The sequence below is a fragment of the Callospermophilus lateralis genome, chromosome 5 (genome assembly GCF_048772815.1).
Source record: "Callospermophilus lateralis isolate mCalLat2 chromosome 5, mCalLat2.hap1, whole genome shotgun sequence".
NCBI classification, from domain to species: domain Eukaryota; kingdom Metazoa; phylum Chordata; class Mammalia; order Rodentia; family Sciuridae; genus Callospermophilus; species Callospermophilus lateralis.
In genome coordinates this window covers 46,064,124-46,208,302 of record NC_135309.1, presented here as the reverse complement: position 1 = coordinate 46,208,302, position 144,179 = coordinate 46,064,124, and the positions used below count along the sequence as shown (strand labels likewise).

The 144,179-nt window shown below is 41.0% G+C and overlaps 2 protein-coding genes and 1 non-coding gene across 3 annotated transcripts; all 3 read left to right on the top strand.

Moving 5' to 3' along the window:
* Positions 1–15,193: 15,193 nt before the first annotated feature.
* On the top strand, positions 15,194–17,970 carry Hnrnpa0 (heterogeneous nuclear ribonucleoprotein A0). Its single transcript, XM_076855873.1, has one exon. It carries the CDS (start codon positions 15,493–15,495, stop codon positions 16,396–16,398), a length of 906 nt encoding a protein of 301 aa, XP_076711988.1. The 5' UTR covers positions 15,194–15,492; the 3' UTR covers positions 16,399–17,970.
* Positions 17,971–29,345: 11,375 nt separating this feature from the next.
* Positions 29,346–29,454, top strand: LOC143400635 (U6 spliceosomal RNA). The gene has a single exon (XR_013091533.1). It is a non-coding gene; the product is annotated as a U6 spliceosomal RNA (small nuclear RNA).
* A 4,316-nt stretch (positions 29,455–33,770) lies between these two features.
* Klhl3 (kelch like family member 3) lies at positions 33,771–138,034 on the top strand. Its single transcript, XM_076855872.1, has 16 exons — positions 33,771–33,835; positions 51,491–51,610; positions 60,018–60,124; positions 70,434–70,555; positions 78,305–78,467; positions 83,020–83,022; positions 92,999–93,108; positions 106,074–106,190; positions 109,758–109,907; positions 122,851–122,968; positions 123,361–123,558; positions 125,344–125,445; positions 128,616–128,744; positions 131,884–132,024; positions 133,907–134,050; positions 137,827–138,034. Exons 1-16 carry the CDS (start codon positions 33,822–33,824, stop codon positions 137,853–137,855), a joined length of 1,767 nt encoding a protein of 588 aa, XP_076711987.1. The 5' UTR covers positions 33,771–33,821; the 3' UTR covers positions 137,856–138,034.
* Positions 138,035–144,179: the final 6,145 nt, after the last annotated feature.

The window sequence follows — 144,179 nt, the reverse complement described above, 5'->3', positions numbered from 1 at the left end:
AAAAAAATCTGTTCAAACAAATGATGGAAATTAGCAAAGTATTATAATTGGAACTGAATTATATGCAATTTTCAACATTGAAAGAAGCCCCTTTAATTGATACTGATGAATGAAAAGTGCTTTATGTGTTATTTCAGAAGCTGGAAAATGAGCATGATTAAGTCCTGAGCTGCAAAGGTAAAATAGGTTTCACATAAGGCAGTCTGTACCCTTAGTCAATGCGAAACCAATCAACCATGGCTGTACATGGGGGAGATTTCCGCCAGTGCTCACTAGTGGGAATAGGTTCTGCACAGAGCACATTTTATTAGTAGCTTAATTTCATAGCCACTAATCTTCATTGCATTGCTGCTTATCTAAGTTTTGGATAATTATTATTTTTTCCACTGGTTTTTTTTTCGGTTTTAGTTGAAAAACAAGATGCATGTAATTTTGTTTCTCTAATATTTATGTGCTGAAAGTATGATTAAAATATCACTTAATTAAAAATATTCTTTAAAGGACTTAAAAATAGCATACTACAGGGACACAGCCACATCAATGTTTGTAGCAGCACAATTCACAATAACTAAACTGTGGATCCTTCAGTAGACGAATGGATAAAGAAAATGTGACATATATATACAATGAAATATTACTCAGCAATAAAAGAGAATAAAATCATAGCATTTGCAGGTAAATGGATGGAGTTAGAGAAGATAATGCTAAAAGAAACTAGCCAATCCCAAAAAACCAAATGCCAAATGTTTTCTTTGACAAAAGGAGGCTGATTCATAGTGGGATAGGGAGTGGGAGCATGGGAGGAATAGACGAACTCTAGATAGGGCAGAGGGGTTGGAGGGCAAGGGAGAGGGCATGGGGTTATTAATGATGGTAGAATGTGATGATGATTATTATCCAAAGTACAGGTATGAAGACTTGCATTGGTATGAATATACTTTGTATTCAACCAGAGATATGAAAAATTGTGCTCTATATGTGTAATAAGAATTGTAATGCATTCTGCTGTCATATATAAATAAAAGTAAACAAATAAATAAAATAAAAAGATACTTAAAAATGTTCTTTAGATATTGAATGATCCAGAAAGGCTTTATACATACTCTGAATTCACTGAACAACTACCACTATATAGCAGTCTTGCAGTCAAGTGAGTAGACAAACCTCTCTTTGCTATATTCACTATATACTTGGAAATGAGAAAGGACCAGGCCAGCCTCGGCAACTTAGTGAGACCTGCTTCAAAATTAAATAAAAAGGACTGGGTATGTGTCTCAGTGGTAAATTGCCCCTAGCTAGGTTCAGTCCCCAGCATACCTACTCACCCTTACCGCCTCCCTCCCACCACTTAAAAAAAAAATGAGGAAGGATCAGATTTCTCAGGACTCAACATGTACATGGTAAATAAGAATGTTACTTCATTCATAGCTCTAAGTATATAGGAGTGGTTACATTATTTTTAATATTTATTTTTTAGTTGGACACAATATCTTTATTTTATTTTTATGTGGTGCTGAGGATCAAACCCAGTGCCTCATGCATGCTAGGCAAGTACTCTACCACTGAGCCACAATCTCAGCCTTGAGAGGTTACATTATTACATTACATTTTTAGGATGATGGAAATTTGATCTTAGTATATGTGATTTCCCTTTTCTGCATAAGTGAAGAAGAGAAGATTTCTAAATTGTTCTTCACAGTTCTAACTATACTATGGGTTGAAACTAGAAGTTGAAATGTGTTTAACAGGTAAGATTAAAAGCTTCATTTTCATATTGGTCTGACATATGCTCCATGGATATAAAAATATTCATTACAAAATCTGTTGAAAGAAATAAATATTCAAGACATTTTAGATTTCTTACTGGACTAAGTATGGTGCACCAAAAAAAAAAAAAAGAAAAGAAATATAATACACAAATAAAATAAACTTTTAGGGTAATATAAATATTTACTCATTTAAATATAAATAAAAGCAATAAAATCCAAAACAAAAAGTCAAGTAATTTGTGCAATTTTTTAAATACCTTTTTAGTTGTCAATGGACTTTTTAAATTCTAATTTGTTATATAAGACAGCAGAATGAATTACAATTCATATTACACATATAGGCACAATTTTTCATATCTCTGTACACAAAGTAGTCACACCTTTCGTATCTTCATACATGTACTTAGGGTAATGATGTCCATCTCATTCCATCATCTTTCCTACCCCCATACTCCCCTCACTTCTGCACCCACCTCTTTGCCCTATCTAGAGTTTGTCTAATCTTCCCATACTCTCACCCCCAACCCCATTATGAATCAACCTCTTTATAGCAGATAAAACATTCAGCATTTATTTTGGGGGGATTGGCTAACTTCACTTAGCATTACATTCTCCAACTTCATCCATTTACCCAAAAATGCACGATTTTCTTCTTTTTTAATGTTGAATAGTATTCCATTGTGTATATATACCACATTTTCTTTATCCATTCATCTATTGAAGGGCATCTAGTTTGGTTCCACAGTTTAGCTACTGTGAATTGTGCTGCTATAAACATTGATGCAGCTGTGTCCCTGTAGTATGCTGTTTTTAAGTCCTTTGGGTATAGACCAAGGAGTAGGATATCTGGGTCAAATGGTGGGTCCATTCCCAGATTTCCAAGGAATCTCCATACTGCTTTCCAGAATGTTTGTAGCAATTTGCAGTCCTACCAGCAATGTATGAGTGTACCTTTTTCCCCACATCCTTGCCAACACTTGTTGTTTGTAATCTTAATAACTGCCATTCTGACTAGAGTGAGATGAAGTTTTAGAGTAGTTTTGATTTGCATTTCTCTAATTGCTAGAGATGTTGAACATTTTTTCATATATTTGTTGATTGAACATATATAATCTCCTGAGAAATATTTGTTCAGTTCTTTGACTCATTTATTGATTGAGTTATTTGGTTTTATTTGGTGTTTCAATTTTTGAATTCTTCATATATCCTAGAGATTAGTGCTGTATCTGATACACATGTGGTAAAATTTGCTCCCCAAATGAGGCTCTCTCTTCACCTCACTGATGGTTTCTTTTGCTGAGAAGAAGCTTTTTAGTTTGAATTCATCCCATTTATTGATTCTTGATTTTAATTCTTGTGCTACAGGAGTCTTATAAGAAAAGTATTACACGGACTTAATGCAATTCCAATCAAAATCTGAATGACATTCCTCATAGAAATAGAAAAAGCAGTCATAAAATTCATCTTGAAAAATAAGAGACCCAGAATAGCTAAAGCAATCCTTAGCAAGAAGAGTGAAGCAGGTGGCATCACAGACCTTAAACTCTACTACAGAGCAATTGTAATAAAAACAGCATGGCATTGGCACCAAAATAGACTGGTAGACCAATGGTACAGAATAGCGGACACAGAGACTAACTCACATATTTATAGTTATATTATATTAGGCAAAGACGCCAAAAACATACATTGGAGAAAAGACAGCCTCTTCAACAAATGGTGCTGGGAAAACTGGAAATCCACATGCAACAAAATGAAATTAAACCCCTATCACTCACGATGCACAAAATTCAACTCAAAGTGGATCAAGGACCTAGGAATTAAACCAGAGACATTGTGTCTATTAATAGAAGAAAAAGTAGACCCAAATCTCCATCATGTTAGACCTTTATTTATTTATTTATTTATTTATATGCCATGCTGAGATCTGAAACCAGTGCCTCACACAGCGGCAATCGCTCTACCAGTGAGCTACAACCCCAGTCCTAATTTGTGAAATTTTAAGGAATTAATCTGTAACCCTTTATAGAATTCATTCCTTATAAATTACTAAATCTGTCAGCATGGTGGTGCACACCGGTAATCCCAGCGATTTAGGAGGCTGACATAAGAGGATCACAAGTTCAAGGCCAGCCTCAGCAACTTAGTGAGGCCCTAAGCAACTCAGTGATATCCTGTCTCTAAATAAATATAGAAAAGGGCTGGGATGTGGTTCAGTGGTTAAGCACCCTTGGGTTCAATCCCCAGTACCTAAATAAATAAATAAACAAATAAATCTGATATACTCTGACAAACAGGCCTTGGAGAAATCCACATAAGGTGTATGGACAGCTTTGCAGGTAGACGAGTAAGGTCTGATAGCCTTGAAAGTGGACACCTTCTTTGGGTGGATGTAGCAGTTTGATAGTGCTGCCACAACAAAGTATATAGTGTTTTTACAAAACCAAGTGGCTTCAAGAACAGAATTTTGTTTTCTTACAATTCTGAAGATTAAAAGTCTGAAGTCAAGGTGTCAGCAGAGTTGGTTTCCTCTGGGTATCTTTCTTCAGCTTGCAGAAGGCTGTCTTCTTGTGTCTTCATGCAGTCTTCCCTCTGTATCTGAGTCGGAATCTCCTCTTCTTAAAAGGACATGAACCATATTGGATTGGGCCCCACCCTAACAAACTCATTTTACCTCTTTAAAGATCTTGTCTCCTGCTGCTGCAGTGGCAAACGCCTGTAATTGCAGCAGCTCTGGAGGCTGAGGCAGAAGGAAGATGAGTTCAAATACAGCCTCAACAACTTAGTGAGGGCCACAGCAATCCTGTCTTAAAATGAAACATTAAAAGGGCTGGGGATGTGGCTAAGCCCCCCTGGGTTCAATATCCGGTGCAAAAAAAAATTCTGTCTCCAAATAGAGTCACGTTCTGAGATACTAGGATTATGACCTCAATATAAGAATGGGAGATGGGGCAGGTGCAGTGGGATAGAAACCAGCCCAAGAAAATGGATTTATCCCTTCCCTCAAGTTCTAATGTGAGAATGTCTGTAATAAATCACAACTCTTGAAGAATAAGAATCTGTTCAATGCTCCTTGACAAAGGAATAAGAAAGCAAACAGGCAAAATGCAAAAATGTTTTTTTAAATCAATTTCAGGAAACTGTGTATGCCTTTTCTTTGCATAGCTTCAAACCTTTCTGACTCAAGACTAGGTCCTTGTCTTTCTTGCAGCAGTCCCAGGTTCCCCTCTGTTCATGGGACAACACGCTCTCTATTTCATGTGGTTATTCATCCTCCAAACAAATCTGGTAGCAAAGTAGGGTCCAGTCTTTCTTTCTCCCACTGCTCTTGCTGTTTTCAGGCCAAAATCATGGGAAGTGTTATTAAGTTATGGGTTGTAGTATTCAGATAGGTAGCAGAGCTCTACAAAGATTTAGGGTCTGGAAATAGACTGAGTTCACATCTGGCTGTTATTTATTGATTGTGAAACTAGGACACATGATGCTCTCTGAGCCTCATTTTCCTCCTTGATTCTTTGTGGACAACACCGTTTGCAGAACCATGTTGAAGACTGTAAAATAATAGACTGTGTGTGAAAATGTTACTAATGCATTGCAGATACCCAATAAGCGGTAGCTATTATTTCAGAGCTTTATTTATAGTAAACATTAAGAGGATTGTGGATCTGGGATAAAATGAGGGAATATTTTATATGAAAAGTTATTGTCTTATGAAGTCTTTCCATCCCTTTGGATGTGTTTGTCCTTGTTTTGCTTTCTGTGATATTTCCTTAGCCTTATATTTCAAGTTTTTTTGTTGTTGTCATTGTTGTTGTCTCATCTCTGTTGTCCTGTTTAGTTTCAAAGAGTTATTTGTTATTCTCTCCATGTTCCCATTTTTAAATCTCCTGTCTTTTTTCAGAGATTCTATGTCTTCTTTTTATTTTACTGAAAAACCCAGTTGTTTTTGTTGCTGGTTTAAAAAAAAAAAAATTTCCCTGCTGCTTCTTACATTGATTTTATTTCCTCTGAGTTCCTATTTACTCTTCATGGGTTTTGGTCTCACATTAAAGGATTTCTTCTAGTGTCTGGTAATCCTTAGCTGTTTGTTCATATTAAAGAATAAGCCACTAAGAAAAGATGATTAGAGGCTCTGTAAGTATCAGACTTCAGTCAAGGGTGACTGAGTTGTGAATATCGGAAATTTTTTTCTCTTGGTCTGGTTGTTTTCTCATGAGGAATCCTCCAAACTCTTGCAGTTTTAAGTCTGGTTACTAGTATTCTGGCAACAAAATGGGGAACAGTGCTAGACATGTCAATATTTGGTATTGTAAGGATTTCACTTATTCCTTACTTAGCAGTAAGACAAACCCCTACTTTTCCTGGTAAATATAAGCAGAGTTGCTTTAACTTGGCCTTTTTAGAGAGTAGGGTTTCTAATTTACGAGGGGAGGCAAGAGACTGATGGATGCTTGTAACCAGGGAGATGTGAGGATTTGGGGGATCTAAGTGTTTCAGTTATGTGCTTTTGTGCAACCTTCCTATTTTCAATCTCATAGTTATACTTACTTTCAGAGTGATATGACGCCACCGATTTCTGAATTCTTTTGAGATTTTGCAAAGTAAACTGAACTTCAGTTTTCTCTTCGATTTTGTTAATCTTCATTAGTTATCTGCTTATCAGATTTCCCTAAACATGTTCATGTTCTTTTCCCCCCTTCTTTTGTTCATAAGGATTATATTAGTATTATCAGGCTGCCATAACAAAACACCACAGACTGGCTAAATTAAAATAAATGAATTTTCTCATAGTTTTGGAGGTTAGAAGCCCAAAATCAAGGTGGCATCAGAGCTGATTTTGGATGAGACTTCTTATTCTTGTTCTTGGATGGCTACTTTCTCCCTGTTTCCTCAGATGGCCTCTTCTCTTGCCTGTGTAGAGACAGGTCTCCGGTGTCTCTCCTCTTATAAGGACATGCCAGTCCTATCAGAGTACAACCCCATCCATGACTTGTTTTAAATATAGTTACCTCTTTAAAAGCCCTACCCACAAATACAGTCATGCTGGAGATTAGCACTTCAATGTGTGAATATAAAGAGATACAATTCAGTTCCTCACAAGGGTTTATGCCCTTTAAAATCTTTACCTGTCATTTCAATGGAATTTTAGGAGCTACAGAAATTATATATATTTAGTTCAAATTTGTGCATTTGTGAAATTTTTTTCAATTGTAGTTCCTGAATCATTTTGAGATAGAGAATAAATAAAATCTCAGGATCCTATCATTAGATTTTTTTTTTTTTAATAAATTCTCAAAGACTTTCTTCCTCAGATTAAGATGTCTTGGCTTTGAGATTCTTTTTTTTTTTTTTTTTTAGTGAGAGAGGGAGAATTTTTAAATATTTATTTTATTTTTTTTAAAGAGAGAGTGAGAGAGGGAGAGAAAGAATTTTAATATTTATTTTTTAGTTATCGGTGGACACAACATCTTTGTTTGTACGTGGTGCTGAGAATCGAACCCGGGCCGCATGCATACTAGATGAGCACGCTACCACTTGTGCCACATCCCCAGCCCAAGAATTTTAATATTTATTTTTTAGTTTTCGGCAGACACAACATCTTTGTTTGCATGTGGTGCTGAGGATCGAACCCGGGCCGCACGCATGCCAGGCAAGCACGCTACCACTTGAGCCATATCCCCAGCCCTAGATTTCCTTCTCTTGAGTGTGGGGCTCAACTTCTCCCTTCTCCTTCTGACCCTATCTTTTGTGCTTCCATCTTTTAATTTTTCCTCTGTGCCTCCTTCACTAGAGGAATCCTCAAATATGAAGATGCAAATTTAGGTTAAATAGTAAGTTCTCTCTTTGCTAAAGTTACTATTTTGCAACTACAGTTATGCATAATTTAACCATAAGGATACATTCTATGAAAGATATCATTAGGTGATTTTGTGGTTGTGAATATCAGAATGTGCTCATACAAGCTAAGATAGCTATGATGTCACTTGGTATTATGCAGGAATGTTCAGAGGTAAAAATTATCTAAGTGTTAGATTAAGAGAGAGATGACCTAATCAGTCCATCCAAGTTGGATGAATTGAGTGGTAACTATAGGCAGGTAGGACGTGACTAAAGCAGGTGGTCACCGGGAGTGTGCCCTGGAAGGGTTCATCTTTTCTACAGTTCCTTCCCATTTCTCTCTGTGCTTCCTGGATGCCATAAACTCAATAGTGCTCCCCTAACATGCCCTTCTTCCATGATTTCTGCTTCACCTTGGACCCAGAGCAATAAAATCAGCCCACCATGGACTAAACTTCTGAAATCATGAGCCAAAATAAACTTTTCCTTTTTGTTCTTGAGTATTGTGGTCACAGTCATGCAAAGCCAACTAACTCATTAGGTGATACAATCTTACAGGATTGCTGTTGTATTTGTGGTCAATTCTTGACTGAAACATGATGTAGTGTATGACTACACTACAAGCTATGCTCAGATGAGGTACATTAGTGATATAAAAATGACAATATCTTCATTGAATTCTTAGAAGATTTATAAATTTTGAAGTCAAGAAGAAAGAGATTCAGAAATATGTAATCATGAATCTATATCCTGCTTCTAGTCCATTGCATTTCTTCTGCTTAACAGGTTGAGCATAACCTTTTTGTGTGTGATATTAGGCAGGGTAGCAAATAGATGGAAGACTGTGGGAAACTTAATGTCTTAAAGGCTCAGTATTTTTCAACTGAAATATTAGCACAATATTAAAAAACACCTCACAAGATTCTTGTGAGAATTCAATAATATGTGATATTTAGCCCAAGGCACTGAATAACATTAAAGTTCCAGTGAACATTTGCCAGACAAAAGTAGACATCTAATCCTCTTTTATCCATGAGTGTGGTGGTGCACGCCTGTAATCCCAGCTATTCAGTGAGGGAGGACAGAGAATTGCAGGTTCAAGAATAGCCTCAGCAATTTAGCAAGAAATGGAGGAAAAAAAATTCTCTTTTATCAATTAGGATTAGAGGTTTAGCAAGGTAGACATTTTATTCCTCTCTGACCTAAAAGCCTAAGATTAGGCAATCCAGCTGATATAGCAGTTCCTTGATATTCTGGGATCCAGTCTCCTTCTTGCATTTCTTATTTCATCAAAAGGGTGTGACTCTCAGCTTCTCCATGCAGGAGAGTTACTAGGGCACCAGTCACCCTACCCACATTGTAAGCAGCAAGACAGAGAGATAGAGGTAGTTGCAAAGAAGTTAGAAAAAGACATGTGTTAGTTGTCTTTGGAGAGTGCTTCCTAGAAACTTCCACTTAATACTTTTGCTTACAGTCTGTCTATAACTTAGATATGTGACTACAACTAGCTGCAAGAAGGGTTGGGAAATGTCTTTAAACCCTGCAGCCAAGTGCCTAACTAAAAATCATGGGCTCTATTACGAATTAGAAGGGGTAGACCATATCTCTACTCTCCCCTTTCATATACTAGTTTCCCCCAAATAATCATAACTATTAAACAAAAAAATCCATCTGCTCTGCCTTCTCCCTGCTCCCACTTTTGGAGAATAAATCATAATCTACTTTATCAAAAATAAGAAAATTTACCCACTCAAATTAATTGATCATCATATCAAGTAAATTCCTACTCCTAAATCTCTCTTAAATAATTCATCCTTCCCATCTGTCAAGGAAAATAGAAACTCTGCTTTGAGGACATCAGACAATGGTTCATGGTGAGACAAATACAAGTTACCATGGCCTAGACACAGATTCAGGTTCAATGGAACAACATGGTTCTCCCACAGAAGAAGTTAAGTGAGCTTTTGCAGTCACAAAAGAAAGTAGGTGGCAATGAATCAAATGTATGATATGTCAAGATCATTGTAATGTTTTGAGCAGCTAATAAAAAAAATTTAAAAAAAGAAAGTAGATGGGGTCCTTAAGCTAAGTTGATGACAAAGAGGCAGAAATAGCTCATCTCCAAGATTCAAATGTTTAACAAGGTAAGAAAATCTTTCACAGGATTCAGATGTTATCACATTCTTAGCTTTAGGGTTGATGGAGGACAGGTGTCTACCAAGTTTGTTCAATATCCAAAGAGTTTCGTCTAGTAGTCATGCTGCCTGCAGGACAACTTTCTAAATATAATTGTTATCTTTCTCCTTAAAACTCTCGAATGGCACCATGTTCTTTATAGGATTAAAAGCTGAAATCATTAACAAGATATATGTATATATATATAATATATTTATTATTCATTATATATTTATTATGATGATGATACAAATATGACTGACCATGGCCCAGAAACACACACTCAAATTAAATGGTATGATATGGTATCTATACACACCCATACACACACACACACATACACACACACTCTCTCCATCTTTCTTGATTCATCCCTTACTTACCTTTCCACCTCATTTTTTCTTGTTCCCTTCTGAGGTAGGTAAATATCCACTTTTTAAAGCTCTGGGACCTATAAATATGTTATAATTACATGACAAGGGTGAATTAAGATTATTGATAGGATTAAGGTTTCTTATCAACAGGATTTAAAATAAATTATCCTGGTGTCTTAGTTTGGGCTACTCTAACAAATACTGCAAACTGGGAGGCTTAAATAGCAAAAATTTATTTCTCCCAGGTCTGGAGACTGGAAGTTCTTGTCTGTTGACTACTCATTAAATCTTCACATGGTGGAAAGAGAGTTAGCTAGCTTTCTGGCTGCTTCTTATGAGGGCACTAATCCCATTCATAAGGGCTCCATTCTGTTAATCTATCTCCCAAGGTCTCTGCACCCAAATACCATCACATGAGGATTAGAGTTTCTAACTTAAGAATTTTGAGGTGACACATTCAATCCATTGCCCTGGAAGATAGAGGAGTTAATATCAGAGTGAGACAATGTGAAAAAGTCTCAAGTGGCTTTGAGAAGAGTGAGGGGACCATAATCCAATGAATAAGTGTTAAAGTCAAATACTGGCAAGGTTGGGTTCTTCTGAGTTTTTTTTCTCCTTTTGGCTCATAGAGGCCATCCTCTTGCTATCTTTTTAAATGGTCCCTGCTTTGTGTATGTGTGTCCCTAGAGTCTCTTCCTTTTCCTATAAATCATATTGAATTAAAGCTCTGCCTTAATGGCCTCATTTTAACTTAATTATCTCTCTAAAGACCTTATTTTCAATTATAGTTACATTTGGAGGCACTAGTGGTTAGGTCTTTAATATATGAATTTGGGTATGTATGGGGACATAATTTAGTTTGTAACAGAACACCAACTACAAAAACAAACCTTGAGTATAATAAAAAGTTGATTAAACGAGAAAATCAGAGTTGATGCTTTCTGGAAATACGTAAGGCCACAGTTTTCCCTTTCTTTCTCAGTTCACTTTTTCTCTCTTTCTCTCTTTTTCTGGGTATAATTTAGGTACAGTAAAATAGTGCCGCAGTCTGGCTGGGCACAAATCATGAGCCACTCAAGCAGGAACAAACTTTATTTTCCGAACTCCCTTGAACGCAGCCCTCCTAGGCACACCACACACCAACTGGAACTCCCTCCACTGGAACTTCACCAACCAATGCGAACTCCCCAGGAATCCCCGTGGCGGACAGCAGGGGTCTATATACAATTGAATACACGACCTGTTTCAATCCAGTATCATCTTAATGGCTCGCCTTTCAACCATTACTTCTGGCAAAATGCCAGGGGCCATTCCAACTGGCTGTGGCTCTCAACAAAATAGACCCTTCTAAGTGTTGTGTAACTACCACATTCATTTAGGTTTTTATAATCAAGTTTACCGGATGGATAGGAATAAAATGACTACATTTCAGTTATATTTTTAATTTTTTGTTTGTTTGTTTTGGAAGGCTGAAGCACCTATTAGTAAGTTAGAGCCAAGAAACAAAGTAAACAAACTTAGGTAATGATAGAAAAAGTAAAGTAGAAAAACATTTTTCCTACTAAATGGTCTGAAGGGTAGAAGATTGATTGCCTTTTTGCAATTGGAGTGTTTATATTCCTTACAGACTATCCCTGTCTTTACCTATCCAAAAGAAATTTAAAATTTAATCATATTACATTTATCTTGACTTTCGTTTTTTTTTCCAAATAAGTATTTTTTTTTTAAAGGTGGACACATTACCTTTATTTTATTTTTAAGTGGTGCTGAGGATCAAACTTAGTGCCTCATGCATGCAGGCGAGTACTCTACCACGGAGCCACTCGCCCAGCCCTATCCTGACTTTCTTAATGTTCCCAAATACGTTTTGTTTTCTCCATTATCTTTAGCCACTTTTATACGTACGGTCTATACCAGTCATACCTCTATGAAGCTCTTAGTCAATAAAGAATAAACCATGAATGGATCCCCACTTAGGTGGTGTAGACTATTATTTTAAAACAATACAGCAGAAAACTGTTACTTTTGGAATTCTAATTTAGGTAGAAAAATAAGTTATAGTCTTTATTACTTCAGGAATTCATATTACACTCTTTCATTTGAATGATGATAAAATAAATTTCTTAAGGTCGTATGTCTCATCTGAGCTATAGTCACATTTACGACTATTTTGATCATCTCTCTCAACCTCTCTGAAATCAGAGTTCCATTTCTTGGATTTTATTCCATCATGTTGGCATTTTATGCTTCCAGATTCCACTGTTATCCTTTTATTTTTTCCTTTCTTTGTTATCAATCAAGTAGGAAATTCCAACAAACTTGATTTGTATATGAATGTGTATGCGGGTAATAATAAAGTTAATAGCTTTCTACTACCTTGCCTCTTTCATTTGTTCCAATGGCACCTATCATTATCTATCATGCAATACAACATTCTTGTTTGTTTATTGTCTGCTTCTCCCCACTAGAATGTAAGCTTCATGAAGACAGAATTTTGTCTATTGTTTATTGCCATACTCCCACTGGATAAATTCCACACCATGTTAACTTTTTATCACTGTTGACAAAGTACCTGAGAAAAACAACCTAAAAGGAGGAAAGATTTATTTTGGCTTAAGGTTTCAGATCCAGGTGGGTGGGTTGGCTTGTTCCATTGCTTTAGACCACAGGGCAAGGCAGAAGGAAAAAAAGGCTTGGGGTCAAGATATAGCTTTCAGGGATTAATCCATCCATGATATTAGAGTCCTCATGATCCAATCACTTCCCCAAAAGCCCCCTTCTGAACACTGATGGAGACCAAGCTTTCAACACATGAACTTTTCTGGGACAAACCGGATCCAAACTTTTAACAAGCACTTACTAGGGTAATGCTTACATACAATATCTCACTTAATTTTATCACATGAAAGAGGTCTTTCATTAGTTCCATTTTAAGATAATAAAATTGTTTCTTTTTCTTTTCTTTCTTTCCCCTCCTTTTTTGTTCCCCCTTGAGATAAGGTCTGGTTGTGTTGCCCAGGACAGCCTTGAACTCATGGGCTCCAAAGATCCTGCCTAAATATCCTGAGTATCTGTGCCCAGTGAGTTATATTTTTTGAAAGACTAAATAACTTGCCCAAAGCCACACAACTGATTGTTCATAAAGTAAGTGGTAGAGACAGATCCCACTTTCCCCCTAAACCTTAAGCCCATTTATACATTCATAACATTCCTCAATCTAAGTTTTTTTTATTATTATTATTAATTTTTATTGTTGGTTGTTCAAAACATTACATAGTTCTTGATATATCATATTTCACACTTTGATTCAAGTGGGATATGAACTCCCATTTTTACCCCGTATACAGATTGCAGAATCACATCAGTTACACATCCATTGATTTACATATTGCCATACTAGTGTCTGTTGTATTCTGCTGCCTTTCCTATCCTCTACTATCCCCCCTCCCCGCTCCCCTCCCCTCTTCTCTACTCCCTCTACTGTAATTCATTTCTCCCCCTTATATTTTTTTCCCTTTCCCCTCACTTCCTCTTGTATGTAATTTTGTATACCCCTGCGGGTCTCCTTCCATTTCCATCAATCTAAGTTTTAAGGCAGAAAATATCAAAGACCCTCAACCTACCTTGTTTCTAATTTCTACCCCAAACCACCTGCTCTTGAAGTTTTCCTTCAAATTTTGCTCAGATGAACTCCCAATGGAGATCTTATCTAGCCTTTGACTCTGAGGCTCAGTGCAACATCACCTCTGCCCTTAATTATACCTGAATATTTCAGTATATGAATTCCCCTTCTTCAATATTTTCCACATGGCTTTGGAGGCTGTTGGTCACATAACACTTCATATAACTAAGTACCCTTCCGTGTATCTTTGTTGACACCCCAAAAATTCAATTAATGGACTATCTTTTGTATTTCTGCCTGAGTGAGGATTCATAAGGCAGTAACTGGGTGTGTGATCTTTGTAAAGAGTATTCTTCTGTTTAATTCCCTAGGTCTGGTACCACAGCTTAAAAAGCTAGCATTTTAGTTGAAAGGAAACAGCGCATAGATGAACTAAATAAAGCATTTAAAGGGTTCGTGGAGGTAAAATGAAAATGTCTGCTGGACCGTGCGAAGGGGAACTGTAGGTTTCGCTCTAAAATTCAAGGATGGAAGGAGGTTTGTGGGGATTTCGCGCCTCGTCGGGGTCCTAAGGTCTGAGGTGCTTTTGGCGCCCTGTTGTCTCACCCTGGCTCGGGCTCTCTTTGCACAGGGCCACGTGTCAAAAATTTTAGATTAACCACGCGTCAGGCCCACTGTAAACGGTTAATAACCGCCTTTCTGGACTAGGCCTCTGCCCTCCATCTTTGTGCGAACAGGAGGGGCGGGGACGCCAGGTGTACCCGGCCGGCCCAGACGCGGCGGGTGGATACAGACCCCCAACCCCAACAGTCAAGTTTTCAAAAAGCCCGCGCGTGGAGCCCCAGGCCGTATCCGTTGGGAACGGCCCCCAGCGCGCCCCTCATTCCCTCCCCTGTCAAGCCGTAGGCAGGAGGAGGCGCGGGGGTGACAGGCAGGCTCTGCACACAGGGGGCGCCGGGGAAAGCGCGCACCGGGGAGCGCGCCCGTCCAGCGGTCGCCGAAAACGGAAGTGGGTGCAAGGGGATCGCGGTGATTGGCTGAACTGACATGTCTCTCAAGGGGCTGGCGCGAACGCCACTGCGGAGTTGGGCGAGGGGATAAGGAAAGGGGAGGGGGAGAATCAGTGGGAACAGCCGCGAGGCTGGAAGGAAATGAACCGTGGAGGTGCGTAGAGCGCAGGAAGAGTCCCTCGTCCTGGTACACTGGGACTACAGGGAATGAAAGCCGGGCGGTACAAAAAGCGGTGGAAGCAGAGCAGGCCCAAGGCTTGAATAGACCGCGGAGGGCGGGGAGTCCGTGATCCAGAGCGGCGCTGCGGCGCGGTAGGCGGGACTAAGGAGAACGAGGCGGGGATTGGCTGGCAGCCCTGGGCTACCGTACGTCGCTGGTGACGCACGCCTCGGGGAGGGTGCGCGCGCGTTCAGCGGCCTCTTTGTGTGGTGCCCAGATTGGGGAGCGGAGGTGGCGGTAGCGGCGGCCTTGGTTGTCTTCCAGTCTCCTCGGCTCGCCCTCTAGCCGGCACCTCTCCCCTTCCCTCCCCCTTCCTCTTCTCCTTCCTTCCTTCCTTCCCTCCCCTTCCCTTCCTCCCTTCCCCGTCGGTGGCGGCTCCAGCAACGGCTGGGCCCGAGCTGTGAAGAGGCCTCCGCTAACGATAACGGCGGCGACGGCGAAACCTCGGAGCTCGCAGGGCGGGGGGAAGGCCCGAGCGGTGGAGATGGAGAATTCCCAGTTGTGTAAGCTGTTCATTGGCGGCCTCAATGTGCAGACGAGTGAGTCGGGCCTGCGCGGCCACTTTGAGGCCTTTGGGACTCTGACGGACTGCGTGGTGGTGGTGAACCCCCAGACCAAGCGCTCCCGTTGCTTCGGCTTCGTGACCTACTCCAATGTGGAGGAGGCCGATGCCGCCATGGCCGCCTCGCCCCACGCCGTGGACGGCAACACGGTGGAGCTGAAGCGGGCGGTGTCCCGGGAGGATTCGGCGAGGCCCGGCGCCCACGCCAAGGTTAAGAAGCTCTTTGTCGGTGGCCTTAAGGGAGACGTGGCCGAGGGCGACCTGATCGAGCACTTCTCGCAGTTCGGCACAGTGGAGAAGGCCGAGATCATTGCCGACAAGCAGTCGGGCAAGAAGCGCGGCTTCGGCTTCGTGTATTTCCAGAACCACGACGCGGCTGACAAGGCCGCGGTGGTCAAGTTCCACCCCATCCAGGGCCACCGCGTGGAGGTGAAGAAGGCGGTCCCCAAGGAGGATATCCACGCCGGCGGCGGCGGCGGCTCCCGCTCCTCCCGCGGTGGTCGCGGCGGCCGGGGCCGCGGCGGTGGGCGAGACCAGAACGGCCTGTCCAAGGGCGGCGGCGGCGGTTACAACAGCTACGGAGGTTACGGCGGCGGTGGCGGCGGTGGCTACAACGCCTACGGAGGCGGCGGAGGCGGCTCGTCCTACGGGGGAAGCGACTACGGGAACGGCTTCGGCGGCTTCGGCAGCTACAGCCAGCACCAGTCCTCCTACGGGCCGATGAAGAGCGGCGGAGGCGGAGGCAGCAGCTGGGGCGGTCGCAGTAACAGTGGACCTTACAGAGGCGGCTATGGCGGTGGGGGTGGCTATGGAGGCAGCTCCTTCTAAAAAATTGAAAATGTCTGGGAGTGGCTATAGGGGTAGCTCTTTTCAACAACCCAGGTGGGGTCAACTCCTAAGTCCCTTCCCCCTCCCACCGCCTTCTCCTTTTTGCCCTTGGGGGAGCCGCTTCTAAGGCTGCTAACCCTTGGGGGGTGTTCCCCTGTTTGCCTGCCACCTCTCTTGTCTCTCCCTGCGAGAATGGACTCGGCCCCACATACACATTTTTGTGTTACAGTCATTGATGGACTCTATTTTTTTATTATTACTTGGACCTTGGTCGTTTTTATACTAGCAAAATGTCTTGTTTTAATTTGTGTTTTTTTTGGGGGGGGGGAGGGAGTGAACTTGCTGATTCTGTAGCAAAACCTGGGCGGGGGTTGGGGCGGGAGGGGGTAGTTTACTTTGTTGTAAGGACTTGATACCTGGCTACAGCGTTTTCTATGAAACCTACTTGGATCCCATGCCTGAAATTTGGAAGCATATGTAAAAAAATCATTTTTACGTTTTATTTTTAATAAATCATTGTGTTTGACCGTACATGTCCAACATTTTTTTTCTAGGATCCATTCCGTACCGTTTTAAGGGATATTAGTTGAGATTTTTCGTGTTAATTCTTGATGTGTACTTTGAGAAATTTAAAAGGTCCTGTGGGTTTTTTTTTTTTTTTTCTTTTTCCCGTTGCCCTGCTAGTGACTTGTTGAATTTTATCCCTTACAGGCAAAACTTTTAAAGTGGTGGATGTAGCTTTTAAAAAAATCTTAGTTTCTGTGCATCCATCTCTTGTACTAAGCGATTTGCTTATCATCTTGCCATGGTTGGTCACTTTCTATGAGAATTTACTTAAAAGTATGTACTGTGTAGTTCTAAACGAAATAGTTTGTGTTAAGCATGTGTTTTCATTCATATAAACTGTTTAAAATTTTTCAGATGGCCTAGTTTCATCCCTTTTATTGGTTTGTCTGTAATGAATGGTTACAAATAAGGGTTATTTTACCCTCACTAAATGCATTTTTGTATTTTCAGAGCAGGTTTAAAAACGTTTTTTTCCTATAACTGAACTGTTGTCTTCATGAAAATCCTTCTCCCAGTCTTTGTAGCACCATCTAATGGCAGAATGACAGTATAGCTGTAAAATAATTTGTTAAATCTGTTCAGGACAATTGCATCAGATTTAGAAGGTTTGCCGTCAAAAATCTGTGCAAACTTGGAAGTTACATATTTACTTGTAACCAAGTTGGGCTTCACAGAAATGTAGTTATGAGTCCCTATCACAGTCGCCCTTATTTTACATGAGATTTGAAAATGTAAACTGCTATACATAGCTTGGGCAGAAGCCCCAAATTGCTATGACAACTAATGAACCAGCTGTGTGTACTGGTATCTTAGGTGCAAGTTGTAAATCAAAATATCTGTGTTCTGCTTGGTTAACAAATGTATATTTGTAGCCCTTTCATGCGATAGAATTCAAGTTGTTGTTTATAAAAAAAAAAAAACATAATAGGAGAAAACTGCCTTCCTGGATAGAAATCTAGAATAGCAACGTTTATGGATATCACAAATAAAGAATTCAATTCTTTACATGATTGAGTGAGAGTATGTATAACCTGGTGGGCGGGTTCAGAGTGACTATTAATTTAGTGTACTTAACTTGATTTTATGTTAGCTTAAAATATTGGACTCATCTTGAAGTTGGAAGCCCAAAGCTATATTCTAAGAAACTTTCTGTAAAGGAGAAAACTGGGTTTTAAAGTATAAGAATATTTTAATGTCCACACATTTTTAATTATTGTCACTAATTCCCAAGGTCTAATACTTGCCAAAATTTTTAAAATCGTTGCGGCTTTACTTCTAAAGAGATGATTGGTAGTCTAGGTTATGGCTTCTGGATAGTTGCTTTGACAAAGGATGGCTAATGTTTGGCACAAATATAGATGTACCTCTGACAAATGGGATAGGTGTTTGTTCATTGAGAGAAGTTAAAAACAAGTTGAGTGAAATCTTTTGCTGTCAAATAGTTATACAGTTTCCTTAGATTTCTGCTTTTTTTTTTTTACACATAGGCTATGCTTGATAATTTGGTCTAGCTTCATTTGGGGCCACTAGGATTCAGAAAATGATTTGCTTAAAATTTTCAATGTTTGTTGTTAAGCATTTTCCTTGACTTAATTTTGGTGGAAAGACCTACTTCTGGATCAGTTGGAATAGTTTATTTTTTGGAGGTTTTTTTAGTCTAATAAGCATATTGTCACTTTGTAGTCCCAGAATAATGACACATAAAAAGCTGGCAAATGAATTAAGTAAAAAGATGTCCTGTTAATTAGAAAATCAACCTATTCTGTTGGGGTATATTGACATTTGGTATCATGTCTACCCTTAAAAATTTCTATAACCTGGACTGGCATCTAGTGAAGGAAAAAACAGTGATATTTTTTCTTGGGTTCGATTTGTGAGTTTTTATGTGGATGTTTTTGGAATGTGGTGCTTTTTGGATGGGTGAATGGGTGGGTCAACTTTTTTTTTTTCCCTTATGGGAGCTAATCATGACATCAGATTCAAGAATCAATGGTAGGAGGTGGTGCAGAACATAGCCAATATTGAGTACAATTTTTGTGCCTTAAATTTAATTTGGGAGATAAAAATGAATGTCTTTGTCTTAATGTAAATATTTTTGTTGTTTTCGTTACTTTTTTTAGTGTAAATTTTGAAGTAATCTGTTGAAAGTAAAGGCTTTTTAAAGATGGTAATGATTTCAAGTCTTAGTTTACAAATGGCTAAGGTTTGTAGAGCTAACTCAAATTTGAATGAGTACACTAATTGTTTCTTTCTGTAACAGTGATTTTGAACATACCTTTCATATTTAAACCCAATTCAGTTATTTTTGTTTTTAGCAAGGTTAAAGGATTAAGGATGCTTGAGAATTTTGAATTTATGATTCTCCCAAGACTACAAGTAATAGTGTCAGTTGTTTGGTTTGTAGGTTTATTTATTTACCTTTTAAGTGTGTTTAAGCTTCTCAAATTTGCATTTTAAGTTACATTTGATTTTTGTGTTTGTTGGTTGAAAGTGGGTTTTTGGATTCTAGATTGGTTTGAGCATAACTGCATCTAGACAGTATATGGATTTTACCCCCAAAGACAACATTTGTCCTTAAGAGTAAGTCTCTTTCATACTAACCATTTTATCACTGTTACAGTATGATCTCCTTGGGAAAAATTTCCTCTCAGTTCTGTTTTGGCCTTTTGAAACAGGGCAGTGAAGACCAGGAATGCTTTTTCCTTAGTGTCTTTTTGCAGGTTACTTAGATGTGTGGTTGTCTCATGAAAAAACATTATGTATATTTCTCCTAAGTAAAAAGTTCCTTGAAGGGGCTGGGGATGTAATTCCTTGAAAGTGCATAAGGCCTAAAAAATGTAATTTCTACTTTTGTCATTTAAAAAATTGTATAACATCTGGATTGCATTTCAAGTCACAGAAAATATTTCAATATTGCTAGATAACATAAAACACCGAAACCTCACTGCTTTTTAAAGTAAAATTCAATAACTGCTTGTAAAACAGACTAAAAAAGCAAGTAGTCCTACTAATATGAGCAAATCTCTTTCCTGGGTAATCATTATTAGGTGTATAACCAGCTACATCCTTGTTGTGTGCACCTATGTTAATATTTTTGCTGTTTATATCATAAACATTCTTGCATATCAAGACAAGTAGACCTATTAATGCCTGTATAATGTTCCATAGCATAGTTTCTGCTATAACTTAGAATATTCTGTTGGTAGACTTTGCTTCTTCCATTTCTTGCTATTTTAAAACATGAGGTGATGGTTAGCCTTGCAGCTGTGTTCTTTCTCATCAAATGTATACTTCTTAGTTGATGCAATAGCTACTAAAGTTAAATGTGCTAGATAATGAGAATCAGCATTTCTCAATACAAGTGTTTTTCAAATCCTAGTATACACAAAATGTACATATTTATTTGTGGCTTTTAAAAAGCCTTAGTAAATGCAACTAAATTTACTACAAATTTTCAAAATTTTACTGAAAAAAATTTTCTTCTTTTTTTAAAAAATATTTATTTTTTAGTTTTCAACGGACACAACATCTTTGTATGTGGTGCTGAGGATCGAACCCAAGCCACATTCATGCCAGGCGAGCGCGCTACCACTTGAGCCACATCCCCAGCCCCTGAAAAAATTTCAAAGCTAGATAATATATAATAATACAGTATTAGTGACCTATGACAACCATTGTATTGCTGTTTTCCCCTTTTGTTTTCTTCAGTAGTTTTCCTGCATAGTATTTCTCAATTTCTCCATATGATGTCTGCATTTATCACTTAAATTTTATTACTATTTGAAGAATAGTATTGAGAGTTTGCTATGTGCCTTGCACTGTGGTAAGTACTTCATATGCATCATTTCACTTATTTTTGTTCCCAGTAATTCTAGGAAGGAAACCTGTTCTATTTTGCACAATTGTATATGAACCCTTAGATTCATATACAGACTTAATTTACTCAAGATTGTGAGAATAAGAAAAGATCTTTTAGCTTAGCTTTTAACTTGCAGTGTCCAGAAATAACCTTTATTTGGTTTGTTTTCTTATAGAGCTTATTTTCATGAAATTTTTATATATATAGTCTTTTGTAGAACAAAACTAGGATCATTTTATATATATAATATTCATATGCATAAATATATATTTTACATCAAAGACATCTTTACCTGTACATATTACTCTTATACCTGTGTGGTCTTCTGTGGCCTAGCTACACCATGATTTATTGAGATTTATTGATAATCACATTTTGGTTTTTCTTCCACTTATTATTTAAAGCTCTTTTTGCAGTGTTTGGATTACCATTTTAGAACAAAATGAAGAGGAAAAAAAACCCTTGGCCAAACCCATTTGTTATATGGTGTCCAGGAAATCTGTGAGAGCCCCACAAGAAATTTTGGGTATTCTATAGTCTTTTTTTTTTTTTTAAGATTTTTTTTTTTAAACGTTTTTGTTTTTAGTTGTGGGTGGACACTAGTTTTATTTCTTTTTATTTATTTATTTTTTAATGTGGCACTGAGGATTGAACCTAGTGACTCGTGCATGTGAGGCAAGTGCTCAACCACTGAGGTACAACCCCAACTCTTACAGTCTTAATATTTTAATTTTGTGTTATAATTTCCCCCCCAAATTTTTGTTTTCATTTTTTTATGAGACTTAATTTAAGAATATAACTTGTTTCCATTAAAAACTAGCCTTAGTACTCTTATTTTCTGAAGGGATTATACATTGAGGTTTGGGATTATTTTATAAGTAGGCATATGCCATTTGTTCTTTTCTATTGTATCCTCAAATTTTATGGCATGATATTCTAGTGGTGTGTTAATAGAGGGTTTTCAGTGCAGAAATTGTCTTTATTTAAATTTTAAATGATTTACTAAATATTCTCATGAAGCTCTCTTGAGAGAGCAAAGCACACAGACTGGAAAGGGTATACTGGGAGAGGTTTCATCTGGATCAGAGGTGGACTTCACCAAAATGTGAATTTCTAGTTGAAATGTGGATTCAAATCTTGCTTGTAACCTTGGTAAGTCAACTTATTTTCTCTATTATATAATTGCTTAGGTCCTTTCCAACTTGATACTTTTGTTCTTTAGTCCTATTTGGTATTTATTAACAACCTTCAAGAGGAACTCTTAGATTCATTCTTAAATGCATTCAACAAAATTTACTGAATATTAATTAGGACCAAACCCTGTTTAAAGTACCCATAGTTTAGTTTGGTGGGATTTTTTTTTAGTCGGAGATACATGAGCTGTAGTGACAGTGTGGGGAAAGGTAGAATGCAGAGAAGGCATTTAGATTAGTTTTGACATTTGAAAAGGGCATTCCTTGATTTATGCTCAAATGAAGAGGACAAAGTATTGGCTTCCTTAACCTTTTTTTTCTCCCTTAGATTGTTACATCATGAAGACCTGATACATCACAAGTATCTTAAACGGATATCATCTGTTTTATTGATTGTTTTGTGAGTTTTGCCCAAGTATTAATAACAAAACTGGTGTGGGAAGTAGAACTTAAAAGTATTTTTTTTCTTTTTTTTTTTTTAAGAGAATTTTTTAATATTTATTTTTTAGTTTTCAGCGGACACAACATCTTTGTTTGTATGTGGTGCCGAGGATGGAACCTGGGCTGCACGCATGCCAGGCGAGCGCACTACCGCTTGAGTCACATCCCCAGCCCCAAAAGTATTTCAATGGTAGAAATAGAAGTCAGTTGAGATCTTGAAATGATAGTCATTGTAGATTTATATAAGTCACAAATTGGAGCTACTTACGAATATTCATAAGTTGTGAATTGGAGCAACTTATGGATTGCTGTAGCTTAATAAAGAGGGTCACTTTTGGAGAGTTATTAAGCTACACCGTGTGTTTGCTATTCTTGAATTTTCTTATGTGTTCTCCATATTTTGATTTAATAGGTAATTTTATAAAAATTTTTTTGCAGTGATTTAATCAGTTTTTGATGAAGATGAGACAATTTGCTATAATTGAAAGATTATGTATATACAAAATTTCATTTTAAAATAGTTAACTGTGTAATTTTGGGGGGGAGATCGGTAGTTTGAAAAGTGATAAATGGGCATGGATTATTAGCCTCAAATTGAGGTTAGCATATTGTGAGTGTTGTTAGGCTTAAATTTAGTCTCTTTACTAAATATAACGTGTGGAAGATTTTACTGTGGAAATAGAATTTATGGCTCATTCCATGAAGAGGCACAGATCTGGTTTGAAAAATTAGTCTTTGACATTGAACCTGCTGTTGAGTGAACTTCATATGCTCTGAAAGTGAGAATTTAAATGCTACAAGATAAAACACTGATTACAAAAAGAAGGTATTTGAAAGCTGTTACTTAAAAAGGAATTTCAACTAGAAAGGCTAAAAAGGGCAATTGAGTCTCCCAGCTTTTTTCACCCATTTTTTAAAACTCACCTGAATCTTGATGATTTGAATCTTGAGAGAGGAAAAGGATTCTGGAAGATGCTGTGCCAGGCTAGACATTTTCTTTCTTCTTTTTTTTTGGGGGGGGGGAGGGCTTAGGTTTGAACCCAGGGCCTTGTACATTGCAAGGCACGCATTTTGCCATCTGAATTATCCCCAGCCCCATTTTCTTCCTTTTTATCTTTTCCTTTTTTTTTTTTTTTTTTTTTTTTTTTTGAGTTACTGCGAATTGAACCAGTGACACTGTATCTCTTAGCCATATACTCAATCCCCGTTATTTTTCCTTTTATGTTGAGACAGGGTCTTGCTAAGTTGCCAAGGCTGACCCCGAACTTGTGATCTTCCTGCCTCAGTCTCCCAAGCTGCTGGGATTACAGACATGTACCACTGCACATGCTAAGAACTCTTCTCTACTAAGGCTTTCTTTAGCTCCTTTGATTCTTTCACCAGTTTGTATGATTTAGTTAAAAAATAAACAAGCAAAACACTACCTGAAATTAAGTGTCAGTTCCTGCTCTCAAATTGGCCAATGTGAATTTGAGCCATTTAGACAGTATGTTTATTTCCCAGTGTTACTATGAGTTTCATCAGGTGTTTATTGAGCATCTTTGTGCAGAACACTTATGATTTGCAGATGCATAGCAGTGTGACAAACTTTGTTGCTGTCTTCATATAACTTAACATCGTGGTTGAAATTCATCATAAATGATGCAACTTTTCCTTTTCAGCATTGTGGTCTTAAGATTATTCACACCATCCAAACAAATAGAAGTTATTGCCGTTGAATATACATTCTCTGATTAAAATTAATGCTCTTCTCTCTTTCATTGGTTGTTAGTTTGATACCAAATGAAAGGTGCCTTTTGTCTTTGGTGCTTATGTTGCAAATGTGATTTGCCTTATAGCATCTGATTTAATATTTCATAGTCTGTAAGGATGTAAATTTTGTCATGGAAGTAGACAAGGTTCCATTCCAGACCTGGTTACTTTCCAGCTCTGACCTAGTATAAATTGATCTGTGCCTCATTTTCTTATCTCTTAAAAAAAATTAAATAAGAGACTAAACTACTAGTAATAACTGCCTTATAAGGGCTTATAAGAATGCACATAAAGGGCTTACTTAGATTCTGGTAAATAGTAATGTTAATAGTATGCCCCCTGATAGGGAGATAAGACTGACTTGCAAAATATACACCTTTATTTCACCCTCACCCTATCATATAGATTTGCACATTAATGATATTAATAACTATTTTGAAGAGAGTTGTGACGTATACATATGTTGTCCATGTAGCATTCTTAGTAACTGAAACTTCCCTCACTTGTTGACGGAGTGTTGGGAGCTTCCTAAACTTCTAACTCAAGTAGGAAAGAGCTGAATCTCGTTAGCTATAAATTATTTATTACTATCCAGAAGGTGAAAGTGAATATGAATGTTGGGGAGAGGTGACTTCTAGGTAGGAAAAAGGATTAAGAAAAGCATGTGGTTGATAAAATGTTTAGCCTTATTGGTCTCATAGAGAGGCAAGAGGAGAAAAGAGGACACTTCAGGTAAGAACAAATAGGCAGAGACATGGAACAGAGAAGTACGCCTATTATGGGCTACACACTATAGAAGACGCATTTAAAATGTTCTTGTTGGAGCCATTCAGTAGTAGAGAAGGTAGCTGGGGAGCTCATCTCAGAAAGGTTAAGTTTTTCCAGGGGCACCTAACTGGTGAAATAATAGTGGGTCAGGTGTCAGTAATCTGTGGTCATACTCTTAGCACTAAATATTGTCTTACAAATAACTAGCAATATGTATTCGATTCCAAATAACTAGCAATATGTGTTAAGAGTTATGAAAATTTAATTAGGGAAAAGTAAGTTGGAACCATGTTACTGAGATCTCAAGTAGAAGGTTAAGGAATTTGGGACTTTATCTGGTGGGCAGTGGAAGTCACTAAAGGTTTTTGAGCTACAGTAATTGTGAAACTAATTCAGTAAGATTATTCCAGTAGCACCCAGTAAAATAAATGTCAGTGGGAGATGTTTCAGATAGCAAGACTATTAAGACAACTCCTGTTCATGAGGAAAAAGAATTTGAATGTGAACAAAGAGTTAGCATTAGAAATAGACTAAAGAGGGTCTGGAGTTGTGGCTCAGTACTAGAATGCTCGCCTAGCATGTGTGAGGCACTGGGTTCCCTCCTCAGAACCACATAAAAATAAAGAAAAAAAAAGTTTATTTAAAAAAATAGACTAAAGGAATTTGAGGGAAATTATGAAAGTATAACTGGCAAATGATTGGGTATTTGGTAAATGCCCATAAGGGAGAGGGTAGTAATTGAATCAAAATTACTGCCAGCAGGTGGTTTTTGGAGTGTGAGTGAAGGAGAGATCAAAATATTTGGTTTTTCATTTCCCTAAATACAATTCCTCAGCAACAGATAATTGATGTCCACAGTTCTGTTCCCTTGTCCGTCTTTTATAGCTCCTGGTCTTTTCTGGCTTGTGATAACCACCATCTCCTATTGCTATATCAGGCTTCCTAACCCGAAGATAGTTTGCCACAACTTGTTGATTTCCCTTAATCTGTGCTGACACCCTTGTAAGTAGTACCTTTTATGAAAACTTCAGTAACTATTAGAGTGCATCATCATTTGTTATCTCTTCAGTGAAATTTGTTTAATCCCCTCCGTATTTTCTAATGACTTGATCATCTACATATCACCACACTTGGAGAAGACATGGTTTTCACTATCCCTATGTGTCAGGAGTTTCCCCTCCATTTCTGAAATGCAGTGTCAGTAAATTTTACCATCTGGTAAAATTTATTATTCTTCTGCTTGATGAGTCCAGTGATAATACAGCAGAGAACAAAAGAGACAGAAATCCATGCCCTCATAGAGCTTATATTTAGTGGGGAGAGACAATACAACAATAAATTATATGATAAAGAATGAGTGGTATGGAAAAAATTGAGGGGTTGGGAGTACTGCAAGGCAGGATGTGCTGTGAGGATTGTGCAATTTAAAATGGGTGGTATGGGTAGGTTTCTGAGAAAGTGGCATTAGAGCAAGGAGTTGAAGGAAATGGAGTGATATAGATATAAAGATGTTTAGAAGAACATTATTCCAGGTAAAGGATTTGGAGAGCAAAAATTGGGAGGCAGGATTGCCCCTGGTCTCTGAAGAAAAACAACTTGTTCAGGGTGGCTGTTGCTAAGGAAAGAGAAGGAAAGCAGTAGTTTTTGAGGTATCTGGGTACTTTGTATACAGTCCTACTGTGTGCACTTTTCGTATGACTGTAATAAACTTTAGCTGTGGGTATAATAATTAGCAGTGTGGAGTTCTATAAGTCCTAACAAGTCGCTGAACATGTGATCTTACGGATTCCTGACACAGGTATCTTTTTTTTTTTTTTTTAACTGTAACCGAATTATTTGGAAAACATCAGGTTATAGATAAAAATTGCTGTTTGGGCAGCTTATCATGTAAATCTGCCAACTGTCTAGTGGAGAGTTCCTCTGAGCTATTTCTGTTTTGTTAATTTCTTTCTCTAAAAACTTCCCTTTGATTGGTTCTAGTCACGTTTTTGTCCTTTAGTAAAATTAAATTTTGTACTTTATTTATTGAAATTGCCAACAGTAACTTATCAGAGTGGGAAAAGTATTGAACAAGGAGGGTCATCTAAAATACAGATTTATTTAGTAAAAACTTAATTAAGAATTAGAGAATTTATGTTTTTTTGGCTCTGGGACTCTATTATTAGGAATTTAACCTAAGAAAACAATTCAATTGAGAGGAAAAAAGTCCTTGCATAAAAATGATCATTATAATGTTGCAAAAAGTCGGAAACCGTATAAATGTCAAACATTTGGAAAATAGTAAAATCTAAATTGTGCTCTGTGAGGAGGTGAAATGCTAACCCAATGTCTATCAACAGGTGAATGGGTAAACAAAATATGGTGTGCATGTACAATGGAATATTATTCAGCCATAAGAAGGAATCAAGTTCTGGTATGTGCTATAATGTGGATAAACATTAAAACAAGATTTACTAAGCAAATTAAGGTAGACCAAAAGGACAAATATTTAGTGAAAGATTACAGTCATGTGAGATAGCTAAGACAGGCAGATTCATAGAGATAGAAAATAGAATAAGGCTAGGGATGTAGTTTAGAGGTAGAGGGCTTGTCTAGCATTAGTGAGGCCCTGGGTTCAATCTCCAGTATTGCAAAAAAAAAGGAAAAATAAAAAACAGTTGAATAGAGGTTAGCAGGAGCCAGGAGGAGGCAACAAGGAGTTACTATTGAATGAGTATACAGCTTCTTGGGATGATGAAGTAGTTGTGGAAATGGGAATAGGAAGTGGCATGGTTGTACAACATTGTAAATATACTTAATATAGTAATATGAAGATACTGAATCAACGACATGAACGTTTAAAAGTGGTTAAAATTGCAAGTTTTAGTATGTATTTTACTATGATAAAATTGTAACCTAATATTAATGTAATATGTAAGTATATTAGAGTAGTGGGATTAAAAATTACATCTTTAAAATAAAAACATTTAAAATAATGTCATGGGGAATTGAAATTACCTAATTGCAATTATTTAGAATTACAAATGCCCTTTTTAAAATGCCACAGAAAAGCCAAGTGCAGTGGCGTGCATCTGTAATCACAGTGACTTAGAAGGCTGAGGCAGAAGGATAGAGTTCAAGTCCAGCTTGAGCAATTTAGCAAGACCCTGTCTTGAAATAAAAATAAATAAATAGGGTGGTTCGAGGTGTGAGCCCGAGAGGTGAGAGCCGTCTCGGACCTGGTCATAGAAAAAGGTAATTGAGTCTGTGTGTTTATTTTGATCTCACTAGCTGATTTTTATGCCAAGAACCTCTTTAATGAAAGCAGTGCTCTGGTCGCATGGTGGAAGGGGCTATGTGTCATTTCTATTTTGCTTTCTTATGTAAAACAGTCCTGTTTTCTTTGTACCCAGAGGAAGGAACTGGAGAAGTGAGGCAAGGGCAGCAGAATCAAGATAGTTGGTTTAAACTAGCATGTACCTGTGTAAAAGTCATAAGAAAGAATTAATGCTCATTCTTCAGTAGAATGAGAAGGAAATGAATTTTTTACCCACCTAAACCTTCCTAAACCACTGGTGTAAAATTGTCTCATTTTTGTTATGGAGAGATGTACACTTTTACCAGTAGAGGGCATCAGTTGCAGATTTGGGAGAAGAAGGAATTCTCAGGAAGACTCAGACTGCAGTGTACTACTACTGGTATGTGTGAAGCCCCTTCTTGTTGCTATGTTTGGCCTGACTTTTGACTCTCCTGAGGTCCAGTGGTGCTCCTGTAGTTCACCCCAAGAGCAGTCTTTTGCTAGGTCTGACTGGTAAGCTAGATGAACAGAGACCATTTTTTCTCCCTCCCTCCCTCCCTCCCTCCCTCCTTCCTTCCTTCCTTCCTTCCTTCCTTCCTTCCTTCCTTCCTTCCTTCCTTCCTTCGCCAGCTGCTATGTAATATTTTTAGGGGTTCAAATGCTGTTGTTCCTCTAGAGGTGACATGGCAAGGGCATTAAGAGAAGTCTTGACTCACACCTAGCTTTGGCTTTCTGAGTTGACAGTTGTCTCTGTCTCAATTAGCTTCTCTCTAAAATAAAGGTAATAAGATAGGGATAGAGCCTGCCCTGTACAATAACAAATAGTTGCCTGTGGGGTTTGGCAGACCTGGGTTCAAATTCCAGCTCTGTCATTTACTACCTATGGCCTTGGTCAAGTTATTTAACTCTCAGAACCTCAATTCTCTCACATAACCTGCATAAGGTTAAGAATTCAATAAGAGTGATTCATGTGAACTTCAGAGTTCAGGGTCTAGCCCAGAGTAAAAATTCAAGAAATAGGAGTTATTATTCAGGGGAATGTTATCTTGAGTCAGAAGAAATTATGGACATGGAGAATTTGTAAGATTAAGTGCTTGTTTCAGCAGCATATGTAGTAAAATTGAAATGATACACAGAGAAGATTAGCATGGTTCCTGCTCAAGGATGACGTGCAAATTTGTGAAGCATTCCATATTAAAGAAAAAGAAAAAGATTTGTAAGCTTAAAAGTGCGACATAAACATCATGGGTGATTTTATTTTAGTTTTTGGTTCCAGGGATTGAACTTGGGAGCACTCAACCACTGAGCCACATCCCCAGCCCTATTTTGTATTTTATCAGAGACAGAGTCTCACTGAATTGCTATGCACCTCAACATTGCTGAGGCTGTCTTTGAACCTGCGGCTCTCTTGTTTCAGCCTTCTAAAGTACTGGGGTCACAGGCCTGCACCATTGTGTCTGACGTGATTTTATTTTTGAATCTTTTCAGGACATGGATTCTTTTTTTCATGGGGAGGGTACTAGGAATTGAACTCCTGGGTACTCAACTATTGAGCCATATCCCCAATCCTATTTTTTAATTTTACTTAGAGACAGGGTCTCACTGAGTTGCTTAGTGCCTTGCCATTGCTCAGGCTGGCTGTGAACCTGAGATCCTCCTGTCTCAGCCTCCCAAGCCGCTGGGATTACAAGTGTTTGCCACCGTGCCTGGCAGGACATGGATTCTTACACCCTCAGAGGACTAGTCCTGAGGAAAGCCAAGCATTCTTCTGTTTACCTTTTGACATTTTGGGGCCTGAAGTTCCTTTTTCAGCTTTTGCCTGGCTTTTTTGGGGGGTACTCTAAGTAGTTGTAGGGAGAGCCTATTCAGCAAGTAGTCCAGAATCTGAGGGGAAGTTTTGGTGGTTAAAGGTGTGGGTGGGCCTTAATTTAGCTTTGGTCTTTTCTAGTCCTTGCTGATCTCTAGGTAATAGTGACCATTGGAGATGTTAAAATGGCTCCAGTGTAGCCACTATCCTGGCCAAGTTTTTGCTTGATTCCAGGACCCAGAGCTCATAGAGGCATAGTTTGGTAGCACTGGCATAGACAATGAAATAGTAGCTGCTAATGGTTACTGAGTGCTTATTACAGGCTCAGTTGTCTGCCAAACGCTTTGTATACTTTCACATTTAAACCTTAACAACCCTGGGAGGTGTTATTATTGTTATTAATTTTTTATGATGAAATTAAGGCTTATAAAGTAACTTGCTTAGGGTCATGATTCTGGTAAGTACATTTGGACCCTGTACTATCTAACGGTCTAGGTTTTTTTTTCATTGTTCTAAGTAGTCTTTGCTCTAGCTGTGCATCATAGCCACTGAGGAAACTCATTAAAATTCCTGCTCCTGTGCTCTGATTCTATAGTGTGAGGTCAACCTGACCCTCCAGTGTTTTGTTTTATTTTTCCAAATTTATTGAGGTAAAATTTACATAAAATACAGCTATGTATAGTTTGAAAACCATAGTAGTTGTATACAGTCTAATTATTATTATTTTAAAAAATTGTTTTTAGTTGTAGTTGGACACAATACCTTTATTTGTTTTTATGTGGTGCTGAGGATCGAACCCAGCACCTCACACATGCTAGGCAAGCACTCTATTGCTGAGCCACAACCCCAGCCCTTATACAATCTAATTATTAAGACAATCAAGATATGGAACATTTTCATAACCCTGAAAAGTTTTTTTGTGCCTTTTGATCCCATGATGCCTACCCTTTATTTTTAAAAATTTATTAATTTTTTTTAATGTACTAGGGATTGAACCCAAAATGTCTATACTTCTATCTAGATGAGCTGATGTTTCTGATGCACAGATGGATATAGGACCACTGTACTGTGTTATGGTGACTGCAAATATGAGGATTTCAAGTCCTGGGAAAGGTAGATAAAAGTGGGAAAAAAAAAAAAAAAGAAAAAGGCAATTAAAAGGAAGAATGATTGGTCTAGCTGTCTCTTGATGAACTATCTGTATACCGGTATAGCATACAGATGGAGTATGGAAGAGAGAACTTTCCAGACCAAACCTGGCTTAAAAGTTTTTTTCTTCTATCAATATGATTTTTTCCCAAGCAACACACGAGCTTAAAGATTTTAAACACAGTTGATGTACAGGGGGAGATAAATCACTTTGGGGTGGAGATCTGGGGTCACTAAATATACTTGGCAAACTGTGAAGCCTGGAAGGAACTTTGGGCTTAGATCCTGCTGGGCAGTCCAAGGATGGGGCCTTCTCCAGGCAGACATTACTTTGGTTCCTTTGACTTTCTTCTGTAAGAATTCAACAGCAATACTCCTTAATCTAAAGACTAGTCAGAAAAATTAGCCTAGAGGCAATAGATTCAGGCTTTGTCCCAGAGAACGTTTGGGTAATTAGGTAGAAAATGTGAAACCAGAGAGGATTTACAACAGGAGTCCAGAGATTTGTGTAAGGAGTCCAGAGACTTTTGATTCTGTACTTGGTTTTGCTAGATGATCTTTCTTTTCTAGATGGCTTTCTCTGATTGTTCTCTGGATAGTGAGTGGTGAACAAAGTGTTCAATGGGTAGGTAGCAATACGATTTTTACACACATTATAGTGATTTTGTTTAGCATGGCAAAAGTAGATTGCAAAGGAAATTCTGTAGGATCTTTACACTGGCTCTTAATAGTTGTATTTTAAAACCTGAATATGCTCAGCCCTTAAGTATTTCCTTTTCTGAACTTTTTTCTTTATCTGGTTTGTTAAATGTGGCATTTCCTTTCTTTCCTGTATGATGAAGATGTGAATGAGGGTATGTACAAAGACAAGTCATCTCATTCTTATGTTCCTCTTATGAATCACCCAGTTGTTTTCCTGGTGTATGCCTGTGCTCTGGCACGGATTCTGGGATTCAGTTTCCTTGTTTGTGATGTTCAGCTTTTTGTGGTCCCTGTGATTGATCTCAAGAGGAAACATGGAGCAGAGCTACAAGGCTGATTAGAGGAGGAAGGGGCATAAAGGGACATAAAGGGAGAAAGATATGAGGGGTATTGTGGAAAGAAAACATGAAGCTACAGTGCTATAGAGTGTAGATAAGATAACTGGGCCTCTTCTCACTTGAGTAAGTTGGGGAATGGCCCCATCTAAGAGGACACAGATAACAAGGGGGTTAGTCTTGGAGAATAACATCCTAGCTGGTTTGAGTTCAGGAGGCTGTGTAGAGTTTAAGTGTTTTTTGTTTTTTGTTTTTTTTTTTTGCTTTGTTTTCTTTTTAAGTCTTTGTCAACTCAACTCAATGTTCTTCCCTCCATTCTGTGATTTCAGGGCTTTGTACCAGTGAAAATCAGAATAAGAATAATAGATGTACTGAGCATCTCTCTTGCTTTTACATGCATCATGCTGTATCTTCCCTGAAACTCCCTACAAAACTCGAGTCCATTAAATATTTTTCAAATAATCACACAGATTACACTGAGAAGAAAAATAGGATGTTAAAAACCTTTAGAATGAAGTGATTTTAGAGCTAAAAGGGCATTAGAGACTTGTGTGATTCCTTGTTTGAACAAGGAACTGAGCATGGGGTCCAGATCTGGAGATTAGAGGACATAAGAGATTTAGTGGAAGACTTGCTAGTTTGAGCCACAAGTTAAATAAATTTCAGTATAACAGACTTTAGGAAGATGTTTTAGGGTTGTACTGTGAAATCGGTGGTCTTTCAGCATGGCCTAGGGCAATAAGCCTGTGTAATATTCATTGTGGTGGCTTTGCTGCAATAGCCTTTGGCCTCTTGCAGTAAAATAGGGTTTGTTTCATTTTCACCTATTTCTACCACCTCTCTTTTTCTAATTTCTATGTTCTTTTCCTCTTGTGTTCTTTTCAGTTCTATCAAGTTCTTTCCCCCTATTTCTCTCCATCTGTCAGACTCAGAGCTACTGTAGATTTTGGGAGGAGGAATTGGAACCTGAACTGTAACCCACAGTGAATTTCCCCAGGTGGATAAACTCCACTGCAGTCCACAGAGGGGCCTCCTCATTCCAGCAATCTGGCTAGGCTGACAGACTCATAGGCTATGAGGAGGGGTGGGGGAAGGAGGGGTCAGTATTTCTTGGGCTAGTGAAGAACTGCTGGATCCTTTGCAGCATAGGCAGAGGAGGCAGGAGCCCCTGAGTGGGCTAGCTGCTTGAGCTGGGGATGCCTGGGCAGATGCAGAAGCAGCTGGAAAGGTGGCACTGCACTTGGTCGCAGAAGCTGCCGCTGTTCCTAGGAGACAGAGAAGCAGCAAGCCTGCGGGGGAGGGGGAGCAAGTGGGTTGCTGCTTTTAGCAGCTGAAAGGACTGCAGGGAGCTCTGGGTAAGACATTTTCTACTGCTGTTGCTTCTGCGGTAGAAACTGCCGCGAGTAAGTCAGAGGAAGGAGGATCGAGAGGGAGGAGGCTTCAGTTGCAGCCATGCTGAATCACTGTTGCTGATCAGATCTCCCGCTGGGCTGCTGGGAGAACCGGGAACAGAGCTAGGATCGCCGGGTATACGCACTGTTCAGCAGCTACCACCCCTGCTGGGCCTCGCACAATGGAGGGTGAAAGGTATGTATGTATAAGTGCCTGTTTTGTGTAAGTAAATGTATGCTTGTGGTATAGCCACTAGCTTTTGTGTTTGCATTGGTTAGGCGGGGTTGGAAAACCTGGCCACTGATGGATCCCAAAGGGCTTCAGAGCTGGGAAGCCCCTTTCTAAACTCCCCCCTTACAGAAGCTCCAGAGATGGGATTCCGCAAAGGCAGATCTGGGTTTGCAGGGCACACGAAAAGAAGGGACTTCCTGGCTGGTGTTGAGGAATAGTTTCAGCAGTGGGCTGAATCAGGATTACCTTTCTCAGGCTGTTTCAAGGAGGCGTTTCCCTTTCTTGGCGTCTTTCCCGGGGTGTTTCTTTGGTGGGGGGTTTTGATGTCATAGCAGGGCTGGCCTGGCATAGAGCAGTTGGATTTTTTTATACTCAAGTGCCCAAATCTTCAGGAAGTATGCAGTGCTGATCTCTTTCCTAAAAAATATGTGTGTGTGTATGTGTGTGTGTGTGTGTATTTTCAAGGATGGAGAGAAACTCAGTCAGATGACACTTTAGTATTTGGAAGGCAGATAACTGTGGATTTAACCCAGGGGCAATTTACTACTGAGTTAAATCCTCAGCCTTTTTTTTTTTTTTTTTGTAATTTTGAGACAGGGTCTCACTAAGTTGCTGAGGATGGCCTTGAAATTGTGATCCTCCTGTCTCAGCCTCCAGAGCTCCTGGTATTACAGGCATATGCTACCATGCCCATCAAGTTTTATCTGTATTGAAAAGTTTATGTGAGACTTTTTATTAACAGGGATCAAAAGAAGGGATTTAAGTAATTGTGTTGAGAGAAAACTAACCAGGGTTTATTTCCTGGCAGGCACATTCATATAAATTTTTAAATTATTATCTGAGGATCTGATTTTTGCCTTGTTAAGGTATTCAGTACAGGGCTGAGGTGGGTCATTCCTCTGTCTGGATTAGAAATGTTAGGCCATGTCTTCATTCTTTGGGTATGTGCTGGTTGAGAACAGGGCTTACCATTTACCTTGAGGACAGAAGACTTAAGGGAGAGCTCAAGCCATGGCAGTGTACTGCTGAGGGGGAGGCTGTTGCTCTGAGTTGTAGGTTTGATGCAAACAATAACTGGCTGGTTAAATGAGAACACTCTCAACTAAGCTCTGTCTGGAGAGCACCTTGATAAACACTTTCCTTTGCATGTGCCTATAATGGGACAGAGTGATATTATTAAACAACTTTAGACCCTATTAGAACTAGCATGTTAGGTGTCATCTCAACCTCCTGTTTGGACAGGCTCAGGACTGTACTTCTTGATGTTACTCCTACAGGAAGAGTCTGGGAATTTTCAGATCAAGAATGCTACTAGTGCATCCTCTTTTGCTCTTTGCTAGAGGAGCTCCTTGTGTCTTCATCAGGACCTTGTTGGTATAATAGCTAGCAGAGGGCAGGATGATGTTTTGGTGGTGTAGAGATTCTGAATCACACCTGTTTGCTTGAACCATGGCCTCTTGGGGCTGAGAGATTGACATGAGACTGACTATCAGCAGTTGATTGGCGCTTCGGGTCACTGACTATGTTCCCAGTTCTGTGTTCAGAAAGGTAATGATTCCTTGCACCCCAAGAGCTCTTTGGCACAATGTTCCCTGGTGCTCTCAGCTGGAATAGAACATCCATGATATCTGTGTCTTTAGGACACCTAGTTGCAAATGTTCTTTTGCTTTTCTTCTACTAGAGGCAGAGAGTAGAAAAGAAATTCAAACCAAGTACTTCCAGTGTCATCAGGTCACTGAGCTCATTGCCTTTTTTCCTACTCCAAGTTTAGCTTACATGCCAAGCATTAAAGTGTTCTGATACCCGGCTTTTCTCTTCATTACCACTACTTATATGCCCACCAAAAATTGAGGAAATGAATTAGTCTTTTTTGTGGTCACCCATTCTGTACGTTACTCCATCTAAACTCTAATTTGTAGTTCCCAGGGTTCCTTTTGCTGGTTGCCTCTACCCCCTCACACAAGTTATCTCTTAAGGATGTTTTAGAATTTCACTTTGTTTTGGAAAACCTGAACTTTTCTAGTTCCTGCTGATGTTCTTAATATCTCTAGGCTGTATCTCACAATTGGGTGCTTTTGTTTCATTTATCTTTTAAGTTCCCAAACTTGGAGATAGGTCTTCAGACCAAGGATGGTACTTTGTATTTTTTTTTTTTTTTGAATACTACTTATTGACTATCATATTACTGCACAAATAGCAGGTATTGGGCAGTTATTTGTTGGTTAACTGATAACTTTTGTGAGAAAATCTAATAAGTAGAAAGAAAATTATTGAGAAACCTTTGGCCATAGGTTCATCCTTGGATATCAGCCTTATCTCACCACAGGTAATTGACCTCATGGAATGTTTTGAGGTAGGGGGAGTGCAGAGGGAAATAACCTTGTTTTGTAAGTACCCTGGAAACTGAGGCTACAGAGCTTGAATGACTGGACTAGGATCACATGTCCAACCTCCAGGGACTGAATCCTGAATCTTGCCCTTGTTCCACATTTAACCTGAAGCTTAATTTGGGCTGCTTTTAAGCATAAACAATTTTCAATCAAGAAATTTCTAATGAATAGTAATTTTCTTTCTTGGCCATGAGGGCATGAAATTACCTTCTACCTTGAAAGGCTGTTAATTAAAAGCATAGGCTTTGGAGACATAGACCTTGTAGTGAAACTTCTTTATAATCGGTATGATCTTGAGTGTGTCACATCTTTACAGAATTAATTATTTTTGTTGTTTTTAGATACACATGACAGTAGAGTGTATTTTGACATTATACATACATGGGAGTATAATTTATTCTAATTAGGATCCCATTCTTGTGGTTGTATACACTAGGTTTCCCTGCTGATGTATTCATATATGAACATAGGAAATTTATGCCTGATTTACAGAATTAACTTGTATTTTCTGTGTAAATGGAGTAATAACAGTATCTATACTTCATGGAGTTGTTGTGAATATTAAATATTAAAGTCTGTGCAAAATACCTAGTAAATGTTTCTGGCACTGAATAAATACTCAGTAAAGTTTAATTGTTGTTATCATTGGTGACCAACTATTGCTGTTTTATCGTATGACTTGCTGCTGGGATACTAACAAGGGCATATTTTAGGGTTTTCTTATATGTATCATCTGAAACAGATTATGTGGGACCATTCTCATGGGAAAGCTAGGGAGAGCTTAGCAGGCCATCATCTTTTTATATAAACTATCTCCTCATAATAAGATATCTCCTGCAGTTTGGCCTTTCCTCTTTTTTAGGTTTCACCAAGATCTACCTTAACTTCCCTTTTATAGACACCTTATCTAGAAGCCTTAGTGGTTTGGAATCCTGACCTGGATATTCCCCTTTTCAGGCCAAGATCTTAAGAAGAACTTGTGAATTGGTGCTTACTTTTGCTGCATTCCCCAAGCTCTCTAGCTCTCTCCTGGATGTACTGATGCTAAATATTTCCCAGCTTCCTTCTTGGGAGAATCACTGTGGCTTGATCAGTCACAGGAAAGTGACTTTGTCTTTTGTTTTGCAAAAGAAAAGGATCTCTGACTCTTAACTACTACAGTGATAAATCATGCCTGTGTTGGTGTGTGTGTAGAGGAGATAGAATTGAAAATGGCACTTGCCCTTGCTATTGGGATTTATTTCAGTTCTAGAAATCAACCTTGTGGGTGGATTAAAACAAATTTCCCACTTATATGATTGCAGTTAGATTCATAGAGGCAGAAAGTAATATGCTTGTCAGAGACTGAAGAAGGGGAGGATTGGGTATTGTTTAATGGGTATGGTGTTTCACTTTGGAAAGATGAAAAAGTTTTAGAGTTGAATAGTGGTAATGGTTTTATGACAATGTGAATGTAATTAATGCTATTATATAGTGAAAAATGATTTGTAAATTTTATGTTAAATGTATTTTACCACTCACATACCTGCACAGTTTTAGGGACAGACTCTGAAAGACCTGTAAGAGTTTCAGAGAACCACAACTTTTGGAAGAAGCAATTTGAAAGAGGAAATCAGTTGTCCATTTTTCTTAAAATTGTGCTCATTTTCTTCATCGGAAGCATTGTGATGCTCCATCTTGATAGTGGCACCATGTACCCAGGCTTGTGCCATGAATTTTTATCAGGTGTCCTCAGAGGACAGTTCTTCATGGCTGGTTCCTACCAGGGAGAGCCTACCCTTGGACCACAGGGAGCTTCTGAGCTGAAGAAGATACTTGTCTATTTATCCTTGATCCAAGAAAAACAAAATAAATAATATATTTGGAGGAGACATGACTTTGAAAGTCAGTGCTCCCTAAATGCTGAGTTCTGCAATGCCGGTAGAACTCTGGCAAGACCCAGGGAAGAGCAAGTGTTGAGCAATTTTTTTCTATTCCCTCTGGCAAGTCACTTAATGTCTCTTTACCCCTCCCACTTTTAAAAGTCACAAGTAGAAACTTTTGTAGAAATTTTTGGGCATGACTGCTTTCTGAAGCAGATGTCCGTACATTTCAGTGATAATTGGAACCAAATTTTCCATTTTGAAAATACTTTTTTGTAAAATATGGTTTTCAACTGTAAAAACAGAGAAACCTGTTGGCTGTTGAGAATTTTTCTTGCTAAGTTTTAGATTGTTAGGACAGACCCAGACAAGAAATTTTGTGTAAGTTTTCTAAAGCAAGTGCTCTACCTTATGAAATTTACTGTTATAGAATTGACCTAATTTTTTTCAATATCTGGATAAATCCTAAGACTAGGTTAAAATGAATAGACCATTAATAAACTATATAAAAGATAACTCAAACATACTTTGTCCTTAGATTTTTTTTCTTGTTAAATAAGTTCAGTGGCTCTCAGGTTAGAAATCTGTAGCTTTTCATAATTGATGAGAATTTTCAGACTCTCAGCACAACGTTCCTGGATGTTTCTTTTTAACTTGTGAAAATATATTTTGTACTTTCTATACGAGAGCTCACTTTTCCCATTCAAGCCAAAAAAACTTGGCTTCCAAGATATCACATAAACGAGGGATATTTTTATTTATCTTTCTCTCTTGTTTAGTTCTTTCTGTCTACACTCAAGTGTTTTGCTAGTGTTTTTATAGTCCTTTTCATTTTTATTTTGATTCGGAGTCTTGCTAATTTGCTCACCCTGTCTTCCAACCTGCAAGTATTGAGCAACTTTTTCTATTCCTTTGAGTCTCTGGGATTACTACAGAAGTGTGCCACCATGCCTGGCTTTCTCTTAGTTTTGAAGAAAGCAGTCATGAACAGGGCCTTTAGGAATGTGATTAGTCACATACCTGTTTGTGAGCTTGTTTATGAAAGAGGACATTATAGGAAGGGCAGCAGCTGCTGGTCAGCTTTCATGAATCATATTGGTTTGTGTGAAGCCCCAAGTATGGAAATTCTAAGTTCAAGGCAGTTGATAACATTGATTGGCTTCAGTACACTCTGTAATTACAATCAGTCGAGTAAAATAGGGCTCTATCATAGGTCCCAGAAGATTTTTAATTTTTTTTTTAATTTGGCCTATTTTGGCCACACAGGAAGGAACTCCAAGAGTGAGACACAAGGGATTGCATTCCCCTTGGCCTGATGGTCTATGGGCATTATCCTAAGTCAGTGGACATTGTTATTAAGAGCTTAGGCCCTGGGGTCAGAGAGACATGGGTTTGAATGTCAGTTCTTCATTTTCTAGTTATATGGGACTTTTGGACAATATTTATGTCAGTGCTTCAGGAGATCATAATAACTACCTCATAGGATTGTTCTAAAGATAAAATGAGAAAATGGAGGTAAAGTACTTTAATATATTGTCTACTACTGTGATTAACAGTTACCTGGGAACTGTAACTTACTGATACAAGTCTTCTGTATCCATGTGGGCTTGTATTTCATAGCGTCAGGCTAATGCAGAACCAGGGTATCTCTGCTGAAAGATTATGAAAGGTATGTGGCTCTATGGTAGCATCTGGATAAATGGTATTTCCTGATGGCAAGACTGCCCATCCAGTCCTGGATCCTGCTGGCTGGACATCTTCAAGTGCCAGGTCCTTCATTAACCAAGAAACTGAAATTTAAATTTGATCACTTTGGTCTTGAACTTTAGGGTTAGGATACTTTTTTTGCAGAGTGTGTGGATGTACCAGGGATTGAACTCAGGGGCACTCAACCATTGAGCCGCATCCCTAGCCCTATTTTGTATTCTATTTAGAGACAGGGTCTCACTGAGTTGCTTAGCACCACACCACACCGCTGTTGCTAAGGCTGGCTTTGAACTTAGAATTCTCCTGCCTCAGCCTCCCTAGGCTCTGGGATTACAGGCATGTTCCACTGTTTCCACCTAGGGCTAGGATACTTATAGAAATACAGTTTTCCTAGAGTTCCATGGATTCAGGAATTCTGTTTGTTGTTAATTTTTTTAATATTTATTTTTTAGTTATAGTTGGACATGATACCTCTATTTTATTTCTTGGTTTTTATGTGGTGGTGAGGATCAAACCCAGGGTCTCACACATACTAGGTGAGCACTCTACCACTGAGCCACAACCCTAGCCCATTTTGTTGTTAATTTTAAAATTTGTTCTTTTTAGATACACATGACAATAGAGTGTATTTTGACTTATACATACATGTAGTCAACTTCCCATTCTTGTGGTTGTACATGATGTTGAGTTACACTGGCCATGCATTCATATGTGAACACAGGAAAGTTATGTCTGATTCACTCTATCTTTTCCTATCCCCATTTCCCATCCCTTCCCTTCATTCACCTTTGTCTAATCTAATGAACTTCTATTCTTCTCTCCCCACTTATTGTGTGTTAGCACCCACATATCAGAGACAACATTCAGCCTTTGGTTTTTTGGGTTTGGCTTATTTCATTTAATACGCTAATCTCCAGTTCCATCAATTTACCAGCAAATGTCATAGTTGTGTTGTTCTTTGTGGCTGAGTAATATTCCATTTTGTATATATACCACATTTTCTTTATCCATTCATCTATTGAAGGGCATCTAGTTTGGTTCCATAGCTTAGTTATTGTGAATTGAACTGCTATAAACATTGACATGGCTGCATCACTTTAGTATGCTGATTTTAAGTCCTTTGGATATATGTCAAAGAGTAGGATAACTGTTTCAAATGGTGGTACCATTTCAAGTTTTCTGGGGAATATCCATACTGCTTTCTAGTGTGATTACACCAAGTTGCAGTCCCACCAGCAATGGATGAGTGTGCCTTTTTCCCCACATCCTCTCCAACTTTTATTATTACTTGTAACTTGATAATTACCATTCTGACTAGAGTGAGATGAAATCTTAGTGTAGTTTTAATTTACATTTCTTTAATTGCGAGTGATATTGAGCATTCTTTTCATATATTTGTTGACCAGTAGTATTTCTTTTTGTGTAAAGTGTCTGTTCAGTTCCTTTGCCCATTTATTGATTGGGTTGTTTGTTTTTTTGGTGTTGAGTTTTTTGAGTTTTTCGTATATCTTTTTTTTAAAGAGAGAGAGAAGAGAGAGAGATAATTTTTTAATATTTATTTTTCAGTTTTTGGTGAACACAACATCTTTTTATTTTATTTTTATGTGGTGCTGAGGATCGAACCCAGCGCCCCGCGCATGCCAGGGGAGCATGTTACCGCTTGAGCCACATCCCCAGCCCTCATATATTTTGTTTTGAAAGTGTCCCATTGCTGTCCAAACCTGAAGAAGCAGAGTCATGCTGATGACATCATGAGAACCTGAAGTATGACAGTCAGCATGTCCATTTACTAATTTTTAGTGAAAACTATTACTGGTGATGTATTCCTTAGGGCCTGCTACCACTTTATCTCTAAAGGAGAAAGGTTGGGGAGGCCCAGTTGGCTAAAAACTGGGTTATGGACCTGAGTTATGGCATTTGAGTATTTATAGGCTTTAAGCTCCACAAATAGGATCTCATCTGAGGCTGAATGAAAAGCTGATATCCCATGATTAAATCACTTTTCTTCCTAGATAGTGCGAGATGTGCTGGACCTAAGGTTTTCTGATTCTTAATTTTTTAAAAAATATTTTTTAAATGTTGATAGACCTATATTTTATTCATTTATTTTTATGTGGTGCTGAGAATCAAACCCAGTGCCTCACATATGTCAGTCAAGTGTGCAACCACTGAGCCCCATCCCCAGCCCATGACTGTTAGTTTTTGATTATTCCTTTCTAAAGCACCCTTTCTTTGCTGAGGGTTTTTTTTTTTTAAGTCATAGATGGACATAATACTTTATTTATTTTTGTGTGGTGCTGAGGATCGAACCCAGTGCCTCACACATGCTAGGCAAGCACTCTACCACTGAGCCCCACCACAACCCCAGCACCTATTGAGGAATTCTAATGTGTATCTAGCATAGTCTTAATTTAGTTCAGCACCATTCTGCCCTCTTTACTATGTCTCATCTCTAGCTTGAATATAATGTTCTGGGCCACTGTCAGCCCATGATTTCCAAACTTTGTTTGCATCTCTTAAAGACTTTCATAGGAAAATAATCCATAGCCTTTTTCAGAATTTCTCAGATTCTTCTTTCCTCCCCTCCCCATATTCTCTCACTCTAGATGCTCTGGAGCTCCTCATTTGTTAGATCCCCTAGTCACCTGCATAGTCAGCCTGCTTGAGACTCTTCAGTCCCCTGTCTTTCTGGCTTGATTTTTAGTGTCATTTTCACTCATTGCCTTGATTTTCTTCAGGGGGGGAAAAAAAAGAGCCTAACAACTGATATAGTAAGCCAAAATTCTTTTCTGTTCTCCTTTTTAGTCAGTGCTGGCTTCCTATCTCCTCACTTGCTCCTGGTTTTGTATCACAATCCAGGGAACTGGATTATATAATCTGCCCCCCGCTATGGTGAGGGAAGTTGAGGGAGAAAAAGTCATAATTATCTAATGAGGAGAAATGAGGAAAGATGCAGTAGTCAGTAGTTATACCTCATTTACTTATCCATCTATTAATTTACTCCATAGTCATTATTGAGTACCTATCATGTGCTTGATGCTAAGAATACAGGGAACTAAGACACCATCCTAGTTCTCATGGAACCCAGAGTCTCAGAGTTAAACTTGGCAAAGGGTTATGGAATTTTCAGGAATTTTGTAACTGCTATTAAATATAGCCATTATTAAAAATCAAATTATGTAACAAATTATATTAGAAACAAATATAATAAATACAACTCATTACTTCCTATTTATTTCAATGTTATACCTTTGAGAGAATGTCTATCATATATAAGCAATATTATATATTCATTTGGCAGCAACACACATCTCTTTCCAAATCCCATGTTCAGTGACATCATTTGGAATCTGCCATAGTGGGAGTATTTATACCATGGAAATTGACGAATGTTATAAATCAGAGATCCCTTTCCCCTAACCAACTGTTAAACATTTACCAGCACACACTGTGAGGGGGAGAGAGACAAGTAAGAGGTGTTTTCAGTACAATAGAGGGAAGCACAGAGTACTGTGGGAACACAGAAGAAGGGAAACGAATCTCGTGGGTGGAGGAGGATGATAGGGAAGGCTTCCAGGAGGAGGTTTGAGGGACTGGTAGGAACTAACTAACTAGATCCAGGGAAGGAAAGGTGGGGATAGAATGTTCTCTAGGCAGACAAAACTTCAGGCAGAAGAACCTAGCATATTTAGGTAATTTTAAGCATTTTAGTACTGCAGTAAGGAGACGTTCCCAAGGCAGTGATAGGATTATTTTCTCAGATTCATTTATTTAAAAATTTTTTGATTGGTTCTTTTTAGTCATACATGACACCAGAACATTTCTCTTCCTCCCAACCCCTATTCTCTTCCCTCCACTCCATTGATCTTTCTGCTATTTACTTAGTAGTTGTTGTTTTTTAGTTAGTTAGTATCTTGCCAGATTCATTCTGAAGGTAATGAGAGATCAGTAAGATACTTCACATAAAAATGCCTCAACTATATTGGCATTCTGGAAAGATCCTTCTGGGTTTTGAGAGGAGGTAATTGAATTGATCCAGGCAAGAGATCATACTAGCCTGTACTGTGGTTGTGGTGTGACTGTGAAAAGGGAATGGGGTACAGAAAAGACCTAGGACTGATAGAATTGGTGGCTGTTTGTGAGGGACATGTATAAGAAAGAACTACCAAGGATAACAGCCTGGTTTCTGTCTTGGATGGTGAATCGGTAGTTGGTTATACCTCTGAGATCAAGAATAGAGAAGAAAGAATTGGCTTGAGAGAGGGTGGGGAACATTGATTTTGGATGGTTTGAAGGAAATGGCAAAGAACATCAATTTTGGATATGTATGAGTTACTTATCTAACGTCTAAGTGAAGTTAAGTAAGACTTTGGGTATGTGTATATGAGATTTAGAGGATAGGGAAGGTGGGTTTGCTATGAGAAGGGCACTGATATTTAGACCTTACATATGTATATTTTAGAGCTTATGTATTTTTAACTTTTATAACTATTTTATGTATATTTATAGTTTAGTTCTGAAGGCCAACTGTACTTAATTGTTGGCAGTGGTTGGGTCACACTATCTATTCAAGTGAAGGGTTTTCAGGTCAGAACTCATTGCTGATAAAAATGTAATGAGGGTCCACTGTTGGTGTGGCCCTATGCCAGGCAGGCTGAGTTATACAAAGAGTCCTCACACACATGGTCCTCGCCCTCCAGGTATGTTGAATCTATTGTGAGGGAAATAAGTGGTGAGATTTGTATCATGAAAAAGGAGTCAAACACAGGGCAGTATTCTGTATGCTAGTTGAGTTACAGACCAGAAATACTATTAAGAATTTAGGGAAGGAAGAGATCACTTCAGACTGAAGTGTTCATAAGGCATCCTAGAGGAGGCAAGGCTTAACTGTTCCTTGGAGAACAGGTGTTTAGGTTATGACACAGGGAGATCCAGGAAATATTTTTGCAATGGATTGTTTGTCTGCTTGATACATAATAGATGCTTAGTAAAAATATTTGAGTAAGTAAGGCAAAGCTGATGTGCAGTTCTGTTTTAGGGGGCCTTGCATACTATGCAGGAATTATGACTTTATCCTGCAGGCTGATGGATTTTCAGCTTTTTATTTGTAGAGTCCTTTTGAAGGATATCTTACATAGACACTGATATATAAAACAAATAGTTCTGACGGAACCTCCAGCACATAATCCTCATGCCCCCTGTGAAGAGATCTGTGGACAGTGAGGATCTGAAAGACATGATCCCAGTGGCCTTTTAGAAGATCCATTTGGCAGTGGTGTGCAGGAAGCCCTTGAAGAGAGGGCATCTGGAATGGGGAAGAGCAGGTGGGAAGCCACTGTAGTTGTCTAAGCCTGGAAAGAAAAGAAGCAGAAAGCCCAGGAAGAAAGGTCCAGGGCCAGCTTTGTCTATCCTTATGGCTATGAATCTTGACCATCTCACATGTATGATTTCCTAAATGGGGTCAATAGGTATTTGAGAGATTGGGAGATTATCTGAACCCCCTTTCCATACTCTCTTTCTGTGGGCTGTTGATAGGTTGTTGGCCTTTTTACCAGTGGGCTAGGCACCATGGCACCAGCGTTAGTTCAAACGAGTATGTTTTTGAGGAACAGGTCATTGTGTGGAATTGATTAAATTATTGAGCCAGATACTTAGTGGTTTTACAAAGTTGACTAGTTTGGTATGTTCTGATTCTGCTTTAGCTTGTCTAGAAAATGGCTTAGATGATAATTTCTTCATATTTCTATAGGAAGGAGTGAGGAGTTTTCCTGGTCCATACTTTCTCACTACATCTATGACTGACGACAAATTTGAATGCTAACTATGTTCAACTAGAATGTTTCTGGAACTTTGGACATTGGGGTGTAGGTGAAGTCTCCTTTGTTCAGCAACCAGAGCTTCAAGTCTTGAGAGGAGCATAGATAAATTGATATGGAGGGAATTTTGTAGGTAGCATACCTCTTGTCAGATCATGAGATGCTAAAGACTGAATCACCTCAGTTGATCTAGATGGAGATTCTTGGAGGCTGGTGTGATTTTAATGGGTCTGGAGTTAGTGTTTGCTTTGGAGAATTCAATCACTGTGTGTTTGTAGTAAGGATGTTTACTGATAAATACTTTTTTGTCATAAAGCATCTTGTGGCTGAGTCTTCCCAGAGAATCTCATGAATGTGAGTAGGGTGAAAAGTAAAGTCCCAAGGCCTTGGGACGAGTGGTTGGTAATATAACTCAGTGTGGTCTGTGTTTTGCAGTGGCGAGAGTGGATCTACCCGCTTATTTGGGATCAAGAACTGAGAATGCTGGGGATTGGGCCTTGATAGATGATGGACAATCTATTGCAACTAAGTCAAGAGTTGCTATGAGTTGAGGGAGAAAAGGTTGGGGAGGAAATGTAGAATCTAGCAACTCTGTTTCTGGACATGTCCTAGGCTGAGGCCTATGTGTGTGTGTGTGTGTGCATTTATGTACATGCATCTACTCTATTGCTGGTGTGTGTGTGGGGGGGTGTAAGCTGTGGAGGAAATAGTTAGAGGATGTTTGTATTATCTTGTATGAGATTCTTAACTTCTCAGATCCCTCAGACACTCTCTTTAACATTGTGTTCCTCTCAGTGAGTTTCCAAGAAACTTATACCTTCTAGAAACCATGGATCCAGAACTCTTCAGCCTTCCTATGTCTTCACAGAGTTGCAGAGCAGGGGAAGAAAAAGGCCTTGGGTTCCTTTTGATGTCCTTTTGCATCAAGGGTGGAAAGGAGTTTGGATGGATTGGGGAAACTGATGTCCTTTGCCTGGGCAACTCTATGGTCATCAGCAAGACACTACTTTTTCAGGGAGGCCATAGTGTGAATTGCATTTTGTTGGACTTTAATCCTCTGACAATAGGCAATCAGTGTTTAGCAATGTTGGTAAATACAACATTGTATTAATGGGGATTTATACTGTTATTGGACCACTCTGGAAGGCTGGAAAGTACGAAGAGCAACAAAAGGAATAATGAGCTTTCCTGTTCATTAACCAGAGTGGAGATTATTCTTAGTGCTTCCAAAGTGGCCCTACTTGCTCTACACCTCTTCCACATTTGTAAAGTGGAGTTAATATTTTCTGAATTCTAATCTTCTTCATTTCCTGTCAAAACCTTTCAATGGTTCCTTGATCCATACCAAATTTTGTTTATTCATCTTTGCTTTTAAGTCTCTTTATAGTTTGGAGACAATATTTGTAGTGAATATTTATGCCAGGAATGCAAGTATGGTTTAGAATTAGAAAGTATTTGTTATTTACCACATTGAAAGATTAAAGGGAAAAAACTCACATCATCATCTTATTAGATAAATAAAGCCATTGGGTAAAATCCAGAATATTGTTGTTATTTAAAAAAATCCTTACTAAAAGTAGGATTTTCTTAATATGATAAGGAGCATATATAAAAATCACGTAACAAACATATATAGTGGGAAAACACAACAGGCATCTTTAAAATCATGAATATTGCAAGAATACTATCATCTTTTCTATTTGACACTGTATAGACATCAATAGCCAGTGCAAAATTTCTTTCAAAAAAAAAAAAAATGAAAGGGCTGGGTGTGGTGGTACACACCTGTAATCCCAGTGGCTCCGGAGGCTGAGGTAGGAGGATCGTGAGTTCAAAGGCAGCCTCAGCAAATGCTAGGCGTTAAGCAACTCAGTGGACTCTGTCTTTAAATAAAATACAAAATAGGGCTGGGGATGTAGCTCCATGTTCGAATGCCCCTGATTTAATCTCCAGTACCAAAAGAAAAAAGGAAGAAATGAGACCTGTAGGAATTGGAATATGGGGGTGGGGGGGGGGCGGGAAACTCTGGCATGATATGCAAGTAATCTGATTTTCCTGATTGAGTCTGTGGTCAAATTGTTAGAAATAATAGGGTCATTTGGTAAGGTAGCTGGATATATAAGATCAATTTACATAATTTGATTGTATTTTATGAACTATGACAATCAGGAAATATATCTTTAAAAAGACAATTTTGTTAAAAACTATAACATACTTGAGAATAATTCTAATCAAATGTGTAAAGTCATTCTACAGAAAAAAATAAAATTTGGGTGACATTTAAGGGGGTCTAAGTAAATAGATATCCCATGTTTGTGGATAGGAAGGCATACTATAAGAAAGGTGTTGGTAATAAGATAACAAATAACCCAATCAACAAATGGGCCAAGGACCTGAACAGACACTTCTCAGAGGAGGACATACAATCAATCAACAAGTACATGAAAAAATGCTCACCATCTCGAGCAGTCAGAGAAATGCAAATCAAAGCCACCCTAAGATACCATCTCACTCCAGTAAGATTGGCAGCCATTATGAAGTCGAACAATAACAAGTGCTGGCGAGGATGTGGGGAAAAGGGTACACTTGTACACTGCTGGTGGGACTGCAAATTGGTGAGGCCAATTTGGAAAGCAGTATGGAGATTCCTGGGAAAGCTGGGAATGGATCCACCATTTGACCCAGCTATTGCCCTTCTCGGATTATTCCCTGAGGATCTTAAAAGAGCGTACTATAGGGATACTGCCACATCATTGATCATAGCGGCACAATTCACAATAGCTAGACTGTGGAACCAACCTAGATGCCCTTCAATAGATGAATGGATAAAAAAAATGTGGCATCTATACACAATGGAGTATTATGCAGCACTAAAAAATGACAAAATCATAGAATTTGCAGGGAAATGGATGGCATTAGAGCAGGTTATGCTAAGCGAAGCTAGCCAATCCTTAAAAAACAAATGCCAAATGTCGTCTTTGATATAAAGAGAGCAACTAAGAACAGAACAGGAAGGAAGAGCATGAGGAAAAGACTAACATTAAACAAAGATGAGAGGGGAGGAGAGAAAGGGAGAGAGAAGGGAAAGCATATGGAAATGGTAGGAGACCTTCAATGTTACTCAAAATTACATATAAGAGGTTGTGAGGGGAAAGGGGGAGGGAAACAAGGGAGAGAATTGAACAACAGCAGAGGAGGTAGAGAGGGAAGATGGGAGGGGGGATAGTAGGGGATAGGAAAGGTAGCAGAATACAACAGTCACGAATATGCCATTATGTAAAAATGTGAGTGTGTAACCGATGTGATTCTGCAATTTGTATTTGGGGTAAAAATGGGAGTTCATAACCCAATTGAGTCAAATGTATGAAAGATGATATATCATGAGCTTTGTAATGTTTTGAACAACCAATTAAAAAAAAAAAAAAGGTGTTGGTTCTGTCCAAACTGATCTATAAATTCAGTGTAGTTCCTATCAGAACCACATCAGGGTTTTTCATGGAACTAGATAAGCTCATGCTAAAATGTGTATGAATGAGTAAAGAAACTATAATAGACAAGAGATTTCCTAATAATAATAATAGAATTTGGGACTGGCCTTATCAGATATCAGGCCTTATTATGAAGCTACAGGAAAAAAAAAAAAGTGGTACTGGTCCAGAGACACAAAGTGACCAGTGGAATAGGTTAGATCCCTGTCTATTTGGAACTTTAATTTGTGACCCAAGGTGGCATTACAGATGAGTGGGGGAAAAATAAGTATCAGTTAATGGAGCTTATGGGAAAAATTGGTTTTTGTTTCACTTCATGACATATCATGAATATCACATAAAATTAGGACTTAAATATCAAGGGCAAATGTTAAAATTTTAGTAGAAAACAAATTAACATCTTTCTGGCTTTGGAATAAGTAAGGACACTAACTCTAAAATAAATTAGGTATGTAGGATTTTTTTTTATATGAAGTTTTTCATCTTTGCTGAGTGCTTCCTCTCTGATCACATTTTCTGGCTTGAGATTTTCCTTACCTGCATAAGCAGGTAGTAATCTTTCTTGTATATCTCTCAATATTTATCTTCCTCTGCTCAGCTAATTTCCTTGTACCCAGAATCCAAACAGTTCCTAGTTCAGATATCTATGGCTTATATTTGCGTGCTGAACTGAGGTAGGGATGGAAGCCAGAAGAGGAGTCTGTTATGGTCAGACAAGCTGTGGTTTGATATGCTGCTTATAGTTGAATCTCAGTGTGAGATCTGTTTAGGCTTCTGGAACATTCTCTTAATTATAACAGCTCCTTTCTCTAGCCATTTGGCAAGGACAGGGAGTAAGGATGGACAGAGGTCTGCTAGGGCAAGTCAAAGGAGGCTACAGTGTCCTAGAGTTGGCATAAACTGTGGGTCTCCAAATCTATACAAGCCAAGGAGGTTCTGTTTTTGTACTAGCAAAATAAAGCTTAGCTTGGTTGAAACAGCTCCAAGGTAAGTCTGGGGCCTTGGAGCCAAATAATGTCACCTGTTTGGAGAGAATATCCTTTCCTTGCCCATTCTTTTGGTGGTTCTTCCAACCCCTACCCCGCCATCCCACCCCATGAAGTTAACAGATAATTCAAGATAGTTGGATAGTTATCTGGTTTCCCATAGGGATTTGAGTGTTTTGTCTCTTGCTTTCAGTAGAGAGGGTGTTGAGATTATGGGTGAGTCTTGCTAGTCCCTACCTGCTCACTTGCTCAGTTAGCCTACCCAGATGTCCTTTCTTTTCACATCAATTACAGTCCCTTGTCTCTTATAGGATTATGGTTTCTGAGAAACTTAAACTATTGTGCCACTATTCTCCATACCATAGCCAATGTGATATTTCTAAAGCACAAATTTGTTCATCTGTTTCCTGTTTCCCACTTCTCTGAAACACTTTGATGTCTTCTCATCGTTTTGGAAAGAGATCCAAACTCCCCAGTCTTCTTGATACTCTTTCTGTGCTCTCCAGTTTTACTGAACTGCCTATACTTTGAACACACTTTGCTCCTTTTCTCCTTTAGGTCTTTGTGCATACTATTTCCTGTCTGTCTTCCTTTTTACCTGGTTAATTTCTGCTCTTCCTCCAAACCTTTTCTTTTAGAAATTTTCTCTCAATCTAGCATCACCAGGATAGTTTCTCAATTGGATCATGATACTTAAAATGTGATGTTTGAATGTTTACTTGGCTTTCTGCTCCATTGGACTTGGCTGTTTGAATGGCTTTGGAACAGCAGATACTGTGCTTTATTTGTTTGCTTTCCTTAAACTTAAATATGGAACTTGACACATAGTTGCCTCCATTAAATATTTTAATATTTAATAGAATATTAAATATTTTAATACTTGTACCCTTTTTTTTTCTTTTTTGCAATAATATTGGGAGTTGAACCCGGAACCTCCTGCAAGCTAGGCAAGCATTCTACCATTGAGCTACATCCTCATTCTGTCTACATTAAAATATTCAATTAATATTAATTTGTTAATTAAAGTATTAATTAACAAATACTCCAGTGTGGTGACTGATAGAGTGCTTAGTCTCCCTCCAGTTTGGGAAGGGAGGTTGGGGACAGCATGAGGATCTTTCACCAAGTCACTCCGAATTTGTGGAAGAAGCAGAGCTAGAACCTGACTTTTTTCATTGGAATGCACTTTGTAATGCAAGATCCTGCAGAAATGCTAGACAGTGTATTTCCTTTTCTGTTGGTCTGTGATGAGGAGAATAGCCTGACAGAGATGTCCCTGGTGGGTGGGCAAATGCACAGACTTATGGCAGTCCCATGAATGGGTTTTCTAATGTGTTCTCTTTCCCCTCCCTCTTCCTTCCTGTTTACAGTGTCAAGCCAAACTCCCAGCCACAGATACAGGCTGGGGATGATGAGAAGAACCAGAGGACAGTCACTGTCAACCCAGCCCACATGGGAAAGGCCTTCAAGGTTATGAATGAGCTTCGGAGGTACTTTTCCTATCTTGCCTGTGCCCTTTCAGAAGGAACTTGCAGGGAAGCTTTATCAGGGACCAAGAACAGAAGTCAGAACGCCACCACCTAGTGAATTATGACTCTTCCCCACCCACTCTCAGTCACTTGGCTTCCTTCCCCTTTTCAAATTCTGAGACAGAACAACTTTGCCAGAAAATCTCTTTCCTTTATATTTATTTAGCACCTATCATTTTAGTGATTAATCACAGGGGAAAATTCCTTTGTAGTTAAAGCAGGTCTGTTCCTAAACTTGATTTCCAACTGAACCAGCTGCTTAAAAACCAATAATAGAACTGCGACACCTACACACAATTGCAAACTAAAGATTGTAGATGTTATATATTTTCTTTTTGCCTCTCTTTCATGCCTCGGGTTGAGCTTAGCTTGGCAGGACAGCTACATGAATGGAAGAATACCTAGTTCCCTAAATGCAGTTTGACTCTGTAAAGAAAGAAATGACACACAAATGTACTCATCCTCATAGAACTAAATGGTGAGGGTCTACAGGCTGTTGGGAAGGCCAATGTGTGTTTGTGTGACAAGCTTGTTGCAATACAGGTTTAGGGCACTGAACATATTTTTCTTTATGAATTCTGCACATTCAATCTTTCTTACCAAAGAGCTCGGCAGCTTCCTTTGCCCACCTTTATTTACTGGATTCTTTATTATATTAAAGTGGAATTGTTTACCACCTTTTTTCTTTGTAGCTCTTGAGCTCCCAGCGGGCAGGGACAACTTCTGAGTACTTTTGATCTCTAGCACTTGGTACGTCATAAGAGCTTTGATTTTTTTTCTTTCTTTTTTTTTTTTTTAACCAAAGATGCCCAAAGGTACTGCCTAGGCCTTGGGATGGGTGGGTGGAAACAAAATCAGAAATGTAAACAAGTTAATAAAAATCATCTTTCTATAGTGTGACTGGGTCTTATGAAGGAGGAATACAACAGGTGTCTGACAGGTGGTAGGTATGCAATAATTTGTTTCTTAAATAATGCAGAAGAAACAAGTATGTCGACTAACTTCAGAGAATACTTCTTAAAAGAGAGATGATGCTTGAACTGAATGTGGAAGATTGAGTCAGAGTTAAAGACATGAAGGATATTGGGGGTAGGGAGGAACCTTCTAGCCTGAGAAATGGCATATAGCCAAAGAAGTGTCTGTTGAGTGGGGCATGAGCTACTTTTTAAAAGTTTGATTCTATGTTTGTTTCTTCATTTCTTCTTTTTGCACAGCCTAGTCTTTGGCATTAAAAAACAAGTTTAATTAAATTTGTCTTATGCTCTACTGCTCAATTTTTATTAGGCCTCCTGCCAGATTTCTTGGAAGCTCTGCCCTTAGCTGTCTTAGCCATAGGGCAGAGCTGATGATCATGTCTATGGACTTGGTCTCTTGTCACTAAAGACTTTGTGTGTTGTTCTCTAGACACTATTTGAATCCCAACTTAGTTTTTTTGGGTATGACTTGTGTCCATTGTCTGATTCAAGAATCTGCTTAAGAGTCTAGTTCTCTCATCAGGCCTTATTTTGCTTGGTGCAGCCAACTCTGGTGACCATTGAAAGGGAGAGCTGAGGGAATAGATGTGCATAGAGGATTCTTCCTATCCCCACTTCCCATTACTAGCATCATTTCATTTTCTTCAGCAACTTAAAAAAAAAAAAAGTCATCCTATGTCCTCTCTGCTTTTGTTACAAGTTACTAGTATTTGTATCTTTCCCCAAGAGTAGGGCTTGACTTGGATTTAATCTCCCACAGTTCTGTGCTGTTCTCTTTTGTATTATTCAACATTTGCCATAGTTTGTTCTGAGTAGTGTTTGTTTCCTCAGGATGCTCTATGGGATAAAAGAGACCCATACCCAAATGAGTTTGAAAAAGACTATATACTACACCTCTCTGAGGTGCATAATGTATTTAGGCATGTGCAATAAACTTGTTTGAACATTTCCCACACATAATTGAGTGTTGTTAGGTAAAGACTGAGTATATTGTGAAATTTGTTTGAAAAATGCTGATCTAAACATGAAACATAGTCCTCTTCTAAAATTTAAGTAATAAACTGTTTTTCTTCTTTTTGATTGATCAAATGGACCACAGTCTGTATGTATTTGCCTAGGAAATTTTTAATTCAAATTTAGGCATGAATTTCACTTTCACTTTTTAAAATTAATTAATTAATTAATTTTTATAGAAGGAATGTATTTATTGCAGAACATTTAGAAAATACAGATGAACAAAAAGTCACTTATGGTTTTAATATTAGTGGTAACCATTGTTAACACTTTGGAGAATATTTTCTCTTTTTTTATATTTATTTTTTTAGTTTTAGGTGGACACAGTATCTTTATTTTACATTTATGTGGTGCTGAGGTTTGAACCCAGGGTATGCCAGGTGAGCACTGTATCACTGAGCCACAATCTCAGCCCCCTATTTTCTCTTTAAAATATGTCTAAACCTGATTTTTTTTATTCATATAGCACTGTGTCAAATAGTCACTGTTTTATAACATTGAATGAATGATATTCTTTTTTTGCTTTATTATTTTATTTTTTTTAAAGAGAGAGAGAGGGGAGAGAGAGAGAGAATTTTTTTAATATTTATTTTTTAGTTTTCGGCGGACACAACATCTTTGTTTGTATGTGGTGCTGAGGATTGAACCCGGGCGGCACGCATGCCAGGCGAGCGCGCTACCGCTTGAGCCACATCCCCAGCCCCTTTTTTTGCTTTATTAAAAAAACCCAAAACAAAAACAGTTCTCAGTTGTGGGATGTCTAGGTTTTCCCCATTCCATATATAAAAAATATCTTCAGTGGTTATCTTTGTAGCAGTATAATGTAGTGGTCACATAGACTTTGGTTTTAAATCTTGGCTCTAGTGCTGACTAACTGTGCAATCCTGGACAAGTTAATTAATCTCCCTGGTCTTACTATTGTTACCCGTAAAAGGAGGCTAATAATAGTACCAGTCTTGCTGGGTTGTTAAGAGGATTAATGAATAAAGTACTTAGAACAGTGATAGCACATTTATTACTATTGCTAAATATTTGTGCACATTCACGGTTATTTCTGTGGAATTAATTCTTAGAAGTAGAATTGCCAATTTCCATGGTCTATAGTATAATACTAACTGCTCCTTAGATGTTGCTGTGAGGCTCTGGCACACAGTGAATATTGTGTGTCAGCTATCTGATGATGAGAAGGAGGAGGAGGTAAACACTCTACTAGGTGGCCAGAATATGACAGTAGGTAAGAGAACTGAAGTCTTTCCTTCTATGGATCTTTTGTTCTCTTGGTATTCAAAAGGCTATATCAAATACCAAGATATTTAAATGATAGTCTTCTAAAAACTGTAGTGAAATAGATGAAGCAGGCAGAAAGGGGACCTGGACTGATACTTGATTGATCTGTGTGACTTTAATGGGAAATGGAGAGAGGGTGGGCATACTTTGTTTAGAAGAAGGCCTGGGTTAAAGCATTTTGCCATGAAGGATTAAGCTAATGAAATGTTGTATGATATTCCAGGGATCTGGGGTTATTTTTTGTGTTGTTTTCACATTCCCCTCTCTTAATTTTATGCTATATTAGCTCAAGCACACTTTTTTTTTTTTTTGCAATTTATGAATCACACAATTCATGAGTTTCCTATTATTTTTTACTGCCATGGTAGAGAAAGGGCTGTTGGCATGGTAACCACCCAGCTTTCTCTCCCTTTAGCACTAAATTGCTCTGCTCTAGTCAAACCACAGTGCCTCTGGCAGCAGAGTCCTAGTGACTCTTTGGCCCCTGACTTACCATCCAGCCAGTAGTGGGGATGTGGTCCTTGAGAATGGCATACCCTGACTGGTCCTGAAAAGAAGGAAGCAGGAAGGACAAAGCAACCAATGAGTATTTAGAACCCACAGTATTTCCTATTTCGACTCAACAGGCCTCTCCACTCCCCCACTTTGCCAGGGGATTGAACCTGGGTTTTGGCACATATTAAGCATGTGCTCTACCACTAGCTTCATACTATCCCCTTCACAATTTTAACCTCTCATTTCAACATTGGAAACAGTTCTCAGTCCTCATTTTTTAAAAATTTGGATGCCCTGACGTTATGCCTTTATTGCCAGCAATGAACCATCTAAATACATTGCTTTCTGTTTTTCTTTTAGTGACAGCTTTATAAAAATAGAATTAACATGCCATACAGTTCACCTATTTAAGGTATACAGTTTAATCACTTTGAATTTTCAGTGTTATACAACCATAGTCAATTTTAGAATATTTTTGTTGCCCCCCACCCCGGCAAGAAACCCAGTGTACTTTAGTAGTTACCCACTCCCACTTCTTCCCCTGTCTTCATCCCTTTCCCACTTTAGTTCCAGGCAACTGCTAGTCTATTTTCTGTCTCTATAGATTGACCTATTTTAGAATCATGCCATATGTAGTCTTTTATGTTTACCTTCCTTTCACTGAGCATAATGATTTTTAGGGTTCATCCATGTTGTAGCATATCTCAGCTCTTATTCCTTTTTATTGCTGAATAATATTTCATTATATAGACACAGCACTTTTGGCAATATTGAATAATTCTTCTTCAAACACTCACATACATGTTTCTGTGTGGATATGTGTTTCTGTGTGGATATGTGTTTTCTCTGGAGTATATATTTAGGAGAGGGATTTATGGGGTCATATGGTTATGTTTAACCTTTGCAGGAAATGCCAGATTACTTTCCAAAACAGCTGTATCATTTCCATTTCATAAGCAGTGAATGAAGATTTTAATTTCTCCAATTCCTCTCTTAACACTCATTATTATCTGTTTTTTTTTTTTTATTATAGCCATCCTAGTGGGTGTGAGATGATACCCTATTATTGTTTTGATTTGCGTTTCTTTGGTGACTCATGATGTTGAAAATGAGTTAATGTGCATATGAACAATTTCTATATCTTATTTTGAGAAAAGTCTATTCAGCTCCATTGCTCAATTTCCTAAAAAAAATTGGATTATTTTTATGTTTTTTATTGAGTTCCCAGAGTTTGGGTTTTTGTGTTCTAGATAAAACTCCAGTATCAGATAGATGATTTGTAAAAAGTTGTTCTCATTTTGTGAATTGGCTTCTTGTATTCCTGATGGTGTCCTTTGAAAAGTACAAATGTTTTAAATTTAGATGTCTGTCATTTTTTTCTTTTGTTGTTTGTTTTTGGTGTCATTTAAGAAAACATTGCCTTTCCTGAAATCATGGGCTTTACTCCTGTGTTTTTTTCCTAAGAGCTTTATAGTTGTAGCTCTTACACTTAGGTCTTTGATCATTGTAAATTAATTCTTACATATGGTAGGTGGTAGGGCTCCAACTTGATTCTTTTACCTATTGATAACCAATTATCCCAGCCCATTTCCCAGTTAAAGTTCCTGGTGCCCTTGTAAAAGAATCAAAATTAATTTCTGGACTCTCAATTCTGTTCTTTTGATATGTATAGTTATCTTTATGCTCGTTCTACATTGTCTTTTTTGCTGGCTGTCCCCCCATACACACACACACACACACACACACCCAACCACATGTGCACACACATACTTTTTCAAAAATAGAATCAGGGTCTTACTCTATTGCCCAGGCTGTCCTCATACTTGTGATCCTCATGACTCAGACTCCTTAGTACCCTGGATTGTAGGCATGCATCACTTCACTGTGCTTGGCCTTCATCCTCTTACCCATCTCCCATCTTTGGACTCCAGATCTGCTTACTTGATAACTCTACTTAGATGCCCAATAGACAACTCACATTTATCATGTCCAAAACTTCTATTCTTAAAGAAAATACCTTGTGGGAATAAAGAAGAAAAAGAATAAACTAATATTTGCCAAGTATTTACTATTAGCACTGTGCATTATGTCTTTTATGATATATCTCAATTCTGTGATACTCTGGAGATGGTGTAACTCTCCTATGCTAGAGAGCAGTGGGACAGAGTCTTGAATTTCAGTTAGTTCGATTCTAATACCTGAGCACCTTCCTAACAGCTACACTATACTTTTCTACAAATGGTAAAGCATATAGTCCACTTTTCTCTCCTTAAGATTGTTCTTTGGAGTAGTATCATAGCTCAGAAAAAAATGAAAGGAATCCATAGGATTTTTGGTAAGTGAAACAGAAGTGCTTGTGAGCCTTGTAGTCTTTGGTACTGCCTTTTCCCTACCTTCAGGGAAAGCTTACCTTGACTTTTTGGCAAATTTCTCTTGACCATTTACCCAGGTAGATTTATTTGGCCTTGAGTTTTGTTTTCCACCTGTTGGAACTGCTCTCTTTCATTTATTTAACTGGATCATCTCTATTCCCCATTCCTTCTTATCTCTTTCTCATTTGTTCACAAATTATCAGCCTTTTTGGATATATGCAGTAAATTTCATTCTGACATTTGCTTGTTTGCTTCTAGCACTGAAAATTTGACTCTTTTTTGTTTCTCTTTAAAATATTGGAATCTAAAAAAATTATCATTATTCATAAATAGCAGTAACTATAGCAACTATAAATAGCAGTAACTAAAGTCTCCTAAAATCCTTAATAGAAGTGAAAGTATCCAAGGTTTGTCTATTCATGTTGGGTATATAGTTTTTACAATAGTTTTGACCAGACTTAAAAAACAGCCTGTTCTCGGGTGACTTTCTGCCACTCCGTTTTATTTCTGTGATATGTGTCCTAAGGGCTACTAAGACAGGTGCGAAAGCTGTGGCAAGCTTATTTGTTCATGTTCTCATAGGGGCAGCATCAGTTGTGTTCCTGTTTGTGCCGATGGATTCTGATAAGGTTGGTGTGTGAGGTCTGCTGCCCACTGTGGGGTGAGGTCCCAACTCCTAGGTTTTACCTCTTGGTTCCTGCAGGTCTTACCTTCTTAGAAGCCTACCACTGGTACTTTACGCCATGTGGTGGACATTTCCTGACCACCTGTTGTGTTGGAAGCCCATTGTCTTCTGTCTTTTCCCATTCTGAGTGTCAGCCACTTGTGAGGCATCATGGTGGAGTGGGAAAAGCACTATTTCTGGAGTCGAGAATCGGCCTTCTCAGGCGTCTCTTTACTTCTCTGGGCTTCATAGACCACACGACCTCTCAGGGCATTGCAGCTCCAGCTGTCTCAGGCTTTATGATCACAATTCTCTAAGTGAACCTGTCTTCATAGTTGACAGTGGCTTAATGTACTAGACCTGAGATGGCAAATACGTAGTTTCTCTTCCATCTGCCAAGCATGGCAGACTCATTAACTGGTTTCAACATCCTCACATAAAACCCAGACATGACTTCAGATTTTTTGTACCAGTATATGTGTGCTAAACAACCACTACCAGTGAATCACGGTTGAGATGTGTTTGTTGTCCTGGTCTTCCCTCCTATCTGTAGTGCTTTCATCTAAAGGAGGCACTAGTAGGATTAGATACAATAGAATGAGTTCTAGGGATGAGATATGTGCATGAAAATGCTGTTTCCACTTTCTATACTCCCTTTCTGTGGGACCTTGGGAAAGCTACTTAATTTCTCTGGGCCTCAGTGTCCTCATTTTTTATGTGGAAAATAACAATTAGCCCCATGTCACTATGTTGTAGAGAGGAATAAATGAACTAATATGTGTTAAAAATGCTTAGAACAGTTCCTGGCACATACAACTCAATAAATGTTATCCATTATATTAATTATAGACCTGATAACAACTTGGAAGGCTGATAAAGGAAAAATTCTTGGTTTGACAGGGTCTTATGGCTCCCTGTCAATCTTTAAATATCCATCTGTCTATGAATATGAGTTGATTCCCATTTATTCACTCACTTATCCAGAAAAATGCAGGGTAAAGCTTTACCTTGACAGTTGTAGTGATTGGAGCTTGTGAAGGGTCTTCAGTTATGTGTGTGCAGGTAGAGGGCTCTTGGTTATAGTGTTAAATCTGGATGTGAAGAGACATGCTGGAATCTGGCTTGCCTCTTACAGTTTTGCATGTGGGTGAACTCTTGGGGAGTTGTTAGCACTCAGTCTTGCTAGTGGCACACTTGGTGGTGTGCTCGTGTACCTCAGCATTCAGTCATTCACTAGCAGCTGAGGTGTTGCCACTGCTTTCTGAGCCTTTGTCCCCCTAATTCTCAGTCAGAGCTGATGGTATTGGGAACAGAGAGTGAAGATTAATGAAGCAGCCTGACTTACAGCCACAGAGTAGTTGAATATCTCTTTGTGGAAGATTTATCAAATACTTGAATGAAGGAGCCCATCCCTTTGCTTAACTCAAGATAGAGCAAATTTCTATGGCTATTTCATGTGGCAAACCAGTGTGAAGTCTGGGTGGGAGAAAACAATATTCTGGTATGATGTGGGTAGGTGTTCGTGCTGTGACCCATCCTGTCCCTTCACTGGTGTCTTGCAGTAAGCAGCTGTTGTGTGACGTGATGATTGTGGCAGAAGATGTGGAAATAGAAGCCCACCGTGTGGTCCTGGCAGCCTGCAGTCCCTACTTCTGTGCGATGTTCACAGGTATGGTGAGGGGCACACAATAACCTATGGTGTGGGGCTGCTGCCCCCCTGGGAGGATATTGATGGTGGTGGCACAAGGGGAGGGAGGAATGAGAAGGCTGTGAAGCTTACTGTGAGGAGTTTCCCTTTCTCAGCTTTGTACCATAGAGAACTTCTGGAATCAAAGTCCCAACCAAGCCAGCTGGGCATGTAGACCCTTGACCACTACGAGGAAGAGAGGTGGAATCGTGTAGTTCATTAGTTCTCAAGCTTTAGCATGCACCAAAATTAGGGAGCTTGTTAACAGTGCAGTCCTAGATTCATTGCCAGGCCTTCTGGTCTCCCATTTTGCATGAGGGACACTGAGGCTGAGTGAGGGGAAGGGACTTGCCCAAGGTCATACAGTGAATGAATGGGACTTGGATTCTTGACAACTGGCCTAGTGCTCTATCATTGGACCCACATCTTGTTCTTCCCTAGCCTTTCCTTCCAGGCAAGCACCTGGGATCTCCCCTAGCCTTTATAGAGGTATGGAAGAGATTTGCAGAAATGATGGTGGGGATTGGTATTGAGACATAAGAATGATCAAAATCTAGCATAGTTTCAGCACCTTTGCCAACTCCCCAGGGATCCGCTTCCTGGGCACATGTAGGAAAGGATCACATTTTACACTTAAAACTCTGGGCTGAATTTCTTGAAATCCACAGGCTTCCCATCTGTAGTTCCTCATAGCACCTCCCCTGAATCAGATACATGCAGTGCTGTATAAATCACTGCTGACAGAAGGAGGCCATCAGAGCTCAAAGGACCCTCTGACTTTGTCAGGTGTGCCTATCTCATGTTTTCCAAGAACCATTTTCCTGCTCTGAATGTAGGGACCATCACTCTGCATTCTAATTCTCTGGTCTGTTTCCTGGTGTAACACTCTCTTTGGAATGATCACAAACTCAGTTTCAAGGTTTTTATTTCCTTTTTACCCCTTTCCTTCATCCATCTCTTTCTAAAATAATTTATCTTGTCGCCAACAGTTATTTAGGTGAAACATTAATGAATAGCTATGCCAATATAGCTCTTTTTGTGTGTGTGTGTGGTTTGAAAGTCCAGTATTGAGAGAAACCTGTTTGGAATTGCAGTGAATTGTAGTGTTGGCTTTGCTTTTGACTGATGAACTTGTTTCTAGGGTAGATGAAATGCCTTAGAAAAGACAAAGTGATTTTAGAAATTGGGAGAACACATGCTTCTGGAGCAGATCTTGGATTCTAGTAATTGAAGGGAGACTGCAAGAGAAGAAAGCTAGTCTCATGTAATGCCCGGCTCAGTCCTTCCCTTGGGTCTGGTTACCATCCATTGTTCCATCCACTCATTCATCCTTCCACCCATCCATCCATTTGCCCATCCTTGAAAACACTATCCACATATGTAGATTACAGGAAAAGATCAGAAAATGTTAGCAAGCAAAATTAAAAATAAATTAATAAAAAATTACATGTATTACATCTCCTAGGTAAGATTATGGTTTATATCCTTTCATATTTTATATTTATAAAATGGACATATACAAAATCATTTTTCAACGTAAGTAAGTTCATTTTACATGTACAGTTGAAATGTCTTTTTTGATAGGTATAATTTTTAAAATTGCTATTCATTTTCCGAGGTGTTTTTCTTGCCTCTTTGCCCATGTAGCTCCTATTTGTCTTTCATTACCCCACAAGCATCCCTTCCTCAGGAGGGCCTTCCATGACCCCTCAGACTAGGTTAAATCCCTTTGTTACTTACTTCCAATGTACCTTATACTACTACTCTCTAGTATTATTACTAATCTCAATATCTGATTTCCCTCATCAATTATAAGCTCTATGAGGCTAAGAATTGTACTTTCTTAACTATGCAACTTTATTGCCTACTGTAGTCTTCCATGCAATATGTACTTAATAAAAATGATTAATTGAAATTGGCATTATATTATGAATATCTTCCCATCCTAATTTCAGTGACTTCGTAAGATTCCATCATGTGTATCCTAATAGAAAATCCATCTCTTCATTTGTTGGAAATTATAGTCTTAATATTTTCCTATTGTAAATAATGCTCTAATGGGCATCCTTGCATCTTAATCTTCATTTTGATTATTTCCTTATAATAGATGCCTAGAACAGGAAATACTTGGTTAAAGGCCATGCATATTTGAAGAGCTGTAAGATGTGTCACCCGCCCTTCAGCTGTTCCAGCCTGTACTCCCATCAGCACTAAATGAGATTTGTATATTCTTGAGGCCCCTTGGCTTTGCTTAAAATTTGGTATTAAATAGATATGAAAAACATTGCAAAATTCTGTTCTAATTATCAGATTTGGCTTCGGAATGCATAGAGTTCATTGTGAAAAGGCCCAGCTGACTCTTGTTAAATCTATTTCCATCAGCATGTTTAGGGCCCAAAGAAAATACACATGGTTTTATTCTAACTGAGTTGTATGATTTTGATCTTTTAGTCAGGCTTATGTGTTTTTATGTGTATATTTTTTGTCCTTTGAGTTCATGTTGTCCAAATTTCCTGTGGTGGTCGCAAATACCAGTTCCACACTTCTTGACCATGTCCTGTCCACATGAAATACAAATGATGAAACTGAGTGCCTCTCCAGAGAGTGTTCAAATCCAGCCAGGGTAAGAAGATCTGAGATGGGCAGTCACCTTACCTGCCCTCCGTTCCTTTCAGGATAACATGGGTAGTGTGTATGCTGCCTACCTTTGTCCTGTAAGTATGGAATACTTACAGCTTTTCACTCTCCCCATCTAGTATCTGCATTCCAGGGGATGCAATTTTCCTATAGAATGGGCTAGTCAATATATATATTTTTTTTCACCAGAGATTGAACCTAGGAGTATTTAATCACTGAGTCATATCTTCAGTCTCCCCCACCTTTTTTTTTTTTGATTATGGACCTTTATTTTGTTTATTTATTTATATGTAGTGCTGAGAATCGAACTCAGTGCCTCAAACATGCTAGGCAAGTGCTCTACCACTGGGCTGCAATCCCAGCCCTCTTCAGCCCTTTTTTATATTCTATTTAGAGACAGGGTTTTGCTGAGTTGCTTAGGGCCTTGTTAAGTTGTTGAGGCTGGCCTTGAACTCACAATCCTCCTGCCTCAGCCTCCTGAGCTGCTGGGATTACAGGCATGCACCACTGCACCTGGCTACTGGACTAGTCAATTTTATCATGCCTTTTACTCTGGGCTTTCTATGCACTATAGTATTTGCACTCCATACGAGTCTCTGACATGTCATCCCCATTTTTTTGGTGTTAAAGGAACTAAGGTCTAAAGAATATCGGGTTTCAGGGTCTTACATCCACTATTAAGGCTCAAAGATGTTTGAGGTTAATCCCACATGAAGACCTGGGAGTGTTATGTCCCAAACTCTTCTGATTCTTTTGTACCGTATACAGTATTGATTTCAGTGAGTCATGATCCAGTTTATATTAGATTTAGCCTGATGTTCAACTCATTCCTTTGAACATATGAGTAGAAATAGGGAGAAGAGGTCAGGAGTGTGCTGGGGTTTTAGGGGCAAGGGGGTTAGAATTCGAGCGGACACCAGTCATTCACAAAGTAGAACAACAAGGGCCTGGCTCTGTTATCCCTAGGCATGCACTTATTCCATAGAACATTTGTTTTACCCTTTCTGCCTGCCAGACCTTCCCATGCCCCAGCTCATGGCCTGTGCCTGTGTCCTGGGTGATTGTATGGTTTGTCAGTGCCTTTAAAGAACCTCATATCATAGGGAACTCAGCAAAATCTAACATAGACAACAGGGCATAGAGGGAAGGAGAACTAGGGAGCCGAGTCCTTTCTTAGGGCCTGGAGGTAGTAGAATTAGAAGATAGACTTTGGTTTCTGAGAGCTTTGCCTCTATTGAGTCAGAGATTGGACAGAATATTTCATTAAATGCTGGAGGTACCAGAGTAATGTGATACTCCAATAATAACTAATGGCCTCACCTTCCATGTGACTATCTTCTTGAGTCAGTCACCTTTGGACAAATGACAATGATGTAGGGTTTCTTCTTCCTATCCTTGAAATATCACATCAAAGTCAGACATCCTTTTCTGGCTTAGAAGACTCAGAATGGGGACTGAGAAATACAATACAATAGTTCTGTCTAATAATGTAACTTATTATTAGATAATAATAAGGTATCTACCATATCATTGTCTTGATGTAGAAATGGCTTTTTAAGCAGTGATTTGGATTGTGGTTCCACAGAGTCCTTTTTATTGCCTAGGAATGGAGACTGCCATTTATCCTCAGCATCTCCCCATTAAGTTGCACCTAGTTTGACTGAGATGGCTTAGGGTAGACTTGTGTGAGCTTAGAGCTCAGCCTTAAAATACACATCATCATGGGAGGTCACTATTGCTAAGGAATGTTTTATGAGTGTTAACAGGAAGTGATATAGAGGCCTTTTTGCTAAGGATTTAACACTAAAGTGCTGATGCCACCTTGCTTTGGGAGATAGCATGGTATCTTGGAGAGGGCTTTGGAGCCACAATGACCTGGCTTCCAATTCTGTTCTCATCACTGAACCAAGGAACTCACTCACCCTCTTTGGTCCTCAGTTTTCTTATCTGTGAGACTGGAGTAATAATAGCCAGAGAGCAAATATAGGTAATGGATTTAAGGCACCCAGCACAGAGTAGGTACTTAATGCAGTTTACTCTTATTTGTAGAGCAATTCATCATTTCCAAAGCACTTATGCATTTAAGGGGTAGCTATGAAACTCACCATCCTGATGGTGTTTAGGATTGATATGAAATGTTTATGTGGCTACATAGGTGTTTCCTTCTGCCACTAGCTGGGCAGAGAGACCTGGGCAGGTGGAGGAGGTCTGAGATTCCAAGGAAGGTGGGTGATGAGGTGATACCTACCACTGTGGCTCTGCAGGATCCTGCTGTCCCAACTTTCTCTCTTTGTCTCAGCCCAGAAAATAAAGCAGGGCAGGGAATGTTCTTATTTCACAGGAAACAGAGGTCAGACTTGTGCAGTCAAATGGTCCAGACCTCTGATTTGCAGGAGGATTGGCTTGGATGCAAGGAGAGGGCAGAGCATTTCTTTCTCATATGTGAGGTTAACACTTGACATAGGCCTTAATGCTCAGCTCTATCCAAACAAGTTGGTAACTCAGAGATTAGGACATAGATGGATGAGGGTTAGGGAGAAGACAGTTCAATATCATTTTAACATACATGAAGGATCATTGTGCGAAAGATAAGGTTCACCTGTTTTCTTTCTACCTAGAATACAAGATTAGAAATTGCAGCATAGAGGAGCCAAATTGGGAATGAGAAAGAATTCTATAATGTAAGAACTCTTGAGTGCACCTTTTTCTTCTCTTTGAGGACATCCAGTTTTGTAGGGGGGCTGGTTGCTTAGCTTTGGTTCTTTAGAGAGACCTGCCAGCCCCAATCTACCATTGCTTTCCCATTCTAAGGGCTTCATTCATTTAATAATAGCATTGAGTTTATACCAGTGACCTAGATGATGAGTCAGTGATTTTTTTCCCTCTAGATTTCTTGAATTTTCTGTGATGGTAAAATATTTTTTCCTTTTACTCCTCAAGTTGAGCCTCCTCCTTCTTGCTCCTCTTTGGCAATTTTTCACCTATAAAGATCTCGGTTGTACACATGGTATGCTTGCTAGGATCTAGGATTAAGACTTGAACACCTGTACCTGATAGAGGTGTGGAATTTTTTAAATTGGTTCTTTTTAGTTATACATGACTGTAGCATTCATCTTGATAGGTGTGGAATTATTTGCTCTCCTGGGATCTCTGTGGTTCTTGGAGGACCCTAAGGTAGGGTCCAAGAATTTAAAGAAATGTAAGACCCTGTCCCTTAGACCAGGCCATAGCATCTTCTACTTGATATTCTGCTGCAGTCTTCCAATTGTTAAACCTTCTTCCATTTCTGTTTGTCCATCCCAACCCATTTTCCACATGTAGTTATAGTAGTCTCCCCCAAATAACAATCTGATGTATCCCTCACCTCCTAAAACCTGTCAGGGGCTTCCAGTTACCTTTGAGATGAAGTCTGAACTCCTTAGCATGCGCTGCAGGACCCTCAGTTGGTCCAGACCCTGCTTCTGTCTCCAGCTTTGTTTCACTCTCCCTCCTTTTGCAAGCTGTGCTCCAGCTAAACTGAACTTCTTATGGCTCCCAGCAGGCCTTGTTCTTTCTTACTTCCAGACCTTTCCATATACTATTCTCTTAGGAGTGCTTTTCCCTCATTCTCACTTCTCTCCTGAATAATTGTCACTCCTCCAGAGCAGTTGTTCTTAACCACTGTGAATCAATCCAATGAGAACAATGGATTCTCCCTAGAAAAGCAGGCATGTGCTCCCACGTGCTTATCACTTTGCACACAGCTTTAGGATGCAGGAATCCCTTACTGAAGAACTTTTCAAGCAGAATCTCCTATTCTTGCATTTGACACTCTTTGTAGTTGTTGAGTACTTGTCTCTTCTCTGCTAGACAGGTTCATGAGGGCAGGGTGAGGACTTGGTCATCTTTGTGTCCTCTGGGCCTAGTGTAGTGCTTAGCTCACGGAGGCACATTTGATATATGTTTGCTGAATGAATGAACCAGTCTTACCCTGAGTGGATCTTGTTCTGTTTGGAGAAAATTATTTAGAGAACATGCATATTTACATACAACAAGTGGAAGATGACAAGGGTAAAAGGATATGCAGCTGATGTACATCTTTGAAAGTTCAGATCCTGAGATAGCTGCTAGGGCCCCTTGTGAAGAACTAGCAGAGCAGGGCTCTTGTATTAACGTTAGAGATGGAGAAAACTTATGGAATGCATGTTCTCTTTTCTAGAAATATTTTGTCAAACTGTTAGATGTGGGTGAAGAAGCAAAAATGATCAAGCCCTTGATGGTTTCTACCCCTCAGGAGGTGTTGAAGCCCATGGACTTGAGATGTCAAGAGAAAACCTCCCTTCTTACTTTTTTTTCCTCTGACTCCAAAATAATTTTCTGAGTGCTTATTTTATGCCAAACACTTTATTACATGTTGAGGATATCTTTACTAATAAGCCTGGCAAGTCCTGGCCCATTAGGTTCTTGCTTGAAATATATTAAGTGCTACCTTGTCTCCAGAATTTGGAACGATGCTTTGAATTTGGGAATATGTTTATTAAGGTCATGGTTAGGGTCATATTTAAATTATAGAGGGGTTTATTAGAAATGACTCAGGATACAGAGTTAGGCTCAGCTTCCAATCCCAGCCCTGCTCCCTACTATCTACCTGCAAATACATCTTAAAGTGCCAGTTCTATAATTTGTCAAGTGGCAGCAATTATCATCCACCTTCTGGGTTTGTTGGGAGAATTCAATGAAATAATGTGCATGAACCCTTAGTAGAGGGGATGGTACACAGTAGTGACTATAACTATTCCCATTTTTAGGGCCTGTTTAAACTGAAATCTTAATTTGGTGTAATTGTTTTTGCTGATTCACAAGAAACAATAAGATTGGATTCTGTAAGTCTGTGTGACCTATACCAGTCTCTAAGAGAGCTTTCTTAGAAGATAACTATCATTCAAACCCCTAGTTTTTCTTTTATGGTGTCATTTTTTTGGGCAGCTTATTAAAATTTTAGGTGCTTAATGTAGAAAATGAAAAATTTCAGAGTTATGCAAAGAATCAAGAAAAAGTCCATGTAAGTCCCACTGTTCAGAAAACAGTGTGTTAATCTTTTGTGGAGTATGAAAACCTGTTACGAGTCTGGTAAAAATGATCTGTCTTGGGCTGGAGTTGTAACTCAGAGATAGAGTACTTGCCTCGCAAGTGTGAGGCACTGGGTTTGATCCTAGCACCACATAAAAACAAACAAAGGCATTGAGACCATGTACAACTAAAAAAAAAAAAAAAAAAATTTAAATGATCCATCTTCCTTTCAGAAGAAAACAAAATACTTTTATGTATGTATACAAATATTTTATACAATTTCAGGAGTTTCCCTTTGTTTACCTCAAAGTTATAAACCCCTAATCTGACCCCCAAGCATAAATTCCACCCCAGAAAACAATCAGCCCAGGTTCCAGTAGCACTCTTACAGGAGGGCTTCCCAGTCTCTTGGTTCTTATAGTCAGCCTGCTGCTTTTTTCAGTATCATTTTTTAAGTCTAAGATCTTAAACCAAGAATTAGCTCTAATTGATTATCTTTTGCAGTATATTTATCAATTGGACCCTCTTTAATGAACTACTTTTTTTTTAAGTTGTAGATGGACACAGTACCTTTATTTATCTATTTATTTTTATGTGCTGCTGAGGATTAAACCCAGGGCCTCACATATGCTAGGTGAGTGCTCTACCACTGAGCCACAACCCCAGCCCTTTAATGAGCTTCTTATTAGCTGTTGAGAGAGAGAGAGAGAGAGAGAGAGAGAGTGAGAATTTAACCACTGATTTCTTTGTCTATGCTTGTTTTTGTTTGTGTGTCTCAGCATAAATTTGAGAGACTGCGAACCTAGCTTATGGGTGTAGGAGGAATCTACCATCTTTCCCTGCACCAGGGTTCATTGTACTGGGACCTTTTTCACTGGTCTCCATAGCAGTTAGAGAAGAGAGAACACAGTAGAAAGAGTGTCTCTGGTCCCCTGGTCTGGCAGTGAAGCCAGTGGGCAGGATTTGGAAATCACTCCTGCTGTCCACTTGCCTTCGTGTTCCAGAGTCACTCATATCTAGAACTGTGTTAGAGGAACTGTGTGCAGTCCGAGCAGCTTGGAGGTGGGTGTTTGCAACCCACATGCTATACTGTACTTTATTTTCTTGGCTTCAGTTTCTTGAATTCCACAGTAAACATTGGTTGAAAACAACTGCCCAGGCTATTTTACCACTCACGTTAGGGCTTCTGAATGACTTGTTTTTTGCAGTCAGGTTGTCCTTTATTTCATGTGCTGTCTGTTTCCTTCTGAAATCAGCACTTGCTGGAGGAAACTGGCACTAGGGAAACCTAAGTGCTGTCTTTATAGTGCAGGCAGGAATGTGCTGCTGCTGCTACAACCCTTGTTCGTAGCCCTGTATCCTTTATTTCTTGTTTTATTATCAGGGCCTCCCAACTGTTCTCCCTGGGTCGATCCAGCTTCCTCCCTGCTTCCAAAATTTCATTCAGAAATAGCCATCTGTTGATGTCATTCCCCTGTTTAAAACCTCTCAGTAGTGCTGGCCTCTGGATGAAGTCCAAGTTCATTTGCACAACTTGTAGGGCTCTGCAAGTCCTGCCCTCAACCACCTCTTGAGCTTCCTTCTTCGCACCATGACCTGTGTGCAGCCACAGCAGCTTCTCACCATTCCCCAGATGTATCCTTCTGGTATTTTCTTCCCTGTACACATATGGGGCCCATATCCTGCTCATCCTTCCTCACCGTGGCTGCCTGTGGAACTCCTCCTCATCCTCTAATGCCCAGCTCAATTGTGATCCCCTACTGCCTCTCTGGAGTTCCCAGGTGGGGTTTGTTGCACTCTCTCCATATTCCTGGGATTTAGGATAGCATAGTGGTTATAAATGTGGGCTCTTAAATTAGACTCCCTGGTGTTCACCCTATCCTGGTCCCTTCCTACATGTGTGACCAACAGTAAGATGAACTACCTTCCCTCCTGTGTCTCATTTTCTTTTCGTGTAAAATGGGGATAATATTAATAAGCCCAATAGGTGGTTCTGTGGATTGAAGGAGGCAACAATTTAAAGTAGGGTTTCATTAGCACTCAACAAGTGTTATTTTTTTCTTGTCATTTTGGTACTTTGTACTTACCTTTGCTGAGTTCTTATTCTTTTTTTTTTTTTTTAATTTAGTTGTAGGACACAATACATTTATTTATTTATTTATTTTTTGTGGTGCTGAGGATTGAACCCAGGGCCTCACATGTGCTAAGCAAGCACTCTACCACAGAGCCACCACCTCAGCCCCAAGTTCTTATTCTTTTATAAATCTTTTTATGTATCTCTTACTAGAACCTGTGCTCCAAGAGTTTTGTTCATGGCCCTATGTGCACAAGTTTATAGTAAACATTGGTTGAATGAGCTACTGCACATTGATTTTCCTTCACACTAAAAGTAGGGGATGCTTAAGATGGGGTTTGTGGGTGGTCAGAGACTCAAGGCTATGTGGCCTTCCCATCAGTGGCTTACAATCTCTGCCTCAGTTCCTTCTGCTTCGCAGAGCTCAGGCCCTGTTTTCCTATTTCCATGACAAGGCAGGAGGCCTCTTAGAAGTTAACGATACCATAGGTGCCAGATTTGTGTCCTTTTTGTTCTTGTTGTGAACTGCAGGTGACATGTCTGAGAGTAAAGCCAAGAAGATTGAAATCAAGGATGTGGATGGGCATACGCTTAGGAAGCTGATTGATTACATCTATACTGCAGAAATTGAGGTGACCGAAGAGAATGTGCAGGTGAGCCTATCAGTGAATTGCATGCTTGGGACCTGCCTTTTTCTAGCATTGTTTCATTTAATCCTCACAACTCAGGGATCACTGAAGAAGAAACCAACACCACAGAGAGACTAGGTGCCTTCCTGGGTCATATGGCCAGTAGGTGGGCCAGCTGGCCCCTAAACTCCTGCCTGGCTGGCATGGGCAGCCATGTTCTTAACCACTAAGCAAGGATAACTCTGGGCTCTGGGAGTGAAGGATTTTTAAAGTGTTTTTTTTTTTTTTTTTTTTTTTTTGTAGTTGGACACAATACCTTTGTTTATTTATTTATATGTGGTGCTGAGGATTGAACCCAGTGCCTCACATGTGCTAGGAAAGCAATCTACAAGCCACATTGAGCCACAATCCCAGCCTTTGGGAGTGAAGAATTTTTAATTCATGTTGATTCAGTATCTCATGAAGGAAGAATCAGAAGCTTGGGTGACCTCTCTTATCTCCAGGTCATCTTCCATCTCATAGGAAAGGTTTTTCTGTTTTTTTTTTTTTTTTTTTTTTTTTCAGCATAAAACTTCATATTTACTTGAAGCTGAAACCTCTGTAGTGACAAAAATAAAAAATACCTATTTCCCTTTTCCAGAATATCACCCCGTATTCCAAGATCTATGTATTTGAGAGGCTGAATTGAAAATTGTTTATTCTCTCAGTTCAATCCAAATGTTTGAGTTCCCATTATCTGCCATGCATTTTGTTTAGCTCTTGTGGTAGCAGCAGTGAACAGGGCTGATCCTATTGCCTGCCCTTAGGGAGTTTGCAGTCCAAGGGTGAAGAAGGCATTCAGCAACGAAGCACACCAATAATGTCTGTGCACAAATTGTGATAAGTCCTTTGAAGGAAAGAATATGTCCCAGTGAGAGAGAATCAGGGAGCTGCATTTGGATGGAGGAGGGGATCTTGGAAAGTTGGTTTCAGGACATAAGCTTTAAGCTGGGGCTATAGCATGAGTTGGGTGTTAGGCCCGTGTGGTGTAGGTCCGTGTGGTGAAGCATGCTCACCGGGGTCAGGGTGCAGGCCAGCAGAGCATCTGAGGTGCAATGCATTGAGTCTTGCAGAGCCTGCCTTGTCTCTGGCCCCTGAGATCATCTTCTGGGTGATAACAATTTCTATATCCATTTGGCTTAATCCTCCCCCTCCCTTTTTTAGTGGAAGTGTATTTTATGTGTGCTGGAATGCACAGCCACTCTGTTTTGTTACTTGTCTTTCCTGTCCAGAGTAGAATGGGCAGTGCAGTGGTTATATGCTGGGTCAGTGAGAGTCCAGACAGCTGAATGAGTTTTGGTCAGTAACAGTAAGTGCAAAATAATTTTAGTATCAGGTGATTAGAGGGGAGGTCATAGAGCTATATGATTAGAACCTGTTTTCTTCTCTTTTTGTCATTATTTAATAACTTTTTCCCTGTACAGTATAAAGTATTTACAAATTTGGATAATTAGAAGACATTCTGCTCTAGATTGTTATTGCCTGCTTAGGTAATAAGGCAATAATAGCAATAAGGTAATAATAGTAGTAAGGTAATAAGTAATAATAACTAAGGTATAAATAAGTAAAAAGTTACGAGGTAATAATTGGTAGTAAAGTAATAAGGTGATGTTTTTTGATCTAACCCGGTGTCTGTCTCTCTCTAAATTAGCTTAAATGAGTATTTTAAGATAGAGAAGCAGCCAGCCCAGCCAGAGGTCTTGGGAGAAAATGGCTTCAATACTGCTCTGTAAAGTACTTTGTGGGGAGGGAAAGTGAAGATATGAGCTCAGACAACTGGTGGAAATAGGGGCGAGGTGGGACTGGAGTAGCAAGGATGACCTGGATCCCAGCTCAGCCTGGGCACTGGTTCACAGAGGGTTCTTGCCCTGGTGCTTTCCCCCTGCAGGATGTCTGTTTCCTCATCTATAAAGTGAGGGCCTGGCTCTGTGACCTCTGGCCAGGGAAGGCATTCATGCTGCCTATCTCCTACCAGAGCTTCTCCAGTACCCCCACTGACACTCTGTCTCACGGATTCAGTTTTCTCATCTGCAGAGCAGGAATCACAATAGTCAGTGAGTTATAGACTGCCTGTGTTCAAATCCTAGCTTTGCCATTTTCTATCTGTGTGGCCCTAGCAAGTTGCTTAACCTCTCTGTGCCTCAGTGTTTTTATATCTAATATGGGCATAGTTATAGTGTAAGGATTAAATGTATCCATGTAGGTAAAGCACTTAGAACAGTGTCTGACACATGGTAAACAATAAATGTTGGCTATTGTTATCTAAAATGTGGAGGTGCTCATGGAGTAGAAGGATTTGCCTGATTTCTCCTCTGCCTGAGGGCTGATGAGGACTGAAAGGGAAGAGCCAGAGAGGGTGTAGGCACCATGATAAGGCATGGGAGGTACGGATTAACCTGATCTGGCCTGGAAGTGGCTGGGAATTGTCCCAAGCAGAGGATAGTTTGGGATACCTCCTGCTCTGGGTGTGCCTGGAATGCTTGGCAAGGACAGAGGCCAAGGCCAGCTGCCAGCTGCTGCACTGAGGCAAAGGCCCTTTAAAGGAGCTGCTAAATAGTTAGGTGGAGGGGAAGCATGCTATAGAAGGCACCGGGGAAGGGGCTGTGTTGGTTCCTCTCCTTCCTTGTGGCCGGTTGTAGAGTCTCATCTTACTCCTTTATTTGGTCAGTCATTCAAAACATGTCTTTTGAGCTCCTGCCCTGTGCTAGCAGACAGGGTGGGCAAAGAGGGTGCCATGACAGGCTGCTTCCCAAGGAGCAGCTGGGCTGCAGGTGGAAACAGATGGCTGAACAAGTGGGTGTCCTCCAGCATGGCGGGGTGGGGGTCAGGGTGGGCTGCCCAGGAAGCAGGAGACAGTCCTTGCTGCCCTGATGAGGGCCGTCAGGTCACACCTAACTGAGGAAATACCAAATATTTGGGCTGAATCTTGAAAGAAGCCTGAGTGGCTAGACCTACCTGTGACCCACTGGCCTGTGACCCCCAGGGCCTGCTGTCTTCATCTATAAGTGTGGAGTGGGGTGGGGGGCAGCATGTGCAAGGCTCCGTGGAGAGGCACCACGAGGGACTATAGGGGAACTGTCATTTGGAATCAGTGCAATATATAGTAAAACTATTCCTTTTTCTTTTCTTCCTCACTCTAAACTGTGGTAAGGTCAGGGATGACCTTGAGGAAAAACAAAGCAAGAAAGATTGAGGAGAGAGTCTGGATCAAAATGTAGATTCCTCATCATGCTCTTACATTTCTGCTGAGCCAGCTGCTTACCCATTGTCTACAAAGACATAATTTGTTAAGGATTTGTGCACTGAGGAGATGAGCATGGAGTCCCAGGGGCTCTTGCTGTATCAGATTTGGGTCTTGGTTTAATGACCATGGGAGCCACACTTTGTCTCTTCCAAGCTACAAATTTCTTGGAGAGACCTTGAGTTGTCTTTCTGGGGCAGAGGTCACAACAATCCTAACTGATGCTTATTAATATTCATTATAAGCCAGGTAGATGAAAGTCACAACTAATATGACCCATCTTATACAGTTGAAGAAGCTGATGCACAGAGAGGGAAGTGACCTGCTACAGTCACAGAGGGAATAAGTGGTGCAGTGGGGAGCTGAACCTGGCTCTCTCTTACTATGTTCTGCAACTGTGGTGAGCTCACATCTTTGCTAAATGAATGAACCTTGGCTTCTGCTCATAATGATTAATCATAATAAAAGCTGATAACTGAGCACTGTCTTTGTACCAAGCACTATGTTCACTGTTTAAATGAATTGCCTCATTTGATCCTCACAAGCATTTAAAGCAGTACCGTTATTATCTTTACTCTCCTGTTGAAGAGACAGAGAGGTTAAGTAATTTGTCCTCAGTTACATGGTTGGTAAGTGGAGAAGGCAAAATTCCAAGTGACCCTTGTAATGTCAGTGCTGTTCTGTCCACTGTCCTGTTCATCTGTGCACCCCCTACTCTCTTCCATTCTCTCTTCTTTCTCTCAACAGGTTTCAATTTAGCACTGTTTCTGTTCCAGCCTACTCAATGGCCGGCCTAGAGACCCTGGTGGCCCTGTCACCTCCCCCTGTGCCTGGCCCCTGCCCCCTGTAGTTACAGCAGTAGGTGCTTTCTGAGGCAGGGCATTTCCTTTTGTTTTTGCTAAAGGAAACAAACTCTGTGACGGGATATCCTCTGCTGTGTTTTCATGTTATCCGAGGGAGAGAAAAAACAAAACTGGGCCTGCACATGAAAAATGGAGCGTTGACCATTTGCAGGCTGAAGGGGAACCCAAAGGCTCTTTGCTGAGGGCGACTCGAGTGCCCGTCCTCCCAGACATAATGCAGAGGCAGCAATAGGAACATTTTGACTCGGGGTACTCCTCCATCTTTATGGGTGGTTCCAGCTTCCTCTCCCTAGGAAGAGGAAGTACTGACTAGTGACGCCACCAAGGCAGTCTCACTCCAAGCTGAGTACCTGAGCTGGTCTCATGTTCATGACCTTGTTCCTGCTGTCCCTCGAGGAAGAAGTGTTTGACAAGAGAAGAGGAAATCCTCTGGAAGCCTCCTGATGTCAGAGCAGGGAACTCGAGAGTCACCTCATGGATATTTTGCTAGGTGGCAATTTGCCTTGCGTTTGTGCCCAGACCCCAGAGTTCTGTCTAATTGGGCCCCACTGTACCCCTGAGATGCAGTGGTGTACCTCCTGGCCTCTGAATCATCCCCTTCAGCATTCTGACTTTCTTGACTTTTCTTCATGCCCTCTTGTATGAAGTGAAGAAAGAAAAGGGCCTTTGACTCACTGCTGATTGCAGTGAAAGATCAAAGAGAGGGAATTGAGCAGTCAGAGAAGCCACAGCCTGTTCATTTAGGAAGCCTGTTCAGGAATGCTTTTGGAGGGAGCGGACCCAACATGATGGGTGTTGTGGAGAGGTGGGAAGCCTCATAATTTTTGCCCAGTAAGTGGGTTTTGTGACCAGAAAGGAAGATGAAAGCTATGTGGGTAGCTGTATCCAGGGATGTTTTAAAAACTGAAAGTGTAGGGGCTGGGGATGTGACTCAAGCAGTAGCGTGCTCGCCTGGCATGTGTGGGGCACTGGGTTCGATCCTTAGCACCACATAAAAATAAAATAAAGATGTTGTGTCCACTGAAAACTAAAAAATAAATATTTAAAAATTCTCCTCTCTCTCTCTCTTAAAAAAAAAACAACACACAACAAACCTGAAAGTGTAACCTAAGGAGTGTGTTCAGGAAATATTTATTATTATATTTCTCAGGCTGGTTGTCTCATGACAACCTGAGAATTTGAGCACCTCAAGCTACTGTCTTCCTGGTGAAGAAGAAGAGAAAGGGGAGGGAGTGTGTTGCTGGTGTGATCTTGCTGGGACTTGTCAGGGAGTGCATGACTCTGGGGGTAGACTGGACTCTCAGGTATCCTTGGACTTCCTGGTTACCCCAGCCTAGGGCAGGCAAGTGTTGCAGTTTGACTACGACTGAGCCATCTCCTGAGACGTGTGACTTGTGTTAAAACTGGCAAGGCCCCAGGAAAGTCAGGATGATGACTTGTTGACCTACAGTCTTAACTGCAGGCTTTGTCACTGGTGCTTGGTCAGGGTATGCCATGGAGGTCATTTGGGAACTTGGAACAGGGCTTTCCATTCCTGGTGTGTATTCGGCAAGAATGGTTAATGGATCTCCATTTAACCAGCAAGCAGAGACTAATCTGGTCTTGGGATCAAGCTCAACCCACTCTGAGCAAGCTCACAGGTTAATTGAGTTTCCTAGTTTATGGCTGCTTGGGGGGCTGGTGACTGCCTACTGGGGATAGAGGTGGGGGAAGTGGTTAGATTTGGATCCTGGCTGTGTTCACTTATGTCTGAAACTCTCCGGCTAGGGTGATTTTTATCTTTTTTTCTTCCCCAGGAATTAATCAGTGGGCCACAAAATACCAAGGACATGGAGCTAATTTATTGCTTTCCACTGGGGACATAGGCAAGTGGAGGAGGGGAGAAGGAGCGGGTTTTCTCAAACTCGGCTGTGGTGAGGGGGACTTTTAGCTGTTAGGAGGCAGAGCCCTCCTTGTTGACAGTAGACACTGGTAGTGGGGGCCTTGGTGATTACTCACATGGGTAGGGATGGTAAAGGGGGACTGATTCTCCCAGTTTTAGCACTGAGAGTCTTGGGAAACCCTGCAGTCCTGGGAAAACCAGGACAATTGATTACCCTCATGAAGGGACAAGTCCTAAGAGTGGGGGCATTACGTGTGCACTTATAGGTGATGAGAGTCAGAGCTGAGGGCCCAGAGCTGTTTTGGGAGAAAGTCAGGGTCCAGAATCTAAATCATTTAAAGACTTTCATGGTGCCCAGAGTAAAAAGCAAATGATCTGCAGACTGTGTCTTTCTGGGCAAGCCTTGTAGATGGGAACAGCTGGAGTCTGGCTGCTCTCAGTCACTCTGAGAGCAAGGGCCTGCGATGAGGGGATTGTTTTAGTGTGAGTGGATGCTGGGGGTAGGAGGAGGGGTCCATAAACTAAGCAGCTATCAAATTATTCTCCATAATTTTTTTCTAAATTTCTTTTTAGAAATCATATATGTTCCTCTGATGGGGGTAGACCAGGGGAGCAGAGCTAGATGGAGTAGGACTTTGGCCTTCATCCTTATTTTGATCCAGAGGGCAGACTTCAGCAGCTGTAGGGAAATCCTAGGGAAGCTTGACTGAGGCTGGCAGTCTGAGCCTGTTACAGCCAGTCTTCCCTGACTGCTCGGAAAAACACATGCACATACACCTGAGCAAGAACTGCTTCTGTCTTGTAGGATACGGTGTAAATATTCATGTGTCTTGTGACCTTTTGAAAGAAAACTTGCTCTCTAAGAATGTATCCAGAGATAGAGTTCACATTTTATCTGCTGGATAGGAGGATAAATATGCCTGAGTCCTGAGGGATTTGGGGGTGAGCCTCTTATTCCAGTAGATATAAGATCCATGACAGTAGGATCTGGTTTGTTTTGTTTACCATGGAACTTTAGAGCCTAGACCAGTGCACAGCACACGGAGGCTCAGCAGCTAAGTAGTGAGAGAGCTAGCGAGCACTCAAGTCCTTTCTGAATGCGTAGGGCAATGGTTCTCACACTTGGCTGTCCGTTAAAAGCTCCTGGAGAGCTTTAGCAACATCTCAATGCCCAGGCCATGCCCAATGCCTATAAGTTGGAATCTTTGGAAATGACATCTACACATGAGTATTAAACTCCAGTGTTGCAGTTTGACTACAACTGAGGAATCTCCTGGGACGTGCGACTTGTGCTAAAACTGGCAAGGTGCCAGGAAAGTCAGGATGATTTGTTGACTCAGTCTTAACTCCAAGATTTATCTGAGAACAAGTGCCATACCGTGTGTGTGTCACGTGTGGCTTTATTACTTTAAGCATGATTCATGAACCAGTAGCTACAAGCATTACCTGGGTTTTTGTTAGAAATATGAGCTCTCAGGTCCCACTCTATACCTACTGAGTCAGAATCTGATCCGAATAAGATCCCGCTGATTGATATCACCGTTGGAAGCACTGCAGTGTGTCTTGGGGTTAGAGAATCTCCTGGTGCTTTGGGTTGATGAAATGAAGAGAGCAGTGGGAAATAATGCTGGGAAGTTTGGACCTAATAGGCAGTGTCGAGCCCTGAATAGATCTTGAGCTTGGGAACATGATTGGAATAGTCCCTGCCAGTGGGATATCGTGTCTTAGAATGTCACCTTCTCTTGTAGGTGCTGCTCCCAGCAGCCAGCTTGCTGCAGCTCATGGATGTTCGGCAGAACTGCTGTGACTTCCTGCAGTCTCAGTTGCATCCCACCAATTGCCTGGGCATCCGTGCATTTGCAGATGTGCATACCTGCACCGACCTTCTGCAGCAGGCCAATGCCTATGCAGGTAACCGGGAAGTGGAACACTGCACCTCCTCTGTGGGCTTGTGGATTTAATCTCCTGGCCTGCCGTGGACTCCTCAAAGATTATGAGAAGTGGTCTCTGCTGAGAAGCAGCTCTGATTTAGTTAGGAGACAAAGCACAGGTGGGAAGGTAATTAGCAATAGGTGCATTTAGCTCATTGCCAAGTGGAATATGATTAATTGCTAGGTGGGTGGTATAGTAGAGGAAGGAGATCTGAGAAGTCTTTGGGGCACAATAAATTGAGCTAAGTGTTGAAAGAGATCTTTTGTTGTTATTGAAGACGATTTTAATTTTGGTCATGATTTTAATTTTACAGCATGTTCTGTAAACATGAAGTTAAAAGTCAGATACTGTTTGTTGCTAGCCTTCTATTGATAAACACATCCCCTGCTCTTCCTTTCCACACTGTCTTGCTTTCTAGGCTACTCACTTTCAGTCCTAACAACTAAAATGCAGGTTCTGACTCAGCTAAAACCTGCTTCATCTGCTATCTACCTCCATTGATCTAAGCAGTTTGTTCCTACCCTTAATTTTTGGTTTGTTGACTTTAGAAATTATGTGTTGACTTCTGCACAAAAATCCCACTGGGCTTTCTAAACCTTAACCTTGTCCACTCACTCACCTGCTCTTCATTATTTGACAGTCATTCCCACAAATGAACCAAGTCATGTATTAATTTTTAATCAGAAAATTCTTTATTTTCCTTCAGATTAGACAGGAAGCTAGTAATTGTGTTTTTCTTGTGCATGCCAGTGCTACAACCTCTATCTAGTTTTTGTCAGATACAACTGAACAATCCTCAATCTGATAATGTGTTGATTCCATTTTAGTTTTCTGGGAGACATTCTCCCTGCTAGAGCTTGTCATTCCCTTATTTTAATGGGACCCTGGAGGGAACAGAAATGAACTAAAAAATTCAGCCCACCATGTTTAGCAGGACAGAAATCTTCATTACCATTTTTTTTTTTTTTTTTTTTTAGCTAAGGGAAAGATCATAAGGGACCTGGGAAACAGGTCCCCACATTTTTTTGATAGATTCACTTTTGGCTGCCTCCTGTCCTTGCAATAAAAAGCTTCATTTTACCCACTCCCCAGACAAACTCTGTTCTATGCCTCCTGTCCAGCAGTGTGTGGCAGGGAGCTGAGGACCAGCTGGATGCCCACCTGTAGCTCCCTGTGGTTCATGAGGTAATTAGTGTGTGCTGTGTCTCTCGGTATCCTCTTGTTTTCTCACCAAACCCCTGACTCCAGGAGACTGCACAGATTCTCATTTTGCCCTGAGTTGTGAGGGCACAGATAGGACTGGTTGTTAAGATGGGCTTGGTGGTTATGACATTTGTAAGGACATTCCCTAGTAGCCTCACTTCTGAATCCTGTTTCCTCTTGCCAGTCTGAACCTTGACTCTCCTGTTCCTCTGCTGTCCCTCTTGTGCTGTCCTTTCCCTTGCATTTCCCCACCAGACTTCTGCCTTTTCTTAGGTCCCCCTTTCTCTTCAGAGTGATGGTTCCCCAGCCCAACCTCTGCAGAGGCTACTTTCTTGATGGATATGCTCTGGCTTTTCTCCAGCAGGAGTTGAGAGCTTGGCCACGGCTGTTTGCTTGTGTGGTGGCAAAGAAGGAGTGCTTAGGTGCCAGGAATTCTGTGGCTCCTCCTTTGTCTCCCTCACCAGCCCTTTCCTTCTGCCCAGTGTGTGCATGGATCCGTGCATATGCAGCACATGTTCCATCCTTCTGTAGTTGGCTGATAGGATTGTCTGAGGTTTAGGGAATGTGATGAACTCTCACCTTTAACAAAGGCTCCCAGGCTCATGTGGCTTGGCTTTTCCCCTCTTTCAACATCTATGTTCTCCCTTTGCCCTTTTTTCTATCTGGTGGTGCAAATGCATCTGTGGGAGAGAGGGGAGGATGCAGTTAGGGCCATGTCCACCATCATTGTGTTTCCTCGTGCTGATGCTGTCATAGTGTTTGGGTTCGGGCATCATTGAGGGTGCATGTGCATGTGCAGATACCCCGATGGATTCTCTTTAGCTAGCATTTGATGAGCTCTCGCTTTGGGTCACATCCTGTGTGAAGCATTTTATGGGCATTACTTTGTTTAATTCACAGAACAGCTGAGGAAACCACAGAGAGGTAAAATAACATGAAGCCATATAGCTAGCAGGGACAGAAGTGGAATTCAAACCCAGACAGTTACTCCAGAGCTGACATTTGTACTACCACTGTCTACAGCTTCCAGGCCCCATTTGGACGTAAGAGACCTTGTGAGTCAATGAGTGAGGAGTGCAGGTGGCTGGAGATGGCATTTTCCATTAGAAGTGTGTGCCTGGAAACCTGTGCCATGTAGTCACCAGATTCCAAGAACAGACAGCATAGACAGACACCCAGCTGTCTGCTAGACACAGGGTGTCTAGGCATTTTGGAGTAGGGAAGCATCATGTGGGCGTCTCCTTCTCTTCCTGGTTGGGCTGTTTCCTCCCCACACATGTTGCCTGTTGCCTCACTGCAGGAGGGAGCCGTCTCACTTTCCCTGGCTCAGTCATTATCATCCTCAGGCTGAGGGCTTCCTCCCTGTGTGCAGGCCCATGACCATCTCCCGGATGGCTTTCTTTGCAGCCCTCAGCTGTGCACACGAAGGAGGTTATGTAATGGGATGGTGCAGAAGTTAAGACAATGATGAGAAAAAATTAGAAGTGAAGGGCAGGAAGCCTGTAGTGTCTAGAAAGAAAGTAGAATGTGTTATGTGTGCCTACCCCTTGCAGTGATGTGGCTCTGCTTTGTTTTCTTGGTCTTGCACACTGGTGTTTAAATGGGACCTGGTGCTCTTTACCATTGCTGCTTCTTGAGAGGGATCGGCTGCTTTGTCCCTTCATAAAGGTAGGCACCCACAAGAGACAGTGTTGTTCTGCCCAGTGATCACTGGTCTCCTGGGCCCTGACTTTTGTTAGGTGTTTGAAGCCAACAGATTGTAAGGAGACCATCTAATGCTTTGGAGCTAATTGACCCTGGGCTCCTTTTCTCCTCTATGATGGGTGTAGTTCATTCTGTCCTGTTTCTAGGATGGTTTGGAGATAGGGGCAAGGGGGAGAGGCCGAGCAGACACCCTGAGCTGGGCTCTGCAGTCCTCCTGCCAGCCTCCTCATTTGCACTGAGAGTCTCAAAGCCGAGTCTAGGCTAGAAAGCAGGAGTCCTTGAGCTACCTCCACTAGTGCTGCAAGCCACACACAATCTGGGGATGGAGGATCATTTCCAAGGATTTCTGCTTTTGGTTTCTTTTTCTCCAGATGCCCCAGGCAAATATGTCCTTACTGCTTCCTCATCTTCCCCAGGCTCTGGCCAGAGGGGCTGTGCCTTCACTTGTCTGCCTGTTCCTTTTCCAGTGAAAGATTTCTTTTTCTGTTATTATTGCTGCTATTCTACTTAAATACAAAATCCATCCCTGATCAGTACAGAAAAAGTGGATAGGCAAAAAAGGACATGAAAAGCACCACCATCTACCCAAAGAGAACCACGGCCAACACCTTGATGTATATCTTTCTGAGGCCTTCTGGATCTTTCTCATTGTATATGTGTGTTTTCCAGCTTAAAAAAATCCTTAGCCATTACCCATGTTGGCAGATACATTTCTTTATCATTGTTTTAAAACTTTAGAGAATGTAGTCAGTAAAAGCAACTTACACTTGTGCAAACAGTACATATATAAAAGAGCAAAGTCCATCTTCTAGGCCCTCTCTTTGAAGAGGACAAAGGGAATATATTAGGTAGCCGTATAAAATTTGTATATCATGATTTTTTTTTTAACTGACATAAATAGAATTATTCTGTACTCATTGTGTTTTTGTTTGACTAAAAACAGTCTTGGAATTGTTTCCAGATCCTTGTGGATGGCTGAATCTTATTATAATTTTTATCTGCTGTATCATGTGGATGAAGTATAGTTTATTTAACTAGTCCTCTGTCAATGGACTCTAATGTTTTCAATTTTTTCTTGTAGAAAATGCTTCAGTGAGAATTCTTATGATAATTTGGAATATATTTGCTAGTACTCCTGTAGGGATGCCGCTTTGATAATATTAATTGTTGGACCAAAGAGAATGTGCATTTTTAAACATTCTGACGGAGTTGGGGATGTATTCAGTTTAGAACACTTAGCTGGCATGCACAACACCCTGGGTTCCATCCCTGGCACCACATAAATGAATGAATTTATAGGTATTGCCAAATTTCTCTCTCAGTAAAACAAAGGAATCTTATTTTTAAGGCCAGTTCTGGCTTTCTGAGAAGTCTTCATCCTGCCTAGTGAGAGCAGGACTTTGGGAGGGGGCTGGAGCACCTTCCTTTCTCCAGGAGGCTGTTTGGGTCCCTGACTCCTGAAGTCCCTTCTGCTTCCTATAAATCTGGTTTCCCTCTTAGGGTGATACCCCTAGGTTTTTACTATGATATTTGTTCTGTGGTGGAAAAGAGTGGGGTCCACATTTAGAGGCTGCCTGTTCAGATTCCTGCTCCCAAATGACACTCTCCCAGTCCTCCTGTGTAGCTGGTAGCTGGGAAAGGGACCCTAGTATCTTATGCAGCCTATTTCTTATATATCATTATTGTTGTTTCCAAGAACTGCTTAATTTTTAACCTCAGAGGCCAGGGCCCAGGTTATTGTTATTTGGCCATGCACTGGGCTATCAGCAGAGCTGGTGGGGAGGGATGTTAATGGGACTTCATTAATGAGATGGCAATTAAAATTCTTTGAACATGTTGTTTACATCAGTCTGCCAAAGTTGAGCTGAAACCCTCCAGCCACAGGATGGAAAAGCCATTGGATTTCACGTGCTCATGGAGAGAAATGGGCTCCTCCCCCACCAAATTGACTGAGTCATTTGAGACCTTGGAATGAAGTAATTAAATTAAGGGCTGTAGGAAAGTTTGGCAAAGCATTTTAAAGTCATTGACCTCTGACTCACTGAGGATCTTCTTATAAAACTGCTGCCCCCAACTTGGCATCAAGAAGTGGTGGTGGTGGTGGCGGTGGGAGGTTTTACCATTTTTGAACACTTGGTGGGGTGCACACACTTCACGGGCATTGGCTCATTTTAGTCACCTAACTATAAGGGAGCCTGTTATTTGCTTAGTCTACAGGTGAAGACACAGAAACTCAGAGAGGTTTAGTAACTTGCCCAAGATGACACAGCTCGTGAGTGGCAGTGCCAAGGTTCATGGTGAGGCTGTCTGACTTCAGAGGCCTGTGCTCTGAGCCTCTACTTACCTCCCCTCCTGCACTGGCCAGTGCAGTCTGTCTGCTGCTAGTGGTTGCCTCCCTCCTGCCTCCCTTTGATTTTCCCTTCTATCTTGAAGCCGGAAAATGCAGCAGCAGTGCAGACACAGATAGCTTTTGCTGCTAGCTCTTCTTTTTTTGGTAATTTCAGGATACTTCCTTTGTTTCTTCTATTTTCTAGGTAACAGCAAACTTCAGTGTTGCATCCATGGCACTGATAACTGGGCAATTTCAATATAGCGCTTGGCTCTGTATGTATCCATGAGGGGAAAGAGAGAGAGGAAAGGTGGTACAGTACATAAATTCTGGATTCAAAATGGAAAAGAGAGTCAATATGGAAAGAAAGCTCATTTCCTTTCATCCCTGGGGAGGGCGGATGTAATTATATTTAGTCTGAGGGCTGGTGGTTGTGGCCCTTCTGGAAATTGGTCAAAGTAGGTCTCCTTTACTTCCCTGTGGCAGCAGAATCTTCTCCCTGAAGCAGAGAAACTGTGGGCCTGGAAAATCAAATATTGATTCAAGAAAGCTTGCCTCCGCTCTCCAAAAATAGGATAATGAGGACCAGAAGAGAGAGACTTACGGCAGTTCTATTTCATTTTTTTTTTTTTTTTTATCTTGCCAAATGTTTTAATTCTGTTTATGTGCTCACCTGTATTCAGCTGAGTTCTCCTGTAGTTGTGACCAGTGGTTCAACTCAGAGGCACTCACACATGTGCCCTGGGGATTATAGGGTTCATTTCATCTCTGCAGGTCAAAGAAATCACAAGTGGATTATCAGTTCCATTTGTTCTGGGCTGATAGCTTAGATGATCCAGATCAAAGGATTTGGTTTACTTCTTCCCACAAAGAGAAAGGAACAAGCTTGAGGCTAGCTTGGGAGGTAGCCTGAGTCTTAGACAGTCCTGAAGAATATTAAGTTAAGTGCAGTAATTATTTCAGAGCTAGTAATTATTTCAGACATTGTATTTAACACTGAAGATTCAGCTTCCAACAAGGCAGACATGCCTTTTGGGGCTGCAGTCCCAAACAGACTTCATATGGTAAGGCAGGGCGATTGGTGATATGACAAATTATTATTTCCTGTTTTGGGGTATTTGGGAACATTGAATACCACTTTATGTAGCCTGTTGGAGAAAGATGTATATATGTATGTGCACACACATACATATACACACACACATATATATATATAAAATATATATATATTTTTTATACCAGGGATTGAACCAAGGGTGCTTAACCACTGAGCCACATCTCCAGTCTGTTATATTTTATTTAGAGACAGGGTTTTGCTGAGTTGCTCAGGGCTTCAGTTGCTGAGGCTGGCCTCCAACCTGTGATCCTCCTGCCTCAGCCTTCTGAGTTACTGGGATTACAGGTGTGTGCCACTATGCCCCGTGAGAAAGATCTAAGTGATAGGTTAGGTCTGGCTTTGGAACATAGGACCGACTCCAAAATACTTAGAACAACTTTCTCTCTAGCACCCCTGAGAAGAATTCTTAGGATTTTATGGTTTCCATATTGAGCTTTACCCCAATGTCTTGCTCAGGACTGGTTTTTATGATCTTAGGGATTAAGGTACTTATCAGAATATTTGTTATGATCAGACAGCCTTGGTTTCAAGACCTGGCTCTACCTCTTACTATTATGTAAGCTTCAGTTTCTCCATCTGTAAAAGGGGGATGTTGATATGCACTTCAGTAGTATGTGGTAGCTACTATTAGGAGATGCCTCAACCTCCTCTACCTAGGCCTCCAGAGAAATCTTTTTTTCTGGGATGCCACCAGTTTTCTCATCTTTTTACCACTGGAAGTTGTGTGTGTGTGTGTGTGTGTGTGTGTGTGTGTGTGTGTGTGTGTGTGTTGCATGTGTGTTGCATGGTGGGGGAAAAACTGGAAGTTACATGTTGGCTCTTCCTCTTCTCTATAATTTCTCATCCTAATGGAAAGGAGCACACACATAATGTTTCATGAACTAGGATTTAGAACTTAAACTTTTTAGTTAAAGTCTAGCTAATTAAGGCTCTTAACTAGAACCTTAGTTAATTAACACTTTTTCTTCTGTTTCTAGTCTTGATTAAGGAAGAAGAAGCAAAAAGACAAGAAAAGTTAGTTTATTACTGGAGCGCTCCCCTGTAAGGAGCTAGCCTGTGGTTAAAGAATGCCTTGCCTTGTGGGCATTTGACTCTTCCCTGTGATCTAGCCTTGCCTGTCTCTCCATTGCATATCCTGGTGCCTGGCACAGGTCCTATACTCAGTGAGTGCTCAGTAAACCTTTGTCAGGAGACTGACGTAGTAGAGTGTAGGTGCTCACTAGACTCCACTACTGCTGTTCTTTACATGTGCTCTGAATTTTCCTGCTTCTCTGCTTTTGTTTCTACTTGAAGTGCTTCTCCCTGTTATGACCTTGTGGACTTCGTGTTGGGAATATTGATGCCTTGCCTTATCTTCTCTTATGAGCCAGGAGGCCCCTTGTGGGCATCAGCTTGTTTTTCTTCTTTTTTGAAGCAATGCTGCATTTGCTACATCAGGCATTAACAGTTATCTAGTACTTACAATGGTTTCAATAAATATGAGTTTTATATATTTGTTTATTAGCCTATAATACTTTTATGAGATATATACTATAATTAGTGCCACTTAGTAGGTGAGAAAACTGCTGCCAGAGGAACTTGAATAACTTGCATTACAAAGAAAGTTTGTTGAACTCAATGGAATTAAACTTGGTTGGTAAGACATTGCAGGTCCATAGTCTTGGTAGTCCTAGAGGATGTCTTGATGCTATGGAAAAACTTTTCTGTTAGAGTGATGCTGCCCCCAGAACTGGACTTTGAAACAGAAACATGGGTTGGTAATAGTCACCCTTTGTTTCTAAAGAGTTTCTTTTTTAAAAAAATTTTAAATTTTATTTATTCTAATTAGTTATAAATGATGGCAGAATGTAATTCAATTCACATTACACAAATAGAGCACAATTTTTCATGTCTCTGGTTGAACACAAAGTAGAGTCACACCATTTGTGTTTTTAAACATGTACTTAGGATAATAATGAGTTCACTTGTCTCATTCCACCATCTTTTCTATCCCATACCCATTTCCTCTCCCCTGCCTTTGCCCTATCTAAAGTTCATCTGTTCCTCCCATGCTCCCGCCCCGCCACTGATTCATCCCCTTTATGAATCAGCATCCTCATATCAGACAAGACATTCAGCATTTGTTTTTTGGGGATTGGCTTACTTCACTTAGCATTATATTCTCCAATTCCATCCATTTACCTGCAAATGCCATGATTTTCTTATCTTTTAATGTTGAATAATATTCCATCGTGTATATACATGCCACATTTTCTTTATCCATTCATCTACTGAAGGGCATCTAGGTTGGATCCACAATTTAGCTATTGTGAATTGTGCTGCTATAAACATTGATGAGGCTGTGTCCTTGAAGTATGCTGTTTTTAAGTTCTTTGGGTATAGACCTAGGATCGGGATAGCTGGGTCAAATGGTGGTTCCATTCCCAGCTTCCCAAGGAATCTCCATACTGCTTTCCAGATTGGCTGCACCATTTTGCAGTCCCACCAGCAATGTAAAAGTGTGCCCTTTCCCCCACATCCTCACCAACTCTTATTGTTGTTTGTATTCTTAATATCTGCCATTCTGACTAGAGTGGGATGAAATCTTAGTTTTGATTTGCATTTCTCTAATTGCTAGAGATATTGAGCATTTTTTTTATATATTTGTTGATTGATTATATATCTTCTTCTGATAAGTGTCTGTTCAGCCATGCTAACGAAGAGAAGTACAGAGAAAACTCAAATTACTAATGTGATAAAAAGTAAATATCAAAACAGACACTGCAGAAATACAGAAGATAACTAGAAATTATTTTGAAAATTATACTCCTATAAAATAGAAAGTATCGAAGGCCATCGACAAAATTCTAGAGTCATATGATTTGCCCAAATTGAATAGGCAAATGATTTGCCCAAATGATACACACAATTTAAACAGATAAATTTCAAGTGATAAAATAGAAGACACCATCAGAAGCCTACCAACTGAGAAAAGCTCAGGACCAGATGGATACACAACTGAGTTCTACAAACCTTTAAAGAAGAAATAATACCAATATTCTTCAAATTATTTCATGAGATAGAAAAAGCAGGAGCATTTCCAAACTCATTCTATGAGGCCAGTATCACCTGATTCCAAAATCAGGCAAAGACACATCAAAGAAAGAAAACTTCAGACTATATCTCTAATGAACATAGATGCAAAAATTCTCAATAAAATTCTGGCAAATCAAGTACAAAAATATATCAAAAAGATAGTGTACCACGATTAAGTGGGGTTTATCCCAGGGATGGCTCGACATATGGAAATCAATAAATATAATTCATCATCTCAATAGATAAGAAACATGTGATCATCTCAATAGATGAAGAAAAAGCACTTGACAAAATACAGCACTCTTTCATGTTCAAAACACTAGAAAAACTAGGGATAACAGAAACATATCTCAACATCATAAAGGCTATCTATGCTAGCTCCAGGCCAACATAATTCTATATGGAGAAAACCTGAAAGCATTCCCTCTAAAAATTGGAACAAGACAGGGATGCCCTCTTTCACCTCTTCTGTTTAACACAATTCTTGAAATACTGGCCAGAGAAATTAAACGAAAGAAATTAAAGGGATACGTATAGGAAAAGAAGAACTCATATTAGCACTATTTCCTGACAATATGATTCTATACCTAGAAGGCCCAAAAAATTCCACCAGAAAACTTCTAGAACAAGTAAATGAATTCAGTAAATTAGCAGGATATAAAATCAACACCCATAAATCAAAGATATTTCTGTATATCAGTGACAAATCCTCTGAAAGGGAAATAAGGAAAACTACCCTATTTATAATAGCCTCAAAAAAATAAAATAAAATACTTGGAATCAACTTAATGAAAGAGGTAAAAGACCTCTACAATGAAAACTACAGATTGCTAAAGAAAGAAATTAAAGAAGTCCTTAGAAGATGGAAAGATCTACCTTGCTCTTAGGCAGAATTAATATTGTCAAAATGACCATATTTCCAAAAGCACTATATAGATCAAATGCAATTCCAATCTTAAGAGCTTCTTAAAGATTCCAAAGTGGACTAATAACATATAGTCTCATCTTTGAACTTCAAGCGAACAATCTCAAGACATAGGTCATTTGTTCTTCCATTTTATGGATGAAGAAGACAAGTGTGGAAAGAAGTGACCATAGGAGATCACTTAGCCAGCTTTTCTCTTAGCCAAAGCTCTTCACCATGATCTCCATTAGAACAATCAAGGCAAAGCAAAATGAACAAAAAACCAAGTAATTGTTAAAAGTAGATGATGACTCTCAGGGAAGTATCTTCTGGAAGCAGAGTAAATACTTTCTGGGAAGCAGCTGTTAAGAGAGCTGAGTAATAATTTTCTACCAGAATCCTCTTCCCAGAAAATCAAGGACAATCCTGTGTGTGTGTGTGTCTGTGTGTGTGTCTGTGACTCTCTCTCTCTCTCTTTCTTCTCTTCCCTCTTTCCCATCTCTCCTCCGCGCCCCACCCCCCTCCACTCAAGATCAGACCCAAGGACTCATATATGCTAGGCAAGTCTTCTGCCACTGAGCTATATTCCCAGCCCTATCTATCTATCTATCTATCTATCTATCTATCTATCTATCTATCTATCTATCTATCTATCTCTCTATCTAGTGAGACAGAGTCTTACTCAGTGGCCCAGGCTGGCCCTGAACTTGCAATCCTCCTGCCTCAGCTTCCCAAGTATCTGGGATTATAGGTGTGTGCCTGGCTCTGTTGTTTCTTAAGTGTTGCTAACAGAAAGGGGACTCTGACCAAAAATTTAGGGGCTCCACCTTGACTCTTTAGACTTAAAAGAGAAAAGAAGATGGTGTTTTCCTCCCTCTCCTTATTTCCATCTTTCCTTTTCAATCCACCTTTACTTAGTCTTAATCTTTGAGTGGTATAGCACTACATATATTCTGTGACCTTTACAGGAAGGTTTCTTCCAATTTTGGCACAAGTGATGCCAGTGGTCATTTCCATGGGCACCAGTTACTTTTCCCCGGATTACTCTGGTTTTGGTCAGTTTCCCTCCAGGAGTCACCGTGTTGTTCTTTGCTTTGTATACATAACTTCATCCCTTGTCCAAGTAGAATTTGTTTCATCTTGGGCATAAACATCTTCAATTTTAGGAACAGCTATCTACTTACTTTGGTTCCAGAAACTCTGCTCATGGCCAATAAAAGTGGCCTTGCATGGAGGCCCTCCAGATGCATTTGCCTTGTACATGCCCTCTTCCTAGCAGATCTCACAGGCTCTAAGAGCAGTGAGATTCCTTCTTTGATCCCTTTCTTGGTCGCTTCCTGCTCATGCTCTGCAAATTCCTGGGTTCATGGGCACCAACCTTGGATGAGAGGCTACTGACATTGATTCCCTTATTGCATGCTCCCTACCAGATACTGCATCTCGGGAGGATTTCAGGGGATGGTTCTGTATGAACAAAGAAGCAGTCCACTCTCGAAAGAAGGGACCTAGATTAAATCTGTCAGGCCCACAAAGCTAGAGATGGAAAGATGTGGAAGACGATTACTTTCTGCCTTCATTTAGCTCTGAGGCTTTCTGGTTTTTTCCTTATACTACCTAGAATATGCATTTCTGCATATCCATTGTCTTTCTTTTCAAAATCCAAGCCCATCTACTTTGGGCTTTTTGAGCTTGTAAGGAAAAAAACCTTTTTTTTCCACAGCATAGAACTTACTTTCTTATCTCTTCCTGTTTTCTTCATTATTTTTCCTCTTCAAATGATAGTTCTTTACTCAACCAAACACCAACATGGGAAGGCCAGATGTGGCTCTGGACCAGATAGGTTACTACAGTGTGCAGGACTCTCCTCTGAACCTGAAAGCTATAGGCTTTCCTGCTGACTTACAGAAGCAAAGACCAGCTTCCTACCCTGCTGACGCTGGCAGTTGTTTCTCTTTATGAAGAATCTGACCTTTAGGTTGGGTGTAGTGGCATACCTGTAGTCCCAGAGACTTTGGAGGCTGAGGAAGGAGGATTGCAAGTTGGAGGTCTGTCGTAGCAACTAGTGAGACCTGTCTCAAAATAAAATAAAATAAAATAAAATAAAAAGCAGGGGGTGAGAGTGTGGTTCAATGGTACAGCACTTGTCTAGCATACATGAGGCCCTGGGTTCTATCCCCAACACCATGAAAAGAAAGAATCTGACTTTTAGGTTTTTCTTGTTATATACAAATATAGTCCCAAGTTTCAGGATGGACAGGTTTTAATAGTATTGACAGAGAGAGATCCTTAGGCTGGCAAGGAGCAAGTGGAGAGCCTTTTTTGTTGTTGTTAGTGAAAGATGAAAGAGATTGTTTATAACTCCATCTTTGAGAATAAACTAGTAACATTTAAAGTTTCTGGGATGACATCATTACTCTAAGTACATGTATGAAGACATGAATAGTGTGACTGTATGTTGTGTCCAGAAAAGTTGTGCTATATATGTGTAATATGAATTGAAATGCATTCTGCTGTCATAACAAATTAGAATAATTTTTTAAAAAGACGTACAAATAGTAAATATACAGATTGTCAACATTAAAAAAAAACAATCTGGGATGAAGGGAATTCACACAAGAGTCTGAAGTTATTTTCATATAGAAAGTTAACAGTGATTTTTGCAAGAAATAATTACATCTTAATTTCTTTGATTTTTGAGAAGTTGATGAGTGTGAAAGGGGCTTACCCATGATCTGATTTTATTTTTCATTATGTAAGTGCAGCTAGCTTCATATTTCAGGAGCCTCCCTGGGATGGAGGGATCCTGAATCTCATTTAAGAGGGTAGCCAGACCTGGGCTGGGGTTGTAGCTCAGTGGCAGAGCATTTACCTAGCATGTGTGAGGCACTGGGTTTGATTCTCAATACTACCTATAAATAATAAATAAAATAAAGGTCTATAAACAACTGAAAAAATATTAAAAAAAAAAAAAAAAAAAAAAGAAGAAGCTAGCTAGACCAAGCAGGGATGCTCTCTAGTGAGAATTGGGTGATGAAGCCCAGAAGAGAATCCAAGAGGTTACCAGTTTGGGTGGAGTTGCAAAGAAAGAAGTGGGAGGCTTGGAGGGCGAGGAGCACATGTGTTCCTCCATGGTGCAGGGTTACAAGACAACTGAGAAAGGAGCGAGGTCTAGGACAAATGACAAAGATCCTGTGATCCCCAGAGCTTGCCAAACTAGAAATTATCTATCTTTGGGTGAATTCACTTTGGAAGAGCTTGAAAGACACAGATCTGTTCTCATCGGGGCAAGGGAGTGAAGCAAGACAGGTAGTGTTTCTTTCATTTTACAGAAGGCAGTTGTGAAGCCTAGGGAAGTGATGCTTTTGTCCCAAGGACACAACTCATAAATGGAAAAACCAAAATTTGAACATAGGTTCCTTCTTTCTGAAGCAGGTGGCATTTCACTGAATATAATGCTCAGTATTAGCAGGATGATGGCCCAGGCAAATGTCAGGGTAGGAACTGCCCCTGGAGTTTTCCTTGTGTGGACCTCACACCTGTGGGTATTGCCTTGTTCTAATTGTCCCCAAATTCTCTTCCATCTTAAAAGCTTTACACCTTATAGCTGGGTGTTAGTTTGGTACTGCTGGTGAACCAGAAACCTAATATAATAGGTGTGACTTTGGGCAAAAAATTATGATCCCATCTTCTGATCTCCTAATGTTGACCACTTACAAGAATTCTCAGAGACTTCTAGTCAACCAGCTGTTCTGACCCACTTGGGTTTGACTGAGCTGCAAGGGGCAACGGTGTTTGTGCCTTGAGGGGAAATGAGCTCAATTTTGTAGGCAGGTCCCAGTGGGGCTCTGCAATGCCATTATTAATCTCATGGAGCATGAAAAATATATAACCTCAGATTTCTCTGCCCCATATTTTTCTGTGTTGGTATTCAGAACACAGGATCACACAGGGCGATGGCTGCCTGTGCTGCTGAATTAAAAAGCCGGTTTCCCTTTGGCCAGATTCCTCTTTGTCTCTCCCTCTTCCTCCACCCTGGCCCCAGATCCTCCAGCCTGAGTCCACAGTTTGGCATGGCCTTGGCTCTTGGAAGAGCTGGAGTGTGCTGTAACTTTGTTTTCTTTACCACTACTACTAGTACTTTTTTTTTTCTTTTTTTCTTTTTCTTTTTTTTGGAACAGAGCAGCACTTTCCAGAGGTGATGCTGGGGGAAGAATTTCTTAGCCTAAGTCTGGACCAGGTGTGCAGCTTGATATCCAGTGACAAGCTGACCGTTTCTTCAGAAGAGAAGGTATGGAGTGGGCTTTGGGTGAAATAGGCACCTCACTTTTGAGGTGGTCATGGGATGAACTCGTGGTTCAGTAAGATCTTTTATTCAGAGCCAGGAAAAAAAAAACTTACTATTTTTTTCATCCTCCTAAAACAGGGGTGGTGGTGGTTTTTGACTAATGATCATATTCTGTACCCTTTAAAGAAGAAATGGCAGGGGCTGGGGTTGTGGCTCAGCAGTAGAGCGCTCGCCTAGCACATGTGAGGCCCTGGGTTTGATCCTCAGCACCATATAAAAATATATAAATCAAATAAAGGTATTGTGTCCAACTACAACTAAAAAAAAAATTATTAAAAAAAAACCCCTTGGGCTGGGGATGTGGCTCAAGCAGTAGCGCGCTCGCCTGGCATGTGTGCGGCCCGGGTTCGATCCTCAGCACCACATACAGACAAAGATGTCGTATCCGCCAAATACTAAAAAATAAATATTAAAACTCTCTCTCTTTCTCTCCCAATCTCTCACTCTCTCTCACTCTTTCTTTAAAAAAAAAAAAAACCCTTAAGAAAAAAAGAAGAAATGGCAGAGGTTATGGTGGTGATGGCAAAGCTGCTTCTATTTACTGTGCACCGTAGTTTGTCAAACTCTGTGTGAAGTCTTTATGATCTTCAGTCCATTCAGCCTTAACCATATCCTTGAGAAGCAGGCCTTGCTGTCATACCCTTGTTAAAAAGAGGAAAACTAGTTCTGATTCCTCTTCTACCAGGAAGAACTTCTTTGCTCCAGGGGACATAGTCTGCTACAGTGAAAATAGCAGAAGCTTCCGTGTTGGCCAACAACTTCAGTGTTTACAAATTAGCTATGTGATCTTGAGTGAGGAACTTTGCCTCTCCTCTGTTCCCTTACTGGTAAAGTTAGGACAATGGTATTAGAATAGATTCTTCAGAGCCTTTGAGGTGATTAAATGGGATAATATTGTACACAAAATGCCTGGTACTGTACCTAGTTGGTGCTCGGTCAGCATCAGATGAGTTCATTCTTGACCTTGCACCTGGAATCAATTTCTTCCTCTAGTATAACAGGATAACACTCATCTTGTCCTTCTGTTCACTGTAGTTAGTTCTAAGCTAATCTTACTTCCTATTCCCAACTATTAAGTCCCTAATCTTATTTCTTCATCCTCAGTAAATATTTCTTGAATCATCTTAGTCCACTGCTAATATCCCAACTTGAGGTCCTTTCCTGAGATAATATTCAAGGAAAACACTTGAGAAAGATTTTACATCACACCAAACTGCCCAATGGCATGGGTCTAGAGAATGGGGACATATTCGCAAGTCCCTACCTTTCATGCTGGGAAGGTTTGATTGAGAAGAAGAGCAGTTGTTTATTGGTCCCCGAGTCCTCCAGTGGATCCCCAAAAGTGACTAGCACAACTGTGGGCCCTGATTCCTCCCTCCAGTGGATCCCCAGAAAGTGACTAGCACAGCAAGCTCCACACTCCCATGGGGAGGAGGCCTCTGCTTCTAGTATCTCTGATATGAAACAGTGCCTCCAGGGAAAACAGTGCTCTGTCCAGGTCATACATAGTTCCTTTCCTGCTTTAACCTCAGAAACTGAGTGGACGCCTTTGCTTCTTTTCAAGTGTATTTACTGTCATCTCTGGGTTTTGCTTCCAAATTGGCACATTTGGAAGGAATGAACCAGTCAGTTAATTGGCTGTGTGAATGATGAGGCAGTTGGTGAATTTGGGGCCTGTTTGAGCATATTCTCAACTGTAAACTGAGAAACAGAAGAAGTCATATAAACAAAAGAGTGTTCAGAAGTGTTTGGGTTGGCTGTCACCTTGCTACCTTGAATTCATGCTGGCCTATCCTGCTCTGAGATCATAAGTAAGTTTTCTTCAAGAAAGGGTCTATAGGGCTAGAGTTGTGGCTCAGTGATAGAGCGCTTGCCAAGCATGTGGAAGGCACTTGTTCAATCCTCAGCACCACATAAAAAATGAAAAACAAAACAAAACAAAACAAAAAAACAAAGTTATAAAAAATTTTTTAAAAGCTTAAACCCATTTTTTTTTTTTTTTTTAATCTGTGCTTGCTGTGACAGGATTGCGGTTGGGATCAGGTGGATTGTTAGGGAGAGGCAATCTGGTGACCTGTAGACCATTGGAGTTTTGGACTGAGGCAGACCTGGTTCCAATCTCTGCTTATTGGCTGCATGACCTTGAGAAGTCACTGGTTTCTTTGAGCCTCGGTTTCCTGAAATATAAAACAGGCAGTCTAGTAGTACCTCCTTTATTGAGTTGTTATGAGGATTAGAGATGATGGATGTAAAATACCAGATAGTGTTTGGCAGGTACTGAATAAATGGAAGTTGTCATAATTGCCATAATTCTCCATTTTGAGACACCGTTGATAATAATAATGGTATCAGTTTTGTCATTGATAATGTTAAAATATGCCTTTGAGTTAACTGAGTCTTTTTGGAAATATGACTTTAAATGTACACTCTTAAAAATTGTTTCTAGTGGCTCTCATTAATTAACATGCGTATATATGAGTTGTTTTTTCTGTATAAGCAGAGTTTGCAGTAAAAATGGGTGTTTTTCATATTAATGAAATTCTGCTGAAATGTTTGGTTGTAAGAAATTATGTATAAATTTAGGATTATGTGATACTTTTCATAAAGCGTATTATTTGTGCTCTTGATCCCTTTAGTACCTTTACACTGGCAGTATAATTTTATCAAAGAGTAGTAGATTTTTGTCTGTATTTCTCATTGGCTAAATCCATAGTTTTATTTTCCCTTGACAGATCAAGTATTGCTGGAAGCTAAATAGCTAAAGACTTCAGACAATTAGATGTTTGTCATCTGAATACTCATCCTTTAGGCTTTGAAGATTCTGTGTCTGTTCCAGATTTTGTGATTTCTACTCCCTTTAATCATATTGCATGTGATAAGTGATCTCTTGTACGTTCGATAGCTTTTCCTTTCAGTATTGTTTCATAGTGGGATTTGGGTATGTGTTTGAAGTAATGTTAGGATGTTAATTTAAGTGAAAATTCAACTCTAGATAGTGTTAATTTCTGTAAGAAAATCAACTGAGTTCATAATCAAATAACCCGTGTTCATCTAAATCCTTACTTGAATAGTAATATGAGCTATATCATGACTTACTTCCCTGCCTACAGCCCACATATGTCTTTCAACATATATTATAAATTGCAGACATGAAAGTGGGAAAAAGCTGTGTATCTTAAACTAGGAGATGTATGGTGTTTTACTGTTAATGATAAGTGAAAGTAGCAGTGGCCTACTGGATAGGTTCTATAGTCAAAGTGGCTGGATTTGAATCCCATCTTCCTTTCTTGAATAAGTACCCACCAGAATGTATGCACCACATGGTACAAGACTTTTTCTGTCTAATTTTCACTGTTACAGTAGTATGAGGTTTCTGGTTGACACAGAAAATATTTGTTGAATGAGTAAATAAAAGAATCTCTTTAAAGCTCAATTTTTTCATCTGTAAAAGGTAGTTACTGTGTAGTATCTATCTGTAGAGATGTTCTAAGAATGAAATAATATTTGAGAAATGCCTAGAACACAGGAAGTGTTTGCTACTGTAAGATACTATTATTGATGTTATTATTGTTGTTACTACTGCTAAACTATTATTACTGTTACTTCTGCTAGGAATAAATATTGACCTGGGCTTTTGTCAGGGGGAAGTTTTTTCCAGTGCCCATGTTGGTTGGGGCTATTGGTGTAATCTGGGGTTCAGTGCCTAGCAGGGGCTGGGAGTGGTAGTGACCTCATGCTCCCCAGCTTCCCTAGCATCTCCAGTCCCGTCTGGGCCTCTCCCACAGCTCAGAGATTATGCTTCTTCCAACATTGCTCACTTTTTCCTGGACTCTCATCCTCCACTGAACTCATTCTCCTTGAAGCTGAGGATCCCATGGTTATCTTTGTGTCATGCATAATGCTGACACATGCCCTGGGAGGCACCATGGAGGTGCTCAGCAGATGTTGTCTGAGGGAGTGTTGAAGCAGACAGGCTGGACTCTGGCCTGAGCTAGCTGAGGATACAGGAATCATTTTAATATTTTTCCAGAGAATAGGACAGATAGGTGAACTAGAGGACAGGGGAGGTCTTTGGCCTTTGTCATTTCTCTCGTTTTTCCTTCTTGTGTTTTCTGTTTAAAAATCCCTGTTTCTTGAGAGAGGACAGATGGATCTGGTAGATCTTATGGAATCTTACTATTTCTTTGGATAGGACCCTCCCATCTCCACCCCACCTCACTCCCACCAAGTTAAAGCAAACCCCTCCCTGGCATCTGAGTTCTTTGCTTGGGTGGTGCAGTAGAGTCAGAGCTAAGCTTGTGAGCAGACAGCCTGCTGAGCATATTCTCCTTTGAGAGGTTTTGGCCTTGGGCATCCTTAATGTCTTAGGGAAAGGGTGAGCAACCTTCCAGCCTAACATGCTCTAAGGAAAAAAGAAATGGATATGACTCCTGAGTCCTAGTGTGTTCTGCCATTGAATTGCTGCAGGACCTTGCCAGTTATTGGATTTCTCTGAATCTTTACTTTCTTAGTTAGTGAATGTTTTTATATCTTAGGAATCCCATGTTCTTAGGAAACACTATCAAGGCTTTTCAGAGATAGCTCTGAGTGAGTATTGGTGGGAAATGGCCTGTATTTTAGGTATAGGTCAGAAAGAAATTAGTTGAGGCTCTTTAAAAAATTAGACTATGTGTTTTAATGAGAACTACAGATTAGTGCTGCACTGCATGTCAGGAGCCAGATTGTAGCATTTTATGTTCTGGTAGGGACTGTGTCTTTGTTTTCCAGGATCATTAGTGCTGTATGCCCTTCTGTCTGAATTTCTAGCTTTGGCTGAGGGATGCAGGCTGCTGGCTGTGGGATGCAGGCTAGAAAGCCTTGGCCAGTTGGCTGGGCTTTAGTGATTGCTGTGGGATGTGTTATCTGGTGACCAAGTAGGTACCTTTCACTGTCTAGACTGAGCTGGGGGCAGCCCTGCCATCTTCTGAGGTCAGTTGCCAGCTTCTTAGCCTGCAGGTGGTGATTTGGCCTGGGATCCTGCCTCTGTGTTCCTCTTTTGACTTTTCTTTGGAGAGAGCAACTCCATAATCAACTATGTGCAGAATACCACAGAACTATGAGCAAAAATTTACCACTATGACCCACTGTTCTCCAGGCACATTTTGCACATTTTTTTTTAAAGATGAAGTTTGTATTGTGGTAAGTTCATAGAGAAGTAAAATATATGAAGCTCAGCACTTTACAAAGTAAAATGTCCACATAACTAGCACCCACATCGAGAAGCAGATCCAGGACTCCTTTCCTCTCAGTACACCAGGCCCAGGAAGGGTAATTACTTCTTCTACCCTAGGTGAGTTTTACCAGTTCTGGAACTTTATATAATTGTAATAATAGAATATAAATACTTTTGTATTTGATTTCTTTTGTCCAGCATACTGTTCAGCATATCTCTTTTAATCCCACAGTGACTTGCAAGGCAGAGGTTATTGTCTCTGTTTTGCAGAGGAGGAAAGAAACTAAAGTTCAGTGAGGGACATAATTTATTAGCATCAGATAGCTCTGTGATTTGAAGCTGTGTCTGCCTTTTAAGACCCTGTCCTTCTTTAGTGCAGCACCCTGATAGGAGAATACAGGGATGAATGATACCTAGTCATTACTCTTCTGTAGCTCCTCTTTGGGTGGGCAACATACTGGAAATATATATCTATACTATGTGACTGAAAGAAGTTATTGCTTATAATCAAAGATGAAAGAAAACACCTTGGACTATTTTACTCCCAGTTGTTGGGTATGAAGGGCATCATGGAAAAGGAAATATCTGAGCTCAAACTTGGAATGTGAAGTTAGGATTTTGGAAAGCCATTCATCTTGGAGGGATAGTAGGAATAAAGACATAGAAGTCAGAAATGCTTATTGTGCTTGGGAGAGGGAGTACCCTGTGTAATGAGAATTGAGGATATTTATATTGAGGGGATTGTAGGAGATGAGGCTGATTATGGAGTAGGGGCCTGTAAAGAGGGAACCTTCTTTTTAGGTTCATGTCAACTGTGTCCCATTAAACCACAATATTGCAAGGTGTTTATAGGTGCCCTCTCACAATTAGCTGGGGAATATTTGGGAAAGTAGTTGGTCACTTTTCTGCCTCATTTTGTCCTTTTGTAAGTGAACAACCTAGCTCTTCTGCATGGCACTTGTGAATATGAGATGAAGCAACTACAAGAAAGAGCTCTTAGGTGTTATACAAAACCTTGAGATAATGGTGTTGTCAGATAGATACATGCAATTGGGTAGGTTTCAAGGGGGCAGGGGAACCTTCAGACCAGGACATCTCCCAGCTAGTGGTTTAACAATTTGGCTTTCCAAAAAACAAGTAAATAAACAAATAAAGAATAGAGTAAAATCTAAAAGCCCTGATTCATTTGATGATTCACTTGCTGATTGCCACAGTGTAAATATATTCACCAAGTCTGATTTCAAACCACCAGTGTAATGTCAATAAACCCTCAGTTGGGAAGAGACATGCACAATGAGCTCCAACTGCCCACCGTTGTCCCTGTATTGTATGTGACTGTGAGGTGGGAATATGTCTACTGTAGCTCTTGTTAAGCTTTCCTTTGAGAAACAAAACCAGGAGGCTCTCAAAATCATTCTTGTGTCTGCAAGTGCCATCTTCTTGATTTAAAAACATGGCAGCAGATTGGGCCAGTGCTATTGCCTCAATCCCTGGGAAAGGAGCAGGATCCTCAGAGTTGATGTCCCAGGAGGGTGTGGAGGGCTTCATTGGTATTATAGAATTAAGAACTTGGTTTCCCAATTCAGTAGTCTGCCCAGGGTGTTCAACTAATTCTGCCTCTTAGAGGCACTATTGCATAACATTTGAACCTTGGTTTTTGGGATTAGAACTGAATTCACAGCCCAGATCCACTACTTCCTGCTGGTGTGACCTTGAACAACTAGCTATCTCTCTGAAGCTATTTCCTCATCTGTAAAATGTGAACAGTAACACCTTCATAGAATTATTTTTGTGGATTAAATGAGATCATGCATGTAAAAATGTCTAGCATTGTATGTGTTATTGATAAGATTAGTCCTCCTTCAATCCTGACTAACAAATAAGGTCCTGCCGGACCTAGTCCCCCCATCTCATTTGTCAAAGTTAGCTTCTCCCCCATTTTGATAACAGTCACCCTTAACTTGACCCCTCATCTTGCCAAATCATCAATCACCCTGCCTTTTTAACTTGATTTTTAAAAAACATTTTGAAAGCTAGAATCCCTCATTTTTTCTTTTTTTCTTTTTAAAATTTATTTTAATTAGTTATACATGACAGTAGTATTGTGCACTTTGATATTTTATATATATCATTTCTACTATCCTTCCTATCCTCATATCCCTTCCCTTCCCTTCATTCCCATCTACCTAAAATAACTCTTGTTTTTCCCTGGCACATGCCCACCCCCCACTCCCATTGTGAATTAGCATCCACATATCAGGTCCAACCTGCCTTGGCTGCTTGTCTTACCAGAAGGTGGGGTGGAAGGATCCAGTTAATCTGGTGTCCTCTGGCCAAGTCTTGTGTTTATATCAGAAGTATGGTGACCTGTGAACTGTAAAGTCTTTTTCTCTAACTCTTCTGCACATAACAACCTTGTAGCCCCCAAGAAATTGTGAGTGAGGAAATGATATTATTTCTTTGTTTGAAAGTGAAACCCCAAGCCTGTCTTGTGGGTAGCTGATAATTTTCTCATGGGATCCACGAAAGGTATTATCATTTGAGAGAACATCATCCTGCCCTGCTTAGATTTTAGAGCAGGAGTTAACAAATTTTTCCAACAAAGGTCCAGATAGTGAATATTTTAGTTTTGTGGGTTAATAGATTCTCGGCTCTGCTGTTGTAGCAAGAAAGCAGCCCAGATGGTCTGTAAACACATGAGTATGGCCATGTTCCAGTATAATTTTATTTACCAAAGCAGGTGCAGGATTTGGCTCCTGGGCTGTAATATGTCAACCCCTGCTAGTAGACATTTGAGAGGCAGCTAAGAGTATGAGCATTAGAGCTAGGTTTGTTCTGCCTCTTTTCTAGCTCTGGGACTTGGGCAAATCACTTTATAAAGGGTAAGAGAAACTAATCATTGGATTATCATGAGAATTCAGGAAGATAATGTCTACAAAGAGTCCTTTATGGGAAGGGCTATTGGGAATGACATTGGATAGTTTGAAGGCAAGCTATTTAAATGTTTATTTGCTTGTTTCTTTTTCAAACATGAAATCTAAATGAAAAAAATATATATACATATGTGGCCTTCTCTAGCTGCTAGAAGGTCACTGCTATTGCTGACCGCTGTGGCTTTTCATGGCTGAGTAGGTAAACAGTGCAACTAAGCGGAACCTGTTAGACTAGTCAAGCCAAAAATGGAGATAAGGTTAAATATCGACTTTGGTAGACTCAGCTTGCTTTTTAGCTTTTATAGCAATGATTAAGCTGGTCGATGGGGGAAGAATGTGCTCAATAAATCAACCCTACTACTCAAGGACTTGTACTTCATTGTTCAGCAAAGCTTTGTCAGTCAGCCAGTTGGAGCTTTACTTGGCAGTGTGTGGGAAGGAGGCCCATAGGCAGAGCAAATACCATTCTCCTCCTGCAAAAGCTCTTGTTCTGGTGGAGGGGAGTAGGAAGAAGTGTGGATAACCACATGCAAGGCAGAATATTAATGTGGCCGCCCATCTCCTCCTTCAGCAAGGCCAGCTTCTCCATCAGCCTCCAGCTCTGCCCTCCTCGCCAAGGTTCCAGCCCCGCGTTCCCAGTCATGCTCTCAGCTGTAGCCTGGGCAGGTCCCACCCTACTCCCTACTGACTTATTAAGAACTTATGTGTCCATTCATTCATTAAAATAGTATTTGAATATATATTATGTGCCAGCAAATAGGACAAGGTCCCTGTTCTCATGGATCTTTTAATAAAGGGCTGGTGGGGAAAACACATTGACAAAACAATGCTATGAGGGTAAGGACCATAATTGTAGGAAAGTTTGTATTTTTGAAATGTTCTAGGCAAGGAGGATTTCCATGGTGTTTATAGGCTCATATCAAGATATAGGTTATTTTATTCGGAAATGTGAGCCAACTACATAGACAGACACACACACATATGCACACACATTGCTCCTTTCCTTTTGCTGTGTTCCATAAAAACAAACAAAAAATTATTTATGGCATGCCATGTGATGTTTTGAAACATGTATACATTGTATAATGTTTAAGTCAGGGTAAACTTCCGTGTCTCCTCAAAGTATCTTTTCGTTATGATTCAAAATTTTATGATTCTTTATGATTCAAAATCCTGTTCTCTAGTTTTCTAAAAAATAATCTATTTTTTTTTAGTTGTAGTTGAACACAATATCTTTATTTCACTTATTTATTTTTATGTGGTGCTGAGGATTGAACCCAGTGCCTCACATATGCCAGGTGAGTGCGATACCACTTGAGTCACATCCCCAGCCCTGTTCTCTAGCTTTTTTTTTTTTTTTTTTAAGAGAGAGAGAGAGAGAGAGAGAGAGAGAGAGAGAGAGAGAGAGAGAGAGAGAGAGAGAGAGAGAGATTTCAATATTTATTTTTCAGTTTTCAGCGGATACAACATCTTTGTTTGTATGTGGTGCTAAGGATCGAACCCGGATTGCACGCATGCCAAGCGAGCGCACTACCGCTTGAGCCACATCCCCAGCCCTGTTCTCTAGCTTTTTGAAATGTATAGTCCATTATAGATAGTCATCCTACTGTCCAGTGCTTGCTACACCAGAGTTTCTTACTCCAATCTAACTTCGTATCCACTGATCAACCTCTCCTTACCATTTGTCTCTGTTCCCTTCTTTACCTTTCTGACAACTTTATGATTCCTTGCCCAATTAAAGTTATGCCTGGGCTGGGGATGTGGCTCAAGTGGTAGCGCACTCGCCTGGCATGCGTGCAGCCCGGGTTCAATCCTCAGCACCACATACAAACAAAGATGTTGTGTCCGCCGAAAACTAAAAAATAAATATTAAAAAATTCTCTCTCTCTCTCTCTCAAAAAAAAAAAAATAAAAATAAAAATAAAAGTTATGCCTGTTGAGACTTAAGATGTATCTAGGAAATAGAAATAAGAATTTTAGGTACAAAGCATTATTAATGTAGCAAACATAAAGAAAAAATAAGTTAAGAGAAATTGGAATTTTTTTTCTCTTAGTAGATAAGCTTTTATTTCAACTTTATGTCAGGTTGTAAATTTTATTGCCCCATCTATCATTTTACCTTATAATTTATCTTTTTTTCTTCACTTTTTATTTTGAAAACATTGAACATACTGTAAAGTTTGAAAGAATGAACATCTACATACTTTTTACTGAGATTCACTAGTTAATATTTTGCTTTATTTTTTTCTCTTACAGACTTGATGTCTCATTTTGATGAACCATTTAGCAGTAAATTGTAGATACTTGATACTTCACTCCTAAATATTTTAGTATGCACCTCCCAGATGTTATTTTCTAACCATAAAATCATTTTTATGCCAAAGAAATTCAACATTGATAACATAAGTGATGTCTACCAAATAATCAGTATTCAGATTTTCCTAATGGTCCCCCTATTTCTTTTCAATCCATAATCCAAAGGTTTGTGTATGGTAGTTAGCTATCATGTCTCAAAATCTCATTAATCTATAACCATCCCCTTGATTCTTTTTCGTTTTTCATTATATTACATTTTGAAGAATTCAGCCCATCCATCTTGTAGAGGCTCCAAACTGATTTGTCTGATTATCTCTGTACTATAACATTCAGGTTAAACGTTATCGTAAAAATACACATTGGGGGTGCTGTGTTCTCTCCATTAAATCACAATCAGGAATATAAGTTTGTCCTATTACTGGTGGTAAGTTTGATCCCTTGTTTAAGGTGATATTCGTCTGTTCTCCTGTTTGAGGGCATCTTTCCCCCGCTGTGTAAATAAATCTTTGGGATGATAGTTTGTGTTTCACAAAAACTTTTGATTCTAGCTTTCATTGGTGATCCTTGCTGAATCAGTTATCACATTGGTGCTTTTTGCAAAATACTGTTTTTCTAATTTTGTCATTCCTTCTCATTTACCACTTCTTAAAGAAGAGCCCTTCTGATACTTTTCAAATTATCTTAGGAATTAATGGTTTCTTTATAAAATTTATTGTATTGTAATCCATTACTATATTTTTAAAATTAAGATTCTGTTGAGGTATGGTTTGCACACAGTGAAATGTACAGATATTAAGGTACAATCTGATTAGTTTTGACAAATGTGTATGACATATAGTGTCTACCCTATAAAGATACATATCCATTACCTTCAAAAATCTTTGGCCTCTTCCCTAGTCATTTCCTGAAATCTCACCACACCAGAGCAGGCCTGATCTCATTTTTTCATTATTCTCTTTGATGTTTGAGTTGTTCCAAGTGTTGGCAGTGAAGGTCCCATCCAGTTATATTTGTGTCCTTTTGGCATGTCCTCTTTAATCTGAGAGCACTTTTTTCCCCTTTTAAAATTTGTTCTAATTAGTTATACAAGACAGATGCATTTTTTGATTCATTGTACACAAAGGGAGCACAACTTTTCATTTCTCTGATTGTACACAATGTAGAGTCGCATCATATGTGCCGTCACTCATATACTTAGGGTAATGTTCATCTCATTCCACCATCTTTCCTTCTCCCATACCCCCTCCCCTCTTCCCAGAGTTCCTCCATTCTCCCAACATGTGCCTCCCCGCCCCCCCCCCCCCGCCCACTTTCCACCATTATCAGAGAGAACATTTGGCCTTTGTTTTTTTGGGGAATGGCTTAGCATGATATTCTCCAACTCTATCCATTTACCTGCAAATGCCATAATTTTATTTTCTTCTAATGCTGAGAAATATTCTAGTGTGTATACCACAGTTTCTGAGAGCACTTTCTTGTTTTCATGTACAAGAAGGCGTCTTGTTTTATTCTTTTTGAAAGCTGAAACCAATAATAGAGATGATATTTTAATAACTTCTTTGTTAGTGGACTTTAGGTTGTTCCTTTTTTGTCCCTTTATGAAAGTGCTGCAGCAAACATCTTGGACACTTGTTGTTCTTGTGCTCTTTGAGTGTTTTTGTAGTCTAGGGCTCTAGAAGTGGCATTTCTAGGTCACAATATACACATTTACACTTTTGATTGATATTGCCAAATTCTTCCCTCTTCTCTTAAAAAGCCATATTTATCTAGTAAATTTCCACTGACATTACTGGTTTCCCCACAGCCTCACCAACACTGTTTTTTTTTTTTTTTTTTCCCTGTCTGTGCATGGTGGTGCAGAGTTTGAATTTAGACTTAGCTTTGAGCAAAATAAACATCCAAACCACCTATCTTCTTTTTGGTTCCAAGCCCTCCAGTTTTGATTTACATAGAAATGAAATCTCTCCTCAAGAGAGAAGTTAAATCCAAGGAGAAATGTCTGCCCTTCTCTGTATTTGGTGTCACAGTCATCATCACAGCCAGCTGCAGGCAGAAGGCCTTCTTACAATTTTCATTTTGCACTGAATGTGCAGGGGAGATTAGAGAGGAGAGCAATGCTGGAGGAGTGTGGCATTGCCCCCAGGACATCTGGTCCTCTGCAGCCACCTTTAAACATTTGGTTCACAGTTATTGCTCTGTATTTCTACCCTTAAATAACTATTGGAACTGATTTTTATTTTAGAATGAACCACGATGACTCTACATTGGGGAGAGCAGGTTTATTGCAGGCATATATGTGCGTATTCACGCTTGAGAACATAATAAAAAAGCTTTTGTTTTATTTTAAACGTTGAATCTTATATTAAACACTTTTGCAGATGAATTATAACTTTTTTTTTTAATAGGTTGAGCAAGTTATTTGAAAGTGTTCCTTCTTTTCTTTATAGGTGTTTGAAGCTGTGATTTCCTGGATCAATTATGAGAAAGAGACCCGTTTAGAGCATATGGCAAAACTGATGGAACACGTCCGACTCCCTCTCTTGCCCAGGGATTATCTAGTGCAGGTGCGTGCTGGCCTGTCCACCGAAGCCTCAGAGGCCACTCTGGTTGCATGGCATAGTTGAGATCAATAGATCTTCTGTGTGTGTTGGGGGCACCAACCAACTGAGTTAAGTTTGAAGTAGAGCTTAAAAGCATAGGTTTGGGGATAAGCTGTGTAGGTTTCAGTCCATGCTCCACTACTTACTAGTTTTGAGTTTTTATTCAAGCCTCAGTATCTCCTTCCAGAAACGAGTTGTCAGAAAGTAAGCCTGAAGCCTGACTTAACAAGTGTTCTATAAAATTAGCTGCTTTCCCTGTAGATGCCCAAAGCCAGAAGAGTTATTTTCATAATATTTCTATGTTACCCTTCTGCTCTAAACAAGTTGGAGCCCAACTCAGGACTGTGAAAATCAGCTTTTCACAGGTACCTAGAACACAGACTACCTCTACTTCTTCCAAGAAAGGAAAGAAAATTTTAAAATTATGGGATGTCCCTCTAGTGCCACCTATTTCCTTACTTAAACCTTGTAATCAGCCTGTGAGGCAAATATTACAACACTCTATTTAGCACTTTGGCCCTTGAGGCTGTGGATTGGGTTGCCCTCAGGGGTCACCAACCACCTGGGGAGAGTTAGGATTCAAATCCACAGCAGCCAGACCCTGAGGCACACGGTGCCAGCTGCCACCTTTATTGCTCTTTATTCCATTTCCCCATTACATGGCTCATTTTGAACAGTAAATGGCATTAGATACTTGTAAAGCAGGGAGTCAAAGCTTAAAATATGTGAACCAAACTAAACATCGAGGAAGTAGGCCACCCCTCAGCTGTCCTGGAGGGTCTCTGGAAGGAAGGAAAGGTATGATGCAAGAATAAAAGGAGGCTTAGCAGTCTGACAGCCAGCTCCTGTTACCCTGTGCCATACTTAACCCCTTGAAACCTCAGTTTTCTCATCTGGTCAAAATAGCACTTGCCCTGGTAGGATTGTTTGGAGCAAAATGAGATGGTCCAACATAAAGCCTATCACACAGTGATCAGTGAATACTAGTTAATATTACCGCTGTCCTTGGGACTGTGAGTAACATGCTGTTCTTGTGAGCACTTGTAAAGTCCTCTGCTCCTGACGCTGCTGGCCATAGGCCTAAGGGGTCAGTACAATGTCCTCTGAATCTGTACACCTCAACCTTCTTTGCAGCACTGAGGGACACCCTTGAAGCCTTTATAAGGGCCCTGCATGCTACCTTGGAGGATACTAGTGCCACCTGGTGGCATGGTATCCCTGCTGTAGGAAAGGGAAGCAGAGGGACTGAACTTGCCTCTCATTGTCACAGTAGGTCTTCCCACTGTCCTGTGGGAAACTGAAGGCAGGGTGGGCAGCCAGGGACCTGGGTTCCAATGAAAGGTAAAGGGGACTTAGAGACCTCCATTAAGTGTCCACGACTGAAACTTAACAAAGATATTAGGAGATAGTTTCTGGATTATTATGGCAAAATACGGTCTGGACCTGGAAAAGGAGGAGGTCAGAGGCACTGGGTGTGAGAACTGTTGTGTGGGACTCCTTTTCTAAAAGGACTTTTATTAGGCCTCACAGGGTGAACACTTTTGGGAAAGGATGTTTCCTCAGCATTCACTGCCCTTGAATGCTGGGGATGGCTGATCATGATGCAAGAGGAAGGGAGAGTGGGAAAACTCTTGCAACCAACACTGCCTGGCATCTGTGCCTCACAATAGCTAAAGTTAATTAGGCTTTTACTAAGCATTTTTAGATATTCTAAATTTATAACATGCTGTGTTTTGATAATAAACACATACACATATTTAACATAAACGTTGTGATTTTTTTTTTTTTTTTGGTACCAGTGATTGAACCCAGAGGTGCTTAACCACTGAGACACCTCCCTAGCCCTTTTTAATATTTTATTTAGAGACAGGGTATTTCTGAGTTGCTTAGGGTCTTGCTTAGTTGCTGAGGCTGGCTTTGAATTCTTGATCTTCCTACCTTAGCTTCCCGAGCCACTGGGATTATAGGCGTGTTCTACCATGCCTGTCAAACTTTGTAATTTTGACTGTTTTTGAGTATATGATACAGGGCATTTATTATATTCACAGTGCTGCACAACCATCACCATATCCATTTCCAAAACTTTCATCATCCCACCTTGAAACTCTGTACCTATGAACTCTCTAGGGGGGAGCTTTTAGTTCAAGCTGAATGAATTCTTTGGGAAAAGTAGCTGCTTGAGCAATTTCCTTTCTCCCTAGCTTTTCTAGAGATTTTCTCCCACCCCTTTTATTTTTTAACCCCCCACATTTATGATTTGTACCATCCTCGTTTAGGCCCCTAATGGGAAGGTTAAAAAAAATATATCTTTCAAGGCTGTAGGGAGTTTTCTTGGGGAAGAAGATGCCCAGAGGTGGCAGAGGCTTTGACTTGCCAATCCTTTTTCCTGCCAGCTCCAGCGTTGCCCAGTGGATGATGACCCTGGCCCTATTTTCATTCTTAGCAATAGATGGGGTCCCAGGAGAGGCTCAGCCAGGCCTTGTGCTGATTGTTTGGAGGGTTGAAATGATTGAAGTGGGAGCCCTTTCTCATTCTGTGATTGGACTTGAATCAGGTCCAATCCTCAGGTCAGAAACCTTGTCTTATTCATCATTTTCTTCCTGGGGGCCAGCACAGGGCTGCCCAACCAGGAGACATCCAATCAGTGTTAGCTGTTGAATGGAATTGATGTTTCCCACCATCAAGTGGCCTCAGAAGACCCTGCTGTTCATTCCAGATATGTCACATAGTGATGTGAGCTGGGCTGAAGAGATGCTATTTAAGAGCCAGAGTACCAGAATGCACCCTTGCCTACTCATGGAGCATGTAGGCTTGCATTTGCTGAAGTCCTGCTTAGGTCCTGAGGTCTGAATAACAGGTAGAGAAGCGAGATCCCAGCATAGATGGGGTATCCGATGAGGTCAGTAGATGGGATTTTGTATAGGACATTCTTTCTGCTCTAGTGTCAGTACTCAGTTAGAGCCTCACTGGCCAGTTTTCTCCCTGAAACTTTTGCTATAAGACCATCTTGACCATCTTATTTTACCAGTGCCTTCAAAGTTTGTCCCTTGGATCCTGTCTTCTTTCTTCTTTCCCTCCCTCCCTCTTCTCTCAGATCTCTGACCATTTGCCCTACACATTATAAAGCATTCAAACCAAGAGGAATGTGGGAAGAGATTTTCAGGCAACTCCTTATTTTTTATTTTGCATAAATTCATCTAAACCTCAGCATACAAGCAAACAAAACTAATGGGGTTTTAGGTGCTTTTAATACACCTGTTTTACAGACGAGAAAACTGGGCATCAGAGATGAATGGTGCAGCTGGGATTTGCATCCCTGTCTTAGGCCAGAGCTTGATCACTTAATCCTATGCTCTTAAAATCCAGGAGGTGAGCAACTAAGTTGTAACTCTGTGGATCTTTCACTTTGGGTGTGAGATGAGATGATACAGAAATGAATGAGAGAATGCAGGAATGACCCACCCCAGAGACAGGGCTTGAGAAATGGGGCCAGGCTCTGTTCCAGTGTTACCTGTGGGTTGTTATCTCCAGACAGTTGAAGAAGAGGCTTTGATAAAGAATAACAACACCTGTAAGGACTTCCTCATCGAGGCCATGAAATACCATCTGCTCCCCCTGGATCAGAGACTCTTGATCAAGAACCCTAGAACCAAGCCCAGGACTCCAGTAAGCCTGCCTAAGGTAAGCCCCAGCCTGGCCACTGCCCAGAGTCAGGACCACATCCTAGAAAAATGCTTTTCCGTTCACACTCCACATCCTTCCTCACTTCTGCCTACCCTACATACATCTTGGTTGCATTTAAGACCTAGGACACAGAATCTGCTGGTTCCTCTGGCTAGTACTCCTCTCTTCTGGGGTATTCCTTTCCTAAGAGTTTCAAGGAAACCTCCAGTGTCATTGGGGGTGAGGATAACTCATAACTCTTCCATCCTGCCCCACCTTCTCATTTCATGCCACGGTTTGTGCTTCCTTCCTATTAGAAGAGGGATGGCTCTGTTGGTCTTCGCTTAGTGACAGCCGTAAACATTCTTATAGTGTACTATTCTTCGAGTCAGAAAAGTCCCAGTTCAGTTCCTCTCTCACCACAGGGAGGGACATAAAGGACCATTAGGGCTGCCAGAGAAGAGAAGGGGCCTTGAAGAATCCCAACAGGTAATGAAGTAGGGGGAGGAAGTAGGGGAAATGAGAACTTGTGAAGAAGCAGCCAGCAGAGGGAAGGACGAGCACAGGAGGGGACCCTCTGGTTGAGAGGCAGAGCTGGGTGCTTGGTTCTCGGTAGGGTTCTTGCCTCTGGCCCTCAGGTCCCTTATTTGCAGAGAAAGGGGTATAGCAATTGATCAGTCTTTCTGGGATCCTGACATAGTGTTGTCTGGGGGAAGGTCCCAGGCAACATGGGAGGGAAGTTGGGAGGAGAGGATGACCCAGTGGGTAGCACAGGAAATTATTTAGGCCCTTGCTTTGTTGTCATCCTCCCCTCTCTAGCTGGCTGCCATCCTCTTTGCCTGCTGCTTCTAAGAAAGTTCCGTAGGGATAGAGAACAATCGGTTTTGTTGTCCAAAACTTGATGTTGGGATTCTCTGAGGTTTGAAGTTCCTTCTTTACACTCTGTTTCATGACCCTGGATCATGGCGAATAGAGTGGTGGCAATGTGAACAACTGTCACAAATGTCCCAGATAATAATATAAACAGCTGATCTTAAGTGCACGTTATGGGCTACGCCTTAAGTGAAGGTGTCACATACGTAGCTTTTTATTTTCATGGTACTGGGGATTGAAACCAGGGCCTTGCACACACTGAGGAAACACTCTACCACTGAGCTACATCCCCAGCCCTTTCTAAAATTTTTATTTTACTTTGAGTCAGGGTCTTGCTAAGTTGCCTAGGCTGCAATCCTCCTGCCTCGCCCCCCTACCCCCCACCCCCCCAACCCCCCTTGTCATCCCCCGTCGCCCCAAGTTGCTGGCATTACAGTGTACATCACCATGCCCAGCTCACATGTGTATCTCATTTAAACTTCATACCCCAAGAGGTAGAGACAAGTTATTACCCTGGTCTACAAAGAAGGATATTGAGGTGATTTGTCCTGACATCACCACTGTTAATGTGGTAGAACCTGTGTTTTCACTGAGTCATCCTTACCCTCCAAACCCTCTGTGAACTCTGTCCTTCTGTATACTAGCTTTGCCTGTGTATCTGATAGTGTACACTTAGTTGTCTTCCCATGTGTCCAGTGCTAGTCAGAGGAAGGTGCAGCCTCAAGGAGAGGGCCTTGGCCTGTCTGGCCATTTGTCTGGCTGCAACTTGATGCCCTTTTTAATTTTGTTGTTGTTGAAATTTTGCATTGAAACATCTTATTTTTTTTTAAATAAAAGTAATTTAGCTTTCTTTAACAATAGAAGTATGTACTCATTGTAGTTTATTTAAAGGATGCTACAATGTAAAAATAAAGTTAAAGTCACCTGAACTCTCTCCCAGGGACAATCACTGCTACTATTTTGGTGAGTTTTCTTTCCAACATTTATCTCTGTACATTTACTCACAAATAGATGAAAATGTATACTTTCAGATTAACGCTCTTGTTATACAGATTGAAATGTTTTCCCCCACTCAACTATATGCCATAGATTACTTTTAATGTGATATCAACATGGGTGAAACCAGCATTTAAATTGTAATGGGTACATAGTATTTGTGTTTTCTGTACCTATGTATTTAATTGTCCTCTCTTGGTGGACTTTGCAGTATTTTCCATTTTTTGTATTATGAACATTTCTGTGCTAAATATTCTTTATAAGATGACATTTTGTTTTAGTTTGCATTGCTTTAATTGTGAGATTAATCTCAGTTTCATATGACTATTGTCCTTTGTATTTCTGTTGGGGGGAATCTCTTCTCGTGTCCTTGTCCATTTTTCTGTTGTATTGTGTTTTTTATTAATAGTTTTAAAGGGCCCTTTCTTCATTAAAGAGATGAGGCCTCTGTATGTATGTACTTCAAGTATTTTCTTCTTAGTTTACAGGTTACTTCTTAACTTTGTAGTATTTTCTCCCAATCTGCCTTATCTTTTCATTTTCTTAACAGTATCTTTGGAAGAGCAGATTTAAATTCTTTTTGATAATTTGAATTAATTGGGAAAGATTATATGTATTTGTCATGTACAACAGGATGATTTTGAAATATGTGTACATTGTTGAATAGCTAAATTAAGCTAGCTAATCTATGCATTACCTCACATACTTATCATTTTTTAGAGTGAGAACATTTAAAATTTACTCTTTTATTGATTTGCAACAATACAACAATACAACTAACTATAGTTACTGTATTGTACAACAGAGCTCTTGAGCTTATTCCTCCTGTCTAAACAAAATTTTGTATCCTTTGATCAATACCTCTCCAACCCTGCTCCTTCCCCTCATCTCCTAGGAATCACCATTCTACTCTGCCTCTGGAAGTTTGCTTTTTCAAGATTATGCATCTATGAGAGATCATGCAATATATGTTGTTCTGGCCTGGCTTCTTTCACTTATGTCCTTCAGATCCAACCATGCTGTAAATAATAAGGTGTACTTCTTTTTAAAGCTGAAGTGATATTCCACTATGCATATACACCACACTTTTCTTATCTCCTCATTCATTGATGGACAAAGGATGACTCTATCTTTTAGCTATTGTGAATAATTTGCAGTGAATACAGGAGTGCAGGGTATATTTGCGACATACTGATTTCAGATATATCCTCAGTAATGGGGTTGCTGGATTGTATAATAGTCCTACTTTTAATTTTTTGAGTAATCTCCATTTTCTTTTTCATAATGGCTATACTTGAAAGTACAGAAATTATTATTTTTTTCAGTTTTGTTGTTATAGTTTGTTTTGTATTCTATCTTAAAAAAAAATCTTTGTCTTGCCTAACATCACAAAGATTTTCTCCTGTATTTTCTTCTTGAAGTTTCAAAGTTTTAGATTTTACATTTACGTCTATAGTCCATTTTGAGTAGTTGATTTTTTTAAAATATGGTATGAGAGTTAAGAATCAAGTTTCATTTATTTTGCATGTTAATATACAGTTGTTTCATACCATTTATGGGAAAGATTCTTCTTCCATCAAAGTACTTCACTTTTGTTGTAAATAATTAACACATAATAATAATATATGTGTTAGTCTACTTCTGGATTCTGTTCTGTTCCATTTTTCAATTTGTCTGTCTTTATACCAATACCATCTTGCCTTGGTTACTAACTTTATAGTAAGTCGAGATAGTATGAGTTTTCCAGTTTTGTTCTTCAAAGTTTTTTTTTTTATTCTAAAGTCCTTTTAATTTAAGAATCAGCTTAATTATTTCTACAAATAAGGTATGCAGATTTGATTAGAGCTATATTTAATCTCTAGGTCAATTAAAGGGAATTTCCATCAATACTAAATCTTTTGATTCATGAACACACCATGTATTTCCTTTCATTCAGATTTCCTTTGATTCCTCTCACTGATTTTTTTTTGGGGGGCTAGGGATTAAACCCAGTGGCACTTAATCACTGAGCCACATCCCCCAGCCTACCCCACCCCCTTTTTTAAATTTGTTTTTTAGTTGTAGGTAGACACAATACCTTTATTTTATTTATTTACATGTGGTGCTGAGGATCGAACTCAGGGCCTCACATATGCTAGGAGAGCGCTCTCCCACTGAGCCACAGGCCCAGTTCCCCCAAGCCCTTTTTATATTTTATTTAGAGACAGTGTCTTGCTGAGTTCCTTAGGAACCCACTAAGTAGCTAAGGCTGGCTTTAAACTTGTGATCCTCCCGTCTCAGCCTCCAGAGCTGCTGGGATTACAGGCATGTGCCACCACACCTGCCTTTCTCTCTGATGACTTATAGTTGTCCATGTACGGGTCTTACATGGCTTTTGTCAGATTTATCCTTAATTTTTGAGTAACCTCCATTTTCTTTTTCATAATGGCTATACTTGAAAGAACAGAAATTAAATTTTTATGCTATTTTCAGCATCTTTAAATTCAAATTTTTAATAGTTTATTTCTAATATGTAGAAATGCAATTGGTAGAAAGGTTATTTAATGGAGAAGGAAGGGTTTAGGTGGTGATGACTTCACTGGAGTCTGAACATAAGGCAAGTATCTTCAGGAGATTGCTGAGTACCCCAGGCTGACTCTCTGGGCAGATTTTTTGGACTTGTGTTCTATAGCATCAGTTCTTCCACTAAACTGTTGGTTCCATGACAGCAGGCATTACTCATCTGTGTTCTTGGCACCTAACCCAGATCCTGGCACAGGGTGGGCAATAGTAAACATTTTCATGAATGAAAGATACATTTTTAAAGAAGTAATTTTATGGAGCTTTAGACCTGACCATTTATATCATCCCTCATTATTTCCCCCTATGCTTTTGGCAGTTATTCATGAGCTTTTGCATCGATGTAGTAAGTATTTATGTCTTTATAGCCTCTTTTGATTACTAATGTAGGTTGGGCCTAGAAATTTGGTTCAACCCCAAAGGCATTCAATATTGCCTTCATTCATGAGAGATTAGAAGAATGTGAGGAACCTGGATTGAACAAACAACTTCCCTCTAAAACTCAGCAACAATCTATAGGCTCTCACATATTAACTTATTAATTCACTCATCTAACACACTTCTGTAGAGAAATCACTAATTGCTAGGCAGTGAGGTAGGTGCTAATGCCTCAAGGGCTCTTGTGAGGTGGTCTCTCATCTAAGGAATTCTCTGACTGGGGAGGAGGGTAGACAGATGTGAAGGATAACTGTAGGGTAAAATTTCAGTGCCACCATGGGGGACTGTCAGGGTACTCTAGGAGCATAGAGACAGGTAGAGGAAAACTTTTAGTAGGAGCTAAAGCTTGAGCTGAATCTTCAGGGTCAAACACAAATTGTCCCTGGGAGCACACACCCAGAACCTGGTTCAGAGGACCACAGGGAAGAACTGGCTCATACCTTCTGATGGCCACTTAGGGTTATGTGTACTTTGCATTTTGTTTCTTCCTGGGTCATTGTTCATATCACCAAAAGCATCAATGATGATGAAGTAGTATTGTTTAAATGTCAATGACTGAACAGTTTGTTCGTAGTTTAAGCTCTAAATATACATTATTTTGTCTTCACAATGAGTGTGGAAGTGCTGATGTTGGAGAAAACTGAGACCCAGTAAGACTAAGTGATTTGCCTAGACTTTTATAGCTCTTAGGTGGCAGTGCAAGGAGTTGAATCCAAATTTGGTAACCTTGAAGCCTAGGCTTTTTAGCATTGCACAGTACTAATCCCTACAGTGATGGTAACAGCACATCTCAGTTCCTAAGCTCTCATGATGTGCCAAACACTGGGCTAAGTGATTTTCATTTAATCAGGATTTTCATAATTGTAATTATCCCAATTTTGCACATAAGGAAATTGGATCTTAGGTTATATCACCTGCTCATTAGTTGTCTATTTCTGCATTACAATTTTCCCTAACCTTGGTGGCTTATCATAAAAACATTGTTTATCTCATAGTTCCTGTGGGCAGGTATCCCAGAGTGGCTTAGCTGGGCCCTTCATTCTCTGGGTCTCTCATAAAGTCAAGGTATTGGTCAGGGTTGCAGTCATCGACAGGCTTATTTGGGAACCACCTGATTCTAAGCTTGCTCACATGGCTGCTGGCAGACCTCAGATTCTGGACATGGGCCTCTTCATAAGCCACTTGAGAATCCTCATGATGCGGTAGCTGGCTTCTGCAGAGCATGTGACTCTAGAGCAAGAAAATGAGAGGCAGAAACTTCAGCCTTTTTATAACCTCACCTCAAAATCAATGCCTATTACTTTTACATATTTTATTCACTAGATGCAAATCATTAAGACTAGCCTGTACTCAGGGGGAAAGGAATAATGCCCATATGTGTGTGTAGGAGGATCAAAAGATTTGTGACCAATCTTTAAAGCACAAGTAGTCAATGGCTGAGCTCAAATTTAAGCCTTGAACAACTGGCCCTAGACCTAAGCTCTGAACTGTTCTATGATATTGCTTCTCAACTCCACAGTAGGCTTTTAGATGGGTCATGTATGGAAAGTAAACTGATTCCTACCCTTTAGAGATTCCTTAAAGATAGAACTTTGTCAAAGACCAAATAAGTGGAGGAAGAGGAGGAGTCAGGAGGTAATTACGCTAGTTGGAGGAGCAGCCTCAGGAATTCTAAGGACTTTTAGGCTTTTATGAATTCAGTCCAGATAGGCTTTCTGAAAGAGCAACTTCAAGAAACGAACTGGTGGAGAGAGATTTGCACCATCCTTTACAATTCTTGCCAGTGAATCAATTTACCAGCCAAGTCCCTTCCCTGAAAGGAATGGGATTGTGCCTTGAGATCCCTGTAGAGGGTTATAAGGGTGTTTTTCCTGAGCTGTTGATGCACAGATCATACTGACACATTCAAGCCGGAACAGCTAATAGCATCATCTTGGCTCCCACACATTCACCGCCCTGCACTTTCCCTGAGGCTGGGTTGCCATGGACAACCAGAGGCTGTCTCTCAGCCACTTGGAGCCCTCCTACATAGCCCTGCTCCACAGATGGCAGCAGAGAAATGAGGTTCCAGGAAGATGTAAATGAATCCTTTACAAGTATACTGAACCTGGCACTTTTCACTGTCATTCTTGTTCAGTTGGCATCCATGCTCAACTCTTTAAAAATGACACCAAAAAATCATTCAGGCTGGAAGGAGGCAGCTTGCTTTTGAGTGGGCTGGCCTGCTTTCAAATGATGTTGGGAGTAGAGGCTGCTGGTAGGATGACCTCTCATCTGGGCCAGGTTCCTCAATGGGCACTGCCTCTCTTCCATGTTAGTCCATACCCTAGCAAAAATCCTGGGGGATGGCAGGTCTTGAAAATGTGCCTGTATCACCCCTGGAATTTTTAGTAGTACTTATAATTCCATCCATAAGTTTCTTTTCTATGACTTGTTAAGAGTTTTTTTTTTTTTTTTTTTTAAAGAGAGAGAGAGAGAGAGAATTTTAATATTTATTTTTCAGTTTTCAGCGGACACAACATCTTTGTTTGTATGTGGTGCTGGGATCAAACCTGGGCCGCACGCACACCAGGCGAGCATGTTACTGCTTGAGCCACATCCCCAGCCCAAGAGTTTGTTTTTTAAGCAACTGTTTTAAACAATAATAATGATACTGGTGTTAATCTAATAATATGATCTAAAATTTAGTAGTTACTATTTACCAAGATGCATTTTATATCATTTAAGCCTCCTGACACCCTATGAGAAATATCCTGTTATCATGATGCTGTGGGTGTTGAAAATAAGGCTTAGCAAGGTTAAATGTCTTGCCTGTGGTCACGCAGCCGATTAGTGACATGTGAGTCCAGAGGTGTCTCAACCCAATGCCCATTTTTTCATCCTTTCCATCCTCTCCCTGGGCTTTGTTCTCATGTTGCCTGGTTCTCAAACCCCCATTGTCTCTGCACCTTGCCTGTCGATACTTACCGGGAGCAGCTGTTGCTCAGGAACCTGCTGGGACAAGTCTGCTGGCTCGACCTGGACGCCCTCCTTCGGATGAATTTTTGGTGTTAGCCCTGCGGCCCCACGCACCAGGGTAAGAGAGACTCACTTCCTGCCCTGGCCCGAGGGACCGACTGGCTGGGCCTGCCTTCTGCCCAGCTCGCTGGTCATGGAATAGAGTTTGGACATACTCTGCTCTTGCCCTGTGAAGAAACTGTGCAGAGCCCAGGTTGCTCCTTTCACCTGAGTGGAGATGCCAATGACTTCTGTAGCCCTAGGCCAGGGTTAGGGTCTTCAAAGCTCTGTTCTGTTCACCAACTGTCCCTTTTCCTGATTAGTCTTTCCTACCTAATGGTTCTAGAGTGGTTATCATTTCAGTGAGGAGAGACCAACATGCCTTCAATCCCAATCATACTGGTAGAACCAGAATGATCTATGCAAAAGAACATTATATATGTATGAAAAACTTGTTATTCTGGAATTTCTTTTCTAAGAAATCAGGTTGTCTTTCCATGGTCTCACTAAAGTAAATGTCCCTTTTACCTTCCGAAGTGAGAGGGTGTTTTCTTTGAGAGATGTCGAATAACCACTCACGTTCTACAAACCAGAGCTTTCCAAGCACCAGAATGTCTGCAGCCTTTAACACAGTGGAGACCTGGGATCAGGACCCTGAGGCAACTAGCAAGACTCCCGAGGACATTGCAGTCCTCAGGAGTGATTAAATGATGTTCAGTCCAGCATCATTGTTAGACCAGAACCAGTTCTTGGGCTTATTAGGATTCCTATATTACCAATTATGCTTATACAAAATGTTAAAAAATAGTAATCATTGCTAGGTGTGATGGATGGAGCCTGTAGTCCTGAGAATGCTGAGGCAGAGGACAACTAGAGCCCAAGAGTTTGGGGCCAACCTAGACAACATAGTGAGACCCTGTCACTTTTTAAAAAATAGTGATCAATAAAAGAAGCTGATGTGATTCCATTGTCTTTGTTGAAGACCTCATAAAGCTGGGGTTTATCAGTGTTGGGGAAAGAAAGGAATATCCCTGTTGAACTACCTGGGCCTGGGTAAGGGCTCCCCAGAGAAAATGGTTTAAATCTGTCCTTACCCTAACAGCCTGTGGTCTTAAGCAGCAAGAAGTTTGTAATTTCAGAGATGTAACACATGTAGACTTTGGGAATACTTATATTTGCCTAATTGGTTGTTAAGATCAGGTATCTATGGAAACAACTTCTCTATAGTAGTCAAGATAGGAAATTTATTCTTTATACTCTGCATGATCCCCACAATGGGGGACACTCTGCTCCTTGTACAAATGGCTTCTTGCAATAACTGCCATAAAAATTGGATTTCTTATACCTACAAAGAAGCAGAATGTATACTTGCTTCTCCTTGCTGCTTTGATCCACCATCCCCCCCAGAAGTGACCATCCTACCCTACCAAAACCTTTACAGTTCCTCTTCTCAGACTATCATACAAGGTTTGAATGTTAAAAGTCATTTCTCATCAGTGTTTTTGTGAGCTCAGAGGCAAGTTTATTTTGAAAATGTGTCCTGTATTATTTTTGTCGTTGTACTCAGGTTTTATTTTAACATGAGAAACTTTCCATTTCTGTAATATTGTTTCTGTGTTACAATGAAAGTTCTTCCACAAGTGGTGGATTTTCTCCAGTATGAATGTGCCCCCTCACTTGGCAGGAGACAGTTTCTAGGACATGGTGAGGTTTCCTGAAAGCATTACCTTTTTTTTTTTTTTTTTTTTTAATTTAAAGAAGAAGCTTGATACTTTGTGCAAGGAACAAGTAATGCTTTGTTCTGATGGTTGAGTCAAAAGGTGGGAAAATCTCTTACTTTTCCTTTTTTTTATATCATTTGTCTTCCTCAATATTGCCAGAATTGTAATCTAGTGTTCCAACACATATTAACTAAAGAAAGTGACATTCCAGTTTTATATTTTTTCATTTGATTATTTTTTTTCATTCGACTCCTTGCTATTTACTTTTTATTCATTAATTTTTTAATTTCAAAGAAACATCTGAGTCCTCAGTTTTACCTGGCAATATAAGGACATTATTTGGATTATTTTGGTGATTGATGCAGATAGATTTTCTGTCCTGGTAGGGTTTACTGTCTAGGTGGGAAGACAGACAAATCACTAAATGGTCACAGCACAAGGCAGAGCACACAGGGTAGCTGAGCACTCTGTGGAGGGACATGCAGCTCAGACACAGAGTCAAAGAAGCCCTCTCTGAAGAAGAGACATGTAAACTAAGACCTGGAAGATAAGCAGGTGTTAAAGCAAAAGGATCAAAAAGAGGAAGAATATCTAAAGTAGACGGAATGTTGTATGCAAGAAAGAGGGGTGGCATCCTGCAGAGAGAAAACTAAAATCTGGGTTTATTCCCTCTCAACTCCAGAAATTGGATTTCGAAGAAAATCCTTGCAACATCTTGCCTTCAGTTTAGTTTAGGACAATGCAAGTTCTAGGTATGCTTATGAACATAGGACTAGTCTTTCTGCTCTGGAGGAGTACGTTGGGCATAATCTGAAGTTTGCTAAGAGGCTGTGTTCATTAGTATACCCTGGACCTGCTTATGGCTGCCTATGTAAGCAAAGAATCACAGATGGGAAGAATCCAGCTTTTCTCTGAAAAAGGCTGCTCTTGACACAGAGCAGTGGGACCTTCTGAGTTGAGGCATGCAGGAAAGCCTGCCTGGAAGCAGTAGTAGTTTAAGCATGACCTGTGTTCTGAGTTCCTGTGGAATGCTTTAGAAGTTAGAACTGATTTCTGAGCTTTGAATGTTTTATGACTCACATTTGGTGGGCTAACTCTGGTGATCAGCAGTCACCATGTGAGCAGTGCATGAGCCTAATCTGGCATCTTGGGGCATAAATGGTTGATCTTGGGCAATGGTTGTCTGATCTGGTTTTGCTTCCCTTTATGGTAGATAATGTCCATCTGAGAGTTGTGCTCCTGTATGCTCACGCAGGTTTTGATGATCTGTCCTCTCCCCAGAGTACATTGTGGGGAAGTAAAAAGCACTATGATTATTAGTAATGGCAAAAATTGTTGATGGCATACCATTAGTATCATTATAAAATTCCTACAGGCCATGAGTTAAAAAAGTGGTTCTCCAAGTATGAAAGCTAGAACAGAGCAGCAGCATCACCTGGGAGTTTGTTATAAATTCATATTCCAACCCTACTCTAGACCTGCTAAATCAGAAATTCTGAGTGGGGGACCACAGTTTGTGTTTTCACAGCCCTTCAGGTGAACCTGATGCACACTGAATTTTAGGAACCAATGGGTGAATAAGACAGGTTGCAGGAAACAATCCCGTGGCTTGTGTTGGCTGCCTATGGCCTCTACCCTTTTCTGTCTGCTCAGGAAAATGTATTGGGGTGCAATTGAGTGTACTGTGTCATACAGCAACAGTGTGAATGTGCCCAGTTATTAAAATGTGTAAACTACAGTTAGCTCTGGTATTTTAATTCTTATTTAGTGGTGGCATGTGACAAGAGTCACAATAATGGGGATGCACCACAGTTAGGTACGCACTGCAGTTCTGTTAATGAATGCAGCCAGAGTGATGGCTTTCCTTTATTTCTTTTATTCTGATTTGTTATATATGACAGCAGAATATATTACAATTCACATTACACATATAGAGCACAATTTTTCATAATTCTGGTTGTACACAAAGTAGTCACACCATTCATGTCTTCATACATGTACTTATAGTAATGATATCCATCTCATTCCACCTTCTTTCCTACCCCCATTCCCCCTCCCTCCCCCTCCCTCCCCCTCCTTCCCCTTGCTCTATCTAGAGTTCATCTAATCCCCACCCATGCTGCCCCCCCCAGCCCCATTATAAATCAGCATCTTTATATCAGAGAAAACATTCCGCATTTGTTTTTTTTTTTTTTTAGATTGGCTAGCTTCACTTAGCATTTTATTCTCCAACTCCATCCATTTACCTTCAAATGCCATGATTTTATTTTCTTTTAATGCTTAATAGTATTCCATTGTGTATACATACCAAATTTTCTTTATCCATTCATCAACTGAAGGGCATCTAGGTTGGTTCCACAGTTTAGCGATGGCTTTCCTTTTTTTTGACCAAGTCCTGCAGTAGGAAATGCCACATCTGGAGGACACTCAGGTGTCCTGGCTATCTCATGAAATAGCATCCTTGCTATGGTATTTTCTATGCTGTTTACAAAAATACACTAGTTGTAACCCACTGAATTGATTTTATAACCCACTAATGAAATGTGACCTACATTTTGATAAACAGATGCAATGACCTGTGTTTTCATGGACTACGGACCTAGTCTTCAGAACAGGAGGGGTAGGGCCAGCCTCAGGCCTATGTCAGGTTGCCTGCAGTTTTAGCCTCTCTTCTGCCACCCCTACATGTGTGACCTTGGGCCTTGTTCTCTGAGCTTACTCCCCTCATCTGTCAATGTGGATGATAATGTCTGTCTCACAGGGTCATGGTGACAAGTGAATGACGACACACTTAACACTGCCCGACAGTGATAGTGACTGCTGTACCTGTGGAAATAGCCACTGTTAGTGCCATTTTTCAAAGCATCATCAGTTAAATAAATTTTGTGATAACCATCACACATATACTATTGTACAAATATTTTTTTTATACTGCAATCAGTGTGCCCTGCAGGCTAGACATTTAGAAATACTTTTAAATAATATTTTTTTCTTAATGCATCCAAATTCTGCACTCTTCTAAAATATATTCAAGTTTGTTTCACTGTAAAATTGAACTTCCCATCCCAGTCCTCCAGGATACTGAGATTGTGGAGGATGCTTAAGCTTAATGTACCCCCACCATTGCCCCAACTGGGGTATTTTGGAACTGTAGAACTTATGGTTGTGTTTCTGTAGGAAGATGCTTGTTAGCTTTTTCTTTAATATTCATATATGTTGGTGACTAGTGGCAGCATCTTCACATATGTACCTCTGTAAACTGGGAGCTCAGATAACGCACAGCCCCTGGGCATTAAGCATGTAGAAGAACCAGGGATAGATCACCCATTAATCTGGTGTTAGGAAGATCCAGCTAATGTCCCCTTGTCTTTCTGGAGGTCATGATTGTGGTTGGTGGCCAAGCACCCAAGGCAATCCGCAGCGTGGAGTGCTATGATTTTGAGGAGGACCGGTGGGATCAGATTGCAGAGCTTCCATCCAGGAGATGCAGAGCCGGTGAGTCTCCCAGTCCAGCAGCTGCGTTTTCCTGGCTGATTAGTGCCCTGTGTTGGAAGTCATGCAGTGCTCCTTAGTTCTTCAGACGCCTGTGTGTTTCAGGCTCCCTTGCCTTCCCTACCTGCTTGGTTTTGGGCTATCCCTTCTGTGGTCAGTTCTTTCGTGGTTGGGAGAGGAAGCAAATTCAGGCATTTGCTTGAATCAAGCAAAATTAGAAAAATAAATGGGAAAAGAAATCCAGTGAGCCCCCCAGTGACCCCCAGGTGTCTGTAGTCGGAGATCGTCTTCTGTGGTAAGTTATGTGTTGCCTGCCTGCTCCCACGTTATCATGCATCAACATGCTCAGCCAGCCACCTGACCTAACCTTCGTGCCTTGGTTTCCTGTGCCTCAGGTGTGGTGTTCATGGCCGGCCACGTGTATGCTGTGGGTGGGTTTAATGGCTCCCTGCGGGTGCGGACCGTGGACGTGTATGATGGTGTGAAGGACCAGTGGACATCCATTGCCAGCATGCAGGAGCGCCGGAGCACACTGGGCGCGGCCGTGCTCAATGACCTGCTATATGCGGTGGGAGGCTTCGATGGCAGTACTGGTAGGTCCAGGACTTATTCCCTCCCCGTCCCCACCTGAATACACCCTCCATGTAGCCTCATTTTGTCCAGCCAGTTGCTGGGCTGACATCTGTCCTTCTGCAGCACTGCCCCAGCAACACACACATCCATGTTACTCAGCTTTCCTCTGGGATAGTTATAAGGAGAAGGTTTGTTTTGGCTCATGGTTTTGAAGGTCAAGTCCCTGCTCAGGTCACCCTTTGCTTTAGGCCTGTGGTAAGGCAGCACCTCATGGAGGGAGCACATGGCCAAGCAAACCTGCCCGCCTCATCACCAGGCAGCAAAAGGGAACAGGAAGTGGGACCCACACTGCCATCAAGGGCACACTCCTAGTGACCCGGAGACCTCCTTCAAGGCCCCTTCTGCTGAAGGTACCCTATAGCACTGATCTAGGGACCAATCCTTCAACAATGGGCCTTTGGGGGCAATAGGAACCAAACTACGGCACCATCCTTCCTTACCCAGCTTTTGGAGCCATAGCCAGGCCCCCAAAGAATAGGAATATATTCATACAGACTATGAAACTCTCCATGTATGATCTCTAGGGCTCTGGGAAGGAGCCTACACTCAAGTGCCCTAGTCTGCACCTTCTACTAAACAGATAAGGGAACAAAGGCTTAGCAGTGGGAAGAAGCCTGGCTCAGGCCACACTGGCAGCCAGGCTTGTCCATTGCCCTTTCTACTGCCCCACTGAGCCTCACTAGGCTGGGCCACCACAGGTGGGCTCCTTGCTCCTGGATTTTACCTTGCTTCAAAAATTTCAGTCTGAACCATTAGAGGACATGGACTTGGAGAGAAGATCTCATCTGTACTCATATTGCTGGGTAGATGTCTCTGTAGACACCAACTCACTAAAATAAAATGGTGTTCTTCAGCCACAAGGGAAGAAAAAGTAAAAAGACAATATTTTTTACTTCTCTGAAGTTTCATTTATGTCTTCATGATTTGGTGATGATTCTCAATTCTTCACGTTGCTTCACAAATTCTATGGTCTTTAGCTTTTCTGGAGGCTGTTTATTGAGCAGAAGGGATAGTGGAACATTGCTTCATTTAGGACCTGCTTTTTTGGTTCTAAGTAGAAAGTCCAACTATGCTATGGCTTTAAAATAAAGGATTTTTGTTTTATTTTTGAAAAACAAGAAAAGGAGTTCCTGACTTGATCTAATTGCTCAAGGAAATTGGGGCCAAGTTCCTAAGATTCTCTGGGCCTTTTCCTTCTAAAAACAATGTGGCTGTTCTAATTCCAGCCAATACATTTGTGTTCCAGGTAACAAGAAGCAAGAAAGAGTGGCACCTATCTCAGAAAAGTAAAGGTTATTTCAGAAATCCCAATGAGATTTCTACTTAGATATCATTGACTTGGTCACCCCTAGCTGCAAGGGAATCTTCAAAGGCAAGTTTTTAATTTTCTAGCTCCGGAGGCAGAGGAAGACCAGGGAAAAGGGGGTTGGAACAGGGGCTCGATGAGGCAGCCTCACGTCTCTGCTTGGAATCAAAGCGTTCCTTTCTGTGAGTTCAGTGACTTATTTACCTTGGCAGAATAGCTCAGGCACACCGCTGTCCACTCATAACCCATCCTCTGAGTCAAGTCTTAGTATCCCCTCAGGTGGCCACTGCAGATGTGTTTCAGGGAGTCGTCAAGGGCCACATGGAGAGGCAGAGGTGGCACCAGGGCATGCATGCAGGTCTACAGCCCCCAGGTTTGGACTCCCCACTGTCAGCAGAGGCCTGGTGCTGCAGAATCTCACGAGTTTCTTGTCTCCCAGGCCTGGCGTCGGTGGAAGCCTACAGCTACAAGACCAACGAGTGGTTCTTTGTGGCCCCGATGAACACGCGGCGCAGCAGTGTGGGTGTGGGCGTTGTGGAGGGTAAGGAGGCAGTAGTGGGCAGTCAGCCCTACCCTGGCCCCCAGGCCTTGTGCTGGGTCTGGCCTCATGCTCGATGCTCTAACATGGGTCCGTTTTTTCAGATCACTGCTGAGTTAGGAGCAATTGTTCCTGATTTAACAGAAGAGGGTGGTTGAGACAAGGGAGGTGAAACTTCAGCCCAGGGCTGAGAGGTGTTTGATTGGGTTGGGGAAAACAGGAAGAGCCCAGAGGAAATGCCATCCTGTGGACAGAGTCCACTTGTCAACAGCTCTGCTGAGGGTAGGAACCCAGAGTCCCCACTGATGTGGATTAATTTTCTTGGATTAATTTTTAAAAAATATTTTGTTAATTGTTCATGGGACTTCATTTATTAAAACGTAGTGCTGAGGATTGAACCCAGCGCCTCATACTTGTTAGACAAGCACTCTACCACCGAGCCACAACCCCACCCCCTATTGAACATTTTTCTCACATGTGCAAACATGGCACATTAAGCAGAGCCTCTTCTCAGATCTGACAACTCTCTCCGCAGGGCAGTTGGAAGTGTGCGGGGTGAGGCAGGAGGCTGGCTGGGGGCCTGGCCAGACAGTGTGCAGTTGTTTGTAAATTATTCGTCTCTCGTTTTATTCCCAAAACTCTTCTGAAGAAGATAGGCAGAATTCAGAGTTTCTCCACTCTCTCCAGATGGAGAAACTGAGTCCCAAAGAGTTTCAGGGATGAGCTGCACATCGCGGTGGTAGGGAACTGCACAGACAGTCCTCAGCCTGTCTCCCAGCTCCAGCCCAATGCTCTTCCACTGTGCTGTGCTGTGCTGTGCTCCTTCAGGCCATTAACAAGTGCTGATGGGTAGGAGTTTTACAAATATGTGTGAATTCAACGTGCCAAGGCATAGAGTATTTTTTGAACCAAAAAGGCTAGAGTTTATGGGATGTCATTGGCCCATTAGCCTGTCCTGATGCATGGGGACAACTGGAAGATTTGTTCACTTGGACGTGTATGCAGATGTGTTCTCTCTCTCTCTCTCTCTCTCTCTCTCTCTCTCTCTCTCGCACACAGCAAGACATGCCCATGTACACATGCTTTGGGCAGAGTGGAATATGCAGTTAGACAATAATAGAAATATTCTTTTTCTGTACTGGTTTGCATAGTTTAAATTTTCATTTAAAGCTATTTTAACACACAAAACAAGTCATCTTAAGTGACTACAAGGATTTTTTTTCCCCTCCTACCAAAATAAATTGTTTCTTGCAGTCTCATCCTCTTGGTGGAACAGAAATTGATTTGTCTGCCAAATCTAAGCGCTTTGTCTAGCCACCTTCCCATTCCCCCCTTGTTCCTCAGCCAGGAATATGAAACAATAGACCAGGGCTTAAAAATAGCAAATCCCTGTTAATAGAGTCAAGGAGAAACCTTGAGTGGGTATTTTTTTCAGCTGATGCTGGGTTGGAATGGCTGGTGGGGGTTAGAGGAGGTGCCTTAATGGTAGTAATTTAGAATACTCCCCTTGACAAAGGCTTTTGTGAGCTTGTTCCGTGTGTGGAAGAAGCGCTGTCTTGGAGCCTGCCCTGTGGAGGTGGAGGACAGATTGGGACTCACTTTTCTTTCCCCTCCTGAATGTGAAGCTCCGTGGGCTGTGAGTCACCTGGGGCAGCAGTGGGCCTAGGTGTGGAGGCAGGAACCCAGCTCTGTGCATTGTCTGGTTTGCTCCCCTCCCTCGCATCCTCTCCTGCATGCTGTAGAGTCTAAAGGACACTGAGAAAACATGGAGGAAATTAGAATAGTTTCTCCTGGCTGCTTGGAAGAATCTCTGCTCAGGAAAAGAGAGTGTTAGGATCAGAGTGTAGGCAGAAGCTCCCTAGCAGAGTGGGGGTATGTTAAGGAAAGGTCACATTGAACCAGCCACACCATGTGGGTGGCCTGGGTTTTTTGTTGTGGTTGTTGTTGTTTGTTTTGTTTTTAGTTTTTTTGCTTTGACTTTGGTGAGGGCTGAACGGCGCAGGAGAGGTCTATTTTTTTCAGAAGTGTCAGTGGAGAGGACTCTGGGGAAGAAAACAAAACCAGGCTCAGTGACAATAGAAGAATAATTTTATATTTCATACATACTTCAGTAACCCTGATGGTAGAGTAGAGTTTTGAGCCTAAAAATTTAATTTAAAGTATTTATTTCAGGTTTTCTCATTTTTTTTGTACTCTTGGTAAGATTACAAGCATATAATGACCCCCAAAATGTATTGGTTAAATAATTCTGTCAAAAGGATTTGCATTTGGTAGTATTTACTCAGCCTATAGCTGGTTTTCAACATCCTTGTTCTGTAACTCATGCTCCCGCCCCCCAAGATCAGGTGAAGTAGGGTTACTCCCTCTCCCCTACAGAAAGGGCTGTCCCATCGCATTCTAAGACTAAATATTAAATCCAAAAGGTTCAAATCTCTGTTGTCTAGCAGCTAGAATACCAATTTTCTGCTCCCTTGTCCCATCTTGCTCATAGTCCCTGGCCCCAGGAAGAAATGATGCTATTGGGTAATGGCTTTGTGGTATTTTTATTTTAAAAATAGATGGTGGTACTTCAGGGCCCTCATGCATGGCTTGGAGTTGCCAGCATTGTCTGCACAAAAGTCCAGCCACCTCAGCCCAGAATGTACATAGAGCACTCCACACACAAGCTCTGCCTGTGGAAATACGGAAAGAACAGAAACAGTGGCTATGTGCTCGAGTCTGGGCTCTCACTGAAGAATTTTTCCACATTTATCCCATCTGTTATTGGAAGCCGTTAGCCAGATGGTTAGCCTGCCTGGTAATAGCCGAGAGCCCTCCAGCTCTCATCTATCCAGTACAGGTGCTCTGTTCTAGAGAAGCATTAACCTAGTTCACCAGCAAGAATATGTTGAGCCTGGTGGTGCCAGGTTGTAGCTTCAGCTGGGTCTTTGGAGTTCTTATTTAGAACGAGGTTCAGAATTGCTTCTAGAGAGCTCAGGACTTAGGAGCAAGTAGAAGGCAGAAATGTGAAGACGGGTTTCCCCTGCTGGGGACATAAGCCGGCATTCCTCTGGAGGAAGGGGGCCCAGCAGTCTAGAGTAAGAGTGCCCTATGAGTTAAAGGTGGGCGTCAGCCAAGCTTCAGTGCCCTGCTAGCATCCCTGGCACCATCCTCATCCTCTTTGTCTGTTCCAGGGAAGCTTTATGCCGTTGGGGGTTATGATGGGGCCTCCCGCCAGTGTCTGAGCACCGTGGAGCAGTACAACCCAGCGACCAACGAGTGGACATATGTGGCTGACATGAGCACCCGCCGCAGTGGTGCAGGTAGGGGAGTCTCAGGGTGCAGACTGACTGCTTGGCGCACAGGTCTGGAGCCCAGTGACATAACCTGACATTTTAGTTTACTTTTCCTCTTTTTTTCCTTCTACTGTATATAATCCCATTAATACCTTTGCAGCTACAGTGCTTGTAAGTGCACCTTTCCCAGAGATCCTTTTGCTAGAGAGTGGAAGAAATAATGTTCTTTATCATCACCCTGTTTGTATGGAGGGTCTATATCTCCTTAAAGTGAAGGCTTACTAGGGACCAGACACTGTCCTAATAGGCCCTTTCTGTGCCTCAATATTATATTAATCAGAGTAACCCTGAACGGCAGATACAATATTGGTTATATTACAATATTGATAACATTGATTCCACTTACCAGATTTTGGAAGTAAGTCTACTAAAGGTTGAATAATTTGTCCAAGGTCATAAAACTAGTAATTGCCAAAGTTGGAATTCTCTCTCCAGAGTTGTTTTTTAACCCCTAGATTAATCATGAGAGGCTCATTCCTGTGAGGTAGTAGGACAAGCACCCAGACTTTAGTGGACACAGCCCAGCCTGCCTGTCTGAAATTCCTGTCTTGAGGTTGGAAGGCAATATACTAGTCTTCACATCTGGAAATAAACCTGTGTCCCTCCCTCATCCCCTCTTTCCCTCACATCTACCCCCTTCCAACATGGGATGAGAATGACTTCCAAGTGGTTTTCCACTAGTGCTTCTGTGGTCCTTTGGGCTGTTTCAGGAGCTGTGGCAGCACTCCCTCTTTCCTTGCTTGGTCTCTCCATGGTCCGAGAGGCCCCAGGAAAAGGAGCAGGGGAGCAGAGGCCCTGGATGCAGTTCCTCTGGTGTGTGGCTACTGATTCCCAGCCACAACTCAAAGTAACCATCTGTTCCCCCCTCCCCCATCTCTCTCTCCCCTCTTCCCCCACCCCCTCTGGTTTGTTCCTGTTTGGAGTGCTATTTTCAGGAGCTTGCCTCTGCTGATCCTGACAGATCAGCCCTTCCTGAGTGTGGAGCAGATGCCTGGCAGTTAGGAAACTTGGGCTTCAGTGCTGGGTCTGTTCTAACTTGCTCTGTGACCTTGGATAAGACCCCCTCCATTTCTGATCTTCAGTTTCTCAGATATGAAATGAGTGGGTTGGAGCAGATGTTCCTTAAGGGCCAGTTCAACTCATAGATCCCATGATTCTTCCATTCCATAAAACTCCTGTAGTAACTTAGGATTTTTAGTGTCCATACAAGCAGGTGCTCAAGGCTCACACATGTATGAACAGCTCAGAAGAGCGGGTTATGCACACTGACCTGCTCGGCTGTTCTGAGGAAGCTCCCCAGGGGAAAGTGTGCTGAGGCAAATCTGCTGAAACTAGGACTTCTCACCTGCCTCTGAAGGTTCAGGCTCATCCATGTGGATGGAGTAACCTTTGTCTGTAAGCTCCTTAGAAGGTTGCTGTTGAGTGGATGTTACTAAGCCCTGATACTGCGTTTTAAACCTAGGTAAAAGAACCAGGATTATGTCATCCCAATACCTTTGTCCCTAGGAGACACAGTGACCTTGACTTAGGGAATGAACTCTTTCCTCAGATTATTGTCAGAGCCCTGGCTGCTTCACCCCCTGGCAAGTCTCACCCCTACTTGGGAACCCACATACTTGTCTTAGGGGTGTTTTTTGGTGGCTGAGGGCCCAGAGACCAAAGGCCCTGTCTTGCAGGTGCCTGAGACCCTTGGAGGTACCCAGGCTGGGCTCTAGATATGGGACACCTCTGCATCTGAGTTCATGGATCAGGCCGCCCACAAGTGCCTGGAAGGCTGCTTCCTTCCTCAGCAGGGTGTGGGCAACACAAAAGGATATTTAGGGGAAAGGAGGCCATCTCAGGGTTCCAGGGGTAGCAGTTCTTGCCCACTTTGGAGGAAGGGAAGGTGGAGCTTAGGAACCCATTTGACTTGCTAGGCCTGCATCTATTAGCTAGCCATCACCGGTACAACAGCTCCATCTGCTGTTAGTTTAGGGCAATTGCTAGGAACCACTAGTTTGCTAACCTAATTGCTGAAGGGAATTTTACACACTTTCGTCATTCAAATGTCCACTGAGGACTTAAACTACCTGGCACAGGGAACAAGGCAAGGATAAGACAGTCTTCTGTACATATGAGGTTTATGTTTTACAAATTTAGTTCTTGAATTTGAAACCTGGCTGCACATCCTAATTACCTGTGGAACTTTTCCAGGCTCTTGACCAGTGTGTCTGGGAGTGAAGCCCTAGAACCAACCTTCTCAGAAATCCCCCAGCTGTTGGAGATGCAGCCTGTCCACCGAGGGGAGTAGTCCACAGGCATTTCTGACCCATTCCATCCCCCTTCCTTCATAAATGGGAAAACTGAGGCCCAGAAAGGGAAGGATCACCCAATGGAGGAATTAGAGGCAGGTCTAGAACCCAGGTGTCCCAGTCACCAGGCCAGTTGCTCTTTCTAGGTGCCACCACCCTCCTTTATTGATTTTTGTCTCCTTGACTTGTATTAAAGGATTTTAAAAGGTTGCACTGAAGCTTGTAAATGACGCCTCAGGCTGGCCAGCTCAGTGCCTGGTCTAATGCCCTCTGGCATCCAGGAGAGAAGTGGGCAGAAAAACAGCTTCCACTCAAGACTATGAGGGAGGCCTCTTTGGTAATGATCTCAGCACACTTACTGCATGGATAGTTTCAATTTTTAACCCTTTGACTTGATTATTACAATGCTGAGTAATGCAACAGTTTTGGAAGGCAAGGCATTGTAGGTAGGCAAAAAAGAAAGAAATGTAATTTTACTCCCCAGAAATAATTACTTTGAATGTTTGGGTGAATTTCAGTCTTTTTTTTTTTGCTTTTTACCTACCACATATGAATATGCATATATTTATGTTTTTAAAACAGGAATGGGGTCATATTTGCCGTATATTTCAACATTTCCACGTTGGCAATCTCTTGAGGAGGCGGGAAGGGTATCATTGTATCTGTTTTACAGATGAGAACACCGAAGTCCAGGGAGATAAAATAGCACTCTCCAAGTCACCTGCTGGTGGTGGCCATCTGGGGCTGGACATCAGGCCTTATGGTGTCTGGTTCCTGTAGCCAGCCTGAGGCCGGGACACCGCTCTGCCTTTCAGGGGTTGGGGTGCTCAGCGGACAGCTGTATGCCACAGGCGGTCATGATGGGCCCTTGGTGAGGAAGAGTGTTGAAGTTTACGATCCTGGAACAAACACCTGGAAGCAGGTGGCGGACATGAACATGTGCCGACGCAATGCAGGTAATGGGACATGGGGGTACTGGGCCTCTTCGCTCTGCACGTAAGAGCTCTCCATGCGAGGAAGAGGGGAGAGATTCTCAGCATCTCAAGCTGAGAACACTGAACACTGAATAGGGAGGGAGTATCCATCTGCCCGGCAGGCCCTAGGTGAAGGGCGGGGAGAGCTCAGGACACAAAATACTTGCCACAGGTCTCTGCATTTAGATGCACAAGGGTCATAATCCCCCTTGTCCCCCCATGAAAGGTGATTATTTTACTGCATGCAGTTTGACACAGACCTAGAAAAAAACCTCTGTCACCAGTGCCCCTGCCCAATGGCTTAAGTGCAGCACTGTGTGAACATGGGCCAGACAAGCACTTGGCCCCGTCCCTTCATTGCTTTTGCCTGGCTAGGCGACTCTCACTTTTACCTGAATCCAGTCTCCTTCCAGGGAGAGCTGGGCCCTTGACTGGTTCTCCAGAGGAACCACTTCCTTTATTCCCTTCTTTGTACTTCCTGTGTCTCTTGTCCTTTCTTTCCCTTCCCCTGTTCCTTCCCTAGGAGGTTTAGATGTGTATCTCCCGGAGCCTGAGAGTCCTGTCAAGCTATTTCCTTTTGGAGTTTTGTCCTTTTGGTCATGCCTCTGTGCTTTGGGAAAGCATCAGTTGAGCCCACCCTCCCAGGCTGGAAAGACAAACAGGTTTCTTTCAGGCAGAATTATTACCTTCATTCTCACATTACCTGTTTGCTAAACCCATTTGTGGCTGACTTGTTGGAAGTATAAATGGAGGGGAAGTTTACTGATTTACTCATTGCCTGAGTCTGCTGTGATTTAACTTGGCATTTGACCTTAAGCCACATGAGCAGGGAATTACAGACCCTAAGGCAGGATCTGAAATCTGAGAAAAAGTTTAAATGTAAACAGGAGTATATGCAAATATTCACATGTAGATATTTCTGTTAATAACAAATATGGAGTCACACTGTAACACTGTTTTACAACTGCTTTTAAAAGCTCCCTTTACCATCTTTCATCAATATCCTATGATATGCTGTATTTGCTTACATTATTTTCTTTTCTTAGAGTCTAAGTAGTAGTTTGTTTATTGTAAATGGTTCTTATAGTTAAATCAATGCACATATTTAAAATTATTTCTTATAATAAAAGGTGAAAAGTGGAATTTTGAGTCAGAGGGAGCACCTGTGTTTTAGACCATTCAGAAAGGTGGTCCATTTTATTCTCTCATTAATATTTGAGAGTATCCTCACCAACGCTGATACCAACACTACTTTTTAGGGCATCATCTTAGTTATACGTTCTTAATCTTTAGTCCCCACTTCTTGAGACCTTGCCCTGCAACTGGGTTACTCTGAGATTAGGAGTAATCTAATCCCATTAAGTAATCCCATTAAGGATAGGAGGGGAGTCTGAACCCTGGGAATGGTGTGTGATTTTAGAACCCTGTCTTGTGAAGGGGTTACGGACACTGCCATTAGCACCACACAGGGGAAAGCTTACAAGCAGAGAATTAGTAGCGTGTACAAAATCACTCCACTGTTTTGTTCTCCAGCTTGTGGGGCTGGGAGGTCTGTGTGCTGGGTGCTCAGTGCTCATTGAGAGAGGAGCAGAACTCACAATGCTCTATCAGAAGGGATGGAGGGAACATCTGAGGGACTGTGTGGTAGTGAGAGAAATAACTGTTAGGATAGGGGATCCTCAGAGCCTAGTAGTGGCTGTTGGCAGCATGTGCCGCCTCTGAGCAAATCCAGACCTGCAGCGCTGGATCTCCGTGGTCCCACCATGTGTGAGGGAATGAGCCTTCAGGGCAGCCAGCATGCATCTGCTGCAGATCCAGGTCTCTGGTGCCCTAATGTCCCCGGCGGCTTCTGTTTGACTCTCAGGGGTCTGTGCAGTGAATGGGCTCCTGTATGTGGTTGGAGGAGACGATGGATCCTGCAACCTGGCTTCGGTGGAGTACTACAATCCTGTCACGGACAAGTGGACACTGCTACCAACCAACATGAGTACTGGCCGGAGCTATGCAGGTCTGTGTTCCAGCTCCACCCACCCTGGACTGGGGAGGGGAGGAGGAGATGTGAGCTTGCTTAACTTGGGACTGAGTGCTTCCTCCAGGGGTGGCAGGTAATTGTCACATCGTTACCACTCCTTCACTCTGTGCCAGGAAAGACGCTGATAATTAGCCTGTCCCCTGTGAACCTGAATGTAGCCTTAGCATTCTTATTGTAGTGTTTCAGGGAGCTTCTTCCATATGATCTGCGCTGCCACAGAACACTTTAGAGTTTCATTGCCATTCCTGGCTTATTTTGTACTAGGCTCCCAGGTGGCACAAGTACAGTTCTTGCTCTCTGGAAGTTGAGTTGGAAAGATAAGCCCTATCTGCAGAGAACAGGGGAAATACAAGATGAAGTACACACGAGTTATGAGTGGAATGCCCTGTACATCTTTATTACCTGACAGGGTAATAAATTGAGAATTGGCAGGTTCGGGACCTCCACCTGGAGGAGATGGGCTCCATCAATCCTTAACAGTGGGTCACAATGACACAAAGAACTGCCCTTTGCTGGAAGCCCCTCTCTGTGCCATGGAGGGTGTGTTAGGTACAGTGTACACATTTACCCTCTTCTTTTCCATCTACCCTAAGGCTGAATGGGACTGTATCCTTCCATTTTACAGATAATAAAACCAAGCTTTGAGAGTTTAACTTGGCAAAGGCCACAAAACTAACATATGGCAAAGTCAGAATTCAGACTTGGGTTTGACTTCTAAGCTATACCCCTTATACTACCCTGGCTCAGGATTGGGGTAAGAGGTCAGTAGGAATAATGGTAGGCTGATGTGGAGTCTACCTATTTCTTGTGGAGTATGTGTGGGTTTTGCTAAGGTACAGGGGCTGGGGAGACGTCAGGGTTGATATTGTAAAAGTCCAGGTTCTTTGGGGTGAAAGCAAATGTATAGCCACGATGTAGCCCAGCTCCTGAATCTGGTCTCCAGAAACTGGGATAGTTAGGCCAGACACTTACTTATTGAGCACACACAATGTACCAGATATTCATCCTGAATATTTATAAACATTTTCTCATTTAGTCCTCATCTGGACTCCATTGGTATCTGGCAGGCTCCAAAGGGTTTTATCACATTCTTTCAGCACAAGGCTCCTATTGCAATGAACTTCTTTCACTTTTTTCCTCTTGTGGGTTTTTTTTTCTCACCTTATGAGAAAAAATTATGTTTTTTTTTGTTGTTGTTTTGTTTTAGCTAAATAGGAAAGATTTTAGAAGCATTTTGTTCCTAGAGCGATTCTGTTCCAATGGCTAATTATGAAAATCAGCACCATCACTTTCTTAAATTGTAGCGAGATGAGCAGGCTGTTTTCTAGGATAAGACGTTGAAACACTGGTGGGATCTCCCCTTGGCTCCACATGTGCCTTAATGAGAGAGGAGGGCTTCACTATGGCTGGTGAGAATTTCCTACATGTACTGAATATTTCATGTGCCTGTTTTCACTCTCTACCTACACCAGATGTAGGTGGGAAGCAGACAAACAAGCATGTAATTTTGTGTTCAATCCCATTGCCCCATTGAGTCTTAAAGTCTGGGGACATTCTCAGAAAAGTAAAGATTCAGAGAGTTATTTATTGGAGTGTTAATTATGTAGCAAACAACCAAGAACTACTTAATGTCTTTCATAAGGAAAATACTTAATCTTTGGGCTATTTTTTTAGAAGTATTTTTAATGTCACGAGAAAATATTTGTGACAGGTGTTCAGTTAAAGGGGGCTGGGCAGTGTGTACCCTGTTCAGTCCTGTGGCTCTGCCTTGGGGCAGTGGTGGGCTTGAACAGGTACTGCTTCTGGGAATGGATAATGGAGTCAGATCTGAACTTGAATCCTGGCTCTGCCGCTAGCCCTGGGTCTCTGGACCAGGTATTCAGTCTGACTTAGCCTCTGTTGTATCACTTGTAAAATGGGAACAAAACTACACTGAGCTTCTGAGGGCTGTTGTGAGAATGAAATGGGATAACATGTGTACAGTGCTTTGCACAGCGCCTGCCTGGCACCGAACACCTCTCAGTAAACAAATGTGAAGCTAAGAAATAATCACTACGCAAATTAGAAGCTAGGAAATAATCCAAAAAGATAGTGGCAGTTGTTTTTGTGTGAAAGGCTGAAAGATTTTCTTTGTGTTCTACATTTTCCATAATGAGAATATATTACTTTTATAATCAAAAGAGAATGCTTATATTAAAAAAAGAAATACAGGAGCCTGCTTTAAAAAATGTCACCTGCTGGGTGTGGTGGGCATGCCTGTAATCCCAGCAGCTTGGGAGGCTGAGGTAGGAGGATTATAAGTTCAAAGCCAGCCTCAGCAGCTTAGTGAGGCTGTAAAGCAACTCAGCAAGACCCTGTCTCTAAATAAAATATAAAAAGGGCTGAGGATGTGCTCAGTGTTTAAGTGTCCCTAGGTTCAATCCTTGGAACAAAAACAAAACAAACAAAACAAACAAACAAATTAAAAAAAAAAAAAAACCCTACCTTATGAAAGAGTTGTCCAGGGTGGAGGTGAGATGTCATATGGCATGCCTTTTTCCAGACTCAGGATTCTCTGCTTCCACGCATCTTTGTTGTCACCATTATCCAGGAAAGGATGTTTTGGCAGAATCTCTCCTATGGTGTATCCTGGGCTTTCTTTTAGCAATGTTCTCTTCAACCAGAACATTTATAGTTGTGAGAATATGTTAAAACAAGCCTCCCATAACCATCTTACCTGTAGACACTGTTTAAGTTAGCATCTTGTTTAGCAGCAGGTGCCAGAAAAACTGACAGACTGTTGCTTGTATAAGAAAGGAAGTGTATTTGCTCAGGTAGGAAGAAATCCACAGTTTCACTGGTGACCTAGTCTGTCACTGAAGAACCAGGTATCTCCGTCCATTTTCTTTTGCCAGCTTTCTCATAGCTTGACCTTGCATAAGCATCCCAGGAAGGATGAGGACAAGTCCAGGCTGCAACACTGGCTGACTTGCATTTACAATGTCATTGGCCACAAGAGGACCACCTGGCACTTCCAGCTGAAGAGTAGTCTGGGAATCTAAGCATGTAACTAGCTGGTGTCTGTGGCAGAGGACTTGGTCTACAGTGTCTTTCATGTAGCGTCTACTACGGTGAGATTGTAGGACACGTGGATTCACCAAGTTGTACTCTTTCACCTTTTACCAAGTTAGGTGCTTCAAGAATTTAAAGAATTTATCACTGGAAGAGCCTCTTGGTAAGATGACATTAAATAGTGTGGGAACTGGGTGTAAGGAGGTGACTAGATTTGGCTTAAGGCCACAGTGCAGGATGACAGGTGGCAGAGCTAGGGATACATTCAATATATATTTTTTTTTTTTTGCTTCCATTAAGTCAGTCTTCTGTTCTTCCTAATTCATTTCAGTGTCTTCTAAAATCAGACACAAATCACTTCTCTGTGGTGACACAGATACAGAGCTGTGCAGGGCCTCTGCATTCTCAATGAGGGTGCTGGCTGCAGATTAGCTGAGATGTCTCAGATCTGGATGATCTTTGTGATGAGTCCACCCACCTGCAGTGTTTGAGGGACTGTGCCCATGGGTTTAAATGTCTTGCCAGGACTTGGCTGTTAGAGTGGGAAATAGCTGAGAGCTGGAGCCCAGGTTCACAAACCCTTTAATATTTGGATAAAAAGTGTACCCATTTCCCTCAGCTGTGACTCAGGCTGTCTTCCCTGGGACTCTGAATAACTTTGGAGAAGCCAAGGTGATCACTTTCTTCCTCTTTCACATTAGGTGTTGCTGTGATCCACAAGTCCTTGTGACCCAAACTCTCACTGCTAGGAGGCGGAGGAAGGAGCAGGTGCTGCCTGTGACTGGGAGCTGCGGGACCGTAACGACTGGATTCAACTCACTGGGAGGGTCCGAGGTGGTGTGAGCAGCACCCTCTCCCACCGGTGCAGCCTCTCGCAGCGTGGACTCGGGTGACCCACCTCCCTCTCCCCCAAGGTGCTTTGGCCTCCACCCTGAGCAGCGGAGTTCCTGACAGCCTCAGCAGCACCTTTGGGCTTTTTTTCTTGTTTCTACAGGGACAACAGAGAACCGTTTGTGTGTGTGTGTGTGTGTGTGTGTGTGTGTGTGTAAAACATGGTGTTTCTCTCGGCTGGGGTGTGGGGATGTGTGATGTGTGATCGTCCCACTGGATTTCTTTACTACTGATCCCTTCACCATGCTAAGACTCAAAATCACAGAAACCTCTCTTCTGGATTTGTCCCATGGAAACCCCAAGACTGCCATAGCTGCTGTCTTCTGGGGATCCACTTGGATGGGCTGGGCATGTCTAGGAGTAATCGGCCAGGGCAGGACAGTCCTCTGACCGTACCTGTACAGGTGACTTGACTACTGTAGCTCTGGGCCTTTCTTGAAGCTGCCATGTCCTCTGGGTACCAGGCCAGGGAGCAAACACAATCTGTGCTCCCCGCCAGACATTCTTCCTCAGGCTCTCCTCTGGGAAGGTGAGAATGGCCCAGTCTTCATATCTGGGCCTCTGATCTTTGATGTCATGGATTCTGGGTTTGGTAGATTTTGTGTCTCTTCCATAGGGAAAACAAATTCTTCAGAGAAGCCCAGGTATCACACTGGAGAAAAAAATATACAAGAAAAATACAAAAACAAAAACAAAAAACCAAAGTGGTAAGGATTCAATCCCTGCCCACAGTGGTCTCAGAAAGAGGTCTGACTTCTGGGTTTCCCAGGACAGGACAGCCCCCATGTATACTTATCATTTGGGTCTCATTATTCACAGCACCAAATTATACTAACAAGTGTTCTGATTTGGAGGATAAGTAACCGGTCACCCTTCCATCAAACCCAGAGATAGTTATGTCCCTGTGTTGGCTGGGGTCATATGATTCGGATGGCCATGAAGGACTTCAAGGAATATACCCACTGGTGTCAGCCCTTGGACTTTGTGACAAGGGTCAGGTCTGTCTCATGCTTGTCTCCCTTTTCTTGTGCTCTCCTTCCAATTCAGGGTTTGTGCCTCAGCCTTCAGGACACCTTCCCTCTTTGCTTCCCTTGTGAGGGGGGAGATGGTAGTGGACCCTAGATTTGAGATCTCTTCCCAGGACACTTGCATTTTAAAAGAGGAGTTTGATGAGAGCTTTGCTAAGTCATTGGTCAGAATTATCAATGATAGAATTTCAAGCATCTGGAGTGGCATATTTGAGGGTGCAGGGGGTCATTTGTACTAAAAAACAAAACAAAACCTTAAAGCCATGCAGTTTCCAATCTAGAAAACTATTCATGTTGGAATTGTGACATTGACGTTTTGTGTCTTGAATAGTCTCACACTGGGTTAACCTTTCCTGATGTCAGGAAGCCAAAGGACTTTATGAACCCTGATGTTGGCTTTCTGATACAATTGTGCTTCTTCCAAGCAGATATTCCAGGAGATTGGCATCCCTTTGTCCCCTGCCCCTGCAGTTAGAAACCTAGGACTCTCCCCAGCTAGTTGACCACTTTGACTAGGACTCTCTCCAGGTAGTATATTTATTGTGAACTCTTGTGCAACACTCCTGTAGTTGAAATTTCTCTTCCCAGTATTTAGCAAGTGTTATTTCAGTGAGATGTTTGGAGAGCATCAAGGTACCCAGGAGATTTTATAGCCTTGGTAAGAAGATATTTTAGTCCAGCTTGGGTGGAACTAGAAGATGTTTCCGGAAGAATCAAGGCATGCTTGAGTTAGGTGCTCTGGTCTTACTCAGCAGGGATTTGTCTCACAGTAGGGATGGCTGTGATTTTTAGAGCTCTGCGTATCCTTGGGTTGGAAGTTGATAGAATAAGCTTTTTATTCCAAATGTCCTTCCTCTCTCTCCAAAGAAGTTCTAGCGCTTGTTTGGGGGATGGTACATGTAGTAAGAATGAGGTTGAGGTATGCTGTTCACACAAGCCCTCCAATCAGACGAGAGGCGAATTCCCATCCCCTCTCCCACCACCAAGAAGCTAGACATTTGTGCTTACATGGGGAAGGCTAGTTTTTGTGTGTCATCTTCCCAGAAAGATCCCTCCCCTGAAAGCTAGTCAGCTGTGTTTTCTGCCTTTGGGTTTTCGCTGTTGGCCCCACTTGGCATCTCCCTGCCTAGGAGGCACTGTCTCTGTTGGCAGTGCTTCGGAGGCGTGTTTATTTCATCCTCATGCATCCTTTCTCATAGGAACTAGGACACTGGCATGTCACTACCAAAAAGCCACTCTTCGGTGGCTGCCCACAGATGCCATCCTGAAACTGCTGTCTCTTTATCCCCAGGTACTATTCTTTCCCCACAGTGGATACATCAGACTGACTTTGAAGTCAGTGCAGGTCACATGGTAGGTGACATCTCCCCCTTCCCACCCCCATTGGGGTGGCCACTACTGCTTGCAAAAGCGGCTTTGCCAGTGGCATATCTGGAATCTGATTGCGGTGGGGAAATGGAATTGAGGCCCAAGGTTAGAAGCAGCTTAGATGCCACTTGGATACTGATTTGGACAGTGTAGAAATCAGCTTGTGAATTCCAAAGTTATTTCTCTTAAGTACCCAATGGCATCTCTTCATCTCAAAAGTTGCAGTATTATGCAAATGAAGTGACCTCATTTTCTGCTATGCAATAAGAATACTTAATTCTATTTCATGACAAGCCAGTTGCAATATCCCCTCAGATGCTTTCTGAGCTGTCTTATTTGGTATCTGTTGTGTAATGTTTGTATATTTCTGAGCCAGATCCTTTCAAAGATTGTCTTTTTATAAAATTGAAGCTATAGCTTTCAGGCTAAAATTTTAATGTAGATATTTTTATAAGATCATTTTTCAAGTATCTGACTTGCTTTTTATTGTCCACCCTGATGAAATGTTATGTTCTGTACTTCGTTCAGTCTCACACACAATCTGTACCTGTTGCTGTCTTCCCTTTGTCTCTCCCCTCCTCTAACAGATTTTTAGGAACTCCAGGTGGATGGGCCTCCATTTTTATACCATATTCAAGGGAAATTGTTAAATTTAAATGCAATTGGGCTGGGATGTTGCTCAGTGGAGTGCTTGCCTAGCATGAATGAGGCCCTGAGTTCAATCCCGGCACCAAGGGGAGGTGGGGGAAAGAAACTGCAGTCACTGGTGTTTCTTAAATTCCTAGGGCCTAATGTTAACCTTAACTTAGCACTTACCCAACTATACTGCTTGTCTGTCTGTCTGTCTGTCTAGCTGTTTTTTGGAGTCTGCTTCCTGAGGGGTGAGGCTGGGTTGGCCCACCTCTTGGTAGCTCTTACTGTCTGGTACTGAGCCTGGCCCACGGGCATGGAACAACTGCAGAGTGGGGCCTGCCAGGCAGCCCACACTCTTTTGAGTTTTCTGGGCCCAGCAGACCATTCCTCATTCTGTTCTGTTCTCTTATTCTTTTGAAACTTCCAGGACCTAAGGCATTTGCTGCCAGGTCTTTTTGGGAAGCATCTGTCCCTGTCTCATTTGGAGGGGTCCACCATGGTCCCTGAGAAGAACGTGTTCAGCACGCGCTCTGCAGATGCTCACACTACACTTGGGACTTATCTCCTGAGCTGTGTCTCCACACCAGGCTCTGTTTTGTGTATTTATCTAACATAGCCTCATGTTTTTTTTTTAAACATTTATTTGTATTGTTGTTGGGACAGGTGCCATTTAAATCACCTCCATGCTCCCCATTTGCACCTCGTTGGATCAAGTTGGGAGGCTGAGCACACTCATATTCCAGTTAGGTGGAGTTTTTGAGGCTCTGTTTGCCAGTAGAAGCAAAGAGGTTGGAATGTATATTTTTTAAGTGTTTGCACTATTTAGAGTCCTAAGCCCCTCGTATTCAGCTGTGTTGTGTATCTACTGACCAAACAGGAGAGCGGCAGCACTTCCAGCATCTGGGAACAAAAGAGGCTTCTTCCAGGGTGGATAATCACAACCTCATGACCTTGTTCAACCTTTGTCTTGGGACTCAGTGACTGGGATGCACCATCAACTGGCAGGAACACGTGGGACTATGGCATTTGCAGAAACAAATTGCCCTAGGGCTCTGTTCTTGCCTTTGGTTATGAGATTGTAAATTATTTCCCCCCTTTTCAGTGGCAATAAAGGACTCTTGTTAGACTTTGTGTTTAATTTGTATATGACGTGTGAAATACTTTCTTTGAAAGAAAACTCAAGACACTGAATATGTATGTCTGTGTGGGCTCTTTGTCTCTGCTTGTCACAGGCAATCAACTGGATCACTGGCACCCCACACAACATATTGCACAGGTAAGGTCCTCGATCCGGTCTTCTCTGCATGGGCATCAGGAACTATATATCTTGTAAAAGAACAATGTCACATGCTTGATCAGTTACAGTGATAGTTGGAGAAACATTTCCTCAAATGTATTATTTTAACAGGGAACCATATTCTGGTTCCCCTGTATTGTGTGTTTCACTTTAATAAACTAAACTATGCAAACCTTTTTTGGTATTTCCTTTCTATAGCCAAGCCTTCCACCACGTCTCAGACATGAAAAAGACTTATTCCTGCATGTCTTCAGATTTAAAGATTTATCAGTTTAAGATCTGCTGGGCAGGGTCTGGGTTTTCTTGGTCTCTGTTGCCTGGTCCTGGCACAGACCCACAAAGACCTTCTTTAATGAGGCCTAGACAGGACAGTTCCTCTGGGAGCTGCAAGGTGGTTTGGGCAATGGCCATGACTGGCAATCCTTGGTAATTGGGCCTGGAGGGGAAGGTGCCAGCTACACTGGGTACTACTTTGTGGGGGATGAGCCTCTTGTGAAGTAGATGTGGATGGTTGTCTCGGTTGTGACAGCAGACCCAGGCCCCTTCAGATTGTTGGAGGCACTGTCTTTCAGGTGATAGATGGACTGCACAGAGGGCTCAGGCTCATCTGCATGTGGGAGAGACCCTGGGTGTGAGTGGGAGCCTCTCAGCCAGATTCCTCATATTTGGGGAGTGAATTTCATACACCAGAGGGCACAGCCCACTTGACTTAGTCTGCACCCCTGGTTCCCAGCACTTGGCTGGCATGCAGAAAATAGGAGGAGGGAGGACAGGCATGTGAGTGTGGCTCAGGCATGGTGGCTTCCTCTGCCCCACCTCCTCTCCCTTCCCTTGGCTGATCTGACCCTAGCCTCTGCTCTTTCACCCCTCCAAGGGGTGAAAAGGTGAACAGAAGGTGGGAGGCTCAGCCCAGTCCTGTGGGTAATGGGCAGGGCACTTTGTGTCCCCACAGGGTAGAGGAGGGCCAGAGAGGAGAGTCAATTTATCTGTGGGGGTGTTGTGAGCAATGGAGCAGACCCAGAAAGAACCAGTTAGCTCCTTGACCCATCCATCTGAGAATCGCCGTAAGAGGGCCTGGGCTGCAGCTGTTTCAGTAATCATAGAAGCTATGTATTAGCATTACCATTAGTATTTACTGTGCCTTTACCGTGTGCCAGGTCCTGGGCTGAGCACTTCAATTCCAGTTTATTGCATACCTCATGGAAGCAGATGACTTAACACCATTTTGCTCTAATTCAGTGTCACAGGGTCCCATTAACAGATCCATGAGAAAAGGTGCAGGCCCCCTCCTATTGAGGCTGGTTGCTGAGATGTGTCATTCTTAAATTCTGAGTGCATTTTGGAGTAGGGGGTTGCTAATGTCTGGCCCTCAAAGGCTGCTCGCTGGAGATCTTGACTTTCCCTCTTAGGGGTCAGAGTCTTCCACTGATCCAGAGTGGAAGGAAACCTTGTTCATGGCTGTGTGACCTGCAGGACATCTTTCACCCTCTTTGCTTTCTCATCTATAAAATGAGGATTTACTCCACTTGCTAGGTCCTGTCCTTGTACCTATTGACAAGCAAGAAGATGAGGCTCAGAGAGGCCAAGGGATAGAGGGAGCTGAGGTTTGAACCTCCATCTTCCATGGCAGTTTCAACCTCTGTAATACCTGTGTTTTTAATCTCCCAGACCACTGGGTCCTGCCAATAAGCACATGATGTTCTGACAAATCCTCTAATTGTAAACATGATAAGGGATGGAGAATTTGGCTTTAGACTTTTTCCTACCCTCCCATTCCCAGTTCCCAGCTGCCACTAGGAGAGAACTCACCATCTTCCCTAGTGCTGGGGGCATTATC

What these genes read in the sequence shown, in the direction of transcription:
- Hnrnpa0 (XM_076855873.1), top strand. Translation starts at nt 15,493, where the DNA reads ATGGAGAATTCCCAGTTGTGTAAGCTGTTCATTGGCGGCCTCAATGTG.
- Klhl3 (XM_076855872.1), top strand. An exon ending in GGGTGTGGGCGTTGTGGAGG is followed by an intron (nt 125,446 to 128,615) that starts GTAAGGAGGCAG and finishes TGTCTGTTCCAG; the next exon opens with GGAAGCTTTATGCCGTTGGG. An exon ending in CATGTGCCGACGCAATGCAG is followed by an intron (nt 132,025 to 133,906) that starts GTAATGGGACAT and finishes TTTGACTCTCAG; the next exon opens with GGGTCTGTGCAGTGAATGGG.